A 127,376-nucleotide genomic window follows, 5' to 3' on the forward strand; every position below is an offset into this window, starting at 1 on the left:
AAAATGTCATTTCTGTGAATTCTTTTGATTAAAAAAAAAAAAAAAGAAACAACCAAACCAACAAAAAACTTCTCTCTAAAACACATGGACTGATGAGAGGGCAGAATGGAAAGAAAATCTACCTTTTGGTAATAAAATACTTTACAGTGAAAATAAGGACAATTCAAATGCAAATGATGGAGAAAGGTTAACCCACATTAAAACTTGCAAAAAGATTTTGTTTTGTTTTTCCTAACGACAGCAAAGGTTCTTCTTAGTTAAAAACACAACTCATAAAACAAGACAACTACCAGGTAAGAAAGTTTTGAAAAAGTAAACACCATATACACTTATAATACAACAGTGTAAAATGAAAAAAAGTATTTACATGTTGAATTTACTTTTAACTTTTTTTTTTTTTACATTGGCTAGTTCTGTTTGAAAAGCAGAATATTATGTATACTAGTTAGCTGCTCCATAGATATGAATGTTATTGCTGTTGGTTTTTTTTTTCCCTTCGTTAAGTCTTCTTTCAGTAATAGAAACAATGAGTAATTAAACTGAATATACAAGTATTAAGTAATATATTTTTAAGTACAGGGAGAGTCAACAGCCTGTATGTGAAACACCTCTTCTCCCTTTTAACTTCTTAAAGGAAACTAAAGAGCAGATGAAATGAGAAGATGTGACTCTGTAATTCCTACACTCACGGGCCGGAGTGCGACTGGAATGCAGCAGGGACTCCACAGTAAGTCGAAACAAAAGCAATTCCGCCTGACGGGGCCACTACGGATTGTTTCAGGTGTTGCAGACACAGAAATTACACACAGAACTCCCACACCTCGAGCACCTTCACTAACATTTTTTTTCTCTGAAGATTCCCACAGTTTTGACAGCCCTTTTCTAAACTTAGTGTCTCTGTGTCTGTCTTCTGGCAATTTTAAAATTAATTACATGCACAGGAATGCTGAATTAGAAACAAATTATATACTCTGCAGAAATATTTCATATTTTATTGTTAAAGCGTATTTAGGAAAGACAAAATTATTTAAGATAGACTCCTATCCTTTAAACCTCTCCCATTGATTAACGGCTGGTGTAGAACCTTTTTCCCAGTCTTCTTGCACCTTCTTTATTCGTCCTGATTTAAAACCTTAATTGACAGAACCATTTTTATTGGGATGTTTTCACTCCCGTGATCAAATACTATTGAGTCTTAACCTCGACCATTGTGAAGTTCATTTGCCGTATATTACGCTTTATAGAACGACCGTAGTGCCCAGCAAAAGAAGAAACCACGGCGCTGTGACAATAGTTGTGATTCCATTTTGGAGGCTTCTTTCTTGCAAATGTTACCCCATTTACGCATGAAGCAGAGGTGATGCTGGGTGTTTGACACGACTATCTACTATCGATAAGACTATTTTCTGTTCTATTTTTTTTCCTTTGGAAAAAAATGCAGATTTCATGAATTTTGGAGGATAAAAGCATCATACGCACAGAAGCCACTGTGCCAGCGAACGCGCGTGCTTCCCAGGGCACACAGGAAAGAAAAACCAGGTCGTGTGCCACAGGTAAGTGGGACACTTTTCCTGTGAAAAACCAGAGCTCCGCATGGTGCCGGTTTTTGCTGAGTCATAAGGGGATGGGCACAATCAAAGAGCAGAGAAAAAAACCCAAACAAACAAAATTTCAAAAGTAAGGCTTCAAAGAAGCTGGCAGTGGGGGTGGGAATAGGGTTGTTCTATGTGTAATTTCTTGACGTGGCAGCACAGCACATGAGACACTTGAAATGCACAATGATCAACTGAAGCTAAAATTATTTAGTTTCCCTTGAAGAAATAAGTGAATAATACAGATCTGGAAATCATAAGGCTGAGAACATTTTTATGCATACTGCATAACAAAATAAACCCTTTACATAAGACAGTAATAATGCCCATTAATGAATATACGTATGGCAGAGATTTTAATTCCATGCATATGATTTAATAATTGCAGAAAAAAACATACAAAGAAGAAAAAAAAACACATTAAAAAAACCTGCTTAAGCATAATCAAAATTCCTTTTGCATTGCACTTTAGAAGAGGAGATCTGCCTCTGGACTCGGTCTCCAGCATCCCAAACACACAGGGGCACGGCCCTGCAGAAACGGCCACTTTCCTCTGATTGACTTGGTACAACTGGTTCTTGCTCCCAACAGTTTGACATTGTCCCAGTAATTCTACTCCTTTCATATTTCTTCTTTTTGTACCTAAAACGTATATATGAACTTCTTTGTTAATGCTCACAGTTATTATAATGGTTATTATAATGGTTTCAAGCAAACAGCTCTTGTTTAAAAAAAAAAATAATCTCTCTAATGTACTGTAAGTAAATACTGTAATTTTAGGATTGGAAGCCGCTTTCTGTCTACTGGGAAATAATTTTTAAGCTTATGTAGTTTGCATTAATGTCCAAAAGCAAATAAAGATTACTGGAAATACGTTTCTTCGTTTAGAATAACTTCTGTGTATGATGATGCATAGGGTTTTCTTTTTTTTTTTTCTTTTTATTCTTTAAGGTAAAAAAAGTGTCAGCATTGCCTATATAAGATGCTGAGAGGAAAAATGAGCTGGAAGGCACGTCTGCAGCCCCAGATCAAATTTTCACTTCATGCTGATAAGCGTGAGTGTGTCAGAGGTGAGTGTTTACGGGTGAAAATCACTTTTCTCTTGTTCAGTAAAGCACCAACTTTATTTGTCGAGCACTTGCGGGAGCATCTCTGCTGCTTCCCAGCTCCGGGGGATACAAAGCCACGCCAAACCGGTGTCAGACTCAACCAGCAGCGCACTGGTCTGGCAAATCCAGAGTTGGTGGCATTCTATACCTGCGGAATCCTCATTTTGCATAAACGCAAATGCTGATGCAAGGTGTCACACGGTGGAAAACCAGGTTGACGATTTTCCCATCTGCTAGGCAGGGTAGAATCTAGAATGCTCAACTTGTAAACTTTAGAAATATGGAATAAAATGCAGAGTAAGATTCTGACAAAGTGCAGTTTTTAAAAAACAAAACAAAACAAAACAACAACAACAACAATAACACCAACAACAAGACAAAGTGATGGCATGCTGCATTTTTATTCCGGGGCTGCGGCTTGGATCCCAAAATTAAAGTAATTTCTTTTTTTAAAAACAAAAAAGTTTTTTTTTAAAAAAGATGTAGGCTTATTCACAGCAGCAAAAATGTTGGTTTTCTTTTCTGTAGTATCCGACAATGTGATGTTGCACTCTCCTTGGGCACAGAAATCCTGACTGACAGTTCATAATAAAAGCAGGTAAATACTGAATTTATGGGAAGATGGTGCAACAAAGATGAGTTTTCCAGAAAACACAAAGCTGAAGTAAAGATTTCAGAATGACTTCAAAACGCGTATGTCTTCTGCTTTATTTCTCAACTGACTTAACAGATCATGAATTTCCTTCCTTTATTTCCTTCTTTCTTTTCCTAAAGCTGAAGTGCTCTTGGATGAAGTGAGTCTTTTGAACACAGCGATTAACGAAGACGTCTTCGGAAGAGCTGGCGTGGTCTGTCTGCACAGGCCGAAGTCTGTAAGGCTGCTCTGTAACGTCTTCTCTTCCCATCCCCGCTCCCACCCACCCCTTTACAGTCCCGCGTCTTCCTTTCGTCTTGTGTTCAGGCCAGGAAATGAAGAGAATTCTTTCTAAGGAAAAAATCAACTTTGAAAAGCACTCTGAAATTCTCATACAACCACGTGACGGGATTAAAACTGCGATGGCTTCCTAGATGGCTGGAAAACTGCTAATGAAATGGCATCATCACCAGAGGGCTTCTACGTTAAGAATCCCAAAGCCTGTAACAAGTCATTAAAAATTGTGCATCGAAGATTTTTTTTTGTTTTGCTTTTAAAGGTTCATTATAAAAATCTTGTTAATTTTTTAATACCAAGTCTGTGTAATGAATTCTTTTAAATAGCTTATAAGAAAAGTTTGTTTATTTTTGAATTCCAAAATGTTCCAACAGGCAGAAGGGCAACACAAAAACACTGCCATGCTCGCCTTTTACGCTGATTTTAGTTGGACGATGCTGCTTGCTTGGAGTTTGCCGGTAGAAAATTTGCTGTGGACTTAAAAGTATTTTGTTTATAAACACTTTGTGTTTTATAGGCACAGTAAGATGTTGTGCTATATGGATTGGAAAAAAAAGAGGCGTAATTCAGTGCTTCTGTTATAAAGAGTAACATTTGCCTTCCGACTAATAAGAATCCATATTCAGAGATCTGTGTGCCAAGACACAACTACTCACACATGCACTTACACGCGTCCCCACCCCTCCTCCCTTACTGTGCACACTCTCGTTCTGAAGGTGTGTCAGACGCTGCGGTGGCTGCTCAGTTCTCGAGGCTGCTCGCTGTGCTCTCGCTGCTGGGCTGGCTGCTGGATTTAGGCCACAGTTGTTCCTGAAGTTCCTTGACTACTTTTTCCAAGTGTTCCCGAGCCTCTCTTTCATGCATCAGGTCAGCTCGGAGCTGCTCCCTGTCAGCCTCCGCGTGCTGAAGCTTAACCTGCAGATCCTCAATCTAGAGAAAAGCAGAGGAAGAAACATCATGAACTATTTTAATGTTTCAGTTCCATTGTGTGTTTGTAGCCTGTAAGACAGACAAAGTGAGAGGAGGAATAAAACAGCATGTACTTCAGACTTGAGACTATAAAGGTTGAGGTGAGGAAGGAATTCCCTTTTCCCTATTATTTTTGCGCACGCTGCTGTACAATTGTGCAAGTGCATTGCATGAACTGTTTAGCTTTGACTTTCTCAAATATTTCTGGTGGCTTAAGTTGCAGAAAGGAGGCTGAAAAACAGAGTAGTCAGGAGTGCCTTAGTGCAACGGAGCTCTGGTGACTGTACTTCTTAAGCCATTACTCTCATTTCTTTACACAGACAGCACTTCAGCAAACTGAACCACACGCTAAGTTTGCGCGGGTAATTTACTCTCGGATCTTTTACAACGGTTCTTAAGAGGAGAGACCAGGAACAGCCCCAGTCACCTTTGGAATAGCCCGTGTCTCCGCGATAGAGTAATGTCCAACAAGAGCCAGTGCAGTACCCTCCCCTACACAAGAACCTTTATATCCTGCACTTTAAAATGTGCAGAAGCGTGGGGAGGCAAGGCGGGCACAGTGCAGATGGCAAGGGGATTGTGAACATGGATGCGAGAACTGGGCCACAGGGAGCCCTCTGAGCGAGCAGAAACTCTCCGAGCAACAGTGGGAATTAGCACCATTTCACCTGGTAGGTAGCGGCTGGCCTGGGGAGGGAAGCAAGGGGACTGCGCAGGTCCTAAAGCATCATAACTTTGCACAGAAATGCACTTAAAGAAATAAATGCTCCAAATAGCTGTAGAGAAGCTCACATGCTGAGCTCTAACAGTCTTTTTCCAACTTACAGCAAGAGACACAGATGGCCTCAGCCTCCCCGAAGGCCTCAGCAGTCAGTCAATCATCCTAGTTTTCACTTACTGATACCAAAGGCAGAGAAAAGCCCCGGTATTCAGGGGTGTAAACATTAGAAAAACTGCACTGGCTTGAAAGATACCATTTCAGGCCACAAACAGACAAGCGGTTATCAAAGCCTGTTATTTAACAAAGGGAAGGCAAACTCATATGTTCTGGGCTCAAATGAAGGCTACCCCATCACCCCATCCATGTTCAGCTCTCAGGCTCAAGGTGGGAAGAAAGGCAGGCCCAAAACCACACGGATACTCAATTAAGCATCGAGTACTTTAAGCTTACACAAAGACAGTCAACCCTGAAGTGGTTATTTCCTCTCTTGCTTGCCTGATGCTTGCTCGGACTCAGCCTGTCTAGAGAATTGTAGTTTCCTCAAAAATAAGAAGTAACGAATACAACCGAAGTGACCGACTGTGTGTGTGCACTCCAAATTAAAGAGACAAGGATGGATAAAGCGTAATTTTAGAATTTCTTACACGACTTAAGAACTTAAGTTATATTGATGTCTTGTAAAATTCAGGCTTTGAAGTTACTTGATAGAAAAATACCTGGAGTGCCACGCAGAAATCTGTGAGGTAGTTGCTAAATAAAGCAGTTCCAGACTCCAAGGAGGGAATTTATTAGGAGACTGAAAATCTACATTGTCAAAAACTGTCACGTGTCTCACAGACCGGGGCGGACACACCTGCAGCGTTGCAACGCGCCGGTTGGTCCGGATGGGTCCGCAGGGGTTTACTTTTAGCTGCACTTGCTCTTGCCTTGCCTTTTTTCCCCTCAAGTGGAAGTCAACTGCCGGCACCGCCCAGCGCAGCAGCGCTCGCTCTGCTTCTGTTTAGTCTGGACACCTCTTATCAGCGAGACATCCTGCGATGCTCGGAGGAAGCCCACATCATTTCCTGCTGCGGGGCTCCCGGGCAGACATGGCTCATACTGGTACAAGCGCACCACTCCCCTTCCCGTTATTGAGCCTGGCCTTAGAAGAATTTCTGATTGCTGTTGCTTTTTGTTTTCCTTCCCCTCCCCCCTTAAAGTAACCACACCAAATAGCTGCAGCTCACGCTTCAGGCCTAACAACACGTTTGCGTGTGTGTTTAACAACACGCGCGGCAGGAAAGCTGCTGTAGTAAACACGGTGTAGAAGTGTTGCCGGTACCATTACTGCAGGTGTGTCACAACCTGCAAGTCAATCTTGCGGCTGTGTGACACCTTTGTGGCATTTGCATGTAAGTGATACAGCTCTGCTGCAGGAGTTTAAATTTAGGCAAGCGTGCCTCATTTTTCAGGGCCCTTCTGCTGCCAGCGCCTGCTGACCCTTGCCTTTTACTTCCACATTCCTGGGGCAGGCTCGGTGCTGGGGCCGGTGGTGGGCAGGGGGTGTTTAGGTGGGAGCGGGGCAGGGCAAGCCCCCGGGCAGGCGGGCAGCGGAAGGGAAGGAGCCTGCAGGAGAGGGGCTGGCTCTATAGAGCCCCTCTCTCTAGCGCGGGGGGGCGAGGGGGTTAAATCGGGCGTGGGACCGTGCCCTGCGATAGGAACTGCATTACTGTGCAACTGGGATTGTTTTATTGGAGGAAGGGGAAGGCAGGGCAGGCAATGGATTCCTCTCCAGGGCTGTTTCTCACGGAACGCCAGGAGCTGCCATGCTGCTTGGGGCTCGGCGTGTTAATGCCGGGTCATTTGAGGGGGCCTGGAGGAGTGGACGGCCTTGCGTTCCATGTGCCCTGCGACACCAACGCGACACCACGACTTAAGGATGTGCAGCCTGAGCTCTTGGATCGCTTGGCTTTGGATGGTTTAAATAAACTTCAAAATCTTTTATTACAAAAGAATCTGATGCGGAGAGGGCGGGGAGAGATTTTTTAGTTCTAAAGCTTAAAGCATAGATGTTGCTTGTAACAGCACGTTCCTGCATTCCTAGAACTTCCATTGAGATGAAACTGGAAGTCTTTTCTTAGACCTGACAGTGTGCTCTTCTTCTGCTTTACAACTGTAAACATCACGCCTTGCCAGCCCTGCAGTTTGCTCACTGACGGGCCTTGGTTTTTTCTCCTGTTTTAAATAGTTCCTGTAGGTCGAGGGCAATTTCAAGGAACAGCACCACTATTAGAGAAAATGGCTCTGCCTAATATTCCGGTATTGAAATGGATCCCTGTGCACTGAGAGTGCCAACAGAGCATTAGTGGAGCTGAAATGATGGCTAGCATTTGTCTTATTTCTCTGTAAATGGTGATTTCAATGACAAATGTGCAAGGTCCTAGGCAGAGTTGTGTGACTGACAGAAGAGGTCAGAGTGTGGCGTCAGTTAACACCACGCGGTAGGGACTAGGGCTGTAAACAGACGTGATGGGGCAGGGACGACGTCCAGAACAGAGCTGGACTTGTATCGCGTTAGACAAAACAAGGCCACTGGCATTAGCGGACAGACAGACACCTGAACTAACCCTGAGAACTGCAGACACTAAGCTCACTTGTTAGCCCAGTTTTCCGCGTTCAGGCCTTACCTGGGCTGAGTACTTGGCCCGGAGCCTGCCCGCCTCACAGCCCTTGTCGCACACCCGGATCTGCCTGGCTTGTTCCAGTTCCCTCTTCAGTCGTATCCGAGACTCATTGGCTTCCTTCATTTTCTTCTCATTCTCAGCTCTCAGACGTTCAATCTCTTTCCGTAAGTTGCGCTTCGCCTCCGTTGCTTCTCTCAGTTTCTCTTTCTTAGCCACTCTGAGGAACTCCAGCTCCTAGGACACAAAAGCAAACTTGTGAGAAACGAGGAGCAGAGACTGAGTTAGTGCAAAGCAGGAGCGATCCAAATTCCCACCTGCTGCTGGGTATGGCCGAGAAGGCTCATGTCGAAACCTCATTCGGAACTTTGTACAAGCTCTTCTCCTTCAAGTCCACGTGCGATCCTACACTCAAGATACCCTGAATTCTTGGATAATACAAAGCTATACACCACATTTTGCTTTGTCAAGCAAAATAGCTGTGACCATCTGTGAGTGAATAAAGATGAACCGCAGTTGGAGAGAGCTCCCAGCAATGTGCTCTACACCAGCTCCGAGTCTCAAACAAACCAACTGTAACGCCTGCACTTTGATTGAACGCACTGACGATACACAGCGCTGTGATAAATGCGATTTGTGAATGCCCTCTGTGTAGAGCAAAGCTGAAGAAGAAAGTTCGCTGCTTGCTGAAGAGCTCAGTAAGCAGTTCCATTTTATCAAGTCCCCCCAAAATCCACTTAAGGCAACTATGAGAGAAAACCAAATTGTGCGTCTTCTAACTGGAGGCGGTTCTGTTTCGCTCGAGGTAACTGGTGTGTGGCCCTAAGTCTCCTGGCAACCAGCCAAGGCACCGCTCCGTCACAGCATCTGGAAAACTCCAGGCTAAAACCTGAGGCTAAATCAAAACCATGCCTTGCTCTGGAAACCGCCCCTCTCACTGTCCAGGTTCTTAATGGGAGCTGTTACTTGAAATCTCAAACCCAAGAGAGAGCCATTAATTGAAGTGATAATGATAAGGAACCTAAAGCTACAAAGGAAGAAACTCAAGCTTTTTAAAAGCTGTTGTTAAAAGACACGTTCATCATAAGCGCAGAACTGCGGCTCACTAAAGCTCTGTCTCCTAAGTGGTTAAATTAGAAACTAAAGTTCCATTTTTCCCCCCAGCAGCAGCATTTCCTCTCTGTCAGAGGCGAACCCTCGCAGCAACGTGTTTCTGTTAAGTAACGCTGCCGTCGGGTCATGGGAAATGCACTCTGCTGACAATCTCACTTCCCAGCCGGGCCATTGTTAGCGCAGCCCCTGGAAGCGGGGACACGAGTCCCGTCCGTACGGGGAACTGGAAACCCCCAGCTGCCCGAATGGGAAACGATGGCCAGGTACCGTATTCCCTCTCGCTCTGACACTCAATCCTGCTTCATCAACTACTTCATTTAATTCCTGCTTTAAGTACACCCTATGTATTTAGTCTGGATATTTAAAAATTAGCTTTAAATATATATTACTTATAAATATTTACTTTTAAATACATAAAATAAAACAAGAGGGAATGAAGGGATTTGCTCAAGGCGACAACGAAGCATTCAGCTGAACAGACAGCTCTCGGCCTCCCTTCTCCAGGACCTCGACCTGCAGCTTTGCCCGAGAGGCGAGCGGCCCAGAACCTGGCTTGCTGTACGCAGCTCTTGCAGAAGTGTGAGTTGTCAAACTTCTGTTACAATTCTCACTGCGATCACATCTACGCACTCAATACAATCTCCCTCTCACCCCCTCCTGCCTGCTAGTGGATCTACTACTGGGGGCTTTTGGTGCTTTTTTAACACAGCAGTCATATCGCACGCAGATCACGTGCGTGAGCGCTGTCCTTTGTTTCATTCCCCAAAGAAACCACCTGCCTCGTGCCAGCTAACCAGGCCCCGCGCCTGCTGCTGCCCAAGAGTGCAGGTGCTGCTCTCCCACCTCCCGTCCCCGATGAAACAAGGCCCTTGTTCCACAGCCGGCACCCCAGCTGCGCCGCAGGGCGTACATTTCTAGCCGGGTTACAGCTCCACGCGCAACACTGGGAGAGGACACGCCAATCTGCACTGGCTCTGCCTTCCATTTCTACGTACTACTTCTGCCCTGGCTCAATAAAACAAAGGTTCACCCACCATTGAGCTCAGCCCCTGGGATTTGGGAATGGCCAGTACTTATCTGCTGCCTTTTCTGTCTGACTGCTCTTTCTTTGACGTGACCGATGTATGAAGGATTTCCACAAATAAGGAGCTGTTTCACTGAATGAAGATGGCTAATGGGATGCTTAACGAGGAGCAGCAGCTCAGCTCTTCATCAGAGCTTCAGCAACTGTCTCTGTGTCCCAGGAATACCCTCCCTCAGCTGGGCAATGGCAGGAGTGTCACAGATCTTTTAAAACTACAGATAAAGCCTCCATAAGGACAGAAATGTTTTTAGTTCAGTGAAATGAAAACAAAATAAACTGTGCTGGACTAGGAGATTTTTTCAGTAATGACAAGATGTTGATTTTGGTAACCATGGATTTACACCCCAAGGCAAAACCAGGTGGCAAGCGTAAAAATGTAGGAATGGTTCCTGTATGCTTTGGTTTCCCAGCTGAATTTACAAGCAGTACCCCAGTAAAGGCTGTTGCTATTTGGGAAAAATGAGGCAATTCCTTTTCACATGAGACTACCTAATGGCTTCTACCTGGAAGAGTATCTGGAGACAGCGGGAAGAGAAAGCTGTTTTGCAGCATTACCTGATGTAGGCTGCGTTTGGCTTGCAAGGCAGCGTTCAGCTTCTCTTCCTGCTTCACTCTCATTTTAACAACTTCATGGAGGAATTTTTCTTTGGCTTCTTTTGTATCCAGGCCACTGTCCAGGGCCTGCCTTAGGTGCTCCAGCTCGGCTTCCAACCCGCTGCTGTGAGAGTCGGAATGTGGTGCAACCTCGTATGAACTGCTGACTGGGGCTGGGGCTTGCATCCCAGGCGAGCTCATGTCCTTTGCGGAGCTGGATGAAGTGAAGGATGGGGAGGAGAGCGAGGATAAGGAGGAGGTGACTGAAAAATAGAAACATTGAAAATTAATTAAAAATTGTCTAAAACGAATATAAACATGCTGAGGCCCTTTTGTACAGAGGAGATACTCAATATTGAACGAGCAAAATGGAAGAAAGAAAATACTCGCTTTATGCCTTGATACTTGAAATGTGATGAAAACGCAAACCTGACTGACCTGAGGGACCGACTTACAATTTGCTTGAATCGTGACTTTGGAATTTATGTCACAAACAGTGTTTTCACCGTGGGTGCCAAGAAACAGATTTCTTCAGGGAAACCTACGTGATCCTGCTGTTTTCAGGGGGTAAAATTTCTTCTTTCTTCACAAACTGCATGTACTGAGTGAAGACTGAACCCACTGAGGGCAGCAGCAGAATTATCTAAGTGACGTTAATGAGGTGACACCAGTCTCTTCACCCTTCGCTGTGAGGCCCCGTTCGGGAACGCTGCTCAGGAACATACCGGCTCTGGGTCTTTCTGTATTCAGCGCCACGGATGCCGTCCTGAGACTGTGACCACATTCCTTGACACAAAATTCCACACTTGCACGTGTGTGCGCTCTGGAATTTTTACAGGCTGTTTGTGTATATCCCACAAAGGCTTTTATAGATGGCTCGTGATCAGAGAGCAAACCATCACTTTTCATGTGAACAGCACATGCAATCTGTCCCCTGCACAACATTTACCTGCTTTAATAAAAGACTCCAGGTTAGTGGACACCTCTGGCTCAGCTGCTTCTTTCTGTCAACGCATGTTCCTCTCCCAGGAAACCCCCCCCCCAGCTTACGTTCCATTCTTGGTTTTCGTTATTATTTAAGGCCGTATTTTTACATCCTGATGAGGTATTAGGCTTCCAGAATTACATTTAATCACACCAGGAGTTGAACAGCTCACTCATGTGAATTACTGAGGAAAACCCAGCACAAATAAAACAAAATAAAGGCAGATATAACGATCACTTACATTCTTCCCTGGTTTCTACTTCAATTTCTGCTTCTGATTCCTTATCCTCTTCAGTGGCAGTAACGGTGGCCGCAACAGTGGCTGCTGCCTCTGGGATAACTGGGTTCTCCGCAGCGAGTTTTCTTTTCCGTGGCTGGACTGTGCTGCTCAGCGACTCGCTGCTCCGCGATACCACTGTGGCACAGGGGGGGGTGCTGACAATTTTCTGTTGGGCTGGAGGTGCAAGTGCCACATTGGGGGCCACGGCATTCTCAAAGCTTTTGTACGAGTAAAAACTGTTAGAGGGGGAGGCAAAAAAGAAGGAGAAAATAGTCATATTCTCGGCTTTAAAATGCTTCCCAATGCACATGTTACACTGAAACTGCAAGATAATTATTGGAATGACAGTGAAGTTCCACTGATTTACACCAGCTGAGAATCTGCCTATGTATCTGTGTAGCGTTTTGCACTCATGTAAACATGGAGGTGATGTATACACCTGATCTCCAGCCGGATCAGAAGGGATCAGATTCAAAGTGCCACATATTCTAAGAGCACCAAAGAGATGAGATCTCCCAAAGTCTAAAAATTATAATGATGTTTCATCCTGATCTTCATGCGTTATTGTTGTACCCAACTGCACAGTTTTACTTCTGTCTATCCACAAATGTTTTCTAAACACGGAAATGGCACTTCCTTAAGAAAGGCTACGGAAGTTGAAAAAGCATTTAGTTTTTTGACCCAGCACACATCTGAGTGCATGTAGGTAAAAGCACAGATAAAACCCCAACAAACCTCTGTGAAAGGACAGTAACATTGCAGTGTCAAATACACAGAATTTTTCAATAAACATCACCAAGACTGTCTATTTCTCCTGAACCTGTCGCAGGTGGGTTTTTTCCCCAAGACTTAGATTGGCCAAATTTCTCACAGCGATACCAAGGGCATCCTCTGACACCAGTTTAGCCCTTCCCTCCCAACTAACTGAAAAGTTTAAAAGCAAGGACACGCTGGTAGGCTTTCTTTTACTTTTTTTTTCTTTCCTTTTTTTTTTTAAAATCAATCCTCACAGTTTCTGAGAAACTTGTTCATAAGGACAGCAAAATATGTTCTCCATAACGCTCCCTAAAAACACCTGGCCGCTTTAGTCAAACTTTCCAAAGAAACCATTACCCTTAGGCAGAAATCTGGCACAAAGATTTTTCAGACTGAACAGTTCAAGTCTGGCGACGGAATGTGTAACTGCCCTGACGCTTCCCGTGCCGTGACACCAGCAGTCCCACCTATTGTGGGTGGTGACTCACTCTTGTACCAGTTTAATTATGTTCCTTATCCAAGAGCAGACTCTGGCCCACAGCATCAGCTTTCTGATGGGCCTTACCAGCTGGAGTCCCGCGCCGGCTCTCCCGCCCAGCGTGCTCTGCCATCACCCAGCACCGCTGCCCATCGGGAGGGAAGGGGGCTGCCTGTGCCGCCCATTCGGTCCTTCGGCCTCCTCTGCTCTTGTCGGTGCAGGAGGCCACACGCGGCCGTGCTGGGAACGCGCTGCCCGGACAGCGGATCAGACCTGCGGCAGCTCCCGACTGGCAGTTGCCTGGAAATGGCCGGCTGGTCCCTGCCCACCCGCCCTCGGAGAGCGACTCAATCCTCCTTTAACCAGTGAAGTCAGAGAACTTCTGATGACCGTACCCCAAAAGGATTGTAAGTTCATAGAAGCAGCCCGCATTTCAGACTTTCATGGCATGTTGCACCTACCTAGTTAATGGATGCACAAAATATCAGTACTTATTTTTGTTTACCTTCCGCAAATTAAAACATTGCAGCTGCAAATGCTTTTTAACCTGATACTAGTGGACCGACCGAATGAATTACAAAGCCACCAGTCAACAGCACAAGGGAACAAACATAAAGCTACTTGCTGTCAAATAAACCTGCAGGGCTGCGAACCCCATTCCGCCCTCGGTTCATGTCTCCTCACCTGTCGCGGATCAATGCGGGAAGATGGGTGGAGAGCTCTTTCTCATTTGCCGATACAGCAGGGGACCAGGGCCGGAAAGCTGAGAGACGCTGACGGGGGTGGACACAGCCAATACTCTGGGAAGGAGGGGAAAGAAAAATAAGTAAATACAAACAATCTTTTAAACTATAAACACAACGGAGTGCTAGTGATGATTTTCAGTATGTTCTGTTATCTCTAAAACTACTCCCTCACTGGCTAGGACCTACCTACTTAGTAGATTCCACTGGAAGAGAACTGTACTAATTTAGAATCTCACATGTTTTTTCTCTGTCCGTAAGTTACGTGTAGTTTGCAGAGAGCACAAAAGGCTCCTGAGTCTTTCAGGATTCTTGCACCTCAAAGGCACGAAGGAATTGCTTACGCCTTTGTCACAACCAAGGTGAGTGAGCGCTGGCAGAGAGCAAGGAGACTGGGAGGGCTGCACAGCTCAATGTTCACCAGGAAAAGGATAAAAGTGTTATTAACTTAGAAAACATGGGCAAGTTCTTCCTCTCATTTTCTCTTCTGGTTTCAGTAGGGGCATGCTATATGCTAATTTGATCTCTCTTTTGATTACAAAATATTCAGCAATCACCTTATTAGACGAACTGGATAAGGACCGTAACCAACTGGACTGCTTTTCCTTCTCAGTAGAAGCTGGAGATTGGGAAGCAGAGTCATCTATTTTGGGCTTTTTGGAAGCAGGAGGATCTGAAGGGACCTGAAACAAAGACAGGCAGGAAAAATCAAAGACAGAACTAGTCATTTTGCAATCAGCTTAAAAACAGGTTATAAGGTAAAAGCAAATTTTGTATTTAAAAGAAGAAACACTGGGGCTTCTTCTGCCTTTTTAAACCTAAGGAAAAACAAAGGAGTGAAAACAAGGGACAGACACGTATGACAGAATGTGGCTTCTTTTAAAATACTTCGATAAAGTGTAGATGGTGCAGGAGTGATAGGCAGTAATGTGAGAGAGACAGTCACACCATTTGCAGCAAACTATCTGCCTTTTATTATTTTTGTATGCAGAAAGGTAAGGTTTAATGTGGTTGCTGAACTGGAAAGATTATTTTAAACGAGAACAGAACAGACTTTGTTATTCTGTTTGCAGTGGTTGTTATGCCGATGACTTCACTACCCCACAGCTGCAGTGGATTCTGGGGGTGCTGCCAAGAGCTGCTTTGCCTTTTCCACAAGTGGCTCAGCTTGGCCCATAAATCATCCTCAAGCATAAGAAAGCCCTTTGGCAAGCAAAACCCCTTTCCTTCAACACTGTGAAGGAATAAAATTCCTATAGTCCCAGCGTGGCTTGCAAAAAAATTGGTAACTACTGGTCTAACTGGTGCAGTGGGGATACCAGCTTGAAGCCCTGCCAGTACAAACACGTCTATCAGCAGGGAGGGAGAAGGTTCTGGACCTTATGCTGCATCACAACTAGAAGTAAGAGAAACGTACCACCTCAGTTTCTATTCCTTTTTATTTCTTTTCTTTCTCTTTGCAAGTCCGAACTCTCTACCTTTCCATATTCCCACTCAACTTGGTTCTAAGGAAGGTGGCAGAACCATGCTGTAATAACTAGTAACCGCTCATATTTACATTGAATCTTTTCATCCTTACACCTCACTGTGATTTCTGTGGGCAAACAAGTATTTATACAGGTGCCTCTGTAAAACACAGGCACGGCAACATTTGGAGAGCCTGAAATCCTTCAAACCCGGCTCTATCTGCCAGTGAAAGGAAGGATCTTATTTGCCAATGTCTTGTGTTCTGAAAATCAGTCCCCTTCAAGGCATCTGAAATTGGGAACTCAGAGCCTGCTTCTCCAAATGGTTATTCACTCCTGACAATTGTGATCTAAATGACTTCAGTTGAAGAGTACCTGAGGAACTGAAAGCACCGTTGTTAAAATGCCCTTCCCCAGCCTCCCAGCGGACTTCCAGGCAAACCCGACAGCTACGTAAGTAGAGCAATGCCATCCCTTTCGCACACCTTAATTAGGAGGAAATTATGACCTCACGTCCACGAACAGCCTACTGCTTTCACGGAAGCAGCGTGGGACTGCGGCTCAAGGCGATGACTGTCTGGCTAATGCCAGCCCATCTGGCAGCACACGCCACTCGCACCTTCCCCAGCCCAGTGTGCGCAGTAACGTAATCAAACCCAGTCTGGAGGATTTAGTAAAACATTCCCTGGCGCTCTGGCGCTTGGGGCAGCTTTCCATATGTAGCAGATGAAGAAGAATGACATGGGTGTGTATATGTGTAACCCCAAGTACAAAATTAGCCCGTGCCAGTGCCGAATGCCAGCTTCAGTGGATTTACAGAGGATTCTTTGGGCACAGCTTCAGGCTCCCCTAGGGCTGACTCCCGTAGTGGCTATGGCACGGTCTCTCCCAGCGAACTCAACTAAGAAAAGGCATTTCTAAATGCTTTTTGTAGAAAACGCAGGACAATGCATTGGAAAAGATTTGTGTTTGCTCTCAGAGATGCTGTCTGGGCAGAATTAGTGACAGCATTAGAAAGGTATTTGGCAAGTGACTACTGCTCCCAGCCCTATCCACTGGGGATGGTGAGCTGTGTGGGGAGGGGAGCCTGGGGTGGAGGGTGGGGAAGAAGGGGGGCTTGGAATGAAAAAGGCAACAGGTGGCAAGACTCAGCATGGAAACCCATTCCTCCCCCCGACCATCCGCGCTCTGCTCTGCAGAACATGCTGTTCGGGCAGGGCTGGAGACGGCCGTCCTGGGCCCAGTGTCCCCTCGGCCACAGCGCTCCCCCAGCCCGACGGCACCAGTACCCCAGGCAGGCACAAAAACGAGCAAGTGTCAGGTTTTAGAAAGGTTCGAGGAGAGATATTTCAACAGAATGATCTCATTTGCACGTTTAAAGAAATCATGTCTCATCTCCAGCTTTCTCCACTGTCCCCTTCGTTCCCCTGGCAATCAAGGCTGACACCGAGGACCAGGAGGGCTCGGAGCACAACGCATTTCAGCTGACCTGGGAAATGATGCTTAGCCTTTTGTCACCAGGAGCCAGTACTGATCTGAAAACATGAGCTGCTGCTAGAAAAAAAAAGCAGTAAACAAGGTGCGTGCATGGGGGCAAAACAGGTCTCCCTTCCCCACAAATGGAAACGGGGTGAAAAAACGGGGAGAGAAAAGCAGGTGCAAAATGGGGCATGTAGATTTTTCTAACTTCAAGTCATCTCCCACCACAGGACTCCTCAGTATTCCTAACAAACCAGTGCTGTCTAAAGTGGTAAAGCCCTTCAGCTGGACTCAGTAAAGGACTGCCACCAACATGACTTTTGAAGTGCTGTGATGGCCTCCACCACTTTTCTTTCCATGCACTATCCCATTTTGTTTACGCAGGTCATCTGCTGGTTGAGGCAGGAATTGCCTCTCGGTACATGCTTAAAAAACCCCACCACGTATTTAGGTTCCATTTTAACAACAGCGAAAAGCAGTAGTTACAGTAGTTTCCCACCTGATCTATGAAACACTGAGGCACTACATGTTGCTGTTAATCAAGAGATGGAGGCTCAGCTCTGAAACTCATGAAACATAAGCCTTCTGACTGCAACCGACAGTCATTTGATTCCATCTGTGCTCCTGTACATGTCTCTCTGCTTGGCCATCCCACCGAAGACACTTCCGTCCCCCTCTGCAGAAATACTGGGGCTGTCATGGACTCATCAAAAATTCCACCTATAAATACCCAAAACAGGCCAGGAATGAACTATACTGTGTTTTGTGCTGCCTTCTGACGCTGAAAGAGGCAGAAGCAAATTTGCTCACAACTCTAGGAAGATACTTAGATGCGGAACAAGACCAGATACTGAACACAGAATCTTCTCTTCGTCTGACTCACCAATTACATCCCACTCTAGGAGAGGTTCCAGGCAACAATATACCCCACTCTGACACTTCCAACCCAGCCACGGCAGCCAGCAAACCTTGGTATTGGCTCAAATATGGATGATTTTATTTCATTTTCTCTCTTTGCCAAATAATGAAACATACGAAGTTGCAAAAGAAATACTGAAAATCTGGTGTAACTTTTTTGCCATCTTCATAAATGACTTACAAAAAACTTGAACCCAAACCCTAGAAGACTGAAATAAATATTTCCTTATTTCCTATTCAGTTTTTCTTCCGCTGCAGGCAACTTAATAATTTGTTGTCAAATGGGCTTTGTGCTGGGCAAAGTGATTTGTTAATATAAGTTTTCCGCAGTCCACAGCTGTAAGAAACTTCATGATACAAAGTGGGTCCAGAAAAGCTATGTGAAACATTTAACTTAAGCTTTTGGACTGTTGTTTTCTGAAGCAATTGATTTTTGAGGAAAAACAGATACAGAAAGATTTATAAAGTTACTAAAAAAAGATTTTTAAAAGTACATTCTGAAGGGAAATGTGGGCACATGAACTTTAATGTCAGCCATTTTAAGGCAAACCGAAATTAAGCAGCCCAATTTGGGCTTTAGCCAACCAGGGCCACATTTGACACGTCTGATCAAATTTTCTACTTCAATTAAGTATTACAGAAATAAACCACGAGATCAGTAGAAAGAATTTTTGGCCCTCTACTTCTCAGACAGACAAGCCTTCCCCAGCGCTCTGTCCTGTGACCAGAACCAGCAGCCCAAGCGGTACCAGGTCAGTGCGATACCTCAACGTTTCTTTTCATTGCAACAGAGAATGGAAAATGAGCCCAGAAAAAATTCTGAATTTTTAAGATTTGGGAGTGCTCATGGACATGATGCTTGGTGCCTGAGGAAATACATTTCCTGAAGTAAGTCACTTTCTCTTCCCTACCTTATTTCCGACCCTACGTAACTCGGCTGAGCAGATGACTTTGGGTCTCTCCTCACACTTTGCTCGTGGCCCGCAGCGATGGCCGCTGTACCCTGACGACCTCTGTGGTGGGAGCTGCGTTCCTCTAGGGACAAGCTGAGGCCACCACAAAGAGGGCTCTGGAGGGACAGAGCACTAGTATGGGCCAAATCCTGCTGATGGAGCAGGGGTGGGGTGTCAACAGAACCACAAATGGTCTTATGCAATTGGCAGTGGAAGCCAACACAAAGGCACGTATCATACAACGGTACACGTCCATTACGGGTCAAAAACCACCCACAGCACTATTGAACAGGGCTAAAACTCAGCGCAACCCCATGTTCTCAAACCACCAAGGACCCTGTTGAAACCCTTCAAACTTCAGCGTGCTCTTTGTCAAGCCAGGTTTTGCCATGCTGCTGGTGCATGTGGCAGTGAAAATGGGCTTCTTTTGCCTTGTTAAGAATGGAAAACATTAGGTGAAAGGAGTGGAAAATATTTAAGAGGCCACCTTGTCTGTGGAACTTTTAGCTTAGAAATGTACCTTCAGCAAAGCAGCCCATGCTCCAAATTCTGATCCATCCTCTGACGACAAAATCTCCCTGTAACTGGGTCTAAGTTTGGCATCAAATTCCAAAATCTAATTGAAAACACAGATCTCTGCTAAAAGGGGGTAAGGGCATCTGTTTATCTGTGTGTAACCTTTCCCAGGCTGGGTGCGAATGCATTCCCACCACGTGTAGTGACCGTTATGAGCAAAAGAATAAAAACTCCAGGCTTCTCTGCTCTTCAGATTCTGCGCCACAGTGCCATTGGTGGCCATTAGTGCCGCTGGGAGATGAGCCAGGCTGGGAGCAGGTGCAGTGGCCCACACTGCATGGGGCTACGAGCCCTCGCTGCCTCTGAGCCAGGCAGTTAAAGGGACAGAGCACGCTCCGTGCAGGTGCTTTGATGAGACTGGGGACTCTGTCCATTGGCCCAGTCCACTCCTGTTAAAGATGGACTGGAAATGTGGATACCATACCAGCAGAAATCACAGCATCCTACGCGGCATCTTTAGAAAGGAAAGATTTAGTGTACCCGAAAGCCATCAAGCTGTCCCAACACACAGAAATCTGTATTTCAGTCTCTTAAAAAAATTAATTGGGAAAATACTGGGAGGCTGAAGAATTCAATTTCATATTCCTAACTTGGGTGTAAATCAGAAATGTCTCCATTGCAGCTAGAAAAGCACGTATAACCAGAGCAGGCAAAATTTAAAAAAAAAAAAAGGGCTGTAAATCTATAGATAGCATGCTATCATTCTGCTCAAGCTATTGCTTCTGCTGCTAGTTCATGCAAACAGCTGAGTTCAGTTACACCATGAGAAAGGGTGGGGCTTCCTGTCTCACCCCATCCTCCGTCTGGGTGTGAAAATTAAGCAGCTTTCTCATTAGGGGCACAAACCACAAGACCAGACGCCGGTCTGATAGAAGCATGGAGAAACCCCAGAGAGAGACTAGCTGGGTTCAGAACGTGTCAGACATCAGAAGATAAAAATACACCGAAAGCGCAGAAAGCTGATTGTGAGCACATTTTACCACTAGCACCAAATGCCCGCGTTGGCGCCGAGTGCTGAAGCTGCCGTCGGTCTGTGCTGCAGCACCAGACCTGACTGGTCTGGACCTGACGGTCACTTGGGGTCCACTGGGTGAGCAGGGTCTTCCCACTAACTTGGTGAGCCTTTGATTAAAAATTACCTGGTTGTTATTTAATATGTTGGTTTTTTTCCTGTTAAAAACTGTCATCTGACCATCTTGGCTCACATTTACTCAGTTACTCCAAAGGAGTTTAGGCAAACATCTAAACCAGCAACTGTCCTACAGAGAGCGGGGAAGGTGCAAGACCCTGCTGGCAGTGAACACCCAGCACTACGGAGTTCTGAAAGACAAGCCTAGCACCTATCCTTAATAAAACTTTCCTCCTTAAGTAAACTGGATAGGAAAGCTGGTTTTGTAAAGGACACGGGTGGAACACACAAGCAGAAAAGGGCTTGTGAATCCAAGTCTTGCTACTGATCATAGAATCATAGAATCTTCATGGTAGGAAAGGACCTTTGAGATCATCGAGTCCAACCATACGCACATGCAAAAAAAAAATCCCTACAATCTCCGTCACTAGAGCATGCCCTGAAGTGCCACATCTAGACGTTTCTTAAACACCTCTAGGGACGGTGACTCAACCACCACCCTGGGCAGGCTGTTCCAGTGCCTGACCACTCTTGCAGTAAAGTAATTCCTCCTAATATCTAACCTAAACCTCCCCTGCCGCAGCTTCAGACCGTTTCCTCTGGTCCTGTCATTATTCACCTGGGAGAAGAGGCCAACACCCACCTCTCTACACCCTCCTTTCAGGTAGTTGTAGAGGGCAATGAGGTCTCCCCTCAGCCTCCTCTTCTCCAAGCTAAACATGCCCAGCTCCCTCAGCCTCTCCTCATATGCCCTGGTCTCCAGACCCCTCACCAGCCTGGTCGCTCTCCTCTGGACACGCTCCAGCACCTCAATGTCCCTCTTGTACAGAGGGGCCCAGAACTGGACACAGCACTCGAGGTGAGGCCTCACCAGTGCCGAGTACAGAGGCACCATCACTCCCCTGCTCCTGCTGGCCATGCTATTCCTGATACAAGCCAGAATGCTGTTGGCCTTCTTGGCCACCTGGGCACACTGCTGGCTCATGTTAAGCTGGCCGTCCACCATCACCCCCAGGTCCTTTTCTGCTGGGCAGCTTTCCAGCCACTCTGCCCCAAGCCTGTAGCGTTGCTTGGGGTTGTTGTGACCGAAATGCAGATCTATCCGATCTTAAGCAAATCATTTCCACTACCCTCCCCTAGGAAACTAACACCAATTCTGTTCTACATCAAAAGATGTGTCAAGAATAAAACCCTCTGATACTATAGACATACCAGTAAAAATCTTACAAAGGTGCGTAAAGATTTTCAACTATTTCAAATGCCTGAAGATTTTAACATATTTCAATTTGTGGATACCAAAAGTTTTCCAGAGCAGTGAAGAACCATCTCCAGCAAATTCCTGCCAGCCAGCAACAGGCTGGTTTTTCTTAGCTACTTTATACAGACCCATCCGTTAGGTCCTTGCTGGGTTACAAGGAACGGACTGGCCAGATACACATCTTATTGGGAAAACTCAGCATTATTTTAACACACTCCAAGAAGTCAAGGACCAAGTGGGAGTTCAGTCAACAATCTTTCTCACCCTCCTGAGGTGTTCCTCTAGGCCCAGACTGAGGCAGGACAGACGGCATTTTCAAAAGCTCATAAGCTGTACCAGAGCAAAAGCACATTAAAAAGCATCTCAGTAGACGCTCTATTTATTCTCCAGGTTTTGCCAAGTTTATTTCACCAACACTATCTTCCTCTTAAGAATAAACTTCTCCAATAGCCAAAAAACATATACACAGTGAAAAAGACGGATTGAAACTACCTTTCCAGGCAACTGCACTGCATTCAGTTATGGCATCTGCAAGTGAAGCATATGAGAATGCTGTGAATGCTTCTTATTTGACTTGGCAACTTAGCTGTTAACCGTTATTGGGACAAAGATTTTAATACTTTATAAACATTTCCTTGCAGGAAAGGCACTACAAAAAGTGAAATTTTGGGAGTCGAAGCACAGCAAGGGAACAAAAAATTGTAGGGATTATCGCTCTCATTACCTGCACTGCTATTCAATAACATACAGTAAGTAAGAGAAGCTCTGAAAGCATCTTTCTACAGGAATTGATGGCTTTTCTTACTCAGCGATGAAAAGCAAATCTAAGCAACCACCCCAATCTCTGCATTTCATGCTGCTGGTGATGCCTGAAGAGCCCTAGGAAAGTCTTCAGACAATATTTGCATAGACCGTTGCTGAGAAATCAGAGTATGAGTTCTGTTCCTACTCCATGAAGAGCACATTGAGTAACACAAGTGGGAACTGAAAGACAGAACTTGTAGGTTCTATTCTAAATGGCTTTACTTGTTCACTTGTGTGACCATGGACCAGTTACTTAAACTCAACTGACCTGGAGATATAAAATGGGTAATATTAGTTATCCATTTTTTAAGGGTGCTATGAGGTTTATCTTCTACTTTTACTTGGAAGAAAAGGCTGCAAAGTCATATTTTAAGCACAACGCAGTCATGGCCGTGTGTGATAACTCTTCTGCTAGTAGTACCCATCTGAATTTTTCTCTTCAGAGCCCTGAGACTGGCTCAGGCTCCTGCTGGCACAGTGACGGTATCATGTTGCACAGCTTTGTAAAATGGCATTTCAAGAGAAATGTACCTTTACCAGTGACAAGTATTCAAAGCTACTTCTGGAGGTTACCGAGACCACGATTCCTGAACTTGGGAACTCAACTTCGAATTCTCCACATGGTGCTTTTATGAACGACAGGCCTGAGTCTATCTACGAACAGGCTGAACCACAGGAGAACGGAGTGTGCTCTCTGCTTCTCTGGCTGTCCTCAGATTTCTTTCAGATTCCTAGTTAAAATGAAACTAAAAAATGCAAAAGGAGAGGTATCTTCCATGTGGGAAAAAGGACCCTTTCTCTGCACCCTTTAAGCTTCACGAGCACGTCACTGATGGCTGGAACACTTGCTTCCTAAAGCCTCTTTGTGACGTGGTCCAGAAATGATTAATAAGGTATTAGAGGTCTTTGTAAGGACTGCACTCTCACGTGGATTAAAAAAATGAATATATTCAGCTACAGATTGAAAGCTATGAAGGGTTGTCTCGATAATAAAAACTAAAAATAATGCTGTTCTATGGAGCTGTAAGAAGATTTACTGCTCGTCTACTGTATATATTTAAAAGAGAAAAAAAACCTACCACATTGCAGTGTCAGTTCTAGGGAGTGTATGTAGCATTTGTTTTATTTTTCTTTTTTACAATTTTGGTTTCATTGGGCAGGAGTCCAGACTTTCCATCTTCCCATTTTTCACTGCTCTGGTGGAAGCATAAGTACGCGTTTTACCCTGTCATTTTGGGACGTGTGATTACGGGAAGTATTTGCTTTCTATTCTTGCCTTCACAGCACACATGCTGGCTGCCAGTGTGTCCCCCCAGTCTGACCTGTGGGGAATCTTCACAAACCACAGTCGAGAGCGCTTTGGAGAGCGCCTGTTCTGCACAGGCATAAGAAGGAGCTGTGAAAAAAACCCTCACTGGAACTCACCTGCCCTCCCTTCTATTGATGAGCCTACAAGGACTCGCTTTGTCCCTTCCCGAGAGGGGAGCTTGTTGGATGGTTGTGAAAAGGCCTGATTCTACTTCACTGATAGCAAGGCAAAGCCAACTCCCAGCTCGTCTCAAAGAATCCTATGTAAAGAGGGAATGTCTTCGTCATATGGTAGTATAGGATGTTCATCTTAAAAAACTGGGAACAGAGTTTCTCTCACACCTGTGCAGAAAACCTTAATTTCTACGGAATCACATCCAAAATTTACAACAGAAGAAGTGAAAAGGGACTGGACTATTTTATTTCAGACACCATCTCAGTTTAAAGTAAATTCCTACAGAATACCCTTTGATGACTTCATTTTGTAAAGGCAAATTTAAATTATTTTCTAGAACAGTCGACATAGCCCCTGGCGTAAGTCATCATCCATTTTGAAGGCTTTTTGGCTAGCATAAAAGAAAGAAAAAAAGTTTTCTCTCCTGTCTCAACAGTTCCTTCCTTTTATTCTTTTAGTACAAAAATTAGGCCAGATGACATCTGATGATTACACTTATCCAAAGGAGCAAACAGTAAGGGATTTCTAGTAAGTTGTGGTATAGCAAAACCAGCAACAATCTCCCAGGTAAACCCAAAAAACCAGAAACTTGATTTTGAAATGGAGGGAGGAATTACAAATAACCTCCCCACTGTTCTATTGCACAAAGATTGGTAAGGCTCCTGGGATTCTTCTGGGCCGCTGGAGGCTTTAACGCAAATTGCTGACTTTTCCCTGAGTTGAGCAGTAGTGAAGCTCGGTTAGCACGAAGAGGCAGCTAGTGCTACCTGGAAACTTGCATTGAGAAAAAATGCTCAGCCAGTTCAACTGGGTGTTTAATCCCTGATCTCAAAAACTGCTCTTTTATTTCACTGTTCTGCTTGTAGATCTATCATCTAAAATTACTCTTTGATATAGATCTGATCCTATAAGTCCTTAAAACCCTCCAAATATTCTACAAACGTTGAATTTTTAATAGCCTTTCTTCTAGTCTCAAAATTCTATGGATCTTTAGTAGTTGCTCAACAAAACCAGGATTTCCCATTCAAAGTGATTCTGCTTCCCTGATTCTTCCAGTTGAAATCCCTCTGCTATGGGCAAGCTTGAGAAGCGCAAAACCATTGTAGTATGATACCCACGGCACAGATGGGAAAACTGAAATAAGCCACACCGAGCCAGAAACAAACTAAAAGTCATGTCTTGAATGTGGCTCGCAGCTATTTCAATGTCAGTGTTAAATCCCTCAAATAAAGTACCTCCCTGATATTTTCTATTTTTCTTTTAAAGAAACATCTGAAAAGATAGCCGAATGTTTGTTACGCGATGTATTTGCTTTCTGGCTCTTGGCTGATGCAACTGGAAGCCTCTTTTCCACTGGCTAAGAGACTGTTTTGCCCTTCCAGTGGAAACTAAAAGTTACATCTTGAAAATAATTCCCTGCCCTGTGGTTTAAAACAAAACAAAACAAAACAGTTCAACTCACACTTCCCACTGGTTGAGTAGAGCCAGTGATTGGGACTAGTATAAACCAGGTCAGAGGGGCTAAAGAGAAAGAATGGCCCCTTTTCCTCCGGTCGTTTTTATTGGCAACAGTTGCCTGGGAACCCTCCGATGCGCTGTCAATACGAAGGGCCGGGGAGCGGGGCTGACGGAGGAGAACAAATGAAGCAGGGATCCGTGCCGGCACACACAGGATGGCTCTTCCAGGAAAACACAACGCAGGTTTGGCAGTTGGAAGGGATTAAGGTCTCAGCTCCTGTTGGAACTCAAGCTGAGGAAGTTATGCCATCAGATTCATCAAGGAAAATCAAAATTTCCTCTATGAACAGATCTACTTTGCCCAATCTTTGATGAATTGTTTGTGGGGTCACAGTTCTGGTAATTAAAAAGCTGTTTGCAGACAAAATTTTCTCCTCCCATTTTCTTTGAAATGAAACCAGGCTCTCTTGCTGTAACTGCACTTAAGTTCCAGCTTCAAACCCTCTCCAAGGCATCAGTTCCTGTACTGTGGAGACATGTCCACTCTGCCAGCCAAGAATCTCATTTTAATTTCAAATGTTACATAAAAGGACAAGCATTCCCCTTGTGATTTCCACTAATAGCAGCTCTCTACCAGGCATGGTGTTCTTCCCCAAACACCAGCTAATACATAATGAACTTCAGCAACCAGGCAGTTTATGAGCCCAGGAAAGGGGAGCGCGGGCTTTGAATTGATGGGCCACAGATGGGCTTTTGGTCAGTTTTGTCAAACTCTCCTGCAGCAGCCGGGCAGGCGGCTCCAAGCTCCAGACTGCCCTGATCTGGGTTCTTCCCTAGCTCTTCTTACGCCTGCAGAGCTCCCTATGGCACAGAATCTGCCCCCGATTCATCACGGTGATACAACTAAAAGGCTACAAGCACCCTACATTTGCACATCCCACCTTTTTATTTTGATTACAAGGACAGGCATTTGTTAAGAGACCTTCTTGCTCTTCAGAACTTCTTCCTCTTGGGTTCATCTGACTTTCATCTATCTTACTTTGGCATCTTTCCCAAGTACAAACCATGCTCTCACAGGTTTTATCACTATTAGAGAGGCACAATTTACCGCTGCAGTTACAAAGTCCTGTCCTGCTAGAACTGTCTTCACAGCACATCTACGACAACATACTTGGTTTCTCCCAGAAAAGTCCAAAAACTGTGGACATCTGAAGCCATGACACTTCCAGTGCAGAAAGTAATCGCAATGGTGAGCTGTCAGGGCAACTGTCTCCCATCTATAGCCTTCTGTGCCAAAACTTCATTAGGCCCCTTGATGCTAGTCCAAAACCCTACCGTTCTTACAGCAGTGCACATCAGGCAAAAACACGATCGAGATCACATAGATCAACTTTACAGATAGTTACCAGATCTATGGTTTCTTGAATAATTTTGTATATTTAATTGGCTGTGCATTTTTGGAGTGAAGCTTAAAGGTCTGCGTTCGTTTTGAATCAGAGTAATTATGGAAGGAAAAGAAAATACCATATAAAATAGCAAAGTCAATAAGCAGTGTATATTTAACAATCTCTCACAATTCAATTGGAAAATAAGGCCTTCAGTCCTCACCCCACTCTTCCTCTCAACATCTAATCTGGTACTTGTGACAGGTTGGTTTTCTTTCCAGACCTTTCCCCAAAGCCTGGCACATGTGCGTAAGCATGTGAGACTGAGGGGTGAGGGCAATGGACCGTCTTTTGTCAGCCTAAGCCAGGGACAACAGTCTGAGGACATCACAATGAATTACTTCAGAGTCTGAAGAGCCGGCAGAGCATAGCAAATACGGCCCCACTTGTCTGCACTGCCATCCATACTTACCCACATTTATTCACAGGGCTCTTTCTGACAACCTGCTCTGCATGCCCGCCCTTCTACTTAATGAAAATGCATTTTATCAGCAGATCTAGTTTGGCTGTAGTGTCATTCTGGTAATCAACAACACACCGGAATGAAAAGTCTATGAAAACAATTGGGATCCTCAAGGCTGCAGAAAGGTGGCACTGCCCTAGGGCTGCAGTACATTTATTTTTCACTTGCATTTCATTTACTTGAGATAACTAAAAGAAAGTTTGAGACTGTTCTGGAAGATATGGTCTACATGCCCCATGACAGGACTGGAGCCAAGCTCCTTGCTTTGAAGCTCAAGTACAACAAAGCGTAAAGAAACAATTGCAATTAGCTCAAATATACTCACAAAGTCACTGCCTGAGTGTAACGCATCGCCAGTGAGTCTGAGTTTTCTGTTCTAACCAATGGACAATGCAGTTTTTAAAACCAAGACTGCTTTAAATATGTATCAGCGAAAGTATACTGGCAACACATTGGCCACGGATTAAAATCCTGTAAAGGTTAAAAGACAGTGCAATGGAAGACCCCTGGTCCTGGTGAAACCAAACTGTACAAGGCCTCAGCTATTGATCCCACCCCTGTGGAAACTACCACCTTGAGTCTTTTTATCAAAAGGTAACTACATTTTTGACTGAAGGAGATGAGTAGTAACCACGTAGTTCAGGATATTTTAGGTCCCAATAGCTTTAAGTAAGATACTGAGCAAATCTAATATCATTAAAAGGAACTTGGTTTTCCTTCGTATCTTTTCAGTCAAGGCAGGCCATTTCTGTAAGAACACAATTTTTGAGGAGTAACTTCTCACCATCCATATATAGAAGACAGGAAAAACCCAAATTCTTTGCTTCCAAAATGTTTTGAAAGCTACAGACAGGCAGATGCTTCCTTAAGCACCCGACAACTAACGTGCTCTACAATTCTAAGAAAGCCACAAGAAGCTCATCTACTTTAAGTAACAGTTATTACTTCTGAAACCTCCCCAGAGCTCCAAGGATAAAGGCAGACAACCAATTACAGTCTTAGACTTTCAAAGCTTCTTTTGCTGCCTTTAGAAATAAGCATCACATGCTCTTTCCACCAGATGCTAAGTTCAGGGGGGCGGGAGGAGGAGGAGGATGAAGGAGAGGAGAGGCCGTTCCCAGCACACCAGCCCTGCTCTGTCAGGAAGGGGTTGCTTTGGAAGGACCTTTTATGTGCCAGGAGTGACTTAGGTAAATAGAAGTAATTTTAGCTAGGTCATTTACCATACAGAAGTGATACACTTTTGGACTTTTGTCCTTCAAAAGGGCTAGTAACACTGAGAAAAGAGAAACATTTCCAACAGTCCCCCCCCCCCAATTAAAATAACGGAGCAAAATATTACCCCCTACACTGGGATGATCAACATGAACACCGATACTAAAGAAGAAACCTTCAGCAAATTCTCTCATTGAATATACAAAATTCTGTCAAAAACCCCACCCGTTTTTCTTTTTTTCCAACATAAACTCCCCTTTTGACTGCAGATAAGAGATCTAAGAGGAAATGCCCACAGAATGTATGTGAATATGTCTAGAGAGACACACATGTTTCAAAAAAACCCTATTTTCTATAACATCAAATGAGGCAGCAAAAGACACCTTGAAGGGAAACATGGCAGGGGAATGGGATGGACGGAGGGGGAAAACTGGGATGCTACGAAAAGGCTTCCAGCTCTTGTATAACGTAATAGATTTTAAGCCTTTAGGGGAGAAGTGGCTAAGCAATATTCCAGTGCAGCGTGACTGCGCAGCCACATGGGCTGTGTTTGCTACAACTCTATTAATAGGAGAGAAGATTAGAGAGGTTGGACTACGTACAGTCTATATCTACCAATATAATTCCTGCTTTCTCTCTCCATTGCCTTTCTTCTCATTGCCACAGAGACTCCTGTGGATGTCAGAACGCGAACGGCACCCCGGAAGGGCCCCCTGGAGCAAACTGCCATGCCAGACTGGCCCGTCCTCAGCCGAGCAACCCCCTCACCCTCTGCTGGTCCCAATTCATCCTTCATATCTGACAAAGCATTCGAACTTTTGTCTGCATCTATTCAAAATTAATAGGCTCTAAACACAGATGTAACTTTAAGTACTTCAGTGAACTGCAGAATTTAGGCCTCAGTTGGTATATGTATAATGAGTTATGTTGGCCGTGCCCAAATACTAAATATGAACACCCACCGGGCACGACACGTACTGGTTTTTTCCTCTTACTTCTCACTTTCTTGTTACAATGCGAGTTCTATTCCACATCCCCATTCTGTGTGTGTAATGTGCCTGACCCCTATAAAGATGGTCAAATAAATATCTGGTGACCTCACAAGTATGAAAATAAGCTTATTTGAAAGAAAAAGTATATCTTCAGGGGGTTTGGCAGTAACTTTCAATTATTTTTAATTGCCTGGAAAATTAAAGTAAGAAAATAGTGTGGTATAAATGTTAGGGCACATTATTAAGCCGTTTTCATAATATCTTAGCCATAAGCTTAATAGACAAAAAGGGTTTTTTTAAGCCTCGGTCATCTGTTCAATATGAATGGACTGTCTGTTCCCATACTTCCTCAAGGGGTAACTGAACTGAAATATTCCATGATAGAAACCAGATTCAGTTTGACCTGGTAGGCAACGAGAACTCCACAGAACCTTCAAAATTTGGGTTTAATTACAAACCACCATGGAGTCTGGATTGCAGCCTGAGATCAGAAATACAAAGGAAGGAGTTGAGAGAAAGTTTAGAGCTATAAATGCCAGCTTCCCTTCCCCCACTTTCCTTTTCTTAAACCATGCGATATATTTTTTTCTTATTATTGTCAACACAACTGTCTGACAAACTGCAAAGTCAGCGAGATTTCTAAGGTAACAGTCTGCCTTTCTTCTCGTGGAATTATGTTATCACAAGTCTCTGACAGTGCATCGAACACATCATGGGAATCAACACAGAACTGAAATTCAGCCCTGGTATCGCGGCTTCAGAGTCTCAGATTTTATTTTCTCCTTTTGTCTGAAAATTCGAAGCCTCAAAACCAGTTGTGAGCTGAACTTTTCTAATGAAGCCTACAATGCAGCAACTGAAACACACAGGACTTTGAGTAGAAATGTATGTAAAAAACCATCATGGGCAGCCTTGTCAAAACAAAGCCTTCCATATTCTGGGCAGAGTAGAACTGTGCTGTATGTTTTGCCAGAGTTGTGGTATAAATTAGTAATAAATGCCTGACCCAAAGGTCTTGGGACAAGGGGAAGACTGAATCAGGCCCTCGCTCCCTGAAAGAAAAGGCCGTAACATCAGTATGAGCAACAGGAGGAAGATCAGACCTGCGCAAAGGGAATGTAACTGCTCGGTAACACAAGTCGTTTCACAGGGTCTGCATTTCAATGCTGGTTTCGTACATCCAGTATGCAACAAATTAAAAAAAATAAATCAGAGAAGGAGATGGTGTGTATCCATCTAGAACAGGGACAGGAAATCTCTGTCTAATGACAGAAGCTGAAGTGAGGGTGGATCAGGCACAGAAGGGAACTTAATAACCATCGGCTGAGCCCTGTACAGGAAACGGTGATAACACAGACGAAGGGCTCAGATCTGCGGGGTGGCCTGAGAAACATCTGCATTCAGACACATGCTCCCTTGCTTCTGGAAGGAAGGAAGGAAGGAAGGAGGGAAGGAAGGAGGGAAGGAAGAAGAGAACTGCCAGTCATTTTCAAGAGGACAAATTTGGGCACGAGGTCCTGTGCCTTTGCAGTACTATTGTGTATTCCTGGACGATTCAGTAGGGATGTGCCCCTCATATTCCAGCCGAAGGCATTCAGTTCCATGCCTGCACTTGCTGCAGACACGTTTATTGTTACTACGCAGAGACAAGGATGAAGACCACAAAGATAACTGTGTAAAAATGGCCTGGCATCTTCCAAAAAGGACCAAAACCATTCTGCTTCTTGCGAAGAGAAACTCCTCCTCTTCTGTAGCTCTAAAGACGATTTTCTTTTATCTGTCTCTACAGTGGTGCCCATGAACACCACCTCCCCCAAAGGAGACAACTCCATAAAAGACCACTTGCTGTGTAACCTTCACGAATCTGACTTAAATGCAGTAGGTAACAGAATGATAACGAAAATCCAAGCAAAGAATCTATCCCAGTGTCACGCATCGTGCCAGCACAATCAGTCACATCTGATAGGAAGAATCAAAACAACAATGCCGTCCTCCAGGACTGAAGATGGTAGTCCTGTGGTTTGCTTTGCTCCCCATAAGGATAATGTCACCAATCTTAGATTGCCAGAGCTTTAGTTGGTTTCAAGGACATAGAAAAGAAACACACAACTGTGAGAATAAACTGGCATAAGGACTTCAAGTATTTGCAAACCACCATACACTGAAGTGTCCTGTTGCACTAAAACACCAAAAGAAGAATTGCAAAACTCAAACATGAAAGAAAAACCCAAAATTAGACTGAGCACCCATTCACTTGTGTAACCCAACATAAAACGGAGAGCCTGAATAGACAGAGTTATGGTTCAGATGTTACTGTTACCTTTAGGTAGATAGAAAACTAAAATTACCTGGTGCAACAGCCAAAAGCTTCAAAGGCCTCAAACACATTAAGGCAAAAATCTTTGCAGTCATCTAAGCTCTCCCATACGTGTGGCTCGAGGATTATTTTCCACAAAATTTGTGCAGGTTCTCCCAACCCCCACAGCAAGACTTCTGCTTGAGAGGGAAAAGAACTAAACTATGCTGCAAATTCACCACCTCTGCTAAAATCTCTCCAGCAAACTTGCAAATCCTGTTCTCAACAAGGCCAAGTTTAGTCAACTTCCGTAAGAAACGGGCTGAGCCATTATTGCACAGAATCAAAATTCTGTAAATCGAACAAGGAATGGAGGTAGAGCAGCAAATTTCAGGAGGGAAGGAAAAATTATTTGAAATACTGAATAGAATCTCAAGCCTTTATTAAAGAATACACATTAATTTTATGGGAGAGAAGTTTATAATTTCAACTGCTGCTGCTGAATTGGGAGGAAGGAACTGCGGGAAACCAGGCAAATAATTCCTGGCTCAGCTGTTCGGGGTAGCAGCTGTCCCGAAATCCTCATTGGAGGGAACAAGCCAGGAGGTCATGGAAGTCATGATTATTTGGAATGAAGAGGGGAAACAATAGGTTGGGGCCCTCTGTCTTCTTGCCTTTCTCATGTCTTTTGTTAGCTGTTGCCTTCCCAGAATAGCTGGCCGGCTGTATTCTAGGCAGATCTGGGTTTGGTTTTGTACATGCCTCTTCTCCCCTGCAGCTTCATAATTTAAAAAAAAAAAAAAGTAACCCCCCGACCTCCACTGTACTTATGCATCTGACTCGCCTGCGCCTCTCCCAGTTACCTTCAGTTGACCGAGGCGGCAGTTGGAGGCTTTATGTTCGTCAGCAACGGGTACTATAACTCAGCTCAAAACAGACACTCCCTTGAAATTCGGTTTTCTCAGATCCCTCTCCTCTGTTGAGTTTCTCCTCTAGGGCAAAGCTAATGCCATGCTGCAGGAGCCACGACAACTAACAAACCTGTCCAAATCCCTGCGTTGCCTGCAGGAAGCAATATTGCTGTTCACTAGTTATCACTGAGAAACTTTAGAAAGAGGGGAAAAGGTGAGCGGAGACACTCAATCTGTGTGTGTACAGTATAACAGAGCTTGAAGCATCTTGAGGGCTAACAGGGCTTGTTAACAGTTCACAGAGTTTAGTGAACAAAAATGGCCAAAAATTAGTTTGTTACCGTTTTGGACACCTTGGTAAAACGTGATTCTTGCCCTGCCTCTCACGCTGCAGACTTGCACGGCCTTGGGCAAGTCACTTAACCCTGAGCAAACTGCTGCTTATGTCACCCGGGAATGCTGTGAAGCTGATTAATTTGCAGAAGAGCTTTAAAACGGCAATCCTTACATAATGGTACAGTCTAACTCTTCTGCCTTACTGTAGCGAAACTGAGAGTGTAAATAGGGACTTAACTGCAAAACACAGCTTCCTCAGAATTTCCGACAGAGACACAGGCAGAAAAGACTGACTTTTCTTGCAGAATTTTTATAACCAAGACTCACATATCCTGACTCCTACTTCATGTGAGTTTGGAGAGAAACAAGTCTTAATTTTCACTCTAGGATGAAACTGTTGTAGTCCCGCTGACTCAAAAGATCAGGGCAAACAACGTTAAAAAAATGTAGTAAATTTAATTTAGGATTAGCAGTCAGTGGTAGATGTTCCTTGCCTATAGTAGTAAGGATGAACACAGAGCCCGCTGAAAGCTACACTGCAAGTAATATTAGGGTAAATCTAAGATCAGAGAAAAAACATTTCTCATTTTAAATAAATGGGGTTTCCCCACCTTTTTTTTCTGTCCTCCATACAGCTTTAATATTGATCCACAGATTAAGGATTTTTGCCAGGTGCCATCAGAATTGTTTAATGGGATACTTCTTGTGTTATAATCTTGGTAAAGAGACCCATGTATGGATTTGAATAACATCTTGAAAGGAGATTGAGTGTAATAAGAAGGCAGAGAGATTGAAAGAAGATTAAAACTTCATTTGATCTCCAACTCCCAGGCAAAGCATGGTAACTCCTCCCCTTTCTCCATCCTACACGTACCTGATTCCTGACACCATGTTAAGAGGCAGAAGGCACAAGAATAAAAAGCCAACAAAATCCAGAAGGTTTCATTTGATGTTTGGGACAGGTTTAATCTGTTTGCACAGGAGATGAAACCACAGTATAGTTAGATGATTTTCATTTTGGATATCTACCATCAGTAGACTTGAAACATCCTGTTGTAAAGCAGTGCTATGTGATTTACAACACCACCGTACTATTTGTGAGAGCTAAAGCTTTTATTTTTTTCTAATGGTATTTGGCTTGGCTTGGTTTTCTGAACTGCTGTTGCTCTCAGGTTCAACAGGAGACATGTTTCTCTAAGCTGATTTCTCTGTGGCTGAGGATTTAATCAGATCAAAGTAGCGATTAAAACATGGACTATAACCACAGTCCTTAAAGGGAGAGCTGCAACATTAAGCCCTCTCCCATTACCCTTTAAAATCGGAAGTGAAGCAGCATCTGTCTCTGGCAAATACACGCTTTTAAAATATCTTGAAAATTTGCTGCCTTCTGGGTCACCTTTCTTCTAGATAGGGTGCAAAGCTATTGGTAAGTACCAAGAAACTAAGATATGCAAATGAATTAAGGGCTGCACTTAATGTGAATGCATTAACACCATCAAGGCATCCTTGAAGGTGGGCTTTCTGACACTCACTTTACTCCAACACATACACTGTAAATTTCCAGCACCGCTACCTCAGACCCTGTCAGTACTCTTGACATTCTTTCCTACAGTTTTCCACTTGCTGCTTTGTAGGTCTGTGGTTCTTTTCATCCATCCAAAGACAGCACGATAGCATGTTTAGAGTGGTGAGAAACAGGAGTATAAAAAATGTAAATGGAGAGCATTTCCACAGCTCTACCCAAAGTGAACCAAACATTAAGGCAAAAAATGCTTTTTTAGTGACAATTGATTACCGAAATTAGGCCTAATTTTACAGCAACTTCAATCCTGACCTGTACGAAGAGCCAACAAGCTGTGCCATCAAACACATGAGCCCTGTTCCCATCTTCACACTGCACAACAAAAGCAGGCCAAGTGACTCACTCCGGTGAATGCCAGAGCTAAGGATGAAGGCTGCTGGATGCTGGCTCCTGATCCTGTTCTCTAACCACGAGAAATCACTGCCAGTTTTGATGGGTATTATTTTCAAAGATGTAGAACAAGATCAGCTTCTCCGGAGCTTCACAGAAGCTCTCTATCAGGAGTACCAAGGGATATTTTCAATTCATGGAGAAGTGTATGCTCCATTGGAAGTCGCTATTTATTTGGTGAGCCTACTTGGCAGTTTAGTCCTCTCCTCACTTCCATCACTGTGACACCTTTGAGATACCAACTCCTTGGTATGTGGGATAACATCTTCTTCCAAGCTATTCTTGACGCTCTACTCCTACTCCTCTTCTATGCATTTAACCATTTTAAAGCTGAGTCGGGTCATGACTAATAGGATTAGATACTAAAATCATGTGCTGTTTGCAGTAGTCATTGTAGAGCTAGCAGGAATGCAAGCTGGGGTAGCTTTCAGGTGGGTGGGAAAGCATTCGTGTTAATGTGTTCTTTCTTTCTCTTTTAAATTATAATTAATATTAAAGCTGGACAAAAATCCCACCAAAAAACCCAAAACCTCAACTTCATTCTTTTTACAGTCAATTGCTTTACTTTGCATCAATCTAAAACCAAAATTCTGAACGAGGGGTAATGAAGTGGTCGGCAAGCAGTGCTAGGAGCAAGTAGGGTCACTGAATAAATAAATGCCAATGGCCGGATTTTAAGATCCACTGAATTAAACAGGCACGCTTAGTTTTTAAATCCAGGGTCACAGACCTAGGTTTTGTGCAAAATTCACTGGTCCTAGCTACTCTCATCTCTTTCTAGCTAATGTGAAGAGCACATGCCCTTCTTGTGGATATTTCCAATAACTGTTTCTTGTTTCCACAGAAAACATATTAAAAGAGAAGAAGAGAACAGCCCCTTCTCCCCTTCTGACGTTTGAAGAATGACCTGTTGATCTGCTTTAGGGCAAGAGTAATAGTTACAAAGGCCTGAAGGTCAGGATTACTGTGTTTTATTCCCAGCTCTGCTACTGATATTATTTGAATGGCTTTAGATAAATCAAATAACGCATATGTTTCATTAAACTACATTAGTGTAAACAGTATCCAAATTTCTAAAGGAATTTGAGATTTTCAAATAAAAGGCACTATAGAAACGACACTAAAACCGAAGAATCTAATTTTCCTAATTCTTTAATAGGGTTAAGCACCATTAATTCCAGCTGGGAAACAATTCAAGATGGAGCTCGTGAGTTTTGTCTTCTACATGTTTTTAAACCTTTTTCTGCACCTTCCAAATGGTTGCAGAAAACTACTGCAGGATATAGTTGTGGAAACTCCCAACAACTCCAAATGTCTCAGTTTATCATTCAGAACAAGAGCACACAGTTTAATTAAAAAGGTTTAAGTTAGCCTACAATAATGTTCTCCGAAACTGAACATTCCACAAGAGTTGCTCTTTTTGCTCCTTTCCCTGACACATCTCACCAGAAGATGCTGTCCCAAACGCATCGGTAAGCCTGATCCCGTCTGACAGATCTTTTTAGTGTGTTCTCAAACACTAAATTTATGTGCCGAGTTCTAACCTGAGTACCCATATGCAGAATATGGCCGTTTAAAATCGGGTTCACCACAAATGAGGTATCATCTGCTTTTGGATGCTTACAGTGGAGTTATCTGTATTTGGGATAGTTGTCTAGATTCCCTCGCTGTCAACAGAAAGGCCCTTTTGGACTGCAGCTCATCCCTAAGAAGACACTTTAAAACATACCAGCTAATCTATCAGCACAGACTTAGACGCCTACACTGTAGGCAACCGATAACTTTCCTAAGTTTATTCAGGTTCACGGACGAGACTTCCAGAGAGAGAAATAAATGTCTAAATAGCCTTGAAAATCTGGTCAAAACCCTCTAAAAGACTAGTCCCTGTTTAAAGGGGTAATGTTTAAGCATCTTTTCTTCCAGCTCCCCTCTGTCAGCTGACTGAGATTTGTTAACATCTTAGACAACACTTACGCCTCGTGCTTAAGTCAAGTTTATTTTTGTGGTGTTTTCTCCTCCACATGAAGCTAAAGAATTATTTTAATGAATGGCTCTCTTTTAATGATTACATTTTTCAGTAGGACAAAAATCATTTTCTGGTTCAGAACAGCAGAGAAACCGACGTACATTTCTCCCAATATACAGAAAGCCCTTGGGGTAGTAATCGGAGAGTGAAAGGCAACTCCTTCCTGTTGGCAAAGATGTTTTACCTGTAAATGCGTAAAACTGCACCCAAAACGCAGATCACGAATAAATTAAGTTATCCTCGTGTAAAAGTGGTTTAGCCGTCATACACGAGTTACAGTTTTGAAGGTTTTTACCACTCCAACCACATGCCTGAATCGTTCTACCTGCTACAGCTGTGATTTTACCCATTCTGATGGGTCTATCTACAGCATTATTAAGAGGAGGTTACAGTCCTGCAGGAATCATCAACAGTCTGACTAATGTCACCTTTGTACACACAGTCCCAGTAGGACACTGTGCAGCTGAACCACACACACTCACTCCCTTGTTTTCTTTTTCCCTAGAAAGGATTCTACAAATCCGTCTCCGGGAGAGAAAGAGGACACCCATATATTCTCTAAAGTCAAACAGCTCCTAACATAGTGCTGAGTTTGCAGTTTTTCTCTGTCCTCTACTTCCACTTTCTCTTATGTCAGATCACATTAAAGCAACGATCAATTTTTCTGTCTGGCTCTTTCCTGCACAGTGGGAGCACCCACCCTCTTCTATCCCCTCCACCCCCCCAAATCTTTCAGAGGCCAGGGAAACTTGGCTTCCAGCCCACGGCTCATCAATAAGCCGGCTACGTGGCTGGTGGAATAACCTGGCAGCAGTTTGTCTCCTTTCTTCTTTTTATTGGCTTCTTTTCAAGCCTCATGCCTGTAAGTATGATTACTACAAAGATTAAAATTTGCAGAGGTGCAAAATCAAAATAGCAGACACACAACCTGGGCAAGGACGTAGCTTCTCGCCAGTCAAGGTTTCACCTGAGTGACTGAACAAAATTAACTGCTTCTTATGGTTCCAGCATCATACTTGATTTTAAATAAAATGTTTCAAATGGTCCAATAGGCGCTACAGAGAATTGTCAATTGAGTGTTCCGGCCCAAGTTCAGTATCAGTTGTATTCTACTGAATTCTAATGTTCATCAGAAGTTTGATCAAAGTCCAGTTTTGACATCTCCACGCACACAAGGATGAATTTTTGCTTAAGGAATGCACAAGCACGATGCTTTCATTGCACTCTTCCCTTTACCACGGGTACGCCAGGTTCTCAGGCAGAAATATTTGCTCAGTATTTAGCCATCCGCCCCCCGAGCCTGTGTCTTGACTTGAATCTTGTGTGAACTGTTACTAGGTCTCCAGAAGTTGTGCTCCCAGTGTTTTCCAGTATTGTAAACACCGAATGGACAATAAGAAGACCAATGCGAAGGATCACCTGGAATCATGCACACATTCCTTTGGGTCCGTGTGAAACCCAGGAGGTTTGGTAAGAACCGTCTGGGTGACCACAAGGGTCAACACAGATTTGCACAAAAGGTCCTGATAGTGCAAAATATACTGAAGCAGGACAAGTGAAACTGTTGCATTCAGAATACAGAATAATCCCTGGAATTCAGTAACATCCAGAACTCTTTAATGCAAATTGCCGTGTCCAATGCACCTTGGTTTCCCCTGAAAAGGACTAACATGCTATATTGCACAGTTCACGTACTTTGTGTGTATCAATACAAATTCACAGAAACACACCACCTTTCCAAACATTTTGGAAGTCTGTGATTTTAAACAAAAGCTCTTCAACTTCCAGATAGGCGAGGAATGTTTGTAAATAAAATAAAAATGAAATACAACAAATTATGATTTTCACCATTACCACTCCACTGACAAAAATACATTTACTACGTTATAAGGAAAATAAGTAATCTCATTTTCCGCCTTGACTTTTCATAAGACATTTACCATGGCCACAGATTCTCTATCCATCGCTTACCTACAGCCAGGCGCCCAGGACAGATCTGCTCTGTCTGAATTCTGACATCAGTGCTGTCAGCCTTGGGCCTTAATACAGTTAACAGCCAATTTTGAAAAAGACTGCTGGGCTCAACAGGATTATTTCCCACTACCAAAATGGATTTCAGATCAGAGGAAAGGCACTAGACTCCCTGCCCTATAAACTAAAAGCCACTCTATCTAGAAAACAAGTGCTGCAGTGCCGCAAGTGCCATCCAAAATACCCGCAGCTGCTCTTCTCGGAGCAAAAGGGGAACTCCGTTTCCAAGGCTCCTTGGGCTCGCTCTCTCCCAAGCCCGCTCAGCCGGGCATGCGTGAGCCCACAGAGAGGGAAACCCACTGGCTCCCAGCTCTGCCGATGGACCAAAGCTGATTATTTCAGCTTCTGCCAGAAGCTCACAGGATTTCAGGGGACGAGCGCAGTGCAGGTGTCTGTGAAAATAAAGAGAAACCACCGAGTCTCCTGGGAGGATGGACTGAGAGGAGGAGGGGAATTACTGTGGTTTAGAAAAGGGAAGGGGTTGGTCGAGAGAAATACTATAAAAGCACCATGACGACAGAACAGGGTGATGGAAAGGTCAGTCCCTTTCAATAATGCTCTTTTTTTCTTGTCCAAATGAAACACTTGGCCACGTCCATCGCCAGAGTTCAGTTGGAGGTAAATGACTAGACAGGGGGGCCATAAACTGTCTCGAGCTGGGATGCGTCCTGCCATGGGGACGCCATGGCCTGTCCTTCCAGCCACTGCCCTGCTCTTCTACCACAGCAACTTCCACAGCAAGAGACTCCAAAATCGCACCAGCTAAAAGGCGCTCTTGGGCACCTCACAGGCACAGAGTTGGCTGTAACGCCTATTTACCTCAAGCAAACACCTTCTGATGCCTCGAACCCAACATGAAGGATTGCAGGAATGAAAAAGAAGGTATTTTCAATAATGAAATAGTGATTAATCCTGATAGGCATGCAGCCCTTAGAATTACTTTTCAGCTGCTAGTGGTAGGTGGTCAAATTATACCTTTCCATCACATTTCCCACTATACTGCACATCTCCTCGGTACATGTTCTCATGAAACACTGTAAGGATTCAGAACAATTAAACCTAACCACTGAGTAATTCCAATTCCCACTCCTTTCTTCCCTAATATGAAATCATTCTTTCTAGTGCTTTAGGAAAATAAATGTAAGCTCTAGCGCTCCAACTCAGTATTGATGTACAAAAATGGTGCATTCTAACAAGAGATGCAATACAAAGACTGACTGTTCCACAGCAGTGGGTGCTATGGCCAGCTGAATGGTCATTTACAATTTTCACGTATGCATGACAGGTGGAAAAGCTTTCGGGGTGGAAGAGGGGGAGGGATTATTGTATAGTCAATGTTTTTGGTATTGTACAAATGAGGACATTTCCTGCCTATCACAACCTTCCTTAAGACTAGGACTTTTTCTCTTTGTTATTTATTCACTGACAACTGATCCTTCAATTTATTTCTTAGGAGCACAGGAGCAGTGGCACATAAGCAAGTACGTCAGGGAGCAAACATACCGTACCTGAGCTCCTTGAGCAACAGACACATATTCCTGCGAAGCCAGGGTAAACCTCGGGCAGCTTTCCGTTCAGTGGTACAGCTTTCCCTTCACCACTACAGGGTGAGCTGCCACATATGTACAGAGCTCAAAGTCTTTTATCAAAGTAGCTGGTGCAGGGCATGTTCAAGCCCAGCTTACCCGCACCCAGGTGTTCATGCGCCTGTTACTCCTTTAGTAGATGTGCTGACTGATTTTACATAGCATTCTTCATTTCTAAATCCCTCTACCTCAACGCAAAGAGTTTGTTTGCTTTAAAACCAGGGGAGGGGGCAGAACAATGTGATCATTTCGTACTTTCACTAAGCACGTTGTTTTCTATTTTATTTATCATTTGTTTTTTAATGCCATCCCCTTCACACACTCCTTTGGAATAATAAAACGTAGTTCCTTCTGTTTCAAGTTAAATTTTAATATGCACAACCTAAGAATCTAAAAAGAATATGCAAAAAGTGCTTTTTTTTTCCTAGATCCTAAAACTTCAGCTCCTCCTTGGCAAATTCTCTATCATATTTTTCCCTACAGATATCAGTTCTCTTTTCATGGTCACTTACAATATCTGGCGTTTCAGGAAGATGACTGGGCTGAGCTGGTGCAGCGGGGGAACTAAGGGGATGCTTGGTTCAGGACTCTGCTTGGCACTGAGGATCAGTAACACAAAAAGGTTTAACTTTTCCACCACGAATTAGAGGAAACACTAAACATAAAAATGAAACATGGGATGTTGTGGTTATTCTGCTTGGAAAATTTATTTACTGGGAATCTCAGTAAATCAAAAAGGAATGTTTTATATGAATATTAAGCTTGTATGGCTATGTCTACAGTTGCTTAGTTTACAACCTGTTCTTGGGCTCTTCTGAGTTTTGCCATTAAAAAGGCTTTACGAAATGGCTGACAGTTTTGCATCCCTTTATTTTTCATACGCTATCAGAGAGTACGTTTTCGTGCATATTTTTTATCAATGCAATTTTATAATCCAGTCTACAACCTCTGCAGAAGGAGCAGTGAGGCTCTAGAAGTATTTAAAGAGCAGCGTTAAAATGGGCTGTTTGGATGTGTCGAGCAGAAAAAAAAAAAAAAGAAAAAAGTAGGGAACGAGCAGAACACCGCAGGCAGTAATTATAACAATACCTTGCTGCCTTTCTAAGTGTTTCATAGCATGACTCATTAGATCCTAACAATGCCTGTAAGATAGGAAGTGTCATTATCACTGTTTAATAAGTGGGGGAAACTGAGGTAGAAAAATGAGAATGCGCTTGTCCAAGGTCACGTATCAAACTAGTACCAGAACAAACAGAATCGCATCTTCTAAGCCCCCACCTTGTACTTTCCTCTGAAGCACCGTTACCCTTTAGCCGACAAATTGCTAACGTTGAATAGGTTGATGATATCCTTTCAGTAGCATCCACTCTGTTATGACTTCGTGAAGAGATCACCAGAATGGAAAAGAATTTGAGCTGTTAAATTACATAAGTGTGTAGTCACCACCTAGCAATGGAGAAAAAAGGGCTGGATATTTTCAGTTACAACTAGATTTTCTAACCAGATGGCCAGAAGAACTGACGTCACTCACATTCCAAATTATAGAGCTGCTTGAAAGCTGCTCCAGCATTAAGGATGCAACCAGGCCTGCATTCTAAGTCATTTTTCCAAACTCCGTTCTGCAAAAATATCAGGAGGGTTTTTGCCATCATTTTTGCTACGCTGTTGAAAATCTGCTTCTTCGGGGACACACCCCTCCCAGACTCCCTCAGGGATGTTCCCATCTTTTTCCTGGAATGAGGTCCTGATTCAGGCTTAGCATTTAACACAAGCTTCAGAATACGGCTTAACAGGGTCCTCAGAAATCCCTAGTTTGGGAAGCTTTCTAACTTTCACTCAAAACTTCATAGCAGGAATTGGCCACTGGCATTGACCGCTCACATTCAATCACCTGATCCCTGCTTTGCACGGCAGAAGAAAACCCCAGGCAACGCATGGGAATCCAGGCACTGCAACAAGGCAATGGGAAAAAGGAAGACAGAAAGCGGAAACCTACCTGTTCTGATGTTTTAAATTTCAGCTTCAACATAGAATCAACTGATATATTTCAGGTCTGCTGTACTTTTTACTGCTTTTTTTTTCTCTCTCGTTTTTCTTTTTAAATTTAAGAGCAAAAAAGTCAGTACGAAGCCAGCAGGAGCTCTGCAGCACAGGGAATGCTGGATCAGATTCAAATGAAAGAACCCTCTCCATCCCAGCTAAGTAAAATGTCTGAACAAGTTCCAAAAAACCATCAATCATTGGCTGGACATTTTCCCACCTTCAATGAAATGAAATACATAAGGGGCCTGCAAAATATTTTTAAACCAAGCCATTTCAGAGTTATGGGAGACCAACAGAGAAAACCAGAAAGATCTGAAACCACAATATGTTGTATTTTATACTACAGCACCTTCAGAATCAGAAAAGTAACACTATGTATTGTAAAATACTATTCCACCTGAGATCTGATATTACTATACGTCAGGACAGCTGGCCACAATTGCGTGGAATGCTAATACTGCCAGGCTGTGGAGTAGATACAGATGCACCACATCCAACCGGGACAGGACGAACATTTCTGTCTTCAGAAGCTCTTCACCAGAGTAAGAGGACAACTTCTGGGTAGCACACAATCAGAGCTCCAGTCTGTACTACGAACGGGGCTTAAAAAGGAGAGCAGAGTCCTGCACTGGATGGCATTACCATTTTTTTTCTCTTCATTGCAGTAACATTTTAAGACCACCCATCAGGAGTCTAATTAATACATATTTGCAAAGTGCTCTGAGATCTATAGATAGAATAACAAAGCACTATCACCACTTGCTCACACAGAAGAAAGAACAAGAGGAAAGAGCTCTTTCCACTGGCTATTATCCTTAAAGACACAGACAATAAGAAAAGAAGTTCCAGCATTTCTAGCAAGAGGTGTATTTCTTTAAATCACCCCCCTGTGCAGACTAAGCCCAGTATTAGTTCTGTCTGGAACCTGGCACATGAAAGCCTGCCAAGTTTCCATGCAAAATAAAACCTTTTATTTGTTCAAATTTCTCTCTCTCTCTCCCCACTCCCCAAGCAAAAGATCCATGGTTTGGCATAGAGTGACGAATTATACATTATAGCTTAATTATGATGAAATATGCTAAGGAGGAATCAAAATTTGGGGGGGGAGCGGGAGGGAGGAATGAACATTAGGTAAAAAAAGAAGAAAAGCGAGAGGAACTCAAGGAACTTTTGGAAAGCAGAGACAGGGCAGGACGTGCTACTGCTCACAGTTTTAGAAGAAAAGCCAAATAAAACATAATAGGGAATGAAAGATTTGAAAGATGTACAATACGAGCCCTAAGTTAGACATCAGAATGCATCCCGAGCCTTGCTCACCCCGCACGTTACTGAACACTTGACAAAGAGAAATCCCATCCAGTTCATTTGGGAGCATGTGCATCCTCTAGGGAAGTAACTTCATGACCAAACTGCCATTTGCAAATGTAAGTTATATGCAGTGGGAGACAAAAATCCCGATGATGGTGTTCCATTATTTCCTTTTCTACAGTAACTGTTTGCTGTGAAAGGCCCCTGAAACAAAAGGCATGTGCCTCAACTACAAAAATTTTGATTTATCCATGCAAGAAGAGATTAAGAAACGCTCAGTAATGCCACTGTAGTCATTATGGCACTGAACGTGCTCCTCAACGTGGATAATGTATGGCATAATTGCCACTACACCAATTACCCGGGCATGGCGGGGGGTGGTGGGGGTGGTGAGTTCTTCCTCCCACAGACATCTCGTACAAAGATTCCCCTTCACAGATCCACCGCTAAGCTGCCAGCTTTTAACTATTTCATTTTCCAAAACCTTACATATCACAAGCCACAGACAGCACACACAATTAGAAAAGCTTCTCCAGAAGGTAATATGACTCTCCCGATATTCCAGTAAAGTGTTGTCTTGTCTACTTCACCTTCAGAAAAGAATATAAAATACAGTAGTAAAGAGGCAATCTCATTTTTACAGGTTGTCTTCAAAATGGTTTAGTGCTTTGTTCAAGTGAAGTTTTACGTAAAAAACAGATCAATTCATATAATGGTTCGTGTAATAAGAAAAGCTAACAGCAGCTGTCAGTTCCCAAGATCTACAGCTGACAATTAGGGGGGTAGGGGCTGTGTCACTGAAATACTAGAAAAGCATCGCTTGCACTCTTTATTATTGGCTACTGTTCTTGCACAGAAACATGTACGCACACTTTCATTATTCACGACCCACAGTCCCATGCTGCATGACTTGGAATACTGGGCTACAGTAATGCTTCATGACCGCCCGAGTCTGGAAAAGGTCAAGTCTCATTCGCGGTCGCTCCTTGTGGTCAGTGCTGCCTCTGCTCCCAGCGCCCTGGGGGCCAGCAGTAACTCCGTGCTGTGCAGCGCTCCTCTGCCCCAGCAGCCAGACCTCACTCCAGCCTCCAGAACCATCGACCTCTACCCACAGCATTACCCAGGAAATTTCCTCTAAGTACTCGTCAGAAATAAAACTCAAACCAAGGTAACACATTTACACTGAGAATAACTGGGAAAACATGTAAGCAACGGAGCAGCTTTGTGGTGGGAAGCACACACAACATACACCCAGGTCTGCAGTCTTCCTAAAAGCTCCCCAAGTCCTGCAGCTGGTGTGGAAAAATTCAGTAAGTGACAAACCAACCCACTAACTTTACATATTTCAAATGTTACTTAATAAACGGCCTGTATCAGGTGGTCTGCAGTCTTTCAAATTATTATTCTTGGGAATAAGGAAAACTAACACTTTAACCAAATAAAGTCATAGTGTCTAGGGGAGAATTTCAAGACTGCACTTCTAAAAAAAGAAAAGTACATTTTGCTCACCTCTGCCCCATCGCCACCAATGGCCGTACACACATCATCTGTGTGTCCACTACAGACACTAATAACTCCATGGCCCAACCACTGCCCTTATTTATAAACACAAGATGACACACGCATATCTAAATTTACTAGTTGCGTCAAAAAGCAATACTTGTCACTTTATAAGTCACTTTATAAATACTTTTGATCAGTGAAAACCAGCTATTATTTGTAAACCTTTGTACTGTAGGCTGAGACACCTCTATAAACTCAAGAACTCTCCAAGGAACATACTGGGATTAAATAATAGTCTTATAGTCATTAAAGGCTCTTTGCTTCTCCACGCATTGGGTTTTCTTGCACTAACTGGTATTTTATTACACATCAGTTGTCCTAGACAATTGATTATCTATCATGATCAAGGGAGGTGAAGAAGGGTTGTTTGACTGCAGCTATTAAAGATCCATAGGATTTGTTAAAAAGGGAATAATTACTCCATTGGTTTTTAGTTTCTCTTCACTCTCTCCTCCTCGGCTGTAAGCAAAGTCTGTTTTTATCAGGGCTGACAGGCAGAAGGCAGGGTCTCCTGCAGGTACTCCACTGACCCAGCTGTGCCAGACCGAATTCTCCAAGAGCCACCTCCGCACCCTGCCAAGGTGGTTGCTTTGCCAGCCTTGGAAGCTATCATAAATGTTTACTTACAATCAACATCTTAATTATGAAACAAAAACCGTGCTACCAATAATGTAAGTTTTATTAAAAAACAAAACCAACCCCAAACAAATTGCAACAAACACCACGTCTTTTATTATCAGGCAATACAAACTCAGCTGAGAAACTGCAGCTACTGCACTTGGAAGGACCTCCCTGAAACGGAACAGGCATGGAGTCACGGCTAACGCAAGAACTGGGGGTACTGGGACCGGACGGTTTGATACACAACTTCTGCAAGTGCTCTTCCAGCAAAGAAATACATAGGTTCTAGATGCTAAAATAATTTCCCACATGTACTATGAGTAAAGGATTCAAGAACAATATAAAAGTCAAATATTTACCTCTGTCCTCTGTAAGCACAACAACTTCTTGGTGTTTGCGCTGTATACAGAATTTATTTATTAGCATGAAAATAAACTAAATTAACGTGAAAAATAAATTCAGAGTAGGCAAAATGTTCTATGAATCCTTTTCACAGGGAGTTATCTCAGTATAAACTCATCAAGCAATAGGAAAAATCATCCTGTGACAGTCTTCAAAAGGAAGGACTTCCCAGCTCTCCTGCCACCAGGAACTTCGAACTCTGAAACCCTTGTTTTAAGGGCTGGGCTGGGCCAGTAAAATGCCTAAGTTCCTCCATTATTTGCACCATAGTTTATTTGTTCAATGACAAAGATGATCATAGCTTGGCAAAGTATGCTCAGTTCATTATTTTGCCAAATTTGGGCTTTATTTAAGAAAATCAGACCCAGAAGACACAATAATGTAGGAACTGACTACAGGCATCAGTCTCCAGAAAAGGAAAATTATTCTCTATGAGCAGAATAATGGCACTTTCTTATCCGTAGATCCCAAGCCGTTACACAAACAGGTAATTATTCTCATCACTAGCGTTTTGCACATGCGGCACGTAGATGAGTGAGGCGACCTGCCCCGTGGCAGAGCCAGGGAGAGAAGAACCGTGCTTGAGACCAAGCTCGGTAACATCCTCTTCAAGGTTTTAACAAACACACAACCCATTTCTCTCTAAATCATGTGCGGTCTGCGGAGTCCAGTCAAGTCCTTGAAAGAGTGAATATTCCAGACATACAGACAAAATAAACAGCCTTACAACCCAAACACCCAGCACAATTAGACTAAATTGTTGATCATTCCAACAGCCTGAAAAGAATAGATGCTGAAGAAACATCTGTGTAAATTAAAAGGCTACTTAAAGCCAGGGGAGCCTTACTTGAGATCTCAGGATGCACTATAAACACCCAAAGCAGAGTTCCTATAGTTTGTGTTAACTTCCAGACAGCTGTTGTGTGTTTATATTTTGTCACTATAGTTTACTGTTGCTATTCAGACTTACAGTAAGGTAACAAATGCTTTTAGTATAAACAATCTTTTTGAGAAGTAAATGTTTTTGCCCAAATTCAATGTGAACAGCTGGAATGATGGAATGCACAGATAACATGGGAAGTGAAAGAGGGCAAAGAAGGTATTATTATTTTTACTACATAGCTGAGGTGCTTTGGAATTAATCTTTAAAACAAACAGCAGCAAAAATCTGAACTCCAAAAACTCTGACTCTTCCATCACTTTACCAAACTTTACCAAACACAAAAAACTTTATTTCACAAAGTATCTATTATAGAAAATGTTTGGGGCATCTTCCAGCCTGTGGAAGCATCTTTGCAGAAGATGGCAGGACGGGCCCCTGCACGCTTATGTTGCGTGGCTATGCCGTCTCTGCATGCAGGAGTGTTCACTGGATGGAATTCTGCTTGACTTTATCCACGAAACCTCTATATTCCTCTATTTAGAACGCTTTTCTGCTCTCATACCTAATATGATTCCTGGTAAACTGAAAGACTGTACTGGGTGAAGGGAGTTGATATGGTTTACATTTATATATGTATATTTAGTATCGTGAGAAAACAATCAGGTTGCACGACAGCTCTCCCGACTGCTGCTACACCTACTCATTACCTTTGTCCTCCCCTCAACAGCCTCACTCATTTGCTTCGTTTTCTGAAAAATTAGATTTCAACAAGTAAGGAAGTAAATGCCTCCCTCTGCATTTATAGAGCAGTAACACAGAAGGTCGTGATTCTGGTTTCCAGCCTCTACTACAGTACAGATAATAACGAACCTGGTCTTGGTATTCCTGTGAAACGAAGCCTATAATGACAGCGTAAGATCAGAAAGGGACATACCACTATGCATAGGAAGAAACAAATGTCAACAAATGAACGCCAAGACAATGTCAGTGGAGCCATTCCAGATTTACAGAACTGTCATAGAGAATAAAATCTGAAACCTGGGGGAAAAAATTCAGACCATTCACTTGCACAGATTATCCTCCTTAACCACAAATACTCAGAAGCCGGAGAGGATTCAACAGAAATTCAATTCTTTCAAGTGTCTATCCAACGTCCTAGTTTGACATGAACCTGGAGTAATTCCAAATCGTCGTTGGGAAGAAAGAGAAAAAAATAATTAAAATTACTAGCTGAAACTCTTAAAAGTAACAACTAACGCAGTAGGAAGACAGTTCTTCTCTCCGGTCTTTACTGAATGAAGCTTAATCTGGATGAGAAACTGGTTAAACTTAAGCTAAAATTCTGGATATCTTTCTCCTTACTGAGGTCAAAATTGTCTATTTAACAAGGTCTCTTTGTTAATTATACATGCGTATGCAGTTTACAAACTGAGACAAGAGAGACATTTTGTGCCATTTTTGATAACAGTTCAGCAAAGACTTAAACACCTATTTAGCACTCAATCTATGAGTCAACACTTCAGCGACTGACTCTCTAAACTGCTGGGTTTTCCTATGGCAACCACCATAATCGCTTAAATGAAAACATTCTAAAAAAAAAAAGAAAAGGGGGAATGGGATTAAATCTTTGCCCACTCAGTTTCTTCTATGATCAAATTAAAAGTAAAAAATCACATTTAGTAGATGGCGCACAGTTGTTTGCAGATTCTTCTACAGGTCATACAGAAATGGATGGAGAGGACAGAAGAGACAGAAGGCTGGACAAGGACAAAATCTAGCTCAACTCATGCTCTCTATAATCTCTTTTCATACCAGCGGTGGCTCAGAATGCTGATGCATGTGTCTTTTGAAAGTTAACATTTAACAGAGATTTCAGGTCTACCGAATTCCAAGAAATAAAAATAAACTCTTGCCCTGCTTCAGTTGCCAGCTGAGGCCAATGTTTACGAAGGGGAGTGCTGGGAACCACAGAGATTTTCGGGTGGAAGAGTTCCAGCAGACGTGCTGGCCTGTGCCCCCCTACCACATACACAGTTTCCAAGCAGGCAGCTCAGACCCACACTGCTGTTTTTCTCCGTACGTGCACACCTCCTTATCAGACTGTTTCAGCTACACATTATTAGCAGTTATTACAAATACAAATAATTGTATTTGTTGTGGTCACATAGAAGGGCAAACTGACCAGCCTCCCTAGTGTGCCAGGCGCTATTCAGATTCAACACCTCAGTCCCAAACACACCGCCGCTGTAGCATATCCTCCAGTGCGCAATGGCACAAGATCGTTATCATCGTTATCATCATTATCATCATCATCACCTACCGGCCAGGCCTAGGCTGTTGAAATAAGGAGGATTACAACAGAAATGTCTCATCCTCCAGATCATGTTGCAATTAAGATACTTGAAACTGCCTTTCCTGCAGTCAGTGTCTGAACTGTGGAAATCAAAGGGCAAATGTGGTGAAGTTTTCTAAGTGTTCTAGGCGTTCTTCTAAAATCAACTACTATTTGGAGAAAATCCTCATTTCCTAGGCTCTTTTCAATGCTGATTTTTGCTCTGCAGCTAAAAACGCCCTTCAAATTGACACTGTTCAAAAGTGTCAGGACATCCTACAGGACATCAGGACATCCAACAGGAATAGCCAGATACTAAATAAGAGACGTACAGGCAGTTTAAAATGACATTAACGATAACAAAATCCCATGCGAGCTAGTCCGTCTATTTCTTACCACAAAATTACTGTCACTGTCGACCAGACAGATGATGATCCACAGTGTGTGTCTGCACCTTGTCCTGTACTTTCCCCTCTTTTATCCCCAGGTAAAAATACCAGCATACAACAGGCAGATGCAACATTGTTCGAAAAGAAAATTATCTCTACTTGGTAAAAAAAATAAATACACTGGACTGCCTGAAGCAAGCGTACATTTATCTTGAGATTGTCTTTAACGTGCAAGATTCTGATGGGTTTCTCTTCTTTTAAACAATCTTTTCTCTCCAAAAACAATATAAAAAATAGAGCATGCTTTTTGAATATTCCTGAGAATATTATCTACCTGTAAAAGCAATTATACTGAGCCCTAAGGTGCAAATAACTATTCCCAAGAGTACAGAATTTGTTCCTTGATTTGTCTTGATTTCTAATGTAAAATGTGGAAGCAAGAAGAGCCCAAAATGTGACCCACTTCTATCAGCACAGGAAAGTTTGCACAACCCAGAACTAATGATTTCTTTTAAAGACAGATACCAAAGTTCTATGACTCAGCATTTCTGAGAGGTACCTTTAGGCCTTAAAAAGAGGGAAATTCCTCATAATGAGGAACAATTGAATATTCTACCGTGAGAAACTGCACTGATGGGGTTTTTTACTTCAGCTATATATGCCTGTATATGTCCTTTGACTATTTCTGAAGGCAATAAAACCAAAACTCAGGGGAAGAAACCACAGAAATTCTGTCTGGTTTCTACACAAAACCATAAATTGCTCCCAGCTTCCCTGAAACCCGGCTCCAGTGGTCAGAAAACAAGTTTCCAAATCTCAACAAGCTCAGTCCAAGTTTAAATTATTATAATGACACCTGAAGACCCTAGAATTTCCTTCCAGTCCGATGTCTGGGACACTGCGGAGAGAGAACTCCAGCTCTTGTTCCTGTTGGGAGCGAAATGAGGGTGGGGGTCCTACCTCTAGCTATCCAGCAGCCCACACCTACAGAATGGAGGATCAAATTCGGCGCAAGTGCAGGATTCCCACCGACTACAGAAAAGACGGAAAGGGTTTACAAGGACAGGCTAGTATCAATGGCTGGCTGGAGTTCTTCTGTATTAATAAGGCCAGAGACGCAAACAGTTTCGGAAATCAACCAAACACACAGCTATGAAGTGATATATTTAAAAATTGACATCTCTCAAGGGGATGGAGCCCAGAGTATCAATCTAAGGGCAAATAATTTCTTCTTGATTTGTTTTGGTTCCTTCTGCATCCTGATCAGAACACGTAATGCCTTGCCACTTTACAGGAAGCTACGAGAACTCCCCAGAGTCAAGATCTAAGAGACATTTTCTACACCAGGCAGATGGAGAGCAAGATGATAAAACCCATTCACTTCCATTACCAGAAAAGTTGCAGGAGCTTTTATCTGATGCCAGAGGTTGCTACTGAACCACTTGAAACATAGGTTCTGAAAAGGAACTTACAATGTAGATGGAAAGAGAGGGGCAGCAGTTTGAAACCGCTCCTGAAAGAGCTGAGCACAGAGCTTGCCGAGATGGACTTAAAAATCTAAGAAAGGCAAGGGAGAGGATGGAACCACCTGCATGAAACACTCATTCCATTAATCTCTAATTCTGCAGATCATCCAGAGGATTTGACAGAAACACAAACCAAAGCACCTCTGTGATCGACCAGAGGTGAACCCTGAGCTGGTTCCCACACCACTGGACATACCAGCTGGGCTGCAGGGTCAGGAACCACCGCTGCCAAAAGCACACCTCTACTAAAGATACACCCATTTCAGTTTGACTTTGCAAACCTGGGAAGACAAAAACCACCAGGAACAATTCAGTAATGGGGGGAGAGGGGTGAAATCAAGATTTCACCTTCAGAGCACACGAGGATCACATTTCTTCTCCACCCCATACTCCCCCTCACCCCCCTCCTCCCCCTTTCCTTCTTCTCCTTTTTTAATACTCTTTCAGGTCTGGCAACCCGTATGTTTTTTTTTCCTCCATAGAAACCGACATAACAGCAAGTTTGAGCCAGCCTCCAGCTCCACAAACACAGCCTGGCCCAAGGCAGACTCAAGAGAAACACGGAGACATGGAAAGAAATGTCCAGGATACCCACAGGCTGCCAAGCACATCTGATCCTGCAAGGTATTGTTCTAAACCACTGCGGGTAACGGCAACAGTCCCATCGATCTTGTACTGCGAGGTCTTTCCAGGAGAGTAACACAATGTTGTGCCCTCTGCCTCACGCCATAGATACAATTTTACAGCAATAAAACTTTTGCTAACTTCTTGCTTTTTATCTGCCTTTTTTTTTTCCCCCCTCCAGCAGGCAGCAGGAGAACGAACGCTTATGAAAGGAGAGGGATCAGGTATCCGCCAGGCTCAGAGGGTCTTCTAGAACACTAACCAGACTGCATAACCCTGAAACCAAACAGCTCATTCACATTTCTTTGCAAATAGCATTTGCACAAAAAATTGGACCCAAATACATTCTGTTCTCTATTAAAAAGACATCTGTGACATGGGATAAATACAAAGACAACTCTCAAAAAGGTTATACTGGTTTCCAAAGAGAAATAAAATTAGTGGCAATGGTAGACCAGCAAAGATTTCCAGCGTAAAGCTGGTCTAAAAGAAGTAACATTCCTTCTCCCAAACTCTGTTCCACACGACAACCCTTTTGAGTAACCACTAATTTCACAGGCATTATCTTTCCTGGATACGAGTGATAACGCAACCAACGCAAGATCGCCACTGCCTTGGGGGAGTACGTACAGAGATCTATCTATCCATCCACGAGCCACGTCTTCGGTCCTTCAGACTTCCGTGTTTTCCCATCTACAGCAAAAGGGCCCGTGTTTCTGGAAAGGCATTATCAGTGCCAGCAGCTCCGGAATGCTGTTTCGTACAGTGGTGAGCGAGTACCGTTATTTTAGTTTGTCCTTCCTGTCTGATAGGGCAGGGCTGCAAGAATGAGATGGCCTTGAGAAGACCTGGAAATTTCCCTAGGACAGGCCGGCTCCCTCTACCATGTAAAAAACCTTACTGTTCATCTAGTTACGGTCATGTAACATTCTTGACATGCTTGCCAACGGGACATTGGAGTTTTTTGTACCAACAAGCAATGCAAGAGGCCTGCTGCTGACTGGCACTGCCCTTGCTCTGGAAGATGCTCCCACAGCTCTGAAGGTTCTATCCCGATTCCAAAGGCACTATGGGCCAACCCAAACATGGTAAATATTTATCTCTTATAGTAAATATTATCTTTTCCTTTCTAACTTTCCCTTAGAGTATGGAGGTGAACTCAATGAGAGAGGTCAAAGGTTTTAATGTGTATTGTACTCCACTGACATAAGCACAGTATCTTATTTTGGAATGTTTACTGCCTCATGACATCTTAAAAACAATTTTGCAATTAAAAGAAAAAGAATAGTTTCATCACCTTTCATGTAATCATATACTTTTGCTATTCTTCTTCTAGCTTCACTGATCTCCATGTGCCAATAAAAATAACAGCTAACTCCAAAATCTAGACAATATAGAAGAAAACTGAAAACAAAGTCAGTCATTTTGGCTATCTGCTGCTCCATTTTAGCTCTTCAGCGCTCACTGGCCCATGGTGAATGTCACAGCACATCCCACTAGACATCAACAGTCCATTGCCTCTGAAGCATTTCTGAAGCACCACTATCAGAGCCTGTACACAGCATGACACATGCTGCCCCAGCCTTTCACTAATCTCTTTAAGCCAAATATCAAAAAGGACACTGTAAGTCACTAACTGACCTTAAATTGTTGTTTTATTTGGGTCACATCTTCTAATACAGCTTACAGTAAAGTCAATGGTTGCGGCTAACAAATAATAATCGAAGGGGGGACACAGAGACTGCACACCTAAACCAAAAAATTTTATGAGCAGAAACCAAGGATGCCCAGAAGGACACGTGAAATGGTCCACTGTCTTCAGACTAGTACACAATACTGTGAATCAGGACTCTGGAGTTCTTTTTCCACCCTGATGTATAAAGACAGATCCTTGAACCTATCCAGCATGTTCTCATGCATGTATAAAATAAGCATAGTAATATTACGAAACACTACCTATCACAGACAATTAAAGACAAATTCAAACAAGACAAAAAGAATGTGCACAGAACTGCACTAAATAAGCAGCAGTCTGTCATGGTAGTTTACAATATTGCTGCATACGTCATTCATATATGACTTTGCAGACATCAAATGCATGCAAATAAAACAGACCTTTTTAACTGACTTTCTGCAGTTGGAGAAACAGACATAAAAGCACACAATAACTTACTGCAAAACGCCAGTACAACTAAGAACAAAACACAATTCTTCTAAAATTCTGTTCGGGCCCTAACCCACCGTACAGAATAAAAGCAGCTCAGCTGTGTGTCAAAAGCCACGTGTAGCTATTAGACGGTTCTTCTTTATCTCTGCAACAAGGATTTATGCTTGCAAGAGCAGAAGACTGTTTCCAATGTTAAAATGAAGTTCTGAGTGGAGAGACTGTGAGAAAACACCTTGCTGGATACTGATCTGCTCCATTACTGTACAGCATTTCACTCAAAAATCTTCATACAACAGACTGAGGCAAGAGCAACGAAGAAGTCATACATGGAAGAAATTATTTATAACAGTTTAGGGATTTCTGTAATGTTTTTTGTTTGCCTTTTGACACAAGAAGCCTCAAAACTTTGAAGAAAAAGATTTCCAAAAGGTCAGAGTAAGTGAACTCTCAGCCTTGCAGCATAGCAATTATTCCTCTGCAATGCTAGGTAAGAAAAACAGCATAGCTACAGAGGATGGAAATGCCAAGTGAAAACAATTCCTGCTATCAAAGGAGGCAGGCTCAAAGCTCCCTTTCTGCTCTTTCGCTCCCAATCTGCAGGAAACACTAGCCTCCCTTGTGCACTCGCTGGCCTCCCTTGTGCATTTGGAAAGCAGTAAGGGACAACAGAATATGCCACAGAAAGCTTGCAAGTAGAAAGCCAAAGGAATCCAGCTTTTTGGAGAGGAGAAGAAAAAGGGCAGAGACTGCTTGCAGCCAAGGACATTACCCTGTAGGCTGTGAAAACAGCATGTGCCGGGTAAGTTTGGTGACTCCTGCTTTTGTGGGGTCCCTCAGGGCAAATGGTGATTCAACCCTGGAAAGAAGAAAGTTCCAACACTCCCTCCCCTCTCCTCTCTTTAAGGATGGAGAGACAGAAGGCTGTAGAGCACCACCAGAGAAGCTGGCATTATACTAGACCCCATCTGCTCTTCCATGCTGTCAGAGAAAGAATATGGTTATGTGGTAAATGCAGCAACTGCAGATTTGGGGGAGAAAAGCCCTGGGACTAACAGCTGGATTCTGTGAGATGCTACACACCACGCCTGTAGCTTAGCCAGGCCTGCAGCACACAGTGAAAACACGTCGCGTGTTTTGATGGCACTTAGAATGCTCACATGCATGAAGATGACGATTATGCAGGTGACTGATTCAACCTCCCTCTTGGTGGTGACCCGAAACTTAGTGCCAGGGTGTTAACCACGATCCACTGTGTAAAGCAGAGATACGGGCTCACTCAGATGCAGAGAATTAAAAGACTGGACCCTCCGTTCCTGCCGTGCACTTCCTCAGGACATTTTGCTACCTCTCTGTGCACTCCTTTTAACCTTAACAAATGCAAAGAGAAGAAGAATCAACAACTCCTGTGTTTCAATTAAGTCATATTGGAGATTCCCATCAACATACCGCCATGTGACTTCCAGAAAATCATCTTTGATTTACCCTAGCTCAAGAGAGATTGGGAATCAACCCAGCTGAGCTAACCTCCAGCTCTCATTCTGTAGCTTCACCAGTGTATCATCTCAGCACCACAAGGGAGATCTCCTTCTGCACCCTCATCATCCTGCTCCCATTTTCCCTCTTGCCTGCTGCAGTTCCTGTGACCCTCGCACAGCCACACATTTGGTTGGAGTCCAGAATGCAATTGCACTAGCAATGAACAACTTTTCTCAGAATTTTATTCCCAGCCTCCCTTCCCCAGCCTATGTATTTTGTCTGAGGCTGTGGTTCAAAACACCCAGACAGAATTATTGCAACCCATCTTTTTTACACACTGTGCAGACTGTCTCCTCAGCATGATGCATTTTTAATAGGTTTTCTAAATGCAGACAACCCGGCTGCTAATAACAAGCTGCTTTCCTTCCCCCCCCCCTTTCTTTCCTCCTCCTTTTTAATTTTTTTTTTCACAAGGTAAAGCTGCTGCAGAGCTTTGATGTCTCACTGCACCTTACTCAAAGGAACACATGGCAAACAATTGCAAAATACATGGCATTTGAACTCTTAAGACTGTAACATTCACCATTGAAAAGATTCTAGTTCTTGCTTGCCGCTTCTCTTAGGTCCACCACAAATATTACTCTCACAAGCAATGAGAAGAATACTATTTGAACATGAATTGAAGAAAAGATCTCAGGATGCTGGGCACTGAACCAAAGACAGAGATAAACTCCAAATTTAGCATGCCACAGGCAAAGCCCATCTCCTCCTGCAACACTTGGACAATCTGGGGAGAACTCCTCCTTCTTGTTGGACTGAGATGAAGAAAAGAAATCGTGCTATCTGGTTAGAACACCTTTCATCTCCTGTCCTATCTACATCTCTCCCATTTCTTTACTTTGCACCTCATAAATTATAAGGCTATCATTGTACTGATCAATCCACAGTTACTTGAAAAAGGGCCGATCCTGCATTGCAATGTATTGCTTTAACGTACGCCCCAGGTGTGCCAGGCAAGTTACTAAATAATAACAGTGAGGAGGAGGATGGAAGGCAGGAAGCAGGAGGTTCTGGCACTGCACATGGGTGGGTGGATGGATAGATAAACAGAAGATGGATAGGCAGGCAGATACCCCTTGCTATGAAAGAAAAAGGCATCACCCTTCTTAAGCCTTCCTAAACCAATTGCACTTACAGCCCTTAAAAGCAAAGCTACAATTTAGCTTCACTTTTGCTGAAAAAAATATGCATATAAATAAAAACCAGGAGCACTGATGTCACTAACTTCTTTTCCCCCTGCTTTTCCAAAAACGGAACTTTAAAAATGGGCCAAAATTCAGGAGAAAAGGCTCTACTGTCTCCAGAGCTAAAATGTACCAGTTTGACTTGGCAGCCGAACAACTTTCCACTGATTTGATGCTTTCCCCCTCCTCGAATTCTCCCATCCAAATGCAGCTGGAAATGTCGTTAGAGAAAAGAAGAGGCATTTCCTGTGCGGTTCCCCCTTCCCCCACCGCATTCTTGGCACAAAAGGCAAGGGAAAAGCTAGAGAGACAGAGTGTGCATAAGAGGGAGAAAAGAGAGGCAGTGTGCAGGGATTTCTGGCTCCTCACCAGAAAACGTACAACAGGAATTGCACGACTCGAAAGCGGCAATCTACCCCCTTTCTCCAAGGCTCTGAAACCCAGTTGCTGAAGCACTTGGTTCAGTATGGAAGAGCGGGCAGAGCCGTGAGCGCGGCACTGCGTCCTGCAAGGGATACTGCCCAGATACTGGAGAGTCCCTCGAGGAGAGATCAAGGATACTTCCCATAACCAGCCACACACAGCTTAGTTATTTACACCTTAAATCCAGCTGCATTAAAATCCTTCAGTGCTCCAAAAGTATAACAAATAATGCAGGGATGGAGGGGGCCCCGGCAGGGGACAGAGAAAAAGGCTCATTTTAATGCTATGGTCTTTGACCATATCTGATCGACTTTTTTAATATCATTGGTTTGACATTTGAAAAACTGACCAAAGAGCACACATTCTGAAAAAGGCAACAACCAAGGCTTTTCATATTACAAGTTTCTGGCGTTTTTCAGAACGTGTATATTCAGCACTTTGTGAAAATTAAATCCCTCTAAGGTATCCAAATCCAAGCACTCGAAGGGGCTGGCACTTCTAAAAGCGGCCTGAAGAACCCCAAATGTTTTGTGACACTGGCTGCTGCCCAGTCATTTTGCACTGCCGTGCACTGCAGAAAGCAGCCATTGTCCCAGCTCCAGAATTCATGATGCCACTCCCAAACTGCCTGCAACATTCAGCGTTCTTTGTGAAAATGATCCTACAGCAAAAGCCCTACGCTGGGGTACTGCAAGCTGACTTCCCCTGGTTTCACTTAGTCACCCTTCTCCAGAATGGATCAAAGCCTCCACAAAGGTTGAGTCAATTTAAACATTCAGTTTGCTTCTTGAGCTGTGAATTAAATGCATTCTTTGGTGGCTGGGTAGGGATGGGTGACTCAGTCTGTATAAACATTAACTGACTCGAAAGCTAATGGAAAAAAGAAATATGGAAAGGAGAAAAACAGAATCGTACGTAACTTCTTGTTTCAGCTGGCAGCAAAACCAGATTAGGTTGGTGCACAACAGCTGGCATGGACTCTGTAGCATTTAGCCTATTTTTTTCTAGGTAACAAGTACACCCCTACCTTTAAGATTCTTTCTCAGTCCAAAATTCACATCCGCGCAGGGGAAGGGAACGTATAAAGGGTGTGGCCTAATTACTTCCTTCTTTGTTCTGCAATCAAATAACAGCACTAGGCTATCTATACCCTTGCTTCCTCCTTGGCAGAGGGGAAGAACTCAGTTCGCTGACAAGACCTTGGTCTCTCTAAAAACTTCCAATTGATCCCATTCTTCCGGTAAGAACATTGCAAAAGTTTTTACATATCTCAAAAAAAAGCACAGTGCTACAAACACATGCGTGTGCAAATAATTCTTATCCCAAAGAGTTTACAATCCAAAGAAGAGGAAAAGAAAGGCCCCTTTTTACAGATCTGGATTAACACGATTTGGATCACGCTTACAGTGGATTTATGTGGCAAAGGAATTAAATTTACATATCCTTAGCCCCAGCTTCCACTGGAGCAATGAAAATTGTATCTAAATACCAGGAAGAGACACACGATACAAGCACGGTGTACAGGCCCCCTACAGCACTCAAGACACGCTGCCTAGCTGCTTGCCTCTGCTCAGAAGAAGAGATGTTCTACCTGGAGCTGGACTGTCCCTTAAATAAAAAGGCAAAGAAACAGCTACTGCATTGACTCACTAACTTGGTGCCGACACCTCTGTAAACACCACTCCACTCCTCCGAGGGCACTAACCTTTTCTTATCTGTAAATGGCTGCACTGTTCAGACGCGATGATAATATGCACTTGGCAGGCGGCATCAGGAACTGTTTAATGCTGTTTGACTTCAAGATGATTTAGAGGGTCAGCTCCTGCCGTTCTATTCTGCTACTGCATTTCACTATCATCTCTGCGTTCCATTAGAGTCGGGGAGAGGTGGTCCTCAGGAAATCAGCTACACTTGAAAACAGCTGTTAATTTTCCCATTTGTGTGCTTGGAAGCTGGTGACGGACTGTGCAGTGCGTTCTAAATTGCATTAAAACCTCTTTACAGCAGCATGAAGGAGCCTCAAAGCAAACAAAAGGCCCTGTAAGAATAGATTTTATACAAATGGTTTCTGTAATGGTGCAAGTTCTGCTTCAGTCGAACCACTGTGGTGGCGTTTGCACACTTCAAGGATATGTCTATACCCAGAAACTCTAAGACAGAGCAGCCCTGGGGCTGAAGCTTCCTTTGGCATGGCTACCAAGGGGACTGCTTGTGGATGGCCGCTTCCCCACATACGCAGACATCTGAGCCCTCACACCCATCATCTTCTGAATACTTACAATGTTTTAAAATAAATACAGAACTGAGAGGTGAGAAGCAAAGGTACAAGCCAGAGTACCGAGGGAGAGCTAAACAAGGACCATCTCGGCTTCTATAATCTTCATTCCTTCCTATAACTAGTACCAACTATAGCAAAGCTCACTAAGGCCCGCTTCCTGCATTTTTCTGACATCTCATGTAGGCATGCATTAAATAAAAAATAATTAAAATATCACAGCCTTCCAGGTATATGGGAAAAGACAATTTCATGTATTGCTCTATGTATCAAAGTAACCATTAGAGCCTTATCCATAGGAAAGGAATATTCTGGAACCGAACAAAAGCAATTCACTCTCATTAAACGGAGGTGGTTTGCTTATCTCCCCCTTCCACAGATTCTCCCCACCGCCGCAGCACAGCTCCATTTCTAAAAGCATGCATGTGGGGCATACAGGCAATAAGAACAGCATTTATCTGCAGTTGGCTATTTTTCTAGAAAAGGAAGTGAAAATGCAGAAACAGAAAGAAGCCTAAATTTATGCTGCAAATCAGCAAGAACTACACCACACTGTCTGGGCGTCTCTTGTGGCCCCAGCACGCAGTATTATCAAGGAAACTCTTTGCAGACAGTCTCAGTCATGCCAAAACCATGTAAGCAACTGTTTTTCCTCCGGATGCCCTTCTCCCTTTTCCTGCATGTTGAGAGGGAGAAGGTGTCCATCCACTAACCACAGGCTGAAATGAAATCCAGAGCTCCGTTGCACAGCAAAAGAAAAATATTACGATGGGAAAAGGCTCCCCTGAGCTAACTGAGAAGCATCTGCTAACATGCGACAGTGAAATTCTGGTCTTTAAGAACTCAGAATAGTTTAGACCTGCGCATTTTCAGTGGCAGAAATGAATGGAGAACACTTCAGAAAGCTGCTATGAGACAGTAAGGAACTGTAGGCCTCACTCAGGACTGGAAAGCTTGCTCACAACACTGATGTGAATCTTGACTTTACCAAGAATTAAGATGAGCCATACTGGCCGTGCTTGTCACTCAGGGCCAGTCTGCATAAAAAGTTCCTATTTCAAGTGCTCTGAGCCTTTAACTCCAGCTTGCTGTCTAGTGTACGTGTGTAAAAGAGAGAGAGAAATGGTCTGTAAAGACAAAACTGCTGGAACAGATTGTTCTACACGCATGCAGTAGGAGTGAGGGGCTTCTCCCTGTACGTCAACAACCTCGAGCTGTTCCCCTCTCTGCTTCAGTTTTCCCAGAGGAGAAACAGGGATAATAGGGACCTGCCATTATAAAACACTGATCCGTGCAATATATAAGGCTTTAAAATTATTACTAACAGCTTAATTTTTGAACTCTGTTCAGAGTCTGACATCCCACAATCTATAAAGTCACTGCTGGGTACTGAAGCAGACGGGCACTGCTCCTAACTTACTCCAGCGCGAGTGTGGTCTAAGTGTTTCAAACACGTGCTGAGCTCACAAGAGATCTACACAGGTTTGTTGTATGACTACAGCTTTTCCCTTCCAAAGTCGCTAGTCTTTACCACGGCTACCAGCGTGGTTAGATTAAGTCAAGAAACGGTGGTTAAATATTTGTGGTTATACTAAGTAAGTGAAAAAAGGTGGTTGAACGCAGTAGAGGTGGGGGTGAGCACAGACAAGGAGGAATGAAATCTGTTAAGTATCAGCTTCTCAAACCTTCTTTACATGAGCAGCCATGCTCACTTTATTCTGGGAAAAAATGAGGCAAAACACCCTCCTTTTTATTGGCAAATCTCAGTGGTGATAACCAGATGTGTTGGAATTTACCAAGCAGTGACATCCACATGCAAATAAACACTTCAGTTTTGTCAGGATGTTTATCCCTGGTGTGTGGATATTACTGCCAACTACACTTGGATACTCCCAGCTGTTATCACCATTATTTTGTGCTACAAAACTAAAAGGATGGAAACTTGCGAACCACAAGTCCAGTATCAAATGGCAATGGATCTGTCTTCAAGTGTGAACTGCCACGCATTTTACACCCAGTTACTGAGATTACTGGGCCCAGGTGGACACGAAGCTGTACTGTGTCTTCACACGAAGTGACAGGCTGTGGTACTTTGGCCAGTCACCGCCCCTCGATGACTGACAAGTCTGACATGAACCAGCCTGGCTTCTATCCGAGCTGCTCTTTCGAAGTCCCTTTTGTTTCCCCACAACACTTTGCATACTCACTGTCTGTCTCCGTTTCCTCCTGCGTACCCTGCGGTCGGTGCGGGGAGCCAAGGGACTGGGGCCAATTAAATGTGGGAGCAGGTGGCAGCCAGGTGGAATGACGGGAAGGAGATATGAAATTTCCTCTATTCTCGAGGATCTGCTCGCTCTGCACTGAGATCATACTTACAAAACAGGTGCTGCTGCACCATATGTCTCCAAGAAAGTCACACTAAGCAAATTCTATCTTGCAACAGAAGAATCCCTTCTTGGGTTTTTTTTGATCCCTCAGGTATCAAAACCCTCTGTGAGACTCTGGGTTGCTTATGTAGAAGGTGCCAGGAGCATAATACGTATTGATGAAACTTACAGTTGAATTTATGTGTAATGACATTTACCCCATTGCTCCCTTTCTGCATAAAAGATAAAAAGAACTGGGACACTGTTGTAGCATCATATCAACACAGCGCAGAGACACATACAGAGGTCCCCCGATTTTGACTGCTTCTTTTTCATAACCTTTAGTGAATGAGTAGAGAAGTAGTCCAAAAAACCTCTCAGACCTAATGATGTTACACTTTATTAGGAAGCCATTAGAGAATTATTGGGGTTGTCAGAAAGGCCTAATAGAAACACTTAAGTCATCTGCCTACTGTCCTCTCTTTCACCCCTGTTCTTGGCCCTTCCTTTGGAGATGAGTATCTCGCACAAACAAAATTACCTTTGATTGCAACAGCTGAACTTTTGAGAGCAGTGAAAAGAAGCTTGCTGACTACAGGGAGTGGGCTGCCACAGACATAAACACAGGAGAGCAGACAAGAAAAACAAGTTTTAACTGAAGCCACTTCTAGATAATCAATTTTCCCTTCGTATCATGAAGTTCCAATATAAGTCTGAAGAGTGTGATACAACTGACATGTTACACCAGCAGGTTCAGTGATTGAGAGCAAGGTGGCAACATGTGAAACGCACGATCCTGCAAGGTGCTGAGCACCTTCAAATCCACGAGACTGCACAATGCAGCTAGAGCAAGAATATCTCTTATGACACCAAATGGTGGAGCAGCAAGAATATTTCCATGTGACTTTCAAAGCTCCAGGTGAAAATGCATGAGTGGTAATACTGCTGCAGTAGCACTTCCAGAGGCCCCAGCAAGGGTTCGGGGGGTGCCTGTGCTGACATTGGCCATACTTATCCCTCCCAGAAAAGCTTATTTGACTTAATATTGCTGATAGAAGGTGGAAGAGTCAAGGCAGCTTGTTCAATGTCACACAGCTGGTCAGAGGCAAAATTACGTGTGGCTCCTGTGTCCCTAGCCCAGCCATTTCTATAGCCTGCATCACAGTGTCCCAGAAGAAACAGTAATTCTTAAACAGAATTTAACTTTTTACATCAAATGTTCTAAGCTTAATTGATGTAATCTGAGAGAAGAATTTGGGGTTATTTTTAGCCAGTGGCTGCTGCTGCTTTTTATGTATATATACTAAGTAGACAGCCATTACCAGTATCATTTTACATTATGTTCATGTATACCTGAATGTATGAACATTTTTATACACTCATATATACACACACACATATACATAAAATTTAGGGAGAGTGAGTATGTATGTAGTTTTTACATGTATGCCAAAGAATAAGTATACGTGCAAGGAACGTAAGCATATAGTGTATCATCCTGCCACTATGTTAAACGATTTCCTTTAAACCAATCAGTTATATCAATCTTCAGAGACGTATAATTTCTCATACCATGAGAATAGAGAAATTAATCTATAGCATTGTAAAACACCAGCAAGCACAATGAAACGAAATTTGCAATTCATGGGCTCAGTGGTTTTCATGGGGGGCAGGGGTGTGTGAGGTTGACAAGGGAAGCTGATGAGATTTGGTTTTCAAACCAAAGGGACCAGCGTGCCCCCTTCCCAGCTCCCTACTGACGTCCCCCCCAGCCCTTTTTCCAAGTGCACCGTGCCCGTAAAAATTCCTGCGCGCTATTTGCAGGCAAGGTCACTGTGAAAGGGCATGGCTGGGAGCCAGGGTGTTTTTCAGCCGAGCTGCAGGGAGGGGAGGGGAGGCTCAGGAACTCAATTATAAGTTTCTCCAGTCTAGCCAGGAGGCTGGGAGCCCAGACTGCGGCTGTTCCGTCCTGCGATCGCACGCCCCGTCTGCCCGGCTCGCCGTCGCCGCGCCAGGACTGACGCATTTCGCAGGCATTCTCGAAGCCGCAGCAGGGAGGCCCGGGAAACAGAGGCTGTTTTCCCTTGATGGCCTGGTAAATCCATATGTGGTTTTCCGGCATGACATACCGGTATGCAAGATGCATGTCGCATGTCCTTTAATAGGCATTTGTGCTACATGTAGTCGACACGAATATTTCTCTGTGTATGTGTACCTGTAGACACGTTTAAGTAAATACAGCTCTGAGAGCAAGCCCGCTTAGAAATCTGCAAACCTGAGTGTGCATCTGACAGCTCAGTCCTGTGCTGACGGCACTCGCTCACCCGGTCTGCAGGCACAGGCCACTCCTTTGTCATTCAGAGACAAGCAGGGTCATCCCCAGCAAACAGATCATTAATTCTCTGAAGCCTTATTTGTCTCAAGGCAGAGGAGTAGCACACACAGGCTCAGTAATGCGCAGAGTATATTTAAAATACTGTCGAATGTCACCCAAGGGGAACCTTTGCCCTAAAATTGTCACACAACTTCCCTGGCTGGGACTACGTCCAAGGCAAATCCATTCAGCAGCACTGCATGACTTCCTCTCGTGCCTCCAGGACAGGCAACCCCCTACCAGTGGTTTAAAGAAGCACTTGCATGGAAGAAGGCTGCTGCTTTCTCTGTTGCTCTGTATGCAAGTGCAGGTGGCCACGTGCTCCACCCTAAACGTTACCTTGAGTTCTTTCAGGTTTCTGACCTCAATTCTCAGCCTACAGATGAGCAGCAAAGGCTGTCAGACAGCAGGGTTCTAGCACTAAAAACTGCCACCATAGCGCTCGGGAACAGATATTAAAAAAGATTGGATCCTATTAACGTAGTGCCTGCTACTTTTTCAAAACACCATGGACCTATACTTCCTATGGAAAGGTTACTCATACACAATATACTATAAATGCCCCTTCCCCCATGTGTCTTTGCTAGTTACATGTTCTAATTGGGATCGATCTGGCACATCACCTGGGAAATGAAATGGCATCTTTAATCACCTACAGAGTATTTCACATATAGACCTTTTGAATATGTATCCATATACAGACATTTGCATCCTCCTAAGGATTCACTCTGCTTGCTGAAATATGCTAAGTTTAACTTCAAAACAGGGTTAATGGGCCAGCAGGACCTCCTCGCTTGCCTGAAAACTGGGCAGTAATTCCATAGTTCCATAATTGCACAACAAATCCTCTGCTAACAGACACACATGATAGTCCCGAAAATCCAGATGCCTGAATTTGCTCTACGATGCAAGGGGCTTTTTTAGTGGACAGATTCCAATCTCAGTGAGGCTTGTATTGCTCCCCTGAAGCCAATGCATACCAGCGTATCTGAAATTAGAATCCATTTTCTGAAGTTTTTAAGGTCATGTCACCTTAGATTTTTTGATAAAGGCTGAGTAGCGCTTGCCTGAGAATAAATTCAGCCAGTCCTTAGAGGCGTTGTTGCATGTCAACTGGAGGAAGTGATTAAAAATTAATGCAAGCTAGGAGATAAAGAAACCTGAAAGGGTGTGCCCGTAAAACACACTTTCAATCTGTCTCGTCAGCAAAAGAGAAAAGAAATCAGATTCTTATAATACCAGACTCTTGGGAAGTGGTTGGGGCATGAACTCAGTGTTCTTCTACAGATTCACCTCGAACAGTTAAGAACAAGAAACTCGACATTACCACAAAGACGCTGCTTTCTTACTTCTTGGGTGGGGATGCTGGAAGGGGGAAGGGAGCGTGGGGGTGTGGAGGTGCAGCTGTGGGTGGCAATTACACTGCTGGGATGTGTAATCTCACTAAGTCTGTAACAGATGGGAGTGAGCTGGCCTTGTAATATTCACTTCTGGCTGGTTGGTTTTTTTTTTTTTATTGTTATTATCGTTGTTGTTTAAGATACATCATTAAACAACCTTGAAAGAATACAGAACCTTTTTCTCAAGGCTTCTCAGTTTGAGCTGCTAGGGCACAGAATGCAGAATCCATGCATAGCAGGAAAAGGAAAGGCAAACTTAACAGCTCTTTTCAGGAAGTTGAAGTCAGGGGTAAGTTCATTGTTTTACATCACCTTTATGCACGAGAACCTATGTTTAAGATAGTTAGTTTGGCTGGTAAGGAAGATCCGATGTACCAGCAAAAGAGCAGAACCTTCCATTGTTCATGAAAGAAACGTCTGTCCTCAAACTGGAGATACACTAACTTTCCCTAGAGTAAGCAATCCTGTTTGGAAGTTTCATAGCTATTTGGATTTTAGTAATTTAATTAGCAGATACAGCTTCTTCTTTGGTGTCCAGGAAATGCAGGATTTAATTTTATTCCCCTAAATGAAGTGAACTGTTTATCTGGAAAAAAAGTTAATTTCTGGTTTGGAAAAAAACGAGGTAGGAGAAGGTATCCAGCTCATTGGATTAGCAGCAATATTCACAATTAAGCTTCGTGAGACTTCACAGAAAGCTTGGGCTGCTATTCTTTCCGAGTCTCCTCACTTTCTCTATCCGACACTAAAAATCCCAGTCATTTCATTAACAAGTTCAGACCGCTTCTGTTCTTCCCAGTAAAGGGTCTTAACCTGTGACCTTTGCCATTTTCAAGCCCTCTTGACTCCTGCATGCACCATCATCTGCCCCTGGGACTTCCATTTTTTACTGCTCCCTCTCCATTACTGGTAGTATAATGAAAGATGGAAGCAAAGCACAAAAAGGGATAATACTAAATGCATGGCTGTTATTCTATGACAGAGCTCGTATGTTGTGGCACGAGTACCTTGCTATCGATACCATCACTGATCGGAAAGCCTTGGAAGAAGGCCAGCATCGGGCCCTTGGGTCAAGACCTTATTACCTAGCAGAGCTACATCCCAGCACTGCAGTTATTAAAATAAATAAATAAGTGAATAAACAAAGAAATTGATTGATTCAGTGCTATCACCAGCAGGCCACCTTATAAAACTACTCAGGAACAAAATGGTAAGGTCTCTAACAAACCTGTCATTGACCACTGTGAGAGTATTACCAGCACACAAAAAAAACCCCAAACAACAGTAAATGTCACTTGGAGAGGGAAAAAAAAAAAAAAACAATAGAGAAATGGTCCCCTCATCGTTTCTTCTCCTGAGCAGAGAGCATGCACCACTTCTCTTAATTATTCCTGATGTTCATTGTAGGTTGCATCATTTTGGAACACCGACGGTATCATTTTTAAAACTCTGGTTGCCATGGCAGCACAGAATGTGGCTCTTAAATGTACTCTGCTTGCACATTCCTCTGACAAGAGGCTGCTTTTCTTTTTTTTTTTTTTGAAGGGGAAAAAAAAGCATCTCCACTGAGAAACATGATATAATGACAAAAAAAAACCCTAGAGAACAAGAATAGGAAGAAAATGGTGGCTTAAAAAAATATATGGGGGAGAAGGGGCAGAAACTGGGCTGAAAAATACAGCCAAGAGGACACTTTTCTTTAAAAGGCAGAATCTAAGCACTGCGTTTTGGATTGTGTCAGGAAGGTTGTAAATTCAGACAAACCAAGCCACTTCCTTAGTGACAGCATTTATAGCACTGTATTCAGCCATTGTTTCCCTTTGTAAGGTCTTAAGCCGGACTGATTACTCAAACCCAGAACTTTAAACCTTGAGCAACCTTTCAAAGAAGCGGTGGCAGGTGATAAGGGCCAGGTTTCTACGCAACCAAGCAGACACTCCCTTACCTCAACTGCTACCCCTTCCCAACCCTCAACTGTCTGCGAGAGCTGGGAAGGGCAGAGCAGGAAGCTGGCAGGGCCACACAGCCACCGGGCTACACAGCCCTTGGAAAGCAGACTTTACCCATGGCCCCATAACACAGTAGCTATGAATATCGATTCCAGTGTGACATAGGAGCGCTCTCTGGAATATACAACTTGCAGATGTCGGGAATAGTGAACCCGTGACATCACCACCAAGTCTGGCCCTAAAAGGAAGCTGGTACTACTAATAATGATCTCTTAACCATAAATTTTCCATCTGACAATAAAAAGTTCTGCCATCAATACCCTATACACTTTAACAGCACTGTATAGTTTCGAGACCTAAGGGTATTTTTTCTGGTCTTGTCTCCACTTTAAAGTCTGATCCTCTTATTAGGAATCTTTTAAGCAAGAGCCTCAGCTCAAATTAGTAGAGTGCTGAGCAGTCCCTATTTGAAAAGGAATGGCGGAATGGAGTATTTTTTGCATCTCCCAGGACTGTGTCCTTCAACACTAGCAGTAGGGTTTGAAACTTAGTTTCAATAAGAATGCAGTCTTATCAGTGATCCTCCAACCTTATTCATTAAAAACATGGGTTGCACCTTTTTCATGGGAACTGCTGCACTTTCTGCTTTCCAGGAGCCCTAAAAGAAAAAAGCTAGTGGCACTTGCTTTTTGAAGTACTTCTTCCCTTCTGGCTTTCACTAGCAGCAAGAGTGAAAATTTAAATTAAAATCAATTTCTCCAAATGTTCAGTGCAGTCTAGTTTTGGCACAAGCACTCAAGCCATTTTATCCTTCCCTAACAAGCAGCCTATCAAAAAAGATAACCCTCTAAGTGCTTCGTATAAGTCTCTAAGCAGCATTATCTCCATTTTTGCAGATAGGTTAACAGAGGCAAGGATTTCGAGTCCATCACTCAGCAACGGACAGAAATAGAAACCAATTGTTCTGACCTTCACGCTCGTGCCCAGTTCTTAAGATCACAATATACTCTGATCGTAAGAAAATAAACGATGTCCTAGGTCAGAAAATACGCTGGAATGATGTAAAAAGGAAAGATATTGAGTAAATGAGAATTAGAATGACGTAGCAACATCCTGATTTTAGTAAGGTCATGAGATGTTGCTCCAGGTGGAATGACCAAATAACACTTTGTTCCGCCTGTACTACCGATTCAATATTTTGAAAACAAATTATGATTTTACAAGCCTTCATTTCTGGGGGCCAAGAGTGAAGTTCAACTGAAATCACATCCTAAAATGAAGAGATCTAATTTTCAACAGCTGCCCAGGCATTACTGTCTTAAAAATCAAGGTTCACAGCTACCCAAATTAACAGCAACCTTTGGAAAAGAATGTAAATTCCTGCATTTGAAGTTTATGTAATTTCATTTTTTCTTGCAGATTTTCAAATAGCGAGTAATTCCACATTTCCAATACCCCAGGGTTCACTCTATGACCATTATAATCAAGATAGAACTATGACCCAAGAATCAGTCTCATCCTACTTCTGTTACAATCATGAACCATTTTTTTAATGTTCTAGAATCTCCTCAAGGAGGTTTTCCTCACATAAAATACTTAAGACTGGCAGTCAGTCTCGTTCATATGTTTAGAGAATCAAAGTTTTGTGTCTGAGAAAACAAGACTCACACAAACCTACTCACACCGTGTTCTTCTACATGGGCATCTTCTCCAGAACTTTACCTAGAGGTGAAGTTAGGAGGAGGGAACCATAACAACCATGAAAGGCAAAGCACGTTAACGTGCAACTAAATAATAGGCCTTTACTGATAAAATATTTGACTTGGAGTCATGTCCAAGTCAGATTTTTACCACTTTGAAATTGAAATATTTCTGAAGCAAAGCATAGCAGCAACCGATGTCTCTCTTCCACCCTCTCCCTTGCTTGCACAAAAGCAGGTAGCTCCAAATTTGTTGCTTCCGAAGCTGCACAATAGTCACTAACACAGTTCCCAGTGACACCAGAAGTGCTCTTGTGGACCCTTCCATTGATTAGCTATTTCACAAGCCTATTTTGCTGCCTTTGACAAACTGTTGTTGGGTAGAGTATAATGCATTCCCCAGTCACATTAAGAACAAACATTAAGGTTTGGGTTTTTTTTAAAAAAAAAAAAACAAAACAAAACAAAACCAACAACCACAAAAAAAGTACCTGATTTTCTTAATGCAATTTTCAACACAACTGTTCACTGCAAATGCTGAGATATACAGGAATAGAAATGGGCGGGGGGGGGGGGGGGGGGCCATGCTGGTATCAGAGCAATCCTCTAAAAAACCAACAAAACAAATAAAAAACAACTCCCCTTCAAAAGGACTAAGTTTCATATGACTCTGAACAGACCATGCAGCCTCAGAAGAACACTTCCTCTATTATTATTTTTTTACAGTACTGCTTTATGTGTTTCAAAACTCCAGAAGAACCCAATGCACCCTCTTTGCCCTCTTCTCAGGTGTAATAGCCGACTTTCTTTATTTGAACAAGCAGACGGGAGGAGCAGTGTCCTGGCGCGGGCAGACAGCTGATGCTGCTTTTATTGGGGGAGATTAACGTATAAACTGGATTGTGCCCCGAGTTCAGAGTTCAGCCTTATCTGCGGAATCCTTCCCCTCTTTACACATTCCAAGGGTTCTTACAACTTCAAGTCACTCAAGACAGTAATATTAACCCCTAAACAAACTTTCACAGAGCTGTCTGACAGAAAAGCAGGTTTGGAAGATTTTTGACAAAATATTTCTAAATGCACCAGTTTGCAGAAACAAAACAATTTTCACTTCCTTCAAAACAATCCATGTGTCCATTTTTGCATCTATGCTATCTCGCACAAATCGTTCTGCTGTCAAGTTGCATACAAATACAGAGCAGGCACTTGTCACTGGATACACCAAAAAAGCAAATAATCTTGTAACTAGTTTTGCAGCCAAGAGGGACACCTCCCTGTGACCCTTCCTTTTGCAGATTTCCTCTGCAAGCACAGCTGGGAATCGGATCTCTTCCATATTCAAACGCTGACAGGCAGATTTGATGTGATCTAAACGTTGCACTATCATTATTTCCTGGGACACAATGCCAGTGTGTTCACAATGGCATTTCTGCTTTTCACAGTTGGTAAATTGCTCTCGCCTGATAATCAAGCAAATGGAAACTGGCGACTATTTTGGGTTGTTTTTCCCACACATCCATATTGGGGAGTTTGGGTTTCTGCCTCCAAATATCTGCTGCATCCAGTTAGTTTTCTTTGGGCTTATGTACTAAACTTCTCAGGAGTGGGACCATCTATTCTGTTTAGTACCTCCAATTTCTACAACAATACAAATAAACTAAGAGTAAAAATATACGCAATGACTGAATAACATTTTGTGGAACACTATAACATATCTACACACCTCCCAAAGTGCTCATTGCTTCCCAGAAATTGAACCCTTTTGAGGTGGTTTTGGTTTGGACAACCAAAAACAAATATTCACTTCCTCACTTTCAACATTTTGTGACAAAAAGGGGAAAGTTAACAGCAGCCAAGATGCTGAACTTTGATTGTGAACTGCTAAGCAAAGACAGCAAAACTCATTCCACTAAAACGCTACCAAGCAGGAGCTGGGAAGCTCTCGGCAGGCCCAGCCCGGCTCTGGCCGACAGGTTACCAGCCTGCAGACGAAAGGGAGACTCAAGGAGAAGAGCTGAGATCTGACAAACTTTAAGTCGGCCTTACTTTCATCAGGAAAAAAAATATGCGTATTTTAAATACTTCTGAATTAGTGTCTTTAAAAATATGAAATTCAAGCATGCAGAAAACAAAGCTTCATCTGGCAGTGGTAAACCTCAGAAAAGCCCATATTACAAGCCCTGTGGCCTGAAGTCAACCGACTTGAAGCCATGTTCCTCAAGAAAACGGGTTACAACGAAAAACCAAAATACCACAACACTAACATTGTACGGACTAATATCATATGTGCCTCTCCTCTCTTGGAACCTCCTTTTTAACAGCACCTCAGCAAAACCCTTTATTTCAATGCCGTCTGCAAAGCCCAACTTCACTGAAAATGAAAGCCAACATTTCTAATCAAGACAATGGAGGTTTTCCTATAAGTATGAGAACAGAAAGCAAAAATTAAAACCGGAACTGCAGTAGAATCCCTCTGCTTTTCCTATGGAGATCCTTATCTTAATTAAACACATCTTCATTTTTCTGCCTGTTCATAGCCTTAATTTTTTCACAACTTGATGAGCAAATTTTTCTTTTTGGGTCTTGTATTTTTTCACTTTTTAAGGAAGAAACGGTATTCCAAAACATTATCCTATTTGTAAAGTAGCGTATGTAATTTAAATACCTATTTCAATATTTAGGCTATTTGCCATTATGTATTTAGTTAGGCTACCTCAGCAAAAGACCAGGTCTCCTTCTACGAACTTTTCGGGGGTTTTCTCAGAAGGTGACTGTGATGGATTAGAAAAGATAGCAGTGAATTATGAAAGCTAATATGCAATTGGGCAACATGCGCTTCTCAAACAGTCCACCTGGGTAAAGTAATCAGTGCTCTTACATATTTCTCTAAAGATACATACAAATTCTGTAATAGAGAAAGCAGCTTTGCCGTACTTTTGCAGAAAAATGCCCTGTTACTGTCTCTTCTCAACAAAGCCCTAGAGGAATCCATTTGGAAAATATTTTCCTATACTGTTTACAAGGAAATTAAAATGTAATTTGGTTACAATGCATAGGAATGGTAAAACAGATGTCTTAACAAGAAGGAATAATACACAGCTCTGGTGTTCCAGTGCTTCAGTGATCAGTTGTTTACATTCTGTTTGTTTGCTTGTTTTAAATAAATTGGGAGGAGCAGAACTAAACTGTGTCTATTACAAACTAAAAGTCACAAACCCACAAGGAATCCCCTCTGAAACAACAGCAGATTCGCTCCACCTTCCCAAGGTCACGGTAAGGACAAGACACGTCTTCCAGTCAAAAAGCAAGACATTTATCTGGAAAGAATCTTTCAAAGCTAATGTCGCTATTTAAGTACAAGACACCAAATATGCATTACTTACAACTCCACCACCCAGCACAGAGCGAGCAATAAAGACGGGAGGGGGGAGAGGGGAGAAGCGTGATTCTTGCTCCTTCTCCCCAAGCCTGTTCAGTTCTCATCAGAATTTAGGAGTATTTTCTTTGTGCCTCTTGTCACAGCAAGTCACATTTCCCAGAGTGAAGTTTCATGTTTTTAAGGTGAAAAAAAAAAATAATCCTGAGAGCCCTTGAAATGGTTTATGCACATAGTGGGCATCAGTAAGCAGTAGCGCACAAATCCTTCCCTGGGTACGGGAAGGATGTCTGCTGTTAGAAAAGAGAGGCAAAAATGATGCATAGCTGTTGCTCCCCCATTTTGAACCCTGCTATTTCTCCTCCTTAAGCTGTTATTCTAGGCAGCTGTGAAGTCTCACAATAGCTTTGGGTTTGGAAGTTTTGGTTTTGTTTTAAAATGAAGGTAAACACGCAGCTTCTCTTAAAGAATAAAAATGTTTCAAACATTGACAGCCAACATTATTTCTACAACTTTCAAGTGAGCTTGTAAGAAAGAGAAAGAATGACTACTTCTCCTAAAAAAAACATCCAAGTGTCATAAAGAGATAACACCCCTGACCTGCCTGATGCCCTGGCCAGGACTGATGATGGTCATGAAACGGGACTCCTGAGAACTAAATGGAAGGTAATAAACACACACACACGCGAGCTATGACCTTTTGAGCTCTGGATCGACACAAAGGTACGAGACACTACGGTTCTGAGGGGGAGAGATACCTGGTAGCTGCAGTGGCTGCAGCTTCATCCTCCTCGTGCAAGACTTTCAAGAGATCCCCGGGTTTGAACCAATGAGTGAGGCAGGCAGAAAAACCAACAGCCCTGGACAACCAGGCTACAAACTACTGTTATCTTAATAAATTATATACAATTTAAATGTCAGGTTGGATGCCAAGACAATCAAAGAGGCAGGCATACACTAAAATGAACAGCCTACAAACAAATGAATTAACAAGGGGAAAAAATTCAGACCCAAGTCAATTATCCCCTAAACTATCTAAGTGGGATGCTAGTGGATTATTTTAGCTATATTATGTGAAGAATCACCTGCATTCCTCTGCTGCCCTACACTATCATCCTACCAGTAACGACTCTGCCAGCAGAGTTTGTAAGCAAGCAGATGGTCCCTGATGGTCCCTGCAGCAATCAAGGAGGAACGGTTTCTTCCTGACCACTTTCACACTCACTCCCAAGTGACAGGCACTAAATCCTGACATAAATCACTCACGCCTGCTTCATCTACCCACCTGCATGGCAGTTCCGAAATGCAAAATGTAGATGTGTCAGTCTATTTCCTACAGAACCACCCTTCCAGCTTCATATTTTACAAGAAATCATGCGTCCTGTGCTTTTTAACATGCTTTAATAAACGTTCAGCCCAGCCTTTCATGCTCAGCAGTTGATTGATAGCAATTAGTTGGCACTGACAAGGATATTGCTTGATGTGACAGACCAACAAAACACACCAATTTGTGCCAAGAAAATGTGTTCAAAAAAGGTGGTACATCCAAAGCTCTAAGAGGGCTCCTGCAATAACAAAAAATAAATTTAAATATAATGAGCAAATTCAGTATAAATAAAGGGAAAGTAGCACCTCACTGCATGGAGGTATGTGGATTTAGTAAGCTGTACAAACTACTGTTACAGGACAGGGGTTTTTTGGTGTTTTTTTTTTTTTAATAATCACTGTAGTAAGAGTATCAGGGCAAAATTCAGTTTTATGCTAACAAGGCAACTTTGTATTACCTTCTTTTTATCTTTGCACCTAACATCACTTGCAGCTAAGCCAAGTCATTCAATTTCAGTGATTTTTATATGCCAATAGCATTGTTAAATAGGCGGCAGAAAAAGACACAGTTCAATTGTCATGCATGTCAGGAGTCTGGCATACACTCAGTTGGAGATTTAAACTTCCTCTTTAAAGGAGAGCAATTAAACTGTGCACGAGGACAGAAACACCAACATCATTTCTACACTGAAAAGCTGCACTAGTTTCAAACTAAACTGGTGTCTGCAGCAATGGACTCATATTTTGTGTTAAGTTATACTCAATTTTAAGATGGTCCTAACTGACAAGCCGAAACAAAAAGACCATTCTTACCAGGTCTGTCTGCACACGTACCAAGTACAGCTGCACTGACTTCGCTGTATGAGTTTAAACTCATCCATTAGGTTAAACCTTACGCAGATTTTTCCATGTGGACACTGCATGTTGTGGATCCCAGATGTGTAAAATCTCAGGACCCGATTCTACAAACTGCTCACCACTTTATGTATATCCAGAGCCTACTTTGAGCTCCAATGTCAGCTGGGATGCTTAACAATGCTATTTTCTCCTCTTGGGTAAAAAAAGAAAAGAAAGAAAAAAAGCTGAACCCTTCCTTTATTTAAGGTAGGTTTCACGGGAGTTCTTGTTCTCACAAGCTGTTATGTTAAACAGCACACATACTTTCTTTTCCTTGCTTGCACTTATACCCTACAAGCATTAAAATTAGTAAGTTGAAATATTTCAACCACCACTTGAAAAAATATTGCAGAATAGCTTTTATGAGCACAATAAGCAAGGGCCTGTAAACGCTACTTTTTGAAGAAAGTACAGTGTAAAAGATAGCTTTTTCTATTATAAGGTGAAGGTGCCAGAAATTCCATTACCTCTAGGTTCTCTGACACATCTGGGAAACGTGTCATCCGAGATGTTTTTCATCTCTCAAATACAACTGGGAAATTCATTGCCATAAGATATGGGGAATGTCAAACACTTGTAAAAGCTCCAAAAGCAATCAGAGGAATTTACGGAATGAAGGAAAAAACAAAACAAAACAAAAAACCACTGAGACATAATACAAAGGGCCAGGAAGTTCTGGATCTGCGTGCAGTATCTGCAAAAGGTTTACTAGGAAGGTATCACTGGACACTTGCCTTTGTAATAACTCTACCTGGTGCATCCATCTAGGCACTCTTAGATACTAAATCAAGCTTAGATCTAGTCTGCTAAGCCAGTTCTTATGTCATCGTTGCTGAAACAAGAGGAATATTGCAGTTTTGAAATGGTTTCTGTATCAAAGCATGTGTTTCCATATTTAGAGCAGAACTGTGACTTCCTAAGTTGCCGCAGACAGCGCTGCAGGCATTTTCCCCTACGGCACAACCGAGTAACAGTAGGGTAAGCTCGTTTTTCTGAAGATGTGGGCACAGTACTTGAGTAGGCCTTCCAGACACTTTACACGCCATATTCCAGTGTTGTTCAACCACAGATATTTTGCCAAGTGACCAGCATGCAAGTCATGCGCTTCTAGATGCGCAGGAACATCTCACGTGCCCTGTGCCGCTTCACCGCCGATGCAGCTCTGTGCGCGGGAGCAGACACAGCACCTGCTTTCCAGGGTAGGGCAAACCTTCGCCTACTGAAGCTGAAGGAAATAGTCACAAGAGTGACAAAACCCATCTATTTGAAAAAAACATTCAATTTCTTCTAGCCAGTCTGGACAGGAACTGTGTAAGTTTTCCTTCATCAGCATGCAAATACACCCCTATTGTGAAATGAAGGAAATGGCACTGAAAGAAGATGAAACCATCTGTAGCCTCTCTGTCCACCAGAGTCTTTGCTTCTCTATGTAAGAGCATTTTAAAACAAGCTAAAACAAGACAATTTATGCCAGAGCAGGACACAAACTTGCACACATTCTGTAACAGCTCCTAGATCTCCCACTGGACACACTGAGTAAGAGAAGAAAGTACTTTGTTTGAGGACATGCAGAATTGCTGGACAGGAAAAAACCACTTGGCCAAAGTAGTATGTTGTGACTGGACGTCTACACAGACGAAGGTAGGTTTCTGTGGTTTTCCGGTAGACAGTTGTGACTGACACAACACTAAGAAATCAGCCCTCCTTCTTCCCCTTCCTGTCTTATGACCTCTAGTGCCACTTGTTAAGGTTTACTGTATGTAAGAATTTATGAAGACTGCTCTTAGTTGGAAATGCAAAATAACATCCTTAACTCAAGAGAGTCTTAGTTCTTGAAAAATGCTGTGGAAGTTTTCCTAATCTACCAAAAGTACCAGCTCTTCTAACTCTTGCAGGATGGTAATAAAAGAAGTATACTTTTGCTAGTATTTACTTCTAACTGTCTACTACTAGACTCCTCCCCAGGATGTTTAGATGAATGTGCATTGTGTGTGAGAAGTTTCACGGGTATTTATTAACCCAGATTTCACTGAGCCAAACTTCTGCATTTACAGTAGCACTTTTAGACTCAAGTTCTGGAAAGCACTGCCAGCCAGGTCAGATCAGTATTCTAATGTGAAGCATCTTTAAAGCACATGGTAAATCTTAATCATTGTAAGTCCCTAAGAGAATTATCCTAAGCAACTTCTAAAATTATGTCCTGAGAATTGGGATTTCAAAGTAAGCATTTCTAATCTTCCATGCATCATTAGAAACCCTCCAGCCCTCAAAACTAACCCCTGCCATGCTCCCCTTGGATACTATACATTTTGGTTTAATTCCCCACTTTCAGACTGGAGGTCCACCAGGAGCACTAGCATAGTCTAGGTAGTGATATTTTAATTTCCATGTCATTCAGATCTGCTGCAGCATTCGGGCAAAATGGTGGTTATGATTCCAGCTTCCTTAGCAATCCTCTAACTGCGACAGGCAAGGCTCTCAAGATGGCAGCAACGACTGGATATTCCAAACAGAAAAGTGTAAATGTACACAAAACCTCGGATCGCATTCACCCACCAGGCAGAACACTGCTTACTCTCAGCCCCTGAAACTTTAACAATGGGAGTGAAGCTGTGCACAGATTTTCATGGTATTCTGAGCTCCTCAGCAGGACACTATATTGAGCATAAACTGGCTGTTTTAATAAAAATTGCTTGGCAACAGGGGTTTTGTATAATACAAACATTTCTACATAAAAACCCAAGGTAGCTTTCTCCATGTGATTACAGCCGGGTCCACAGTAATGCAGACCAGATGTGCATTCTGCATTCCAGCATATTTGTTAATCTGGAGGTTCTGCATTGTACAGGGGGAAAAAGCAGTTTACAGAATGATTCACATTAACCAGGTATGGCTGTTTTAAAATGGTCTTTATTACTCAGAAAAAGAAATTAATCGAGTTATCTTGTTTAAAAAAAAAGCTCATTTATCCCTGAAAACCACTCCATAGTCACAGTTTAACCTCCTTTGTACTTGCTCCTGGTTTCAGACATTTCTCTCTGAATTTTTTTTGTTGTTGTTATAATACCTTAAGCCTCATTCTGCCTGCCCACTGATTCTGCAGTGGGTGTTGCTGCATGCGTTGATGCAGTTACTCATGCTCCTTATTTTCATTATCAGAAGGAGAATCGGCCTGAACGGTTATGGCATTCATTTAACGCACAAAGCACGCCTGTCAGATGTTACTCCTGTCACATCTGGCAAACTGGAATTTTCACCCTTGAAGTGAGGGTGGCTACATCACTGGGGAAGGAGCCGAGTGGGAGGAGCTATAATTGTATACAACGTGCAAGTCAGCAGAAGAGAAAACCTTATATAGTTATTCCAACTATTACTTTCCTATGGTATAACTAAAAAAACTGTCAGATCTACTGAATCATCGACCTGTTTTCCCCTTTAATGTCATCTGCTTCTGTGATAGTATTGCCCAGAAGTGCTCTATTGACAATGCATCATCTCTTTCAAAAAGATTTTGTGTGCTACTCTGAACGACAGTCTCTGAAATCTTCATGTTTTCCTCCCAGGTCTGGTACAGCAGCACAACAACCTTTTATACGCTACTAATTGTGGTCAGGGAGGGGAAAAAAAATAAAAGTAATAATAAAAAAAAAGAAAAGTACCCGAAAAGCCTGAACTTGCCAGTTCATTGTTTGGGAGGCTGCCTGGCGCTTCACCTCACTCGAGCATCTCCCAAAGTTCAAGCTGCGTCTCTTCTCTCGTGGCCCCGCGGCCCAGCACGCCCAGCCTCCCCCCGCAGCCCCGGCCGGGAGGAGGGAAGAAGGGGAGAGGAGGGGCTAGCGAGGACAAGCCATTTTACAGTCTCTCGGCATTCCAGTCCCCTGCCTAATTCCCATCTTTGGAAGAAAAAAGAAGGGGGAGAGGACAGCCTGAACTTTTGACCTGCAGCGCAGACACCCAACCAGAACAGAGAAGAGTCATAAAGGTGTCTGTGCAGGGCCCTGATCCCACGACAATCGTCTGCAGCTTGTTTCCCCACCATCCTCCTCAAAAAAATGTTGATTACTTGTTTTATGATTGCCAGATGGTGGACTCTACTGAGAACCTTCTTCCATCCACAGTGACTGCCTGACCCCACATAAAACTGGAAGGGGTCGAACCTTTTCCTACCCACCCCACCACGGGAGGACACAGAGACCTTCAAACCTTAAAGCAGCTGATCTGTTCGTACCAATGTGTTTCCAATTCTGTGCAAGGAATTCACGCCCAGATTTCGAATCAGCCACAGGTTAGCTATTTACCTTATACCAAAAGTATATAACACGTTTAAGAGGCAAACAAAAAATGAGCTTCTCCTTGCCCTGAGAAGCAGATTTAAACTTTGATACTGCCATGTAAAGAAGGGCTGGAGACACTGGCTTCAGGAGCATTTTATTTCTCCCAAGCAGACACCAAAGAAACTGGAAAACCTCCTACTAAAACCCCAAAATCTCATGGGCTCATTTTCCAAAGAAGTAGGAATTGCCACTAGGGAAGCAGCTGATACATCCATGACTCCACTTTAACAAATCTGGTTATTGATGCATCCTCACCGTGTTCCTCTGGACATTTCCTTGCTTAAACGGTGTCATACGCTGCTTCTACTTCAAGGACTGCTGTAAATCAGCACAGCTGATCAGCAGCTGCCTAGATCTTTATTGCTAAAAACGCATGGACACCAAAGGTTCTTCCTACAGGGACAGACAGGATTATGAAACTGAAGGAACGACTATCACCAGTTTATCTGCATTTAAGTGGGTGGGTACGCAACTACCCCACTGCAAATGCCATGAGGGTGATACAGGAAATGGGTTTTGTTCAAGATCCACTTCTATCAGACTAGGACAACGTACACCCACTGCTTATCAGAGCTCAGCTGCTGATGAGGTATGGCAATGCACATGCCAGTGAGTGTTTGCATATAACTTGACTTTTCCATTAGGAAATCAGAACGAGCTTTTCACTGGAGACAACCACCTTGATAAAATGGAGTACCGACAAACTCAAGGAACTGAAGTCCCTTAAGGCTATTAAACACAAAGACGTAACTTCCAGCTCAGGAAACCCTTAAATCACATGTGACTGGAGTGTATATTGGGGAAAGTATCTCTGTGTGCTTAGCCCAGTCTCTTCTCTTTCCTTCAGCGTTTACTGTTGTCCACTTTCTGAGACAGGATACTGGTTTAGAAGGATGAGCAGAATGGTCATTCTTACACACCACAGTTAATAAGGTGTTTTTTTCTGTATAACTCCAGTCCACAATCAGTTCATACTCAGAGCTGAGTCACTGGCCTTATTCTCTTATTTCACTCCCTCCTCTGCCATTTTAACTGATAAAACCCCCAAAGTTCACAACCTCACTGTCCTAGGATTCCCCTCAGATATGGTATCCTCCCCCACATCAGTGATAAATAAGATTTACAGGGATGCTGACTGCATCATCCTCTAATCTCCCCCCCGACATACCAACAAGCCATAAAGTTTAGTGTGACCCCCTTTCTGTTGTTGTTTACAACACAATCCTGCTTTAGCTTCTGTCTTGAATAGCTATCACGATGGTCAGTTGGACCTAATTGCTCTGGGTGCCTCCTAATGACCACAAATAGCACCTTTTTAATGAGTAGAGAAGAGGGAGAAAGAAAGAAAATGAAAAAGAAAAGAATCCAGCCTTTCAAAACCAGAGAAAGCCTCAACTCCGTGCTTCTCTCAATTACGCACATCTTTAACTTCTCATGAACTTTACTAGGAAATGCACAGACAGGAGCTCCGAAGGTATCCTAATTTTTACGACCTAGATTCAATTAGGGGATTGATTCTGCTCTCACATACTTCAGCTGGATTTTATTGCTGCTTCTCCCTTAGGTGTTCTCTTTATTCAGCATGGTACAGTACATGATTGTCACACTGCAGCACAGATTCACCACGGCCATCAGGAAGCCACAGTCACACATGCAAAGTGAGTATCGTGGGTTGGTTTAGGTAGAATTTCTTATTTACATGCAGATTTGTTCAGGTTCAATCATCATTTAAGTTTTATTTTTCTTGTATAGATTCATCCTGGTCTGATATAATTTTCTACACAAGACACAGTCCCAGAAGACTTTGCAATACTCATCGCTTCTCTTTGCCCCGTGATCCTGATCTTACTTTTGCTAAATAACAAGCCCAAATGTTAGCAGGCATCCTCAAGATAACACAAGAGAGTCCTTCGCAGAACAAAACCAAACCCAACCCAACGCATACAGGTGCATAGCGTGCTAGATTAGACAACTTCAAACAAATTTCTGTAGGCATGATACAACAAAATTAAAACTGTAAATAACTCATGAAGGAGTCCCAAAAAGAAATCAGTTTAATGGTCAATGGAGTCCAATATTCAGTAATGACCAGAACGAAAGAATATGAACACGGTTTCACAGTTGTTCCACTCAGGGATGAATACACTTTGCTAATCTCCATTCCCTTCAGAACAACATACGTTGTTCTGAAGGGAAAATTTCTTTGCCTTAAAAACGAGCCTTGAGTTCTTTGGGAAATTCAGCTTCACCTTTGTCAGCTCTTCCCCTCTCCCTGCTCCCAGAAAAATGGAAGGTTTGTAATTCAGTTCCCATTATGGAGTTCTCCTTATTCACTCCTATGACAAACAATACATTATTTTGTCCATACTGAGTTCCCTTGCTATTTGTTGTAAAACCTACATAGAGTTGAAAAGTAAATTCTTAGCACACCTTTTTTTCTGCCATTTTTGTTCAGGATTTTGTATTTTGTTGTTCTTTTCATCTAACATCTGGTCAGCAGAAGGGCTGATACATCCCTCTCATTACTGCATGCATGTAACTTACATCCCAACACTAAACAAAGACCACGTGAATCCTTCCAATACTGACAGAGTCTGATACTTCTAAAATACTTATAAAAATGCAGGAAGTTATTTACTGAATTTAACATGCACTTCGCCTATAAATAAGTTAACACCAGGGCGGGAAAAAAGGGGTTTTTTTTAATCAATTAAAACTGTGCTTGGAAACATTTGGAGAAAGGGGTATGTGGAATGAGAATACCTTTTATAGTGGCGCCTGAATTCGGAATTTACACGTACACCCTAATTTTCCCTTAACAAAGTGGCAGATCGTCCAGGAACCAGCCCAGCCTAGAACGAGCACTGGCCGGTCAAACTATCTACTGCTGAACTAGAGGAAAGGAACATGAATTCAAGGCTTACTCTAAAGCAAGATATGTAAAGTTTCAGTTTATTTACAGTCAATTCTTACTATAATTAAGAAGTTCAGGTAAATAGTTAAGTATCTCCTTCAGCATCTTCTCTATAAAGTAATATACTGTAAGCATCTTTCATTAAAATAAGTACTAGTTTGCAAAGCAGCTTTCTGCAGAAAGTTCTCATAACATGCAGTGCCATACAGATACTTCTCCCACACAAATATGGAATACCGTTTGGAGGGGAAAACCAGAGCTAAACACAATTTCCATTTTACAAAGGGACACAAAGAAACACTGTATATGGGAAAGAGTATTTTGATGTGTCAATCTCGTGCTGTTTAATCTCCACCCCCCCCACCCCATAATTTACATGCGTAAGAAACCCTACTTTGAATGCAGCTCTGGGCATTTTGATAGGCATCCAAATTTTTATCTTTCTTCTCCTACACTGAGGCTGGTTTCTGGGTTTTCTAGTTCTTCAAAGAGGCACCATGTTACCAAACAGGATCCTGCTTATTTTTCGTGTGTGTACAAAGAGCAACAATAAGTCTATCCAAGATCTCACCAGGCGAAAGGCAGCATATGGATTTTCTTTAAGGTATGTCTTTCTTCTGCTACTGACTAAAAGCTCCACTCTAATGGACGAGTAAGCCCTTGTTCCAGCTATCTGCTGAAGCGTTGGGGAAAGGAAAATTCTGACCATTATATTTGCTATCTCACCTGGAAAGACAGTACAACATTACCAAAGTCCGTATGTGGGTAGAAGAACGGGCAGAAGAAAAGCAAACGGGTAGAAGAAAAACAAACAAGCAAATCACCACCAAGGGCAGCAAACAGGTCGGGCACTTATTGGGAAAACTGAGGCAAGACATGAAACGTGCCACAGAGGGAGAGAAAGGATCGCTTCACACAAAACCCCAGCTGTACCTTACCTCAAACTAACCAGATACACATTAAACTTTCAGAACTTTTTGTTCATGAAATTCTGGATTTCTTGAGAATTTTGCTATCTCATTGCTAGTTTAGCTGTTATAGCTGCAAGTCAGTCAATGCAAAGGCACACTAAAGGAACACACAGAACAATACAGGTCTGAAGATTAAACTTTCCTAACTGTGGCCTAGGTGTTCCTGGAGTTATATTGACAGTATCAGCTATAAAAAAAACAACAAAATTTGACTTAGAACTCCAACTGACATCAGATGGACTTTCATGTGTCAATTTATATGGCAAGGAACCATAAAAGAGCTTGCAGAGCAGATTCTTGTACTGTTCATGTATAACCTGAAGTTATATATGCATGGTATTTCATCCTAACTTTTGACCAGTGCCAACAGCCTTTTAAAGAAGAGCAGTAACTTAAAGTTTGTGGCCCATTCATCATGGAATCACAGAATGGTTCGGGTTGGAAGGGACCTTTAAGATCATCCAGTTCCAACTCCCTGCCCTGGGCAGGGACACCTCCCACCAGCCCAGGTTACTCCAAGCCCCGTCCAACCTGGCCTTGAACCCCTCCAGGGATGGGGCAGCCACAGCTTCTCTGGGCAACCTGGGCCAGGGGCTCACCACCCTCACAGCCAAGAATTTCTTCCCAATATCTCATCTCAATCTCCCCTCTTTCAGTGTAAAACTGCTCCCCTCCGTCCCATGGCTCCCCTCCCTGATCCAGAGTCCCTCCCCAGCTTTCCTGGAGACCATTTCGGGACTGGAAGGGGCTCCAAGGTCTCCCCGGAGCCTTCTCTTCTCCAGGCTGAACCACCCCAACTCTCTCAGCCTGTCCTCACCGCAGAGAAAAACCTACACCCCAATAGATGAGATCTCAGACACAAAGCTTCCTTTATATCCTTGTTAATTGGAATCTCCAAAATGAAATGGCATAACATCTATTTTTATCCCTGGGAAATGACTGAGAGGAGGAAGGGAAGAAACAAAGACAAAGGGGAGATCAGATAAATTGCATCTAGTTGTGCACTACAAAAAACACCTCTTGGAAATACCTGCTTTTTTCTTCTCCAGCCTTGTAAATTTCAATAAAGCATATATTTATCTAAACCAGTGTAAACAGTATGGGTCACCTCCAGTTCCCTTATCTTAGTGAATCTCTAAAGTGTTTGTGTATTTCATTTTCCACCAAAATTCTTGAATCCGTACAAAGTTAGCATACAGAAATTAAGATAGATTGCCAGTACAGACACATGAGGACGACTTGCAAGTAACACTGCAACACAGAATCCCATCAAAACCTTGGAAATGATTTTAAAAGAAAAGCTTTTTGACATAAGCCTGGTATTAGTTCCTTTCTCACCTCCTTTTTAAGTGTCTCATCATCATCCTCCTAACCACTGCTGGACAGCCCACTGTCCTAACCCATCCCCTTAATGATATTCCCCCCAAGCAGTCTTTCTCAAGCTATCACACTCATCAAGGCTCATCTGGAACATTCAATACAGGTGGTAAGACCACGCAATACCATCAACATGCTTATTTGATAATCTTCCAGGCATGCAAAGAGCACATAGCAATTTCCTGCTAGGAAAACCAAAGTGGAATGAACGTAAAATAACTTCAGAAAGAATCCAGTTTTCCTAAAATGGTGAGTGATTTTGGGAACCTTTACGTTTGGATATTCTCCTTGGGATATCTTAGTAGACCTCTATTTTCACAGCGCAGGGCATACCTCTTGTGAAAATCAGGCCCCAAGGAAGCATCCCAAAGCAGAAAACCCAAAAATTGAAAGGGGGATGGGCAGAATAGCTGCACTTATCTAGAGAAGTACTGATCAAAGCAATCCAAAAAGTTCTAGCAGTGTCTAGGGAGGGAACCAAGTCACAGGGCAGCTACCGCATCTCCCCTCAGTTAATCTCAGGCTGCAGTAGTTCAGTGGAAGCTGGCAGGTCAACCTCCTCATTGACTACACTCTTTCCTCTGGGCACTCGTACTGCAGCTCGCTGCTTAAAACAAGAGACCGGTAGTCATGACACCCAGCTTTTATTCTCAGGTCTGGAGATACAATAGGGAGGTCAGAACACCAAACTGGAGGTGAAGACTCGCTGGTCCTAGGCTGCCTGCCAGGAGGAAGAGCTTATCAAGTCATCAGAACACAGCAAAGCCTGGACTCTAGGGTTCTAATTGCAGGTCCACCAGATAACGTCTTGTGTGGCCACAGACCAGCCATCAGGTCGTTCTCTATCTCGGTTTACTCCTCGAAGGAGCAGATAAAATAAAACTCTTTGTCACAGGGTCACACAATGGCTGTTTAACATATGTAAATGATTCTAATAGTCTCCAGCAAACTAAGCAGGAAAGGCAAAGCACTGCTGGTGGTACTGCTGTAACTGCAGTCCTGACAGCGTGTGATGTCACTGGGGCAGCGAATCTGAATGCTGAGCACACAGAAGTTTCTTTAAACGCAAAAGCAAAGCACTGTGAAAGGACTGTATTCCTAATCACGCCTCCTGTCACAGCCCTGGCTTCCATTTGCCCTTAAATCCCAGTGCAGCAGCACCGCGTGCATGTGCGAAAGTACATGCATGCCTGGCCTCTCCTTTTGAAAAGAGAGTCTAACAAATCCTTCCAGACAGCATTAGAGAGGAGAGGAGACACTGCCAGATCAAAACAGCCACCTGAAGTGACCCCTCTTCTGCTTCAGAGACACTTACAGAAGCTTCGTGCAGGAGTGGGAACGACAGGAATGCGGCACGACAGAAGGAGAGAGCTCTCTTGCCAACAGGTTCCTTTTAGCTGATTACAGGCAGGTTCTTCTCCCAACACTCTGAGGTAGTGGGGCTGCCCTTTAAAAGCAAAACTAATTATCCACTGGCTACCCTACTCCAAAGAAGTGGCAACCACAAATGTAAGAAGGGACACATTTCACAGAAAACTGCCTCTTCTCTATATTAGACTTGAGAAGTTACACCACAACAAAATATAGGCCACTGAATGTTCAGACACATCAGAAGCATCCCTCATTCACAGGCGTCAGGAAGCCCCCAGACAGGGAAAAAAAAAAAAAAAAAAAAACACAAAACAGACAACCCTACAGCATGTTTAATCCTGCTTGGCCCAGCTCTTTTGCCTAACTACAGTATTTAAGAAATGTTTTCTGAGGGACTGAGATACACGCTTAAGTTCTGTGGCTGATGAAGTATATGCTCCTGACTCAGGGAGTAAAAGCACTATCTGGAAAAACTGTTTGCCAGGATCAAAATCAACTTGGGGGGGGAAGTAACACCTTTTGAACTCATCTATGCAAGTAAAAGCGAACAGGCTGGACTAAGATTTACCAAGAGTTTCGGTTTATTCATTTTGTTTTCTGAGTATCTCCACAGTCTTAATGGAAAGTGGCAAAGGGCATTCTGAAGATCTTAAACGCTCTTTATCCCGCAGCGACCCAAAATAGCATCTTGTGATGTACTTGTGAAATTCTAAAGAAGCCGCACAAAAGCCTAGAAGCCACAGGCAGTGGAAAATGGAGCACAGCAATGCAACTTATGATCACACAGACCACAGGAACATACATAAGAGGAGAAAAGAGAGACATTCATTCTCTAAATGAGTAGTGAATGGGAGCCTGGGAACTGCATGTTTGGGAGAACTTTAAAAGGGACTTTTAAAGAAGGGCCACGGGCTTTCCCAGCACTGACCTGCTACCAGTAAATCACTGAGTTTGCTGGCTTTTTACTACTACTAGTATCACCCTGTTTGAGAGTCTCAACAGTTTTCATCAGTATCTGACTTTAATTGCAAGCTGCTCCCAGAAGATACTAGGGCACAGATGAAAGAGTGCTGAACACTTTTAAAGGCTTTAGCCAGGGACCTGTGCTGCGGGTAATTTAATTAACTGTTCAGCATCCAACACATCACTCTGATACTGCAAGTCTTCAGTCCTTTGGAGAATGACCCATGAATATTCCAGAGGAGAGAATACACCTCCTCTTGCTTACTGATTGTTCCTAGACAAGGTCACTAAGTGGAATACCACTGTGCTTCCTCTCCTCAGTTGTCTTCTTACATTAAAAGTGTTTCCTTTATTACATGAAGGAAGTGTTCTCTCACCAAAGATGGTCCTCAGAGGACTGAAAGCAACGCTGTGCCACTGCCCATCCAGCTGCAGGCACCCAGGTTCTGTGATGTTAAATTAATACTTGATGTTACTCAGAGGGGCCCCTGGGGTTTAGAACACCACAGAGCTTCCAGAGATGTTCTAGAAGTTATGGCTGAACCAAGACTGCTTACAGGAATGCACCATGAGGTATTTCTCAATGTTTTCAAGTAGATTTCACTAGAACCTGCTGACCTCTCCTCTTAAAGAGGAAAGAGCAAAATACACCAATAAAAGAGTGGGAGGAGAAATTCTTTCTTGCTAAATCCTTTTTCTGCGAAAGCAGAACTGTCTCTTTAAATCTGCATTCAGGTAGTTCTGCTTTTGCTCAGTTCAAATGGAAAACCAATAGAGAGAGAGAGAGAGACAAACAATATGAACAGCCTCTGTGGCTCCATAGAAGAGCCACCTACCAAGCTCCTTCAAATATCCTTACATGAACACCATGGATTTTGGCTCATTTAAAGCAAGATATGAAGGAGAGTAGGTTGCTAAATATTTTGCTTTATAGGCAGAAGGCTGTATGTCTGAGAAACACGTAACAGAAGACAGTTACTTTGTCTTCTCCAATTGGTGCTTTTTCCTTTCTTTCTTTTCTTTCAACACTCCTGGACAGAACCACCATGACTCAACTACAGAAAACATGAACTTAACACTCCCTGCTTCTCCCTGGTCACATGGCTACAGATTTTCCAGAGGCTCAGTGGAGTTTACGATTTCCAGTCTTGTACGGCAAGCAAGATATGAAACAGAATAGATTTTTCTTCAAAGGGGCTACTAACGTGAAGTTACTCTTGTCGTATCAAGTTTTGGCATCAAGTGCAAAAAGACACCTAAAACTTCAACTGTATCAGCATGCAACAAATAGGAGTTGGAAGCTTCATTTCACTATCATTTTATTCAAACAGATGATGCCTTACCCCATCACAGCCATTTCAAAGAACAAAGCAATCCTGTAAAAGAGGCTGAAAAACTTGATGGACCTTGCTCTGCGCTCAGCTTTAAGTACGTCCATTCACATCAGCAGAAATAAAAGGTGTCAGAAAGGACAAATTTGGGCTATCACTGCTTACCAGCTGCATGCTGCCCCTAGAAATAATTCTAAGTTTTGAAAAAGTTAATTGTATCTTTTAATATTGGTAATTTTAGAATGTACGTATTTGGTACTTTCTGAGAAGCAGACCAATACCAGGCACGTCCACATGTACACACAAACTCACTGGGGTCTTTTGACAATCATAGGCAACGAGCAAATTACGCTCTAGTTATGTCAGTGTACATCCGAAATCAGTGGAGCTCCACAGGCTTTTCACTGAGAGCAGTCTCTGCCCTATTTACTGTATCAACCACGCACAAAGCACAACTGACATCTTACTGGCAACACGCTGAATGAGAACATGCCTATCATAGCTAGCATTTAACACTATAGATACATGTGAATATGTATTTCAGAGTTACTATTGTTTCCTTTTCCCTCTCAAGAGAAGAGATTCCCCATCCCCCAGCTCTCTCCACCTCATTTCCATCTGGCTGACACTGCATTAATGCTAAACCTCCAGCTGGATCCCACAGTATTGTCTTGAACATTTTGTTCCAGCGGAGCTGAACTCTCGGAGACTCTCGGCTCTAAACACAAATCACAAGGCTTTATGTACATACAAGAGCAGCCTCTCAATAACAGACTGTGCCCCTGGTACCGTGGCGGACAGGCTGGAAATAGAGTTAGTTCATGGAAAGAGGCCAGTTGTTGTGCTACGGGGTTTTTTGTTTTGGTTTTTAGACACTGCCGCTTTTCACATGAAGCAGACAAACAGGGGAGACACTCTCTCTCTCGGCCTAATGAGAAGGGGTTTACTCCGTAACTCGTACAGCCTTCCCAGACTGTGGTTTGAGAGCAGGAGCCACCCTCACGCAGTGCTACACTAACCCAGTATTTTAAAGCAGGATTCACTGAAATTGGTAAGTGAACTGAAAGAGTCCACAGCGCTCAAGTCCCAGTTCCACATATTTGCATTCTTCTCTCCTCCACTGAAATACAGGATAGCCTCTGGCCACAACAGCAGCCAAACCACAGGGCTCACCTGGAAAGGCTCCGCATCTCCAGCCGAGATCAGATGTGTACCAGTAAAGGTCAACTGGACCAGGCTCCCACATAAGTTACCAGAAAACATCCGTAACAGGCGGCACCTTGCATTTATGAGGGCAGGTAGTTCCCTCATGACTACTTCAGGCAGACAGCACAATGCCTTGCAGCAAGAGTTAACAGGACTGGGCTGTTTTAATACTTTACCCTCATCAAACATGGCGAGAGGCCTCCCATGCTGGAAACTCCTATGACCCAGTTAAAAGAGACAGTGACCTAATTCTGTTATGACAGGAATGAAGCCCTTCTAATTTTCTCAGACAAGAACCGTTTCAACTAAACAATTCAACTCCATTAGAAGCAGCCCTCTCACAGAAGATGAATTTACAAAATTCCTTTTTTATTGCCACAGATTTACCCTTTTATAGGGCCATTCATGCCAGTGTATCTTCAAGTGCTTTACGAATTAAGAAAGCACATTTAATATAGCGTAATTGCCCAAATTCCCCTTTTGCTTTCAAAGGTAAGAATTCCAACCTCAAACCAGAATGAGACTTTTCCAGTAACCATTTGCACTGTTAGGAGTGGTGCTTTCAAGGCAATATAACTCCTAGTAAGAAATATACAAAATATTTCTCATTTACACTAAACTCCCTTCCTCACTTGAGTAGAAAGGTAATGCAAAAGTGCCATGAAATGCATATAAGTGTATTGGAAAGTATCTTTTGTACTTCTGAAAACGACACTTTTGATGAAAGCTGTCTGACAAGACCTTTGCATAGGAGAATCAGGTGCTAAGTGACACACAGATCTCGCTGCAAGTACAAATATGACAATGTGAAAAGGCAGCCACAAATACAGAGAGGAAGTGCTAATCAGTGCGCTTGTGTTTAAAACAAGGAAACAAAGTCTTTGCTTTACGTGAAACTTTTTTACTATTGTGGAAAGTTCTGATTTACACAAATCCTCAACCTGAAGGCCACTGATGATGCAATTTTGAAATTAATTAGATACATAAAGACTTTTCAAACCTATCCTTAGAATACAAAGCAGAGAACGAGTTTGGGGGGGGGGGGAGAGCGTACATGAAATGTTTTACTAGCGTAATTAAGCCCAATCATTTTATCACAGAACTCCCCTAAAATGTGTGAAAATCCACTGCATCTCTTGAACCATTCAACTTGATAGGACTGTGGAAGATATAGGGCTACAGCACTCTAGAAACTTCTAACAAACTGATAAAAAATACCCAGATGCTTAATCCATTCTACACCAGTTTATGTTTCTTCTTCATGTCATAGTCACAAGTTTATTTTATAATTCATTAAACCCACAATATGTGCAGTGAATAAGATGAGATTTTAGAAATGAGTGTTAACACCCTGGCCAAAAAGCACAAATGAAAAGAGATCAGAATAGGAGGAAGCACAGTTGTTTATACAGATCAGAGCTTTTGACAGGTTTCTATCTCACCTAAACTTGCCTTGCCAAGACAGTAGACTAAAATCCAAGCTTGCTGGCTCTAAGCAGGGACAGAAGATGTTATCTGATAGCTGTCATTATACAATTGACTCATATCACTTGAGAAAACCTACAAACTACAAGGCTGGAACATTTATTGTAAAGCACTTGGTACTCACCTACGTCTGTCTTTCAACCCAAAGGTGGAGTCTGATGACAACTCAACACAAAAAGGCGCTTTTTTTTGTTTGTTTTTAAACAGACAGGACAACGGAAACAGAATGAAACACTGGCACACCTCAAGAGTAATATCCATAATACCTTAAAAAAATTTCACTAATTCTTCACATGGCATCTGGGAACACATATAGATCATAAAATAACTAGTGTTTGGCTGTATGGGCACCAGCACCACTACAGATCAGTGCAGTAGTTCAAACTAAGGTGATGGCCATATCAAGTCACTCTGAGCCACATTTCCATCCTCAGCACATTGTAGTTTGCAAGAAGAGCATATAAGACAAGCTTATGGCCCTATTTTTCAGCTTCTGCCAAAGAAAATTCTCCCTCAACAACAACAGGTCTGCTGTGGTCTCCTTTACAATGTTCCTGCCCTTTTTCTGCTCTGTGTAAAAGATCAAATGAGATGAGGATCACACTCTCCTTTCCCTTACAAATTGGAAACCCTCCCAGCTATGACCACTCTTTCAAAGCAGCACAGCTGCACTGCAGTATTGATTAAAAGAGGAAGTTTTTCTTGACACCACAAGAGTGACACCCTGGAGACAGTGCTTGTGCAACCTTCTCTTGGGTCTCCGTGCTGTTGATTCCTCTGTCAAAGCTCAGTTGTCAGGATTCAAAAATAAAATTATAACACAATGTTTCATCATTATTTCCTCTCCTTCTCCCTCAGCAATAAGAACTGTATTGTAGGATCTCACAAAACGGTCTACAGAAAAAACAACACATACTTGGTTTGACAGGAGCCTTCCTAGGCCCCATCCCCAAAAGGGCTGAATACTCAGAATAAATACATTTTTCTTTTGACACAGTGCTAATTAGAGAAGGAGAAATTGGGTTTGCCACCTTCTCTTCTGAGGATGTCAACAGCTTCTGAGGACAACACTCCTTGTCTCCTCTACTACCTAAATTCAGAGCAACCACAAGCCTGTGATGAGTTGCGTGTGAAGGCCAAGGTGAGGAAACGTCTTAGCACCTTTCATACATATTCATAAAGAAACAACAATTCTCAGCAATAATACAATCCTGTATATATGTAAAATGCTTCACAAAAGTCCTCTTAACAGCCCTGTTGGGCAGGGAGGTAAACATTGTTAGTCCTGTTTCACAGAGAAGTGAAGTAACTTGCCCAAGGTCACCCAGTTAAATGGTGTCAAGAGCTGGGACTATAAAAAAGTTCTTTTGACTCAATCTTCTGCCCTACCCACTAAAGCAGTATTACCTCCCTGCACCTCTAGTAATAACAAGGGGAGGACAGTTCCTTCCCCACCACCCCTGAACCAGTTATATCTAGCAAACACCAAGTAATTTCAGAGGAGGAATGAATGAACTCCTGTGTAGTTAATTCCAGGAGCTGATCCAGTCCAGGCCTGCCCACGAACAGAAGGAAATTCTTTCACATACATAGGAAGAAAGAAAGAAGAGGAAGACAGACAGATGTGAAGTGCTACATGTAGAGTAAAGGCTGGTAATCTCTGAATAGGAGATAAAACAGATTGACTGCCCCAAGAACTAAGCTGCCTAAACAGAGACGCAATTTTTAAAGTACGTCAACTTCTTGCTAACCTGACTTACCCTGCAAAGCCTCCAAGGTGTGCTTGTGGCTTTAAATATTTTCTTGTTGCTGCTTTGAAGGCAAGAACAGACATGATCTCCAAAGCATCCACCGATATGCAGTTGGGGGGGGGAGGGGGGAAGGAGGAGGAGGTGAATACTGTAGCTAGCTGAGAACTGTCAGATTGTGTTTGCCATCAAGGAATGCCATTTCCCAATGCCTGAGTTTAACTCTGGAATGAGATGCACGCTGCTGCTGACCCCTCTGCTGACATTCTATAGACTCCCTTATCTCATCAGCCCCTGAGCATCCCATCCTCACTCCTCCGCGTTCTTGTTCCCAAACTGTCAATCTCTCTGCAATGACTCACAAGGTTCTGAACCCACCATTCGCCTCTATGAGTCTTACTATTTTTTCATACACGTCCTTCTGGTTCAGATTGAGAGGCGTCTTATTCTTCTTAAATGTTAAAAACAAAATTAAAAAGAATCACTGAAAGCAATATGCCCTCAGCACAACAGCCTCCCTGAGAGCACTGCATACTTCAAAGAAAAACACAAGAATCTAATTCTGCTTTCCAGTTAGAGTGCTGTAAATTAGGAATAATTCTACTGAAGTCAATCAAGCCACAATCATTGTAACAACCACTGTGAGCAAAAGCAAAGCAGGGCCGGCCTGTGGGCAGATTTCAGTAGTGACAATGGATTAGAAAATATATTACAAGGGTGTATTAAAGTTTAGGTCAGCTTTACAGATTCTCTATATATTGCCTTTACAACCCACTTAAAACTAGAATTTTCTTTACCTACATTATAATCATCATCATTATATATGACAGTTGAGTTGTTTATGCATTTACTAGATTAGATATTCAGAAGCAGTGGTGCAACCACCACCTGTGCATTACTAACACAATTCTGAGGAAGGTGGAGTGGTTCGAGATGGACGCCAACCAAAAATCCAACACAGGCTTCATTTGTCATACCTGTGTGGCATGGATGCATCATCCATCACGGATGGCTTCAGTTCTTTACCTTCTGTGGCCTCACAATTCAGATTATCCCATATTAAAGCAAAGGCTCACTTAAGACAGCACTTTTAAAACTGGTAGTGTTCAGCAATCGGTAATGGAACTGTTTTAATGCCTTCTCATCCAATCCCACTGCACAGAGCATGAGGAAAAGAATGGAATGAAGTAAGACTGATGTCCCCAAAAATTTTATTTAGATGCTTTGATATTCCTTAAGCTACTGAGTAACTTGACCAAAATGGAAAGGGTTAAAGGAAACCTAGTATGCTTATTTTTCAGAGAGCACAGAACCAAACACAAACATGCACATCCATACATTATTGGATTTGCTGGTTTAATCAGCAAGTACCAGTGACTCAATTAGCCTCTTAGCAGTGCCTAAATGCCACTAATTCAGCCCGCTGGCTGCTGCAGCATACATATACAAGCTTGTCCCTTTAGATTTAGCGGTAACAGCACCGCTATTCTTCTCGTGACAGCACTAGGGGCCCAGACAGTCTCCTCCTCTCTCTCTTTTTCTCTGTTCTGCCAACCACACAGAAAGAAAAGACCCCAGGGCTGACTGTGTGTGAGCGTTGAGTAGGAGGAAAAAGGAAGAGGGAGACACTATTTCCATTCATTTTACGGCTTCATCCATCAAAAGCCTTTCTGAAAAAATGAAAAATGCATTCCCAGAAGCTCACGGTTTAGAGCAACAGCCTAATAAGGTGTTAAAGAAAAGATACTGACCTAATCTTAAACAGCCATATCTACTACACGAAGTTTATCAAATATCAGAAGCTAGGGCTGAAGAAGTACTATTTGATTCTATCTAATTCACACTCCCACCGTTGCTAGTCTGTTCCTTATATTGTTCGTTTTTAGGATAAAGCGCCAACACGTAAACCATACTTTTAACTGAAACTTTCATACCTTTGGCAATCTCAAGTGATAATACATAATGCTGGTGAACAAACTAACCAAGCCCGACCTGCTTCTTCCGTACACTCAACAGCACATTTGTTCAGTTAATTTTTGTGGCTCTCCCTTATATAATGACTAATTTTCAGGCAGATTGATTTCCTGCTGAGTTGTTGCACATTGTGCAGCCATAAAAGCAGTAGTGACAGTCAAAGAAGGTGACAGGAACAGTAGGCTGGTGTTAGGGCAGAAGCCAAAAGGAGTTTTGGCAGCAACTAGGTGTATGTCAAATTAAAGTGACCAAGCAACTACGGCTTCAAAAGTATTGACTCAGTATGAACAAAATGTGCTGTCAAAACACAACGTGTCAGAACTGAGCCCATCAGATCTATTTTACTTGATGACTATACATAGAATTACAGGTCAGGAGAAACACAGGAGACCTCAGAGGAGGAAAAAACCTTTGCTAATTAACTTACTATGTGGAAAGCAGAGTATTCTTACCCAGAGAACAGAGCAAAAGACACATGAGCTTTTCTCTTTCTTCCTCATAATCCTTCTCATCACTTAAAAATGAAGGCTCATTAAAAAATGGTCAAAGGTGCATGCATTCTAGATTTGAGAGCCACATTTGCAAAAGAGGCAATATTGCTTTAAATCCTTCCCAGCAGCTTCCCGACTGACAATCACTTGGCATCCAAAGGCTAGGTAGGAACTTGGCAACCACACAGGATTTCTACAACAATATTTGCAACATAAAATGAAACAAACAAACAAAAAAGAATACCCCTTTCAAGTACTAGACAGTAAACAGGCCTTGCACTCCCACTCCCCTTTCCTCATTAATATTCAACAGTTTAAAATAAAGATGTACCAAAAAACCACCAGGGAATCCAGGGAATTCATTAAGTCTTCAGTATTTCAGTTCACCAGCCTCTGATTTCCAATCAACTGAAGCTGGAGAGTCATCACTTCAGCTGCAGCCCAAGTCAGAGGAAAGACTAATCTCACACTCACAAAGCTGCCAGATTTCAGGTTCAGGATGAATGCAGGGTGGGTTTGGAAACATCGGGGGCTACGGAGAATGAAGTATCTTAAGGAGAACCAAACAACCTGTCCCCAACAAACAAGGACATATACGCAGCCAGCATAAATCAGTGTTTCTTAGTAGAAGCCACTTGATCCCCACAATATGAAAACTGTACATAGCATGGCAAAAAAGTGATCGAGTTTCCTATTCTTCTACGTACACTTGGATTTCATACCTCGTTTTGAGAGATGATCAATGTATAAATTTTACATACCCTTCACACCTACCACCCAAAACCAACCATGAATACCTAGCTATTGTCTCAATACAAACAGATACTGTCAAGACTACTCCAGAAGCAACGCCAGCACAGTTCATACCACAAAAGCCCCCACCATCTTTCCTGCACAAAGTGAGAGGAAACTGTTGCCGCTTTAGGGGAACTCCATGGGAAGAGTGTGCACAGACAATATCCTGCTTGGTGAATCCTAGGAGCCAAGCACAGCTTCTAAAAACGGTCACAGATTTACATGGCAACTCCGTCTGTGTCGCTCTATCCACTGACCGTATCCCTGCTCCTTTCACTGCCTCTCTGATCAATCCCTTCACACACTCATAAAGCCAGCTGCTCCCAGAGCAGCCATCTATCAGGAACTGCTGCTCCTCCTGCAACTTTGCCTTTACAATGACAGTAGAATAAGACAAGCGTCTCTTTGTAGCGGGTATTTTTGGTTTAGGGGTTGGGATTGTGTTTGTTTTGTTTTTTGGGGTTTGGCTTTGTTTTGTGGCTGCCCCCCCACCCCGGCCCCAATAATCAGAGCTCAGCCACCCAGGGTGCAGGTAAACTTCAATGTGGTGATAGTTTCTTTTTTGAAGGTGCCACAGAAATGATAAATCATGGCCTGATACTCGGTAAAAGCTACATTTCCCCAAATATGGTAGTAAGGAGGCCAGACAGAGTAGTTCTACCCAAACGAAGAGGGATCACAATCAGATAAAATGAAACCGAAGGCTCTTCAAAAACATTATCGTGAGTAGGTGATGCTACTGCAGCTTATGGACATTTTGTCTTCCCTTGTCAGAAAAGCTGGCTTGCTAATTTATGGGCAGAGTGGGAAAAGCAGAGGGATACAGACAGACACAGAATACTTAAAACAGGATTCAGAATGGAGACAAAGCTCCCCTTTCACCTCCTGCTGCTATTTACCATCTGGGATCCTGAAAAGGGGGTGATGGGTAGTTTTGTGATAGGTTTGGCAAGGGGCAGGACATTTAGGATTTTCTATGTGTAACGAGGTCATGTGTCAGCGCCTTCGCAGCACATGGGAACACTATCCAAAAGAAGGTTCAACAAAAGGGTTGCCCTGGCTGAACTGGAAAGAAATTCTATTTAAAAATATGCCGGCACCAATGCAGGATTGTAATAAGATTAATAATAAATTTGAAGAAAGTGCCTTCACAATCTAGTTTGGAAAAACACAGAAAAAATGAAGGAATGAACACATCCAGTTAAAAGGTGGATATTATTTATTACTGACTTTTCAAAATTGTTATGATATTTAAAAGTAAGATGAAAATTCTGAATCACAGCATTTACACTTCTATTTGGAAACCAAACAGGTCAGTTGACTCTGTGGTTTTTTGTTAACTTTTCCTTTCTTGATCCCCTTACATTGCAATTAGCAGGCAAGACCTCAACAGGATCAAATAAAAGGTACTGCAACTCTGGAAAGTGAGAAGTACTTTGTATTACAATATTCTTTGACATTTCCACCAGTATTTGGGGTTGGGGTGGTGCAGATACAGCAAGGACTGAAATCCTAAGTGCAAAAATATAGGGTTTGGGTTTTTTTTCCTTTCTTTCTAATATAGCTTTGTTTCACAAAAGCAATTTACAAAAAGCAGTTATACAAAATGAGGAGTTCTGATTTAGAGGTTTTTCTTCTCTTTTCATAAAAAGAATTATTAATAGGATGAATTTCCCATCATATGGTGCTGCAATAAATTTTCAATCAGTATCCTTTAATCAAAGGACCTGAAGGAAACATGAGCTTCCCAGCCTTTTGCCCAGACTGGATGTCTGCTGACTAAAGTGATTCTAACAACAGTGCTACTGCAGACTGTAATCTGTGCATTAAATTATTTAAAATCTATACTCTACAAGATGCACAGATGCAAGAACTAGTCACTAGAAGTAATGCAGTACTTTCTTATCCATGTGTCTCAAACTCCTTTTTGGTAGAAACACCATTTTCAAGTCTAAAAGCTTTACACTGAGGATGTCACTACTACACCGTTCAACTACACAGTGAAGTTAAAGGCAGTTTGTGTGTTGTGCAAGACAGATCAGCCAAATTTCTAACTGTACTGATGGAAAAATCAAAAACTTACGTCAGATCCTAAAGAACACAACCTTTAAAACAATCACTGGATAATACCTGTAAACGCGTGGTGCCGTGAACTGTAAGTGCAAATGTTCTTGTTCCTCCCCAGCCTTTCTCCCATGCATGTGCATGCCCATGTGCACCCATCCCAAATGGGAGCCGACAAGCAGTAAAAGGAATCCCAAGCAGCATGGTGCTATGAGACACAAACAGATGGACACGTTCAGTCCATCAGAGAAAGGCTTTTCAACATATAAGAGTTCACGACAGCACAGTCCGACAGCAATGGAGCCAGGCCGCAATAAAAACCCTTCTACCATAAAAGCCACGCTATCTTTCATCCTAAGAAACTACTGGTGAAGCCATACAGCACCAGATGGACTCCTGAGCGTTCATTCAGGCAGACCCTGCTCAGCACCCTGACACGCAACACTCTTCTTCCCCAACTTCCTGAGTATTCCTACTGTGTCGTCTTCAAATTGCAGAAACGAGCAGTGGTTGACCGGAATGAGAATGGAGTCCTTTAACGAACCACAGGATCACTGATTGCATGCTACAGTCGCTCCAAGGAGCAAGCTTTGTTTCTGCTTAACAAGGGCAGATTTGCATATATAACGTCAGCATACAATGTAAGCAGAGTATCCAAATTCTTAAACCCTGTCACTTATCACCTGAGTGCTGCCTAGAGATACTTTAAAAGACAGAGGAGGTGGCTGTTTCTCTGAACCTTCATGCAAAGTGCAACATTTAAAATAACGCAGCTGGGAGGTCAGGGGAAGCTCTTTGTACCAAACCAGCACCTTCCAACCCAAATGCTGCATTATAGCATGGTGCTTCATGGCTAAACACCCTGCAGACCTTTCATGAGTTATCACTCCTGTTTGTTCGCGTGCATTTGTAGTGGCATCCCGGTATTTGGCAGCTTCAGGAAAGGAGGCAGGGAGCGAGGAAGAGAGAAATACCTACAAGCTGAGTGCATGAAAGTGAGCCAGGTTCCTCTCCAGAGCCAGTGTGCCCAAATGACAACAGACAATAAACTTTGCTTTGCAATTCCTATCTGCCTTTGATATATCTGCTATCATAGGGACAAATACTATTTGTTGATGAAAATGAGTATCAAAACAGCAGAACTGCACCCAGTTATACGAAAAATTGCAAAGTGCCAGGAATCTCAGTAGCTAGACCATCTGCTGTGCTGAGCCAGAGGAAGAGAGGGTCGCATACTCCTCTCTGTCCTGGGATATATTCAAATGCAATTTGGGGTTATTAAGGGAGGAATTTATAGAAATTAATCTTGTTTCCTCTGTCTCCTAGGCTTTTGCCTTTATTCTACCATTCCCAGCGTTTCTCATACTGGGGGCAGGGAAAGGGGGGAATTAAAGAGAGAAAGAGAGGAACAGAAGAACCAACATCTAGCTGGAGTCTAGATGTTTTAAATCAGATAGTCCTGGTCCAGACTATGGAGGGATCCCTTTGAACTCGAAGTATTTTTCTTGTGATTTCCCCACCTAAAAAATAGACTAGGCCTTTTGAACAAAATATTTTCTCAAAAATAGTCCCTCGTTTTGGTTATCAGTTCAAGAATACAAAGCAACTGTCAATATAAAACTGAGAAATAATAAAACATGAAGCTACAACAATCAATAATCTGTCGTACAGTCTTGATGTATATATAAGTCACGAGTGGTGACACAGTAATGTGTGATACCACATCGTTCCGCAGCACATTTTCCCACCCTTAACGTTTTTAAGAAACCAAACGCAAGGCCACAAGACACCACCATCCTGATACACAAATCAGAATGGCAGGGAAAGCCGCCTGAGTATCACAGAATTAAATGGTGCCACTCTCACATGCTCAGATATTTCAAATGAGAAGGTGTGAAACAAAAAACCATCACGTTTTACGCAAGCAGGAAAGTATCCTTGTTTGTATTAATACTTAAGTTACTTGTATCACTGCAACCCCACTGATACAGCAAAACGCTGACATTCTGCAGAGAGGTAGAAAAGCAACTTGTCCAGGCAGAATATGAAATAAAAGCAACCATTTAATACAATGCCTGACAACCGTATTAGGCCGTTACACACATATTACTATAATGGTGTCATCTAGCTACAGAGAACGACAAATAAATGGCACTTCACTCCAAATTTTAAGTACAAAAGTCCTTATTTTTTTCTTTTTTAATATACTGTTCTACCCTGAGACAATAAACATAGTTTTGCTTTGTCCCCACAGCTTTGAAAAAAGCTTTATAAATAGAGGGACGCACATGCACAGAAGCAGTACAAAGGTCAAGCGCATGGGGCAATACCCAGTACTTGAAAATGTTACACAAAAAAAAAAAAAAAAAAAAAAAAAAAAATCACAGTTTTGATAGTTCTGTGGGAAAAAAAAACCTTAGCAAATTTGCAACAAAACTGTTAAGTAATTAAGGCAAGACACTTCACACATGAACTTAAACTGCTAATTAAATCCCCCCTGCTTAATTGACTAGATTTGCATATCATTCAGTGAGGAATGGGAATGGCTTGGGCATTGCACAAGTGTTTCCTTGTGCAGAAGGAAGCTAAGTAAAATAAACTATGGGTAGTAAGAAAAAGCAATGGCAGTTTCTGAATGAAAGAGAAATTTTAAACTGAGATTTTCAACATTTTTCTGTGAAGAACATTAGAACATAACTGATTCCAACCAGTTGCTATTCCAATAGTAATATTCAGAACTCCAGCACGTTTTACATCCATGCTAACTACTCCCCTACTGTAACCTGTGATCACTACTGCCTGCTTATACATACAGCTCTCAGCTACTCTCAAAAATGGGTTTACGTCCAAGAGAATCTATTTCTGCTTTAAAAAAACCAAACACCTTCATTTCAATAACTGTAGGAGAAAAAGTATCAATGTCTGCTCCCCTCTGCCACTAAACTTAGCATGAATTTAAAGAAAGGTTTGAGAAAACTCTCAGACCTGTAGCAGAAAAAACCCCTTTGACTCTAAGATGAGCTAGAGTCAAGGAAAACGTGCAATTATCTGCCAGGTACATTGTTCATAAATGACATAAAGTGTGCAGGATGAAACTAGTCTGTCAAAAGCCCTGCTCTAAAGATGTCAGATTATGATTTTTTTATTTAAGTGGATAAGGATTCAGAGTCAAGAACAAACCTCCCCACAATATAAAATGGCCTCATTGTTTCAGGCTGCTTAACAGATGTGGGCAGATGCTACAGCAAAAGTTAATACCTGCTCATATTTGGAAGGCTACCACTGCAGAAACGATGCTAACACACTTCCTCTTTTAAAAGATGAGATTCTACAGCATTTGAAAATGTTGTGCAAGAAAATGAGTTCGGCATACAAACCAGAAATCTGCTAGGCCTGCAGTAGAGCACTTCCTTCTATCTCCGAACGCTGGTCTTGTGTGACAGAGACACTTTAGCAGTTGAAAAGTGTTATTATTATTACATTATCAACTTCTATCATTTCTGATCTTCTAAATTAGGAAAACAGAAACAATGCGAAAGATATTTAGCTTATTTATCTCGGGGCAAAAGGATTTTATATGCAGTCACCACTAAAAACATCAGAACACTTCTGATGCCTAGAGTTGCACCATTACTCAAACAAGATTACATGAGATCGCCATCAAGTTTACTACTTGTAAAATATCCTGAAAAGAAAGGCCAGTTCTATGAGCTGCTCCTTTTAATAGCCTGCTTTTTCAAGTGAGGCTTCTTATACCAATAATCCAATAACAAACTTTTTAATCTAACAGCAGCCCCATTTATTCCAGGAATGGAAACAATCGCATCTTATAATACGTACAATCTTACGAACAGCAACAGGAATGGCCACAGGGTCAGCCTCACATTGTTTGTGCTGACAGAGATGCTGCTGATACCACTTCCACACCACCATCAACTACACCAGAGACGCTGCAGCCTTAAGCCAGTACAATGCTCTGCATTAGTATTTGCTTTGATAACTAAGACTGCATAATAAAATGGGAAGAGCTGGGGGGCTGCATCTGCACTATAAATTAAACAGGATTTAACACTAATCACTATTAAGGTATCTTTAATGAGACCTATACAAACAAGGGTTTGGGTTTTTGGTTGGTTGGTTTTTTACCTTAAACCGCTGACCTGACCGGGAAAGAGAACGAGGACTGCAGACAACTGAGTCAAGTGTAGCTGCCCTCCAGACTTTTGAGTGTTACAGAAACTTTCCCATCCGATTCTTGATGAACAATCACTGATGCAAAAAAAAAAGAATCAATACCGGACTCCTCATTCATTGCACATTTTACTGCTCCCAGCTGAAGCAACATTATGTTAAGATCAGAAAAGCTACTTTTTTTTTTTCTTTTGCCAGATCACTTATTAGACCAAGCAAGAAAAACTTCACTGCAATCAAATGACACACAGCTAGTAACTAACGTGAGCAACTGAAGAATCAGTGCCATTTTTACCTTCAAACCTGAGAAGAGAGTAGATTGTAACAACGTTATCTCACTGAGCTCATGATTCTGTTGTGGAAGTTGATGTCACATCAGTTGACAGCACGTTCCATTCACAGATATCGATAAAGAGATTTTATTTGTACCTCAACTTGTATCTTGAAAACAATATAAAAATCCATCCTTTATCTCATTTTTAAAAGGTTCTGTAAGTCTTTGAAACATTAATATTCTCCCTAACAAAGCCAGCAGCTGCTCTGCCAGCCTGTGACATGGATGGTTTTGTTAAAAGGTTTTCATGTGGGTTTTTTTTTTTTTTTTTGCAGTTCAGTGTGCTTTGCATATGAAACAGGACATTTCCCCACCCTCCACCCCCATTCCCTCCGAATCCAGAAGGGACCTTACTTCCTCCCTCTCAAACAAGCAGCTCATTCAGCAAAAGGGAAATCCCAAGATGCACCCGGGCAAGGAGCCTACAGAAGGAGCTTGGAAGGAAAAAAAAAAAAAAAAAAAAAACAAAACACAAAACACAAAACACCAAACCAAACAACAAAAACACGACCAAAAAAAAAGAGCTACCAGTGTGTCCAAAACAGCAGGAAGAGGAGCAACTGAGCTGGTAATTACCAACTTACTTCTGCGAACTACTACTTTAGGACATGGATCTGCCATGCCAATCGTTTAAAAAGTTTTTCCAGGGTAGCAATTCAGTTTTGGCCCTACAGTAAAATAACCCACAGGACTGCAGTTCTCCCCTGCCAGAACAGAAATTACAGAAAGCCAGTTTGGAGAATCTTTTACATGATTACTGAGGTAGATTTAGTGGGGTGAATTTGAAGCAACTCAACTGTTACTTTGCAATTATAATCTAAAGCAAAATTTGTTTCTGTTTTTAAAATGGAAACAAAAATCAAGCAACCTTTTCTTAGTTAAGAAATTTGTTTGAAACAGGATCCATGTGTGTCCATTTTTCTTCTCCCTGAGACCTAATGCTCACTTTCGACATCCAAACTGTCTACAGCAATTTATTCTGATGACACAGGGGACTACGATTTTGACTCGGGGAGTAAAAGTTCAAAAGGGAGGGGGATCTAATTAATAAAAGAGATTTTTTTCAAGGAAAAAAAAAAAAACACAAAAAAATACCGCAACTTCAATGAAAAGGTTTTCACATCTGTCAAGATGGGATCCAGCTGTTCTTTAAGGAGAACATGAATGAACATCCCTCTTAGAAACAAAAAGATACATGAAGTTTCATTAGTGTGAATCTACTGAAATAAAATCAAGTTATAATAAAAGAAAAATGCACCAATAAATTAGTCCAGCTAACGAGGGCAAATGTGATAAATTTTTAGAAACCTAAATTATGAATTTGCATGTAAATTTGTAAGAATAGAATTTAAATGTAGAAATAGACTTCTGAAAATACAACCTCCACTGAAATCCCATGAATTACTCTAAATTTTCACTTGTAAAATCTCATCAGAATTTGACCCTCAGATTGTAACCAGAAGCTATGACAAGCGATTTCCACTATAAGACACATTTTGATAAACTTGGACCAAGTCCATTGACTTCACTGAAGTCAAATCACAGAGCAAACCGTTGCCTCAACGACCTCCCCTGAATTAAAGCACGGCATTAGGTCCAATTATGACTATACTTCAGGGTCTTTTTCAAAGAAGCCCCTATTTCTTCCATTTACTTGAATCAGTTCCCGGCATGGTTTGCATGATGTCAAGGGGATTATTCTTACTGCATACCAGGAAAAATAAACTGATTAAAGACCCTCAAGGTCTAGACCACAGAGTCATTTAAAATATTATCTCTTTTCTATAACGGTAAACGTTAAACCTCATCTACGCATCTATAAATATACAGATATAACTCTACACACTAAAGCAATTCACTAGTAACGTAAGACCAGCTATGGTTGCTTAGACAATACTCAGCAATGATGCCAGGGAAGATATTCCTGCTGTTGAACTTCCCCACATACTGTTCCCCCGCTTCGGGCTGGTTTGGCTTCTCCTATAGCTACACTTGAACTCATGAAGCTTTACCAACTAAACCAAAGTCAAGTGAAACAAGGGGAACACTGCAACTCCGCCTTAGCAAGTTCTGTCTCATTGACTCATTTTGGTTTTTAAAGAGTGGACCATCCTCTAGTTTACAGAATTAGAAGCTGCTGTCAGAAAAAAAATCTGAGTCAGTTGTGCAGGACAGCACAGAAACTACAGGTGGGGCAATAATCCATAGGCCGCTATTGCCAGTAATCTGGTCGAAATGTGAAGCCGCAGCTCATACTCCTGCTCCTTCCAACTCTTCCAGAGTAGTGTGTGTGTGTCACCTAACTGGGAAAAGATATGTAACATTTTTCATCCTGAGCACTGAACTGCTAAACTCAAAATAAAGCGAAGCGTGAAGATCTGTACAAATGCAAATGTCCCAAATGCCAAGACTAACATTTCTAAAACCTAATTCAACTCTTTCATTTCTTAGCTGCAGGCCGTTTACTGCCACTCCTTTTTTCCACCCAAACAAAAGACGAAAGGGATGACTCAAAGCAACTTGAATTTCAAGCTAAAGCCACAAAGCACTGAATGCCTGATCTTTAATATTAAACAGGTGTGCAGATGATATTCATTCAAGCCCCATCACAGCTAGGTTAATTGTTAAAAAAAGTGCAAAAAGACAAAATTTACTTAAAAGACACATGGAAAAGTTAAACAATGCTATAAGTAATGATGCAACTCATACGGTAAATACCAGCAAATAGTAGTTACAGCACTACCAACTCCCTCTACGCCTTTCTCCCTCCAAATCACTAATTTTAATATATAAAATTGTGTGAATGCAAAGAAAAAAAAAGAAAAAATATATAAACTAAAATATAAAATTATATAATAATAAAAATACAAATTTTTTCCCTTCAGAATTTAGTAATGTTACACACACAATCTTTGCTCTAAAATCAACAGGGCTAAAGAAGGATCAATGAATCCACTATAAAAAAAGATTTTTGCATAAATACGTTTCTAGAAATTAAGTTCTACAAAAAGGAACTCCCCATTTACTATGCTGTGAGGGCCAAAGCCTTTGAATAGTAGTTCCGCATATCCACTGAATCGGGCACTTTACACCACTTCACCACTTGTATCACTATCTACTGCTGAATATGGTCCAAAGATTACTTGGCTTCACCAGTTCTGCAAAAAACTACACAGTTGTGGCAAAAAAAAGAAAAAGGCAAAAAGCCAAACTAAATCTTTGAATATATTAGCGCAAGGATTCATTCTATGGCATGTTTCTTATTAGTGAATGAATGGGAACAAAGAAATATCAATAATGGACCTAATGCTGCAGTCTGTACTCTTTTGAATCCGACTTACTTCTCACAGCAGCTCTGCACCACTCTAAATACATTTATTTCAAAGGAATATTTCTAAACCATACCAGCATGGGTGAGATAATTCACACCCACTGAATAAACTGCAACTGCTAGTGGGGAGTTAAGAATGGCAAATTCTTTTTTTATTTTTCCTTTTTCTTGAATGACACTCCATTATCTTTCAACTCAGATAAATTTTTCATCTGTGGAATGATGGCACTTTAGAAAAGCATGCTTAACATATAATTTAATGAGAAATTCTTAATAACAAGAGTGTAAATCTGAAATCTGTTACATCAATGAAGGTTCTGAAACCAGACCATGCTGTAGCCTTAATATTGTTTATTTTCTGCCTTTCTAGCTCATTACTCTGTATAAAAGCTATAAAACTTATTTTACTGCTATAAATACGTAAACGTGAACAATCTTGAGGATTTTTGGTTTGTTTTTTTGAAAGATACTTGTCAAAAAATATAGGACCTAGAGAAATTTAACACTTACAGAGGGCTTTTTAATTATTTAAAGTAATTCACTGCTTATAATTGGTACTACTACAATCTCTGTTCTAGTAAGCAGCAGGTTCCCCACGCAACCTGTATTTTTTAATACTCAGCAGAATTAGTTTTGTTAGCTAGATGCTGGAAACAGCACCTACAAGCATTACGTATGCAGTCCAAGATACACAGCACCCCAGTATTACATAATAATAGAAATAAAATTACTATCACGATCCCATTTCTGCCATCTGACCTGCACGGACGGCTCTTCAGATCTGTGCAGCTCCCCCACTGAAATCAATAAGGGTTGTGTGCTTAGGTCAGCTGCCAGATTTGAGACTGCAGGATACAGACACACAAATAGCCTCACGCAGAAGTTCACATTTAAGCAAGAAGTTACTTTGGCCTCTTCAAGTTCAATAAACGCACTTGACTGCGGTCGCTTTCTTCTCCCGTGTTAACTGACACAATACAGCTTAATTTTGCTGAAAAGCAGCAGGAAAGTTTTTACTAAATGGTCAAAGATTACTAAGAGCAGCATTACAGAAATATTTTGGACACTTTTTCTTCACTGCCAGAATTGGGAAGGCTCACCGTCATTACCTTCTGTTTAATGATAATAAAGGCAACAAAGTCTTATAAAAAGAAAAAACATCTAAAGATTTAAAGAAAACAGGTGGTATTATTGCTGATTTTAACAGTACCACTGGCACATGACACTAATGCAGATATGCATTACAAATTCCGCAGCCCCCTGGCCAGAAGGGTGCCCAACTCCAGTGCTTGGCTGATTCTACTTGGGCGTGAAGAATCGGAGCCTGTAACACAGGTAATGCAGGAAGGAAAGGGGGTAGAGGACTTATAAAAATGCAGGCTGTGACAGTGAAAAGATATGAAATGGTTTTTCTTCCAACCCTAACAGATGTTGTCCAATTAAGGATGCAAATAAATAACCCTCTGCATTGCGAGTCAGAAAACACACACATAAAAGCTTTCTAAATACATTTCAGTTTAAACTTGCATAATTCTCCCAGTGGAGAAATCATCTTAAACTTATGTAATCCTTAGAAGGAGACATTATTACATACAATTCCGTGCCACTAAGAAACAAGGAAGACACATCTCTAGAAAAGAGGTGCACCCACACACAATTAATTATACGGGTGTGGAGAGAACAGAGAGGAAAAGCGCTAACAAGGATGCGAAGACCAGAGCCCGCTGTTTCCACAGAGACGGGACTGTAACCAAGCTCAAGGGGCTGCTCCCCTTTCACCGGCCAGAACTGTCTGTTATACTTAACCCAGACTTCCTAACACTTGATATCCTGTCTGCTATTTCAATGCCCTTACTCAATGTTTCAGACAGACATTACACAAACTGGCTGGTGAAAAGGGTTGAGAAACCAAGAAGCAATCCAAGTCAATGACCTTATTCTACAAAATGATACCATTGACTGAGCAGAGGGTGAAGAACAAAGCACAGGGGTACATGTCTTCTGAATACATCACTGACATCTTCCGTAGCAAGAAACAAGCACTAGGCTGTATCTTGTTTTGTTAATGTTGTTACTGTCTTTTAATCCTTAAAGTTTAAGCAATTTTTGTGCTTTCAGTGCAACTGATTCTCATACCAAAACAGAAACAGCTTCAATTTAAAAAAAGAAAAAAAAAACCCACAAACCCAAAAACCGAACATGAAAGTCACATTTTCTACAAAGCATGTACAAAGGTAACCGTACATAAATCAATAAACAAAGCCAGAAACCAAGTTATTGATTAGCTCCTTTCCTGTTTATCTCCAGTATACAGAATGATGCTGCAATTTTTACATATATGCACAATGTCTATCCTCATGTACGTTTTCCCTGACATTTTAAATAAGACTGTTAAAACAAGTAGAGTACTTAACATGAGTAAGGGTGGCAGGACTCGTCCCATCTAACAGAACATATAACTATGCAGCTTATCAGGTTGTTTTAATATGCATCTGCTGCTTGGAGAAGCCCAATTTTATGTGATAGCAACCGAACCATAGATGGAGCCAACGATAAATGCTCCACACATGGGAATTCCCATTGGCTTCCAGAAGAGCTCTCTGTCCAGGAAACACTGACAGGATCAGAGCTTGAATTTTGTATCAGTGTTTTTGTTACTTCACCCAAGCCAAAGTCAAAGCAAAATAACTAGCTCAGTGCAGAGGGGCCAATCTCCATGAGCCAGCAGGATTGCCCAATACCAACAAGACAGGCCCACTCAAAGAACTGCACCTGCACCTGATACAATTTTGAGGCCAAGTTTATGGTCCTTGAATTTGCATCAGAAAAAAAGGCTGGCCCTCATCCCAGCTTTAGACATGTTTCCTCATCAATTAAAAAAAAATTTAAAAAATAAAACCTGACAAATCTGAAATACAGGAACAAAAAAATTCCATCCTGTTAGATATCTACTGCAACCTTAAAACCCAATCTCGCACGTGGCGACCAGCAGACAAAATCCCTTCAGCCTGAAGCCAGACCAGCTCCCAGTTGCAGAAACCATCGCCTCATTCAGTAAGATCCATCAGGATCAGAGTACCATCAAATGTCAATGAAACCAAAATCCCATTAATGAGCAAAATGAAAACACTGCAGTAGCAGAACTACGTGTTCTGCTCTCTGCTTTAGCACAGGCCTATATATGCCAGGTAAGGCCACAAACTCAGTGAAGCTACTTTGTCTCAGCACCGGTATATTCTGGTTTGGAATCCATCCCTCTATTCTATGACTGCAAGTGCTGCCAGTCAACACACAGGAAGAAGTCTGATACATATACAAGTCTGCTGTGGTTTGCGGGTGAACTGGTTCCAATTACTCTATGCCAGCTGATTGCTTGAGTGAGAACTGTAGAACTAGCCCCAAAGCCCCAAACCTTCAAATTAACCTCGTATGTTCCAGAAGATATGGGAACAGGTGATTTTAGTAATAATCTCCACACTGACAATGAAATGTAAAAGACATACACGGCTACATAATGTGTAAATGAGGAAGGTAAAGGACCAGAGCACATCTTGTCAGAGCAAACTTGCTTCTCTGTAGTTATTTTCCAAGAACACATACTGACTGTGAGAGTGGAATAGCATTTTAAAAATGGTGCAGATTTACTAGTGTGTATTACCCAGATTCAGAAAACATATGCAAACAAATTAGGTATTATCTAATAAAACGTATCATTAACACACATACTATAATTGACAAATCTAAGACAAATTTAAAACAAAACCACACTATATTACTACATTTTAAAGTAATGCTTCCTGTATGTGAAGATCAATTTGGATTAAGTGCTCTATGGCCACTCAGCTAAAATAGATTAGCCTAGTAATTGACAGTACTCTATCGATATATTCGCTACGATTCAGTTTAAGTTACTTTTGTGTAAGCTCTAATTTCTTTCCAAGAACCCCCTGTTGGATTTAGCGTAACTGCTCCATGACAGTTCCCTCTAAATAAGAGTTACAGTGTCAAGTTCAAAATTCACTTTTTTTAATAGAAAACCCAAAAACAAACAGAAACCATACATGTCAGAATTAAAATCTTTTCTGTCTAAATCACTGCACCCATTGAGACACAATTCTTTGCGCGATGGCAAAGCAGTTTGGCCAGCTAAGCCAGCAACATGAGTTCCAATCATCGGTTATCACCAGCCAGCCAGCCCACTCCTTACTACAGTCAGTACCATTCAAAACCCTTAACTTTGGGAAAATAACTTTGCTAGTAGATGAAAATAACAGGAATTTTCAATAAGAATGGACAACGCATCTCTTTAGATGCCCATATCTCGCTTGGGCCCAACCACCTTGATGTAGCCCCAAAGTTCCCCCTGTTCTAGCAGCGCTGAGAATCAAGGAAGGTGTAGATAAGGTACAAGTGGCTGCCAGAATTTTAACCACTGCGTTGTCTAGACATGCTCTGAGCAGCCTCATACAGACGCCTCCAGATGCTTTTACAACACCGATCTAAACGCGCCTCTCAGCAAGTGAAAACACACCCTCATTGGTCAGTCAGCTCAAGCGAGCGATAGCTGTGTTCATACCCTGGCAGCGAGACCAGGTGTGAGGCTCCCAACACATCCAAAAAATAAACTGTGTTTACATGCATCTTCAAAGCATGCTACTGTTTGGGCAGAACATACGCCCAAGCCCGAAACCAGAGCAATGGAGAGGTGAGACAGCCCAGACAATGAAGGGAGAGGCAGATGTTTAAATATTTTAGGCAGTGATTTTCAAAAGAAGAGATTGCATATAATGCCCTCCCTAATTCAAGAGGACTGAATTCAGGAACTTACGAACTATTCTGGGGCAACACAGTGCCACAGTTGACTCAACATCATTAGATCATTATTTGCAGCATATTCTTTGACTAACACACATGCACGTACCTGCTTCTTTGTTCTTGATCTACAACATCTGTAAAACTGTTTGCACGCTTAGGAAAAAATGCTGATGTCTGCTTAAACGCTGACATCTCCTCAGGTACACAGCATTTTGTTTAAGCGTGGTATCATTTTTGAAGTTCAACTTTTTTTTGTGAACTAAACTACTGCCTCAAGACTTCAACATTTTTGTTTTAGGGACTTCCTAATTTTTACTGGAGAATCTCTAATATAATTCCTGAACATCAGGTAAGAGAACAAATGAGTTCATTGCTCCATGGAAAAGCAACTGAACCCTCAGTTCTCAGGCAGAATTTTCCAGGACGTTTATCAAGTTGGTTTGTACCAAAAAGAATAAATTCATCTAGTGGTCTGAACACCATCGCCTGTGAATAAAATCAGAATCTCTCTGCTATACCTACCGTAGGATATATACTATGAACAAATAAAGAAGATTACTACTGCGATGAAGCAGGACTTTAGGATACAGAAAGATACCCATTCTAGCTCTACTACTGCAACATTTCAGGTGGCCATAAAGCGCAGCACAGCACCTAAAAGTCCACAGCTACCCTACAGCTCAGTCGGTACTGCGCTATTTCACTTTCAGCAATTTTTGTTCTTTGATTTGGCTGCACACTTGACCTGGCTAAACCTTACTCCAGCTGAGAAAGCTGCATGTTGTGGCAGCACTGGGTTGGTAGGCATTGTGAAATAAAGTGGGAGGCCTTATGTGCTCATTTGTGTGTCAGTACCCAGAATGCTGCTTCTGGCTTCCAGCTACTTCATAGAAGTGCTGCTGGGACTTGAACCGTGGGAACACTGCAGCGCTGGCGTGTGTGGGTGTGTTCACACGTGTGCAAGGAAAGCTCTCTTATTCTCTTAGTGTCTGATCACACACAGTTTTGCTAAAAGTACACGTCTGGCACACAGGTAGGAAATACGAAAGCGCTGTCAAATGTTGCTCGGTTCAATGTTTAAAAAAGAAAAAAGCGTTCAAAAGAGACAGTTGAACCCACCCTCCTCTACTGGAAATAGCAACCAACAAAGCCTTCAGGCCTGCTTTTTGAACTAATTCTATCATAGTGGAGGCATACTGATGTTAAGAAACCAGAGAGCCGTCAATCACACAGAAGTGGAAAGCAAGCGCGAGAGACACACCAAAGCCATATCTGTCCCAGCAAGTGAACACTCAACATGCACCAGCTGCTGAGCTCAAGAAAAAAGCTTTGGCACTGATGATGGATTTCTAGGTCCCTATTTTGCAACCCTGTCAGATTATTCACATTTTAAACTTCTCAAAATACCCCAGAACGTAATGGTTGTACTCCATGCCAGTAATGGTGGATGAAATGAGAAACAGGTAGGGAAACAGGACACCCACTCAAGTAAAAGCTGTGTTGGTGCATGGAGACTTTGAAAGACCAGAGAGAAAACAAAGCAGAAAAAAAACCCTGCCACGAGCAGCAAGGTGGAAAACGCAGCAAAAGGAAAATGGAGAAGGTATCATATTGCTCAAGAAGAGAAAGAGTTTTTGGAAGTAGCAGGATGGTGAAGAACCTTACGGGAGGTCAATCACTCATCCAAGGATGAACAGGGAGGATATAAAAAAATCAAAACTGTAGAAGAGAGTAAGAGAAGTAGCTGAGGCCTCCATGGTTCCTGCTCTAGTGGGGACTCCAACTGTCATAACTCCTTCCAGTTTTGGTTAGGATCCTTTGCTGACTTCACACAGACCTAGACAAAAGCTTCTTCTGCAAGTGGCAAGACCAGGCAACAAACATCTTGTTCAACCAACCAGTCTGACCGAGAGACAGTGTATCTACATGTATGTATCCACCTCTCAATACAGACACACAGATAGGCACAAGGGAGACCTGATGCGTATAGAAACATAAGTTGGGAATGAAGTACCTAGGCAAAGCTATACCTTGTAGCAACACTCTAAAATCATATGAAAGGAAAAAAGGGAAAGAGGAGGGAAAAAAAGAAAAAAAAAAAAAGAGGGGAAAAAAGGCAGTTTTGCCAGTATGCTGAATCGGCAAAGGGGGCTTGTGCCAACCCAGCTCCTCCATTTAAGTCAGACCCTTAAAAGGCAGAGCTGTGCTGGCAGAAATCTACATACCTCATCACATAAACCTCATGAACACAAACAAAAAGGTCAAAAAAACCTCACTGCTTCTTAAACAACCATGAAAGTGATCAAATGCACCCCATGTTACCAACATACTAATAGAGCCCCAGCGAAAATACAACACACAAAGCAATGTGTACACACACATACATAAATAAATAAATTGGGAAACTGATAAAAAGCCCATTCTTGAAAGCAGAAGACAAAAATATCTGACACAGCAGATTACAGCACACAACACACACCAACACCTCTGTATAAAACAGAACAAAGCTATGCAGAGATCTACATCAAAAAGGAAGACCACCACAAAGACACATATGCTTCACCCTTTCATCCAGAGACAGACAGACATAGAGCCCAACAGACACACAAAACCCACACAAACTGACAGTAATTAACACAAACACACAGAGGCAGACATGGGACCATCCTTTCATTTCCTTACTAGGCATCTAAACTTTACTCCTATGTTACTTGCCCCTGGCCACAGTCTACCAATCTTAGAGCCTGATTAAATCTCTCCGTAATTATCTGCATACACTGCTACAACACAAATGACCTTAGCATATGATATCCGTTGGCTAAACCCAATGGAAAAAGGCTTCAGAAAAGGAAGGATAAGCGTACAAAACTCTGCCAGCACTGCCAGGGTCTCCTCAAGACTGCACCACATTAATAGGAGGGCCCTGAAGACAGCTCAAAAGCCTTGAAACTTAAGCCCAGTTTTGCACAGGATGCATGATAAAAGCATTCGTTTTTTCCTCTATCCCATCCTCTGGGGACACACTTACCACTCTGTTCCTCCCTATCAAACTCCTTGCCACCTGCTCAAATGAACCTATGCAGGAGACTTAAAATTTTAGGATGACGGAATTTTGGATAAGTTTTCTGAGAAATAGACGGCCACGATTTCCTTACATAATTTTTGGCGTCCACTATTAGGTATCTTGAATTCACTCCGCAAGAAGTGCTGCGCTGCATGCAGATTTTGGAGTCTGGGGGAAAAGTGCTTGCTTGCCATGTTCTGAAATAGGACCTATTAAAAGGTCACCAAAAAAGTCAGGCAAAACCAAGATTTAGTATCCTTTTCTTTTTCTCCACCTGCAACCTCACCTGGGGTGTTGGACAAATCATACAACAGAACAGAATGCCATAAAAGCCTTGTAAGAAAAGGAAAGCACACCCCTGCTAACATTCATTTTAATTAAAGTCTGGAAACGACCGAGCTAGGGACACAGTACCTTTCTGGAGCACGAACGTGGAGATTTCTTAATTTTGCTTCCCAAACGAAGCATGCCCTAGAAAATTAATTTCCCAACATGAAAAACACGTCCACTTTCAGAGCCGTATTTTCCTCTCACAGACATTCATATACATCTACCCCACCATTCCATCTTAGCACATGACTGACAGAGAATAGACAAGCCATTAAAAACACATCCACCTCCAACCACGGAGATAATGTGGCTCATTACAGCCTAGCTTTGTCACAGCGGTTTTGACACTCAAGCGGGAGGAAAAGGAGGGGTGAGGACAAGGACTGAAACGGGGGCTGAGCACAAGACCAGGAGAGAAACTGGAACTTCAACGAGTGAGACTCTACTCCTTCACCAAAAATGCAGAGGCAAATCAAATGGGTTAACTAGGCCTCTTAGGCTAGCTGTAGGAATTACCGCATTGTTTGTGCAGGATATTTTAAAAACCCTGGGTTTTGTTCGGATTTTTTTGTTGCGTTTTTTATAAATAAAAGCTTTATTTAAGTCTGACTATGCGTCTGCCCCTTTAAAGAGGTATGTGGTGAGATAATTAAGAATTTTACTGAACGTTCTCAGCGGGCTTTAAATGTTGCTCCTCTTTTTGAGGCTTGTGCCATTGCCCTTCCACTCCAGACACATGAAAACCAAAGAAAAGTTCAGAAGTCTCTGGCAGATGAGGCAGAATCCAAGCAACAAATCTGCAGTGTAAAACTCAGTAGGCAAGAGTTTGCTTTAACCTTGTGGTGGGGGGTCGGGGTGAGGGGAAGGAGCAGGAAGTGAACTGCTCATCCCACAGCCGACCCCACCATCGCCAGCGAGCCAGACATCCTGGTGTCTGTAAGCCAGTCCTCAAGGCCTTGTGGCACTGCTGCCCATTGATCCGGACTGGTGCCAGATGCCAAGGCAGCCTCCCACCCACACACCAGGGATTCTGGGATCTAAAGGCAGCTCAGACTGAAAGAAAAACAAAAGACACCTAAAAAAATTGTGCTTTAGCTGTCTGGCTCAGCACGGCATGGCATACCTTAAGAAGCTGCTGCAGCTGGCCCTAGACAGATTCATTTACTGAATGTATACATAATCCAGTATACAAAAGCCTGTCTGGTGGGGAGATTCAGACTCCACTGGGATACTCCAAAAGCAGGGACCTCTCCATTCACGTTCCACGCACTTAATCTGAACACCAGTAACCGGCATTACTGTCAGGATTTTTTCTTAGCAGCCACATTTTATTCCAATGAAAGCATTTTGACAATTTAGCCCCCACCTCCATCTCTAGCAGCATGCAGTCGAGCAGAAAATTATATATATTTGCTTCTGGAGTGATCAGTAACTGTTATTTTTTTCTGGCTTCTTCCTTGTCTTGACCCCTAACTGAAGCTCTTAAAGACCCAAAATCACATAGTTCCTGCTAAACTCTGAGATAGTGTGATGGGTTTCAAAGATCAGGTTTCATGTACAGTAAGACATGCAAACACACATATATAACTTAAAACTCCAACTACCATGTTCAGAACACAATCAGAAAAAAAAAAAAAAGGTGCCATCTCAAACACTGCTCGTCTACATTAACACACACGTGGTGAGAATTAAGAACACAATTAGATTGCTAAATGAGTCAAAGGAAAAGCAGCTGGTAACAAATCGGGTATGTCAATGGATGTCAACAAAATTATAGAAAATTCCTTTTCTTTTTCTCCCCTCACCCCCTTTAAAATTAAAGGCATCACTTACCCTGGGGGCTTTCCTCTTGTATTTGTTGTTATAGTCAAATTTTTCTTTCATTTCATCTAAGAGCTGGCCCAGTCTAGCTTTCTCCTCTTTCCCAGTGTAATCCTGGCTGAGGAGGATATAGGATCTCCAGTTTGCAGAGTCAAAGCCCCAGTGGCAAGTCCTGTTTTCCAGAGATTTGTGAGAGTGGACCACAAATTTGTGAGGTGGGTACATAAGCCTGCAGTCCAAGCACTGGATGCAGGCTGCGCTGGGGTTACTGTAAAGCTCTGGCACCAAGAGTCCCTTACATTTCCCAAAGCACTCATGATACACCTTGAAGCTCTTCTCTGTAAGCTCCAGCTCAATTGTGCTAGAGAATTCCTTCTTGCAGTGGGGAGGATAGGTGCCACCATAAAGCAAGGCATTACAAAGCCTCTCAGCATCAGTTTTAGTGATGAGCCCGCAGGAAGGAGCGGAGAAGGGCAGGATGCCCATGACTTTGAGGATTTCCAGCTGGTCAGCAGTGCATCTGGAGCAGTAAATGTGTAGCTCATCACACACCGAATTAATCTGCTGCAGGGAGAAGTCCCTGAGCACCGAGTTCAGGATCTGGGGCAAGCAAAGCCGCTTTTCTCCACCCACCACGAAGCAGGAGATGGTTTCCCCTTCCAGGATGGTCTCGCACCTCTCTGTGGATCTGTCCGAGGGCATGAAGAAGGGACCAGGCATTACCGGAGGAGGCTGGATAGGGGGCAGATGCAGTACAGGTTCTGCTGGGTCTTTGCCATTGTCTTTCTTGTACATCTCCTGTGCCCATCGTGCTGAGAAAGCAGCAGGGCCACCCAGGGAGCTCATAGAGCTCAGATGAAACTGTTCCAAGGTCTTCTGCAGTCCTGGATGAGGCTGGAAGCTGCTTCTACTTACAGTCTCCATTTTTTAGTTTCTATTCCCAAAACAAACAACAAAAATCCCCAGTTATCTTCCACCCTGGTACAAATCCACTTAAGGGATTTTTTTAAGAAAAAAAATTATGAACAAAATAAAACAACCCACCCTTGTTTTTTTCTCCTTCCCACTGAGGTTTAACAATCCACTAACGAATAGGAAATAAATCCTTTTGTATGCGTGTCTCTCTTCTTTCTTTTCTCTTGATTCGTTACAATTTCAAAACCTCCAAGTCTCCAAGCTGCCCCGATGGAGCACAGAGTCACGCCAAAAAGAGGTCTTCATCCGAGCACTCACCCCCTCAGCCAACCCCCCAGGCAAACCAATCCCGCCTCCCACACCTCCACCACACACGCTCACTCACACACACACACGCCACCCACAGAAATACAAAAAGTCTGTGCCACGCTCCGAGAACCAGGGGCTCAAATATGTTCTGGCGGCTGCTGCTTCTCTGCAGTAATCACCCTGCTGTCCATATCCACCGAAAGGAAGGCGCGGGGGAGGAAAGTAAAAAGCAGGAGGAGGAAGAAAGCTTGGTCTGTGGAAGGGAACAACGCAGAAGAAAAGGAAAAGGCCCAAATCTCTGGCACTTCCAAAACGGCGCGGGGGCTTCGGACGGGCGATAAGCAGGCTCCCTATCCCCTCGTGGTCCCTCAGCTTGATCTGGGAGGACTCCCCGTCTCTCGGTTCGCCTTTCTTCCCTTATTTCTCTCGGTCTTCTCGGTGTGCCGTGGGGAGCCGCGGTAACAGAGCGCACATCCTCCCAGCTCCTCTTTCCAGCAGAGACTGAGAGTGCCTGAGAGCTGAGCTAATGCAGGCTGGCTCAGCCTCCCTCACTCCTCCTCCTCCTCCTCCTCCTCCTCCTCCCCCCCTCTGTTTGTTGGTGTCTGCCTCAGTCATTGAATCCCAGCCAAGAATGTGACCAACTCCCCAGGCCGGGCTCTTCCAGGAACAGCGGCCGCCTCCCCCCTCCGCTCCGCGCCGCGCTGCCGCACAGGCCGGCGCGCAGCACGGCCCCGGGCGGCAGCCGGGGTAAACTGCTGGGTTCACGGACCGCCGCGCCGCCGAGGAGGGGCGGTAGGGCGAGGGCTTTTTTTTCTTTTTTTTTTTTCCTTTTTTTTTTTTTTTTTCCCTCTCGCCGCTTTCTTTCTGGACAGCGGTAAAAAGGGAACAGGCGAAAACGCGTCCGCCTCGCGCTCGCACGCAAAGTGCCAGCACGCCACAAAAAACCCGTCCGCCGCAAAACCTGCTAAGTTCAACTTTGAGCACACGCCCTGCTCTCTCCGAGCAGAAATCGCAGGCATACAAAGACAATTTATGGCCGAAAGCAGCACATCCTCGGTCGCGCACCCAGCTGGCCCGCGCCCTCCGCACAAGCGGCCCCTCCTCCGGACACACATGCCACACACCCCGCTCGCATGCGACGCCTGTGCGCCTTTAACACGTGGAAGAGGCGTGAGCCACAACCGCTACACAGGCGCGCGGGCGGCGGGGGAGCTACCCGAGCCCTCGCCGACGCAGTAACGCGGGGTCAGGCCAGAAAAACCCGCGTTTGTCGCAAACGGGGGCAAACGGGACCGCGACGGGGGATTCCGCGGCCGGCGGCCACAGGGCCCGCGCGCACGGCGCAGCCGGAGACGAGCGCCCCCTGCCGAGCGAGGCGCGCAGCCGGAGCCCAGGGCTCCCCGCGCGGCCCCGGGGAGCGTTTCCACACCAACACCATGGCTAAAATACTGTTCTTAATATTGTTATATTAAAACGTTATCTGGACTGCAAGTCACTTAAAGCACTATTCATAGTATGCATTGAGTGAAACACAAAAATCGAGCATTCAGATAGTCTCTTCTGAAAGAGTTTACCATTACAGCATAAAAGCAGAAAAAGCAGGCAGATCGGGACAAATAGACAAATGGTCAAACACTGTTTAAAAGCGCAAGCAGGAAAACAAAAGGTTGTGATTTACTCAGAATCAACGTGACGGGGCAAGGAACACAGCAAGTTCTGGTATTTTAGTTGTATCTTCATATTCCGCACTGCTGTCTGGAGTAAAGGACAGAGGTGTCACGGAGCTGCAGAAGAGCTTTGATCTCACAACCAAACCAGCGTTCCTCCCAAGAGGAACCCGCTCTCACACACCCAACCCAAACAGAGGGGGCAAGAGCCAAACACGCTGCTCCAAGTCATTGGTTGTGGCTTTATGTGCTGAGAGAAAGCACTTAGAGAATCTTTACCAAATTCCTTTATTACAGAAAGCCATTGGTGGCAAGAGGTACCCTTTAATTTCTGTTTATACAACGCGTCGCACATGGATTTACTGATCCATGAGTGGCATTTGTAAATATTGCCACAAAACCAAGGTCTAAAGACATGATCTAACAACGTAGGCTGTACAGTCCTTGTCGATTCCTGTCGCTAAAGAAGTTACCACAGCAAGCGAAAGCAGGGCTAGGAACAGTCTTCACCGAGTAACAGGTGTATCTAAAAGGTTTTAGTTAAGAATCATGTTCATAATATTCTTCAGAAACTATGTGCGGCCCCTTTTGATAATACAAAGGATATCTATGGTGTTCCATCATCTCCAAACCAAAGGGTGTGCTTTATTAGAAAGAAAACCCTTCCCACCATTCGGCCTCACCTTAGAACAGCTCTGGCCATGCCAAGGCAGAAGTCCCAGACACGCAGCGAAGCCCACTGGGGAGGTGGTGATCACACCGTCACCAAAGGGGCTCAGATACACTGGCCAACAGTGGCAGATTAATCCCCTAGATGGACTTAGTCCCCTTGCAGTCATTTTTTTTTCAATCCACTAAAATATAAATGCCCAGATATACTCAAACACCATGTATGTGGTTCCTAATTCTTTTAAAGAACAAAACTAATGCTTGCAGGAGTGTGGATAGTAATGGAGAAGCTTCTTTGCTCTGGAAGCTGGGTTTTTTTGCATCCCCTCCCCTTTACCCTCTAGAAAGAAAGGACAGTAGTAACTGCAGTTCATGTTGAAAGAGGTGCCATTTTCCCTCCCAAATGACTCTTTTGTGCAAGTAAATCTCTGGATCGTGCAACAGATTGCTTATGGGTGGAATTCAGAATCGGAATTCCTGAAGCAGAGGGGTCTACCAAAAAGACAGGAAGGATGGTCTTGTGGTTAAGACAGAAAACTCGGGACATCTGGGGTCTATTCCCAGATCTCCCACAGACTTCCTGTTGCCTTGGGCAAGTTGTTTCGTCTCTCTCTGCCTCAGTTTCTGTATCTGCAATATCCACACGGTGACCAATTAGAGTGGCAGCTTCTGAACCTAAATTCATGACGGGACAAAAACACACGTTCAACTCCTGCAGTAACAATACAGTAAAACTTCTCTGTCTTTCTGGCCCACAGACTCTGCAGAATTAAACAGCAGCAGGGCAGGAGAAGGGGGAGCAACAAGAGCTGTCATTTGGGATTAGGGTGGCAGTGGCTTCTGAAGTCTCTGCCTCCCCTAATGACGGACCGTGAGCGCTGCACATCTTAAAATCATTTTAATCTTTCCCCCAGTAACTCTTTGTCTCGCTCCAGCTCCAAAGCCCTCTAGCTGGAGAAAGGAGAGGGGAAAAATATCTCGGAGGAAGGGCCCTAACACCACAGTGTTTTTCTCACTCTCTCCCTCTTCTCCTCCCCCTCTCCATTGGCTTCAAGGCCAACAGCTCCTGGAACACAAACACTCTTGTAAACTTCTGAACCACACAGCCCTATGGTGGGTGGGTGTTTGCTCCCTGCCTGCCAGTTCCAATCCACCCACAGATTCCAAAGGCCCAGAACAAAAAGCAGACTCCATTTTCCATATTTAACAGGCAATTCGTTTCCCTCCCCATCGCCTTCATTTGCAGAACTCGGTGCCTCTCACAAGTATCGTGTCCCACCTTTTACACGTTCCCCAAGTGGAAGGTATCATGTTTATACATATTTTATGTAGGCATAATAAAAGTATATTCTAAACAAATTCATCCCAGTCCCCCTCTGGTTTTAGATGCCTGCTTCGTCAGGAAGAACTGGGGATTATCAAGGACTGTGCTGCATATTGCAGCTATTTGACAAAACTTTTGGGAAGGGCCTGTTGTGAGGACTGTGAAGAAGGAAAGTAAGTGCAAAATAAAACATGGGTACAAATGTGACACATCAAAATTCCTACTGTAGCTCATGTTAGACAGTAAATTCTTTATAGCAGCAAATATCTAATTTCTCCATGTTTGTATTGTACATATTAATTTCTAATTGTCACATTCCGGTACTGAAGTAAAACAATTCCTGCGTGACCAGGATATTTCCTTCCCTCCTTTCCTTTAGAGAGCATCTGCTAAAGGTCATCATTTTCATTGATCATTTCCCTTACGGTGAAACTGGGGAATGCCAAACTATCCAGAACCTCCAGAATAAGGTTTCAAACTCTCTGTCGAAAAAGACATAGCTGAGAGTCAGGTGGTCTTTTTCAATCAAATATTTCATTTTTTCATTGACATACAGATTCAGCCTACAGAAAATTATTTCACAAATGTGTACCAACTTCTTAGCTTTTTGGCTAAAACAAACTTTGAAGTGTTTATTTTTAAAGAGACCACAATTTTTTGTACATATTTCTCTTAGAAACTTAGTGAAATAAGCGAATTTTAAAACACCTAAGAAGTCACACACACACAAAAAATTTTCATGAACCAGTCATATTTAAGATGACCCAAACAAAAAATTTCACTGTTTGAGAAGGTCAGCAATGGACTCACGTCAACAAAAATGTTCTCTTTTTTTAATTAATGGAAAAATCAACTATTTACACAACACCTGTCACGCCAAAGAGCTTAGTGAGGTGGCTAGGACTTCTATAGTATTTACCACCTATCAAGTCCTACCATTTGCTAGGTGAGATCTGGGATGCTGCACAGTCTTGAAAATCTACCCCCTACACTACACTTCATACAGACTGGTTACAGGTTTGATTTACATACTAATAGCTCATTTACAAGGTTATTTTAGGCTTTTACTGTGCTCCAAGTAGTGGCAAGATCTATTCCGAGAGCAGTAAAAACAAAATTGGTAATTATGAGACTGTAAGTGGGGAGGTGGTATATACGTAGATGTAAAACTTCCTGAAATTGCTGAGTTACATGAGTGGGCAGTTGGTGAAGATTTTTTAGGATAACCTTGGATAACAGAATAAGTGGGAGGTCACTGTAGTGGGGAATTCCACCCTAAAGAAAGCACATGGGAAGCAGGGCTGGAACTGAATCTGGGTTCTGCTCGCGTTCCCAGGGCACCCTCTGTGTCCAGAATGAGGACAGAAAAGCAAAGTTCCCATTTCATAGGTAGTTTCCACTCCAGCCATTCTATGTGGTTTCAATGAAAATATGCAAGTTGTATATTTTGAACAACAAAGGCCAAGGAGCTTTAGGGCTGAGCTCTACCTCCTGGAAGATAGAGCCAGCTTGACTGTGTCACATACAACTCTACAGTTTGAGAGAAACTCAAGACCAAGGAATAACCTGAAGAAAAAAATCACAATGACAGAATTTGTGAAAGCTGGAAACATACTCTGAGGCATATGCACAAAGCAGGCATACGTAAAACAGAAGAGATCTTATCTTCTTCCCTTTTAGTATCCATTACCTGGTTACAGATGATAAAGCAATCTCTCTCTAGAATGCTGCTCCTCTCCAGGGTCTTGCCTCTCCTTTCTCTGCCAAACATATTGGTTTAATATCTGATCATTTCAGTGATGGCAGCTAGCTATGCTGTATTTTATGGGTTTGGTTCAGCTAACTGATTATATTTTACCATGTTCATAGCAGCTTCTGCCACCACTAAGAAGAGAATCCCATGGATTCAGAAGTCATCGCTATTTTCTTAACCCCATTCACAGCACTCAGTTCCTGTCCAGCTTAGCTCCACAGCCTATCTCCTTCTGTATCTTTTACTTCTTTCCAAAGTACAGAACCTCTCGATCAATACACATCTCCATATTCCTCTCTATTCCTGATCATCAGGGGATAATAATCTAGGATAAGATTCGAGCTCAGGTTATAGCAACTGATGCTTTTTGCTCCAGAAGTCCCTAGCGCCATGCAGGATAGCAGCTATCACGCTAACACAATTCAGCAGGCTATTCAGAACAAAAGCTGTCTGACTGGTGAACTTAAGAACTGACTTGAATCATCCCAGAGTTTGACCAATGGGCATGCATTCATGATTAATACATGTAATGAACATATGACCTGCTTAAAACATGACTTGCTCTCACACCTAAAATTCACATTTAAACTGCAAGAAATCATCAGGCATCCTAGGAAATACAGGAGGTGAGAGGTTGTTAAAAGCACATGAAAGAGCTCTCCATCTTTTAGAATTTTTTCGTCCCAAGTTGCCTGGTATGTTGCTCAGGGCTGCCCCTCCCACCCACACACTCTGTACCTACATGCCCCAGTGGACGTTGCCAAACACCTCATTAAAAAAAAAAAAAAAAAAAAAAGAGACATGCTTGCTACTGCCAATAAAAAAATTAATTTACTGGAAAAAGTCAGAGTGGGGAATACAAGCTGGAACTCTTGGGATTCCCAGAGGAGCTTACAGAATAGTCCTGTTAGGTGAATCAGGGCTGCACAGTCTTTTTGTCATTTGTATTACCACAGAATCTTTCACTTCTCAGTATATCCAGCAATAACCAAACAAGGCATAGCATACACATCCAACAGAGGAAGGCATAAGAATCTCAAGCCAAAGCCTTGTCTTTGTAAAAAGAGCAACTGAACTGTTGTTATCCACCCGCAGCTTTTCATCTAGTATGTTTCTTATACAGGCTATTACCAAATAGTCGCTATCACCATTCTAGGGAAGAAAAATCAACACATTTAAGACAAAGTTAAACCTAAGACTCAAGAAAAGTATCTCCCCTATCTCAGGGCTTATAGCCATCTAGCGCATCCCAAAGCAATCAGTATCAAAGGAAACGAGTGTGCCAACCTTGCACTACAGGAGTTACTGATTAGCAAAACCTCAGCTTTGAGCTTCACCAAAACAAAGTGGGTTAACTCCCCTCCCTTGCCCTCCCACACACTCTATCATGCAGAGAAGCTGTGGGAATACTGATTTGATCTGCTGCAGCTGCTGTGGTGAGTAAAAGGGCAACAGAGCTGGGCTCTACAACTAGCATGTATCAACTTGCACGACGGCACGATTAATGCTGCCTCGTTTCCACTTCACCTGAAACCCATGTGCAACTTTAAGGCCAAACATTCCCTTCCTCAATAGCCTCTTACAGACTCCAGGGAATTAACGTATCTTTTTTGTAATCTCTTCCGTCTTTGAGATAATTTCTCATCATCACAGTATCCATATTTTACAAATAATATTGATATGCTTAAGCGTACCCTTGCTAGAAGACTCTGTAAGACCTTATTATCTGCTACCTGGGTTATCACTAAGGCTTCTGATTTTAGTCTCTTTTCTCATGTTCTTTGGTCCATACTTTACAACAGTTTAAGATCCAAAATCATAGCAGGGAATGAGCCCCAATGTCTGCTTGAAATTTAGGATATCTACCCCTTGTTGTAAAGTGATCCTCTATCTGCTGGTCTGACATATGAACCTGCAATTTATTTTAAAGGCCTGTGTCTCCTATAAATAACACACAGAGCACTAGGCACTCTATGGAGATAAATGCTTGCATCATCACTTCAGTAATTCAGAACGTGCTGTCCTATAAATCTGGAATTTCTACTCCTCTCACAAATTCTTATGGGTTGGTCTCATATTTATTTTATTTCTGGGCTTTCTGAATGAACCTGTGATTAAAGCATATGCACACCTCATTAGCATAATGAGATTTTTCTTACAAGCATGTAATGAAAAAGAAACAAATTCATACCGTCATTTTACGGATGTGGAACTGAGGAACAGAGAGGATATACAACTGACTTAAGGCCACCCTGCAGATCTTTATCAGAATCCAAATCTGTTACTGAGTTAAAATCAACTGCTTTAACTTAATGACTATTTTTTTCTAACAAAAAGCCACTGATACTCCTAGAACTATTCCCAAATGAAATTTATGTGAGAAGACAATCTAATACTAAAAGACAGAAGGTTTTTCGGGTTTTGTCCATAAGACCTCTTTCATACTCCAATGGGCAAGACAGGCTGGTTTTTGAATTGGATGCTTCAGACACCTGCAGTCTGGAAGCATCAGGTAATGAAAGTCCTCCACAAGACTGGTATTCATCAAAACGTCTGTGACTTAACATTGTCCCATTCTCTTTTTCAGGAAAAGACACTTAACATTTTAGGTTCTAGACAGCTTAAATTGTCAGACTAGTTTTTATGTCTCAAGTTTCTTCAATTTTTAGTTAGCTATGTCAGAAAAGAAGAGTGCAAAAGCAAGCAACAAGAGATGTTATGGCAGCAGGTTCTCAATACCACAACCCCCCGATCACGCAGAAGGACACTTCAGCAGCCTACCCTCTTCTAGCTATACAGAGCAGAAAGGCAATTAATGTTTCAGCATGACTTGCATGGGTACTGCTCAAATGAGCTTACACTATAGACTTTCAGTGAGTTTCACTTCTGTTTCCAACAGTCCTACACTTTCAGTATTTCCTAAGTCTATATGCATAGTACATACATAGATTAGACACACTTTGCATGTCTTATGTGGCCTTCTGAGAAAAAAATGGTCTCTGGAATAATTAGGGATTAAGATTATTTTAAACAAACAATGAATTCGCATTCATAAGCTTCTATACTACTCATAGCTATAGCATTTATATTAAAAAAAGTATTAAACAGTGACTGCGAGAGGAAGGATTGCAGGAAAGGCTGGCCTTGCTTAGATTTCCCTTTTTTATCTCCACCCTTTCAAAAATTTCTACTAGATTTCTCTTCTGCATGCGGCAGGCCTGAGAATGGCACTCTCTCTCCCTTCTTCCTACTATCCATCACGTAATCCAAAGCCCATCTTGAAGCAATGATCATGTCTGTACTGTGCATACTGCAGCATTACCACTAGGACCCCAGATCCATCACTAACACGCCAGCTGGCACCTTTCCCTCCCCCTGCTTTCTTTCCCTGAGCAGGAGAAACCATTCATTGCCTTCTGGGGCTAGCACTGGACCCACACTGTTCTTAGTAATGAATGCAACCTGTTCTAACGAATGTGAAGCTTATTTGTGAGTGTGGAGCTGCACTCAATTGCCTGACATTTCACATTTCTCACCATAAATCTGGGTAACACTTTATTTTAATTACTGGGACATTTTCTAACTTTTATTGTTTCTGGCAAACACCGGCAAAATGAGCTCATTCATTATATAAGGTATGTGAGCTATTTCTTCAGGGGAAATTGTGTTCTATATTATTCTTGCCATCCAACAAGATGCCATTCACCACTCTTCTAGATGTCATTAAGTATCACACAGACTGAGAATAATTAACTAATCTTTTCCTAAATGATGGACCTTGGAAGAGGATCCATCCACCCATCCATCCATCCATCCATCCATCCATCCATCCATCCATCCATCCATCCATCCATCACACACCCATTAATGTAAGTAACTAAGGGTCAATACATCTCATGCCTGTTTCACATCTCCACATCGAAATGGGTGTAGATACCACCTTGAGATGACACAAAGGAAATTTCAAACTGCAAATCTCACACCATGATTTGATTTCCCCAAGGTAATTTTGATCTACGTGTGTTACCAAGACCAATACAAGAAATAGCAGGCTGACAAAACTGATGAGCACTGCACTCCTCAGGAAGATATTGTGTAAATGAGAACTAGGCATCAGAGACTGCAGTCAGGGCCCTGGGGAGAACCAAAGGATTTTACAAATGCCTTGAAGCCTCAATGTAAAAATCCCTTTATATTCCACCCCCCAGCAAAGTTCTATATTTTCACTAAGATGAACAGTACTGTACACTGGAGACCTTGAACTCCTCTAGCTCTCCAAGGTCAAATCAGTAGACCTGCAGAAAATCACATTCAGCATCTCAGGGCCTTATTTGTCCCACAGCAATCAGTGCC

The 127,376-nt window shown here is 42.6% G+C and overlaps 1 protein-coding gene across 3 annotated transcripts; it reads right to left on the reverse strand.

Moving 5' to 3' along the window:
- Positions 1-633: 633 nt before the first annotated feature.
- SKI (SKI proto-oncogene) lies at positions 634-118,165 on the reverse strand. Of its 3 annotated transcripts, XM_063353642.1 has the most exons (9): positions 117,431-118,165; positions 116,399-117,320; positions 114,650-114,706; positions 14,573-14,698; positions 13,957-14,072; positions 12,000-12,274; positions 10,735-11,036; positions 7,989-8,219; positions 634-4,562 (listed from the first exon to the last, which is right to left on the reverse strand). In XM_063353642.1, exons 2-9 carry the CDS (start codon positions 117,308-117,310, stop codon positions 4,374-4,376), a joined length of 2,208 nt encoding a protein of 735 aa, XP_063209712.1. In that variant the 5' UTR covers positions 117,311-117,320; positions 117,431-118,165; the 3' UTR covers positions 634-4,373. The 3 variants fall into 3 exon arrangements, with proteins under 3 accessions (XP_063209712.1, XP_063209711.1, XP_063209713.1); XM_063353641.1 differs by having other exon boundaries at positions 116,399-118,165; XM_063353643.1 differs by lacking the exon at positions 114,650-114,706 and having other exon boundaries at positions 116,399-118,163.
- Between the last annotated feature and the right edge of the window lie 9,211 nt (positions 118,166-127,376).

This window comes from Chroicocephalus ridibundus, chromosome 16, assembly GCF_963924245.1.
Source record: "Chroicocephalus ridibundus chromosome 16, bChrRid1.1, whole genome shotgun sequence".
Classification (NCBI taxonomy): Eukaryota; Metazoa; Chordata; class Aves; order Charadriiformes; family Laridae; genus Chroicocephalus; species Chroicocephalus ridibundus.

Bases quoted from the DNA above. Each gene is read 5' to 3' on its own strand.
- SKI (XM_063353642.1), bottom strand. From the start codon at position 117,310: ATGGAGACTGTAAGTAGAAGCAGCTTCCAGCCTCATCCAGGACTGCAG. The intron at 114,707-116,398 runs GTAAGTGATGCC...TTAATTTTCTAG, and splicing joins ACAAGAGGAAAGCCCCCAGG to GGCATGCTTCGTTTGGGAAG. The intron at 12,275-13,956 runs GTGAGGAGACAT...CCCCTCTAACAG, and splicing joins CCCGCATTGATCCGCGACAG to TTTTTACTCGTACAAAAGCT.